The 144,179-nt window shown below is 43.8% G+C and overlaps 2 protein-coding genes across 2 annotated transcripts; both read left to right on the top strand.

Moving 5' to 3' along the window:
* Positions 1-25,622: 25,622 nt before the first annotated feature.
* Positions 25,623-70,516, top strand: col8a2 (collagen, type VIII, alpha 2). The gene is made up of 3 exons (XM_071919264.2): positions 25,623-26,144; positions 60,673-60,864; positions 65,390-70,516. Exons 2-3 carry the CDS (start codon positions 60,714-60,716, stop codon positions 67,291-67,293), a joined length of 2,055 nt encoding a protein of 684 aa, XP_071775365.1. The 5' UTR covers positions 25,623-26,144; positions 60,673-60,713; the 3' UTR covers positions 67,294-70,516.
* A 2,000-nt stretch (positions 70,517-72,516) lies between these two features.
* On the top strand, positions 72,517-97,636 carry ptp4a2b (protein tyrosine phosphatase 4A2b). The gene is made up of 7 exons (XM_078290287.1): positions 72,517-72,642; positions 88,157-88,455; positions 88,766-88,874; positions 88,963-89,055; positions 92,889-93,019; positions 95,708-95,782; positions 96,303-97,636. Exons 2-7 carry the CDS (start codon positions 88,451-88,453, stop codon positions 96,412-96,414), a joined length of 525 nt encoding a protein of 174 aa, XP_078146413.1. The 5' UTR covers positions 72,517-72,642; positions 88,157-88,450; the 3' UTR covers positions 96,415-97,636.
* The last annotated feature ends 46,543 nt before the right edge of the window (positions 97,637-144,179 follow it).

Below are 144,179 nucleotides of genomic sequence, written 5' to 3'. Positions count from 1 at the left end.
ATATTCAACAGGAGCCGGGCGTCTGGATATTACAATATTACGGCGGTGTTAAAACACAGGTTATACGAGGCCCCAGATGCACAGGCTCAGACTTATGTGCCACAGGCCTCAAATAAAAAGCATAAAAATATGCACATTGTTTCAAAATGATCTAATGGCTAGGATGTAATTTTCTGACTCTGAGCGGGCAGGTATTTGCCATAGAAAAGTTCACAGCTTATATTAGCTATAAGGGCCCATAAAATTTGGCCTGAGGTGTAGTGTGTTCACCTCCTGAGTGGAACACCTGGCTGAATGTTTGTGTGTGTGTGCATGTGTCTGTGTGTGTGTGCATAGTACAGTTAATGTGTTTTTCCAATTTCTTCACTTCAGTTGTGTTTGAGCGGCTGGTTACGTGGCAAGTGAGAGTTTAGTCTCATCTTGATATTAAAACTAATTGCCACTTAGTGAGACTGGCTTTCTCGTCGTTTTTCCTTAAAGGGGCATTAAATAAATACATAAATACCCCAAAATGAAAATTCAGCCATTATCTACTCAACCCCAAGTTAGCTGAAACTCCATTGAAGTTCGTAGGACCACCAAATACACAGCGAATTAGCCCCTGTAGTCTCAGCCATCTAGATGTCCATCAAATTTCTCCAAACAGCTCGATTGCACCATGGGTCCAAAAGTCCAATAATTACCTCATTTCCTACATTTTCCTCACTGACATTGTTTTGTCAGAACACCGTACTTGCCACTGTGCTAGCGCCCATCGCTCCCCTCCGCTGTAGGCTGACGAGTCCTTTAAGCAAATTTATGACTTTGACCAATTTCAGCGACCAAAGAATTGTAACAACATCAGCAGGAGGGGAATTGGGAGTGTCTTGAAATTCCAAAATTCCAATGGATGGGGATATTTTGTTCCAAAACAGAAATCTCAGCATTTGGTTAAGTAATTGTTGAATCACTGGTATTGATGAACCACCTATCAACCCCATGCATATATATTGAGGTCATTTTGTGGTTGGTAAAAATCTTACTTATTGCACTAACCTCCTCACCTCATGGGACTTCATGTAGTGTCAGCCTCGAGTGAAATTGTCAACATAAACCACTCACTGATGTTTGTTGATTTTCAAAGTGCTGCTGACCCAATTGTAAGTCTACATGTTTAAGAAAGGACTTTTACAAAGCCATAAATGCTTCCATTTCTTTCTAAAAAGCTGTTAAAAAAGACATAAAGGAGATTAATTGAGAAAAACAGCTAACAGCCCTCTAAATGACCTTTCAACTTTTAACTCACAAGGCCATCGGACCTATCCAAACTCTTCCCTATCTCCTTCAAGAAATCCCCTCTTCACCTGTTCCAGAGGAGAAGGTGGTGATATGTCTGTCAGTAAAATCTGACATGCTTGGAAATGTTTTCTCTCGCTTTCCCAAGAGCTGCAGTTTGATGAGTTTCCAGCTCCGTCTCATGTTCGGAGGCAATGATACAATGTGATGGTAAATGTTTTCATTCAGCACAGGCCCTTTTGCAGGAACCTGACAAGCATGAAAATAAGGATAGGATTGGGAGTTTTATTTTGGACTCCGATTTGCAAGTCTCTTTTTAAAATGTAATTTGAAGATATTTTGTTGTTCCGCGTTTGTAATGAAAGACATGTACGGAAAGAGTAAGGAGGATGTATGATGAGAATCCCCTTTTCCTTTCCTCTTTTTATTGGGTCCTGGCTTACAAAGGATCAACAAAGCTGCGTTCAAATCAGCCCAGAATCTTGTGCGTTGTGTCTAGTTCTAGTTGCTTGCTGGCTGATCAGGAGAAGCTCAACTGTCTTGGAAGTCACACATATGCCTTTTATTTGCAGCTGAAAAAGGAACCCACCCGACACACGGGATAACACCTAAATCAATGTGACTCTTTGGCACTCGCGCTGTTTCCTGCCGCATTTTAAATCGATGATAAGGCTGTCTTCTTACCTCACACAGCCTGACGGTGATAAGTGCTTCGCAGTTTGTTGTGTGAAAACTGTGCAGATACGGAGCGATGGAGGCAGAGGAGAAAGGGGCCATACCACAACAAAGGACCGAGCCAGAAAGCGAAGGCTTCTAACTCAAATTATGGTGTCGAGTGTCCTCGTGATGGCTTTTGATCAGGGGCATCTGATTGTGCTTTCGGCTCCTCTTTTGCAAATTCCAGTTGTGTGACTCTGCCCATGGTGTCTCCTTTAATATTTCCACACACACACACACACACACACACACGCACACACACAGCCACTTAAAGAAACATCCGTAGATATTTGGATGTGTTTGGCATTGTGTTTTCATCAGTTTAGTGCTTCTTTTGTTAGTTTTGCCGCTAATCACAACTGATGAATAAATCACACAAAAGGAAAATCTCACTGCTTCGTTATGCAATGGTGCTCCATTCCTACAATCTGCAAAGGTCGGTGGCCACAAATAAACCACAGCCAACAAGCACAGTTTCCACCCATCTTCATCATGAATACTGGACACCTCCTCTGGGAGTTGACCTCGAGGACCCATGAAGAATCCGGGTCATTCCTCAGAAACGGTGCTTTGGCCACATACACAGTAGGTGCCCATGAAGTTAACTGTCCAGCTTGTAGCCGCATGCTGCTTCTCCAGCTGAGATGCTGAACAGTTCCTCATGTGCTCCACCCACCTCCGTCCTCCCTCATTTAGCATTATACAGATCCCTCTAATGAGCTGGCTGGAGACAGCATGATGGGCTGGGAGGTGGAGGCGAGTCCGTTCAGATGCTGCTGGCCATAACAGAAAAATCTGTTATGGCCATGTCTGTTTTGATTCAGAATTCTATTTGGTGTGATGTTTGTATGTGTGCTTATGTGTGTTCTGTATGTCTGTGTGTGTGTGTGCATGTGTTGTGTATACTCATCTTTTCATTCATCTTTTCATTCATCTTTATATGGCTTTATGTTTGTTTGTTTGTTTGTTTGTGTGTATGTATGTGGCTGTGTACAGCATGTTTCAGTGTATGTGTGTGGTCCACCCACAGCACAGCATATGGCCATGGTTAAAGCAGATTATTTCAATTGTTGATTGATCAGAAAATATCTCCCCCACCCCCCTCTTTGCCACCTCCTCGGAAAACAAATGGATTCTAATGGCATTCCTGGGATTCTTGGTGCGTGGAGCCGCTGTTTCCGTATTTCACGGATCTGAATGGTGTGGCCCAGGCAGTCTGGAATTCCTGGCTGGGAGATCAGAGGCCTTGATTTATTGGGATGTACTTTCTGTATGGTGTGCGCATGGTCAGGGGAACTGGGCAAACGGTGCACACACACACACCTGTACACACACACACTTAAATGAAGCTCTTGCTTGGAGAAACACAACAAAACCAGAGCAACGTCTTTGACATTGATTTATGAACTGTCAGAAACAGGGTTGTTCCGGCATCGGTGCGCTCCCTATCTGTTCAGTGTTTGGCAGCTGCAGTTTGTGATTACATGTGAGCGCTACATCTTTGACCTTGTGTATGTGCAAGAGTAGAGTCTGTACATGCACTCCCATGTGCTTACTGTCAGTGAAGCCAATTCAGGCTGATGAAAAGACATGGTTAAAGTCTGACACATCCTTGCACTCCTGTAATGAAGCAACAAACTATATCAAGTTTTATTGGCTTGTTCCCTGATGACCTTACAGTGTTTTTCATGAGACACTGCAATTAGACTGTACAGTATGTCTTTATGTATTTACAGTACAGGATTTGTATGTCCACCTGAACATACAGCATATGAGCCAATTAGTGTGATTAGCCCTCTTAAATTACATGAGGGCAAATTATTGATTATGTCACAAAGTACTGATAAAAGTAGCCAAGACTTGTGACCTTTGACTGGCCATATTTTATTTCTCATTAAATGTTGTAACTACTTGCTACTATACATTGATTCATACACATACAGTACATGCAAAGTAATGATATGTGATTTTAGCTGATTATTTCTACAGATTAGTTCTGCCAGATGCAGTTAATTTGAGTTAAGTGCTTCCAGAAGCACGCTTGCATTGAAACGCATGTTTCTGGATGAAGGAAATAGTGCCACATTTGGTGCCAAGATTGTCCAACTAATGACTTTGTTCATGTTCATGTCAGTGTGGGTTTTTGTTTTATTTTCAAACTGATAGGCTAACCATGTGACAGCTATGCATTAGTGTTCATTGTTGTTATTATGTTATATACATTATATCATTATTATATCAATCTATAGTGTATCTTTTAAAGAGATTATTCAGTCTTAAAGAATTTATGTTAATATACCTTAAATTAATACACTCTGAGAGAGAGAGAGAGAGAGAGAGAGAAAGAGAGAGAGAGAGAGAGAGAGAGAGAGAGAGAGAGAGAGAGATCATAGATAAAATGAAGAGAGAAAATCATGGATTGTGGATTCAAGCCGTAGCTCCAGTTTAGTGAACTCCCTCTAGAGCCGAAGGAAGCGGGAAGCCCAATTAAGCACACGGCCCAATAACAGCACCTGGCTAATATGGTCTCAAAAGCATCTAATTGAGGAAATGCATTCAGTATCGTACAATGGTATCCAAATGGGTTCTGGTCTTGGCTATGTGATGGTGAGTTCATGGGGGTTTTCAGAAAGCATTCCATCCACAGAAGTCCCTGTAGTGGCAATATCAAACCGTTGACAACTGGCCAACTTGGATATGTATCACTGCGGGGCGAATGCAATCAACATAGTTATGGTGCTGGAGGCAAAATTAATCACAAAGTTTTCCACGGAGGAAGAATTTGCATTCATATGAGTCATGAGGTGAATGATGAAAAGGTTATGGCTGGGTATTTTGGGAAAACACAAGCTCTTAACCTTTGTGGATTGACGTAGAAGAAAATGATGAGGGTAGCAACTGCACACTTTGCCGAGCTGTTATTTTGAAAAACAGTAACGCGAGGGAGAAACGGCTTGAGCGGACGAACGTCATAAGTGGTGTTCTGCAAAATTTGCTTGTGTTTGTGCTTAATGTTAATGACAGTTTTGACTATTGAACGCATGCCCTGTTTGGGAGTTTCTTCATGGTAAGTGTTTTGTTTTTTTCCTCTGGAGTGTAAGCCATGAGGCGTGGAAGTGCTGAGTCATGGCTTCGAGGCGGCTGGAACTCAGCAAAAAGCCCCGGTTCACCTGTGGCACCCGGGTCCCAGGCCTAGCACTTTCTCTCAATCACAACCAGCTGTCCGCATGTGTGAAAACGCACACTAAGCCACAGAACTTTGTTAAAATAAAGAGTGAACCTGCTTTAAAAGCCCCAGATGTATAGCTGCACTGCTGTTTTTGCTGAGGACTGCGGCCACTCCCGAAACACCTGTTGTTTTCAGCAAGGTTAGCTCCTCTGAGGCCTCTTAAGGCTACACACACACGGGCTTACTGGAAGATCAGAAGACACACCTAATGAATACAAAGAGAGTCACTGACCACGCTTACATGCACACAAAAAAAAGCAATGTAATGTAATACAATTAAGGCAATAATGGGAGTAAGGCAGGACCCACATAAACATGTTATAGATATGTTATAAGCGTAATCACCGTAATCTGGAGTACTCACATTAATAGAGACTAGTCCGAACATGTACTGCTCCACAATCACATTTCTTTAAGTGTGATTGAGTTGCGCTCGTGTAGTTGGAGACATAACTCATCTTGTTCTGTCAGCTTTTTGTCATTTCCCTTTGAATACTTGCAATAGCCACATGTACAATTTAAAGGGGAGGTAATAGTCATGTCATGGTCATATACTAATAATGTAAACAGCTTCATTGCAATGTTGGTAATTGCATTGGTAATAGTCACATTAATGTGCACATGCAAACGTAGCCACTGACATGCCACACATGCTTAAACAATAAAAGTTTACTCAACTGAAAGGGAGAAACCCAGGCATATAGAAAGACATACAGGTAGGCAGGCAGTTAGTCATTCATTCAAACACACACACACACACACACACACACACAGCGTTCCACTGTACAAGTGTTAAACTCACTAGCTAACTCCATAACGACCCTAAAAAGTATTCTCATTATCCCTAAAGCAAACAGGCATCCCTGCAAAAAGGTTAAATGAGATTCTGTAAAGTCAAATATACATGTCTTTTAGGGCCTGCTATTGGATCCACATGCCAGGGGTAATTTAGAAGAGAACACATTTCTACATGTGTATCCCTATGACTTTTTGATTGTTACAATTACATGTGCATGGCTCTTGTTAAGGCTCCCGACCGTTTATGGTTTCCGGCTGAGTACACAGGTTCAAATGTTTTTTCTCCTCATTTAAGGGGGGAACAGTAAAGACCGCCTCCGAGGCTTCGCCGCAGATGGTCTAATGATCTGTACGGCGAGGACCCCACACTGGAATATTTGTACCCTTTTCCCTTTTTTTCTCCCCTTCCCTCCCTCGCTCTGTTTTGTCATTTCTCTTGCCAACCAGCAACGCTTAGCTCCCTGAAAGCCATAAAACGAGTGTTTTAACAAAAAATACTGGCGTGCCTTTCCACTCCTTCAAAGGGGTCTTTTCTGCAGTTGGAGACAGTACAGAGACTCACATCACGTCTCGTTGGATATTCTCAGACACATTCTCAATCGACAAACACGGAGGGGCGGGGGGTGGGAGTATTCGCATTGGTAATTCCGAGCAGCACCACAAACTTCAGACACATGGCGCGCAGAGACAACAGACGAGAGTGACGTGAAACATGACAAACCGTGACGGGGCAAAAATAAAAACCGCAAATCTCCAGCGACGGACGACCGTAACCCTTTATACCTGAGACGGCCATGGACGTGAGCGTTCCCAGGACTCTGCTGAGCGCTGGGCTCTGGCGCTGTGGTTCCCAGGAGGTTGTGCGCTCCAATCTCTCTAATGAGAGAACCTTCCAGGCTAGCCATTGTGGGCTCTGGCTCCAGCCTGCAGCCCATGCTGTTCTCACCACAAAGAAACAAGCCAAGTTATTCAATGATTCCTTTCTGGCAATCCCTGGCCAAAATGTCTCCCATCCCAGCCTCCTACTGCCACCGCTCTCCTTTTTTTCTCTCTCCCTCTTCTTTCTCCACCGCTTACCCTCGTCTCTCTCTCTCTGTTCTCTTTCTTTCTTTCTCATTTTTCTCCTTTTTGAGTCTCTTTAATGTGGTTGGAATAGTGAATGTGAGTCAGAGGGGGCATATGTTCATGTCCTTACAGTTAATGAATACTTTGCGCTGGGTGTACTACAAGCAGTATGAAGTATGAATATTTATGCTATTCTATTCTGTTTTGCTCTGTTCTTCTGCTCTATTTATTCTATCCTATTCTGTTTTGTTTTTCTCTCTCCTGTTCTGTTCTATTCTATCGGAATAGAATAGAACAGATCGGATCCTCACATACACGGGCAGAGTTGAGGCAGACTGCCTCACACATACAGACCCATACAGGAGCGCTGCTGTGCTTGGCGCGTCTAGCGAGCGTCAGTGTTTAGACAGCATGTGATAGCTCGTGCTAACGGGAGGGAGGAAATAGCATCGGCAGAAAGGGTGGCCAGTTCTGAAGGAGGAGGTCCATCTGTGCAAACAGCACCTAGTTAAGGGAGTTATTAATTACCCCGGGTCATCGGCCAAACATTCGTCCCAGCACAGGACCCGAGCGCAGAGAGGGAGACGGATGAGATGAAGTGATACAGGGACAGGGAGAGAAGCAGGGAAGACTGGAGCGAAGGTATAACGATTAGACGGAAAGGTAGGAAGGGAGCAGATGATGTTGGGAACCATATTACAGTAAATCTGCTCCTCTTTCAGCACTCAAACAGATCTACCACAGAGGAAGATATGATTATAAGCACCAGCAACTGTGGAGAACAGTCATTCGAGATGCGAGAATAGTGGAATTCTCAGGGATGATGAAGCTGTCTTACGCATAGTGAGAAAATGAGTTATAGACATAATTGAAGCACTGCGTCTCATTCCTCAGCAACACACAACTGAGCAAACAAGTTCAGTTTTGTGTTTTTTCCACGTGCCCTCCTTTCTCCCTCTCTTTCTGCTCCTCTTAAATTTGGGAGAGAGGGGTCAATTGCTCTTTTTTTTACCCCTCCTTTCTGCTTTCAAGAATGTCTGCAATGCTTCCCAGGAATCCTGCCTTGTTGACTTTGGTTTGGGATAAAAGGTGCAGCCTCCTCTGTTCTCCATGCTGATCCGCGAGGTGATTAGGCTGGCCTCAACATGAGCCCATGCATAGCACAGCACATTGGCCCAGACAGATTACCCTACGTTCCTGCGTGCTCCTGTTATTCGGGGGGACCCAGGTTAGAGATAGATGAGAGGGGAGAAATTAAGAGAAGAATGTTGGTCGGGTGGTGGTGGTGGAGAGGACACATTGCTTTGAAGGGTAGGGAGAGTTCAGATATCGGTTGGGAGATGCTTTTTTCTGGAGACGAGATTGTTGTGCCTCATGGCTCTTTTGTTGGTAAAGCAGGTGACTTTGAATTGTGCTGGATTCAGATCCCAAGACCAGCCTCACGTCTCTCCCAGCTGAGATGGTCAGCGCCACCCAATGTCCAACAGGGATTTCATTTCGGAAGTAAACTGTAACAGAGCAGCTCACACCAAAGTAATGGCTGATACTGAACAACTGGAAATGTTTATATTGATATGATGGTGAACCAACATAAACTCTTGCCTTTTTATTTTCCTGCCCAGTGCAACAGTTGATTTTGGAGAGGCAATTTTTTGTTCCCTCGCTCATTCAACGTTCCTCCCCTCTCTACACTGTAATTACCCTCTCCCTCCTTCTTCCCCCTCTCCCCCATCAGGAAGCTGTAAGTAAGACTGGCGTTTTGAAATAAGGACTATTTCCACACGCACCGTACTCTGATGCATGGGTGAGAGAAAATCGGGATTGGCTTGCATGGGCCAACAATAATATTGTGTTTAATCTAGATATCATTACATGCAAAACGAGCGGGAGAAATTCAAGGGCACCATTGTTTCCCTCAGCCAGTTTTTCGGGGGTCCAATAATGGAGTGTTTCCTTTAGAAACCCAAACCAGGAGAGACATGTGGAGGTGCCATATATGTGAGGGATGTAGAGAGAAAGACATAGAGAGAGAGGGAGAGAGAGAGGACTTTCAAAATTAGCACAAACAATCATCAATTGCCGTATCTAAATGCAAGCCTGCATTTGCACAACCATGCATGTGTGGTGACCGTGTGTGTGTGTGTGTGTGTGTGTGTGTGTGAGGGCGGATGCATGGACCCAGCCTTTTGGTGTACTTAAAATCACCTCTATATGACAATATAATCATTGCTATTTTTGCCCCTTGTGCGCAAAGCCAATTTCAGAACCTCAGCCCAGATCACAGCTTGGCTTGATGTATCTGGCTCTCATACAGAGAGAGGGGCAGCCTACTGAACTGACCTGCCATTGTTGGACTACAGTCATTGGTGGGAGAGCCAAGACCCAGTCATTGACACCATCAGGAGGTATCACTGTGGCACTTGCTCAAGTTTACAGACGTTCAGGAAGGTTCCAACCCAGTAAATGGAAAATGATGTTTGGCAAAGTAATGAAATGAAGAATTTGCTGTCAGTGGTTGCTATATATCCCACACGTCTTTATGTTTGATGTCCTCCACGTGGGACCAGAAAAACAGCTGAAATGAATGAGAGTCATTACAATACTGTAGCTATTTAGCCACAGTTCAGTTAATAATATCCAGTGGAGCACCACAACCCTCATGAGTAAAAGTGATTTCCACCTCCACAACAAAACACCCAGTCAGACAGTATGTGGTAGCATGTTAAAGTCTAGATGTGATACTCACATAATTTCACAATTATGCATCAAGCACTGCTGGGTTATTATTGACTGCTAACATGAGAACAGCTACATCGGAGTAAAATGACTAAAAAATTTGGGTTTGGGGGTCCAAACGGAGGTTTTTGAGGAAGCGGATTGGGGTTCTTTCAGTTTCCAGCAGTAAAGTCAGACCAAGCAAAATAAAAAACAGAGACATAGCACAAAAAGGTTAGCTAGCAAAGTTACCGATAGAATTCGAAAGCATATATACCTAACGTAGTAAGTTCCTCTTACTCTTCCTCTGATTTACTTACTTATGACAAAGTGTCTTCCGCAAACCCGGTGATGATTCGATGGCTGTCAGTCTTTTCCAATTCCAATGTGAATCAGCCCCTTAAGCAAACTCGTTGGGCCAGCAGCAGCACTTTGGTCCTCTTCTCGCTTTACTTTTTCACCCAGGCTTCTCTTCATTCTTTTGCCTGCTCCGACATTCCTGATGGAAACTGAAAGAATCACAGGTGAATTTTGAAGCCAATAAGGAAGTGGTGGCAGGCGGCAATTCCTCTAATGTCCGCTAGGGGACGGCTCCAAAAAGACTCCAAATCCGGCCCAACTCCATGCAAGTCAATGGGACCACAACCCAACTTCTCAATCAAAATATCAAGTCAATACATTTTTTCGACAAGAGGTTATGGTCTCAGTAGATAATTTCACTTCTTCTAATGTGTGTCCATATGGCCGATTTTCAAAATAATTGTGTCATTAATTGGATATAACGGATATAAAACGTGATTGTTTTCCTAGTGATTGACAGGTCGCCTGTCCAGTGATCGACAGGTTGCTGATTACAGGCCAATAGCAGGTGGCGTTGCGGCTCTGCAGACGACCCTCAGCTTCGCTTTGGCTGTGCTGTCTCCAATAAATGTCAACGTCGCGGAGATCGTAAACCCAATCTCTTGGCTTCAAAACAGCCCTCCAGATATCTATGGGTGATGCCACACTCACCACATCCATCTTTTTTTACAGTCTATGGTTTAAACCCGGAAGTGCTTCATGCATAGTTGTTTACATTAAGTGACTATCACATATTCCACACTGACTGAATAACACATTTTTTGATACAGGTCACTATATGTTACGTTTGAGTATGTGTGCACACAGAACTATATAGTGTCCTTTCAAATTCAAATTTTCAAATTATCACATGAAAAAATACTATGAAAGTTGTAAATGACTGAACACCTTGTACACAAACACTACACGTTTGTGGAAAATGGGCACAAAATGTGGAAATCCTCTCAACCCCCAGCTCCATTGTTACTTGAGAGACAATGTCTGTTTGCATTTGAATTTTTCTGTAACCCATCTTAATATTGTCAAACATGGCTCCAGAAACAAAAATATACGCAGATGATATTCACTAATGTCTCCCATCCCTGTGTGAATCCATATTTTCAATGTGTTTACATTCCCACACTTAAAGTCTCATCGCTGGTTAAACAAAGATCTTACATGATCTACTGTTTACCCTCTCTCACCCCACACTTCAAATCAAAGGATGGATCACCTACCCCTCTCAAGCAAAAACATACACCAAGGCAGCATATTCTATCAATCTATTGTACCAGGGAAGAGAGAAATGTCCTCTAAACATGTACACTGACCGCACTAATGTCTCCAGTTGTAATGTAAAGAGGCTGTAAGGTAACCATTTGAGTTGGAATTTTTTTTTCACTTTATTCCTAGCTACATCATTTACACAAAACAAAACAAAGCAACACATGCATTTTGCTGTTAATAAGGGGTTATAGTTTGCAAAGTCTCAATCCATAATATATTTTTTTTTTTCACTGTAAGATTTATTGGCACACCTTTTGATACAAGGACTGACAATATATGATTGATAACAGTGTGTGTTATCAGTGTACTATGAGGCAAAAGGTTTGTTTAAATTAGTTTTTTAAGACTGGAGTAAAAGTAACATGTATTGTGAGTCATGGTGAGCTTATTTTCTATTATAAGTTAAATTATTCGACATGTGAGAACATACCCAAACTCTGGATGGTCAAATTCCAGATTTTATCCTCAAGAAAAATTGCCTTTTTATACATTTGCAACCACACATTAGTTGGAATTATAAAGTGATTTTTAATTGGGCGGCCACATGATCCATCAGCATTTTTGACAGATGGATTTCTGTCATGATGGGTGTGGCAGAAGTACAGTAAGAAGAAAAGAAAATATGGAAGAAATCATGTTTGAGCTACTGTAACGTTAGCCAAATCCCTGGTTAGCAAATCTGTTAGAAGTAATTCAGTATAAATTCAATAAAGAAATGATGAGACATGCCTACAATTATCCCAACGTAATGCCAGGCTTTCTCTTTTATCTTTGTTTTTGTCACCCTTTGATGAGTCGTACAACAACGGGGTGGTCTACATTGTATTAATTATAGCCCGCTCCATAGTCTCTTGCTGCCTTTTTTCTCAAAAACCTAGGAACACCTCCTCAATTCCGTCTGTCCAGAAAAAGTTAAACTCGGTTGAACTTTGTGTCCGTCAGAATGGATGTAAATCTGACGGAGATAGCCTACTGTATGTCATCAGCCCTGTCAGGACATCACAACACGATGCAGTGGAAATGACGTATATTGATTGACACAAATCAGTGTGGCTGCCCCTTAATGCATTTTTGAACTTGAAGCCACGTGGTAGAATAGTTACCTCAATATATCACTCTCAAATTAATTTTGATATGGCAGTGTAGACAAATGAGACCATCATCAGCAGTATCAGTCTGTGCCTGTCTTGGATCTTGGAGTACATTGTTTATAAAGCAATTATTTCATTGTATTCTCTGTTTGTACTGCAATGAATTGCACACAAATTAAAGTTTTTGTTGTAGTTAAATGTATTTCTTCTAAGGAATGGCATGTTCAACACCTTGCCATAGCAGCCCAACTGATGCCCATGATGGTCTTCTCCCCATGAGACCACGTTTCCAGACACCCTTACCTTGCTAAATCGACTAGAACAAATATCTCAATTATTACCTGCATGATCCCTCACCCAAACCCTCCTTCTGTCTGTCTGTCTGTCTCTCTCTCCCTAACTGCTGCTCTAAAAGGACCAAAGACACCAGAGAGGCTGGCATCAACTTCCACACGTCAGTAGGTCTAGAGGCTGTTTTATATACTAACTTTAACTGAGACAACTTAAAACACAACATTTCTGGATAGTAGAAGCCAACGGACTGGAGTTTGAAATCGTGTGTAACCTAACTGTAATGTTAGTTAGTTAGCTGTTAGATGCAATCCTTACTTTTCAGCTTGTATGTTAGATGGCTAGGTCACTGCTATTGCCATACAAACACACCATTGTTTCTGAGAAGAATCAGCACACAGCATCGATCATTATGTCAGTGTTTCCCCTGTATAGTAGGCTATATTATACTGTGGCAGGTCGCCATGGTAAAATCATGACCCGCCATGCTAAAAATACATTCTATAGTGTTGCAGTAGTAGTAATAGTAGTCGTAGTAGCAGTTATAGTAGGCTAGTAGTAGTAGTAGCGGCAGTAGCAGTACTATCAGTAGCAGTAGTATCAGTAGCAGTAGCAGTAGCAGTAGTAGTAGTAGTATCAGTAGTAGTCGTATCAGTAGTAGAAGTAGTAGTATCAGTAGTATTAGTAGTATCAGCAGTAGCAGTAGTATCAGTAGTAGTATCAGTAGTAGTAGCAGTAGTAGTAGTAGTAGTAGTAGCAGTAGTAGTGGTAGTAGCAGTAGTAGTAGTAGTAATAGTAACACCGGTAAGAGTGAGCATCACTCAAAATGAGGTGAGGGAGCGCTGTTTGACTGACTGATAGACTGACTGCCCTGAATTTGGCTCCTGATGAACACATCTTGTGCCGTCAAAAAAATAACTTGCCTCCTTACACAAGTTTATTCCACTTCCATTATTCAGTTTGCATTATGATAATTTCATGTCACCTCTTCTGTATACACATTTGTCTTCTCTCTGCAGTCTGCAGAGGGGGAACAAGTGGCCAGTTGTCTTTGTGACGGTGATGTAAAACACTGCCACTAAAGGAGAGTCATCAAAGTCATCAAGTTTCAAATTATACTGGTAGTCGCTTAAAGAACCATGTAATAAAGTAATAATATCATTACAACTACTGCTACCGCTACTACAAATAAAGATGGCAAAAAAAGGCAAAAGTAGTGTTTGCATGAGCTACAGTAGGCTAACTTCCTTATGCAAGTGAACAAATTAAACATGCGATAGTTATTTTCAGGACCAATCCAGTAGTGAACTCAATGTAAGCATATGAGGGTTTATTTGGGCAAGTTGGTTTTGAGAGTATGGATTACATCACCTGCAACCAATGATGCTAATTAGTGAGGGAACAGTGACTAATCTCCTTTGTCAAGGTCCGGTTTCCAAATAGACTAATTTGTTCAATAGTGGGTGTAGAAAAATATATATACTGCATATTTTTCCAGTCTCAGAATCCTCCATTTGCATCAGACTGTCAAATCCAAACAGAATTTTCCAAATGATAATTTAATTTGATTTCAACAATAAATATTAGACTCTGTGAAAGGAATGTACACATTGATTGTTGTTCATAGGTGTACTAGATTTACTAGGCCGTCACATCCAACCCCTGCCAAATGATTCAAGTAATAATGTTATTAAATTGGTATTAATGTGGAACACCATGAGAACAATTATTGCTGACAATATACCGTCTACCCTTTGGTTTATTTTACCAAAATACTCCCATCTTCCCACCTTTCCTTTTCTATCTATTTTCTCTGCTCCAACACCTCGCTCCTTTTCAGTGTGTGTGTGTGTTTTCCCAGGAGTAATTAACGTTTAACCTCACATTTGATGGGTCTCATCCAAAATGACACCTTATAGTGGATCCATGAAAAAGTTTGGGAAACCCTGAGCTAAGCCACCAAACAAGATACCAGCCTAACCAGTTACCCTGTACTGGGCAATAAATTGTCAGGTGTGTTTTTTAGAGGAGCTGCAAAAGAACGCAGCAGACATCTTCTGTGCACCTAGTCCATGACAGTCCACTGTTTTCTACCTCTGATCCATTCTTTTTTTTTTGTCAAAAGAAGAGAACTCTCTTGCTCTGGGTTGGAGACAGAGAGGATCAGATAAGCAAGAATATTTGCCAACCACCAGAATCGGATCCTCTCGATTTCCACAAGTGATTTACACCCTTATATTACACAGGAAAGGAAAAGATAGGATCAGCTAATGCTCTCTGTCTCTCCCTCTCCTTCTCAATAACTCCTCAGAGAGGATGAGAGGAAGAGGAAGGAGGAAGAGGGAGCTTAGAGAGGGCGAGAGTGCCACGGGACGTGATTAGCCAGGACCTCCCGTTTATGATTCCTGTATTACAGGCGCTCGGTGCCAGACATTCCCTCCATGGAAGGAATGTCTTCCTAACCAGTTCCATGTGAATGGTTTAGGAGGGAACCACAGCCCACTGGTTGGGTTGAGGGCTCAGCCTTAAAACACACACCAAGGGAGAAATATGTAGAGGATGGAGGGCAAGAGGCTGGAGAAGAGGGAGAACAAGGGGATAGAGGGAGGGAGATGATGAAGAAAGATCAAAAGAGAGTGGCGGTATCTAAGTTGTTGCATATACCAGCAGCACACAGGCAAACAAACTCACTTTTCTATAATAATATAAATGTTCAGTGTTCAGTCAACCTTGTTCCTAGCTTTGTTCCAAACTGCTATCCACTACAACTGCTATGCACATAAATTAATATGGAATGTAGAATTAGACTTAATACCAAGTGGTAGCAGGGATTCTGAATAAAGTTAGTTATGTGGCTTTAGGTTTCATACAAAACACAGGCTAATATGTTTTCCAGTCAGAATAAGGATAACATGACTTAAGCTTTATAAGGCCAAAGAGAGAGAGAGTAGCCTATGTAGTATTTGGCTCCTAGGTGTAAAAACTGTAAGCTTACTTAGATGAGATCCTCAGATGTACTATATATCGTAAAAAAAAAAAAAAAAAAAAAGGTAAGTTTTAAACCAAGTTACAAAAACATTGGATGAAACATGGTGTAGCATCTGAATCAGTCCAACCCAAAGGTCAATATTTGGTGAGAAACTATTCATGTACTGTACATCTATAGAGCTTTTGTTTGATTTTTCATTATTGCGGCCTTCTATCATCATACCGAGATCTAAGTGCAAACACTAAAACATGCTCACACATTAAACGACATCGTAAAACCCCAGCATGCTCTTCATGTTTAAATTAGAGAGTTCATAAATTCCAACGACCGCACTTGGTGAGAAATTTACGCAACTGAACGATGATTGCAACAATAACAAATCATGAATATGTTTTTCAAAACGTCCTTGCTCTGCAATTCACATTCTGCTCGTCTTCCCACGAGAAATCGTCCTGGATCGAGAGAGCACAACCTCCCTCCGTCCCCTCCTCTGCGAGTTATTTGCGTTTTACAACCGAAGGGTAGCGCGGCGTTGGATGCAAAGTGCGAACGTTTGTTTGTGCTGGAGTTTTTACTGGACTGGATCGCTCTCTTGGTGATTTTGGCCGCGTGGAACAAAAGGACAACAGCGGTATGTTGGGATCGGCTGCAGTGTCTGAGCATGCTGTGCACGAGAGGCATGCTAACAGCAGGAAAAAGCCTATCAGAGTGAGGATGCTAGCCAGAATTTTGCATAGAACATTTTATTTGACACACATACCACCGTACAAACTTTAAACGAGCTGTCATGCAGACACCATGGATTTGAACAGAAGACTGTCAGTGTCACAACTGATGGTATCCAAGATATATTACAATTTGTTAGATAAACTGCAGAGCTGAGCCGACTTTACATTACACAAGAGAGTTGTCCATGACATCTGTTAGTGGATATGTGCCATAAACAACTGCACTGCAAGACAAAAAAACAAACTCATCGACCTCAGACAGACCTATGCTACTTTACCATTAGCAAGGAGTAGCAGACACCATTAATAATAATGTACACAGCTGTACTGAGTATATAATGTCTGATTTTTCTAATACGACTCCATAAACATAATTGGTATTCCCTCTTGCGTATTTTCCCTATTCTGTTATTCCATGCATTTAGACAACCCACCCTCTTTGTGTCTTTCCTTAATACACACACACACTCACACAATTGACAGAAGTCACAACCTTGTCCTATACAAGCTACTGGCCTTCGCTCCAACAATAATGTTTATTCGTCTGTCTCAGGAAAAAAAAAGACACGCCTGCTGCTAGCGGCTAGTCATAGCAGGAAATCTTTTAGAGAAAATGTACATGACCGGCGCACGTGCAAGCGCACATCTCATACACATAAACACACTTGCGCATTGCACACGCGCTGACGCAGACACACACACACAAATGTACACACACACACGTGCAGGCAGACAGGCTGTAGCCCCGGGCTCGCAGGAGACAGCCGTAATTGAGGCGGGTGCTAATTGGGTAAGTGGTGTGAACAGTGAGTTGCCGGGTCCTGTGGAGGGTCCGCAGGCACATTACTGAGATGGATTGTAGTGGTGGATCAGGACCTGAGGAGGAAACCACATGTATACCTACCTCTCTTCCTCCAGCTCTCTATACAGGACTGCCACATCTCCAGAACATTTCCTCCCTGTTCTCTCCTCCTCATCTCTCATCCATCGCTCTTAGTGCCGCACATCTGTTTCTGACTCTCTCTATCCACCCATGCACCCCTCTATGCTATGCTCTTTATCTAGTAGCACCCTGATCCAAGAAGCTGGTCTTGGTCTTGGTTGCTCACTTGCCACCTCCATGGGTGGTCCCTGCTGCAGTATTTTTTTCTGCTGTGCTGTTTGCACAGTTCAGAGGTCTTTGTTTTTCTGGCATGTCTCTCCATGCTAACCAAAGCCGGAGGCCTGCTGCCTGTTTTCTTTCGCATAGTTACACATCTGCTGGCTTTCGAGGAGAAACTGGGCAAAAAGCAGAAAAACAGAAGAGGGGGCGGGGAAAGAGAAAGACAGCGAGAAACACGAAACACTGCCTTCAAAAACAAGGTGCCACTTTCTCCTGTATGTGTATGTGAGAGTCGGTGTTAGCCCACTAACATAAACTGCGGTTTGTTGCCATAGGCCTGGCACACATGTTGACGGGCTCATGATTTATGTTCCATTTTGACAGCTTGTTTTGTGTAATATACACACACGTATTTCCATCCTCGCGCCGCCCTGTCCTCTCAGTTTCACAGGAATAAGTCACCCTAATGAATTTTGTCTGAAGAAACAGTGTTTCCCCTAAGGGTGTGTTATGGATCAAACAGTCACTCAGTCACCAGCGCTTTATGGCTAATTCCCCCACTCCGAACAAGGTCATATTGTTCCCTATTTATACTCCCAGAACGATCAAAGGGGGAAAATGATCCCTTCCGACAGTTAATATTTCCAAATGTCTCACTGAGAGCCAATTTTGTGTTATTCAAGCCATTTTCCCGATGCATTTATCGGGACGTATTACCCGTTCAGAATTTGAAATTCATGATGTGATATCTGCAAAATTGTGTGCGATCTGAGCTCCAAGACGGGAACTACAGAGCGGCGTCTCTGCTTCCTTGTGTTTGCAGGACAGTGGGTGGTGTGACACGTGTGGAAACAGCTGTTTGGGGAGGAGGTTCCTGTGAGCATCAAGGTCAGGACACATTCACACACAACTAGACAGGAAACCAGGTGGGACAGGGCACCAGTAGTATACGCGTTTTTGTGTCTGTGTGTGTGTGTGTTTGAGAGGATGCGTGTGTGTGTGTGTGTATGCGCCCATGTGTTTTTCTCATCCTTGCCTGTTTGTGGGTGTACCTGCGTGTTTACAGACAGCACCGCTGAATCTGACAGCTTCACAGAGAAAGGCTAGTGGGAGTGTTTGGCCTTAAAAGGGGCCACAAGACAAACAAACCTAGAAAGTTCTCCAGGGTCAGCAAGTGGTCAAGTGAGTAAATGAGTGTGTTATAATAGGCTTAAACCCCCAGCACTAGGTCTGCGAGGACCATGGTGACCTCCTGAGGCGTTTGCAGTGGGAACACAGAAGCTACTCCATGTGAACGCAGAGGGTAAAGGTCAGGGAAGGGATTGTGTTGCCTCTCAAGAGGTCACAACCCAGCTTGTTTTAGTGCTGAGGAGAGCAGGACTCCCAAAGGTATACAGCACGCTGTTTACCTTTAAATAACGCTGGGAAGCTTGTCGTCTTGGTGGGGTGCATCTTGGGAGTTTATGTAAGGCCGTGGGTATTCTTGTGCCAAAGAATGATCGGGGACTCAACAAGCCCTGTCACTTCCACACCCTCTCACCTTATTCCCCCCTGCTTATCCTTTCAAAATTAAAGTTTAGACATATTGTCTTGTGGCGGCCCATTTGACCCAAACTAGCCCACCCCAACTGACCCACAGATCCTCTACCCACTGTCATGCTTCTCACAATAGGGACACAAGTGGAACAAAGTATTATTATAGCCTATTTATAGACTCTTTCAAATTAAGTTGGGATGTTATATATGGGATGATATATTTTAATTCCAAATATAAGAAAAAAAATAATAATTGTCATCGGTTGTTGACAAGGTTCCCATGCTCTCACTGATAATGCCTTACATTTATAATGACCTTCCTTTGTTTCTTATTTACATCCTCTGATCGTCATTAACAAGTTTTAAATGGACTGAAAATAACAATCACCCTGATTCTTTGAACAGCTTGGTGCTGGAATTCAAGCCTGTGGAGTGAAAGGAAAGAGCAGGTGTCTTTCAACATTACATTAGTCCCTTATATACAGTACAGTGGTCCCTTTATTTTCCTTATATTTTCATTCCCTAAATCTAGAAAGGTGATGACATACAATGGAAGAAATCTAAATTGGGACCTAGTCTTTTTAAAAAAAAAAAAAATCTTGCTTCAGTGACCAGATTTGGGTTGTAGAGATGTTTTTTCTTGGGTTCCCAATCCTTAACTGCCCTAACTTTACAATATTTCTCAAGGGATAAGACACATTATTGATGAACTTTGCCCATCCTTGGACCAATCCCTTTCTTCCTCACATCTAACCCGGGGTGGAGTTTTGGATGTGCTGCTGAGATCTCTAAACTCCGGCAGTTGACTTTATTTATTCTAACCTGATTGTTTGGGTTTGGGGATTCTGTTGCTCCTGCTGCGAAGGAAATTGCTCTCTTGCCTGCTGGTTCTGAAACGGAAAATGTTTTTAAAAACTATAACAAAACAAACCTAAACGCTTCTCTGTCTCTCTTTCCTCTTGTGTTTGTGAAAGACCTTCATTCTCATTGCCCCATCAGGGTTGGCCGGCCGAGACGGGTCTGTCAGCGAGAGGGAGAAAAAAAATATGATTTGAATCGTTTAGCTGGTAGAGTGATGGGCTTATCAGTTGAGCGCAGATCTGTGTGTGTTTCTCACTGTTTGCGTGCAAGCGTGTTAGTCTGAACAGGAGTCTGGCAGGATGATTGGTGTAAGTAAGTCGCCGGGGAAATTTGTTTGTGCACCTTTGAATGAGTAAGTGAAAGACAGAGAGGAATAATGTGGATGTTTTCTGGGACTCAATAAACATTCCCCCATAATCTGATATGTTGGCTTTAACTCAAACCGTTGACACTCTTTTTGGAACCAATTAGCAGGCGTTCGATGCCCACGCGTATCCCATAACCTTGACGTGTTTTAGATGTGTATTCTTGTACACACACTCTCTAAAGAGAGTTTTGCTGTGTGATATATAGCGGTACTGTTGCGCTCTGGAAACAATTACCAGGCAATAATCTTCACATTCTTTCATCCCACCACCAGCTCAGCTGATTAGGATATCCACTGGTACGCAAGGCTAACCTCAAACACGCTCACACACTTATTGTGTATGCATGTGCACTGTGGTCGATCTGCCACACAAACAGTACAGTGGGTGCTCTCTCTCTTTGGTAGCTCACCCACCTTCCTCTCTCTAACATGCATACACACACACAGACACACGCAACCGCACATGTATGCCTATTCTGTACGTGCAATACATACTCATTTGGAAGAGTACACACTGTACACACACACACACACACACACACACACACACCTAACATCTGATTCCCGACTGATGATTAATGACCCTGGGAGTCTTTCAGCAAGGACCACCCAGGGTCAAAATAACCTGCCATAAATACAGGAGCAGTAAAATACCATTCAGTCGCCACTCTTCTATTTACACATGCTGCAGCATCTTGTATGTGTGTGTGCGCGCATGTGTGTGTGTGTGCATGCTAGAGAGAGGAAGGTGGGCGAGTTACTGTGGCAACACTCGAAAATGTGCACCCCTCCTTCTGTCTTCCATCAAGTGTGTGTGCCTGCGGTGGGTGTGAAGGGTGTGGAGAAGGTGGGGGCGAATTATTGTACCAACACCTTTCAAAATGTGCAGCCCTCCGCCTGTTATTCTTTGCTCCAACTCTTCTTAATTTTCCCTCTTTCTCTCTTTCTCTCCCCCCCCCCCCCCACCCCAATCTTCTCTTGTCCCGTCCAACAGAAGGGAGGTTTACCCTGGCTGTCCTCTAATCTTTTTCCCAGGGTGGAAACACTGCCATCCTTCTTCTCTCCACTGTCCCCCTTCCCCCTTTTATCAGTGTCAAATGATTACCCGGGGGGGAAACCGAGCTCGGCAACAATATGCGTCAGGTGAGCCGGGGGGGCGGCCGGCCAAAAACATCGCTCCTCTACCTCCTCCCTCCATCCATCCTCGTTCACCGCCCCTCCGTCTCCTCTCATGCCCCCCCCACCCACCCACGCACCCGCACTCCCCACCCCTGTGCCAGCAAAGGGCGGTGGCAGAGCCCCAAGACCATCTCAAAGGAATTTCCCCGTTGAAATTTATATTAATTTCAGAGTTTTATCCACAGCGTGTGAAAAACTGAAACTCCCTTCTCTGCCATTCACTTTCCATTCCTCCCTCTGTCCATCTGCTGCTTTCTCTCTTTCCCTTTCACTCACTTTCCTCTCCACATCCTGCCTCTCCTTCTTTACTATCGTCTATTTTCTGTTCATCTCAGCTCTGCTCCTCAACGATTTCTAACTCTAAATTCCCTCTGTTCACTCTCCTTTTCGCCGAATGCCTCCCTTCTCCTTTACCTTTCTCCCTCTCTCCTTTCTTTCTCGCACTTTCCTCTCCTTTCCGGCTCTGTGTAGGCACAGCCTGGTGAATGCCAGGCATTCCTTTGTAAGGTTAGAGCAGACAAAGGTGGACCACATCACCTGAGAGAAAACGGCCCTTTTGAATCAGCGCCAGAGGGAAAGAGAGGCTGATAGGGAAGAAAAGAAGGGGTATAAAAGCAGAGGAGAAAAGAGAGAGATGGAAGAGCGGTTTGCTGAGTGGAACACCTGTCCTCTGCTGTCCTCGCATGAACCTTCAACTCTGACCTTTGTTACTTGATATCGATGCCTTGTTTGAATAAAAGGGGCTTAACTGAAGAAAAGTGCATTAGGTTTGGGTGCAATCCTCCAATCCAGTTAGGTATTGAGAAGTGAGGCTTCTGGGAGCTTTTAAGGTTTTTTTTGTGCCTCAGACTAATGGGACTGAATGTTGCCAAAACCTTATTAACTTATGGTATCAATGCAATTACCACCATGCAAAACTTCACTCAGAGAGTGACCACTGAGTCAAATAAACAAGCTCACATTGCGACCCAAACGTTAATTCCAATCATACACACAAACACAAACAACTCCACCCTTCAGTACACTCCAACCATTCACACAACCCACTCAAGGAACTTATACGCTCAATACACCCCCAAACAAACTTCCCCCACCCCAAACACACACACACACACCCCACCTGTGAGCAGAACAGACCCCCCTACGTTAGCACATAGTGGGTCTATGTTTGGTGGCACTGGGTGTGGTGTAGGGTGGAGTGTATCGGTGACGCCAACCTGCCTTTCACGGCTTATTTTAAGGCTTTGACGAACATCAAGAGCAAAGCGGGCCTGTGTGATGCAATGCCACGGTTTTCCAGTTAGTAAACCACTCGCTGTTTGTTTTTGCTCTTACTAATGGAATGGAGCGAAGGGGAAAAGTGCAGTGAAAAAGAAACTTATGACGACCAGGTGTTTTTTCCCTCTTCTCGGGAATGTTTCACCTTGTAAAAGCAAGCGAGTGGGAGGGGAGTTGTGTACCGTGCTGAAGTGAATGGTTTGGGGATTTCAAGGGGTGTGTGCTGACCAGAGGTACGAGCGAGAATGAATGTGTGTTGTGTGAGAGCATTAGAGGGTGAGCTGAGATTTCCGTGGAGCTGGAGGGAGAATTTTTCGGTTGAATTGTAGCGTAGCCATGACTGGAAGAGGCGGGGGCTCTCTTGTGTTTGTGTGAACCTTCACTAACCAATTTTTTGCCTCATTGAGCTATGAACAGAAAAACTATGGATCTTGTGGAAGGGTGTGGTCAACACACACACTCACACAGAAACACACACACACCTGGGGATGAATGAATGGCAGGCCTGACTACCACACAGGGCTCCTATTGATGACATCATTGCTGGGCATCTGGTCACTCCACCCTTTCCATGTTCAGAGAGCTATTCAGTCAACGTCAAACGCACCATGGCCCTTTCACAGACATGACGCTTAGTGCTTATTTTTTAGAGATTATTCAATTTAGCCGGCTCCAATAGTGAACAAAATACTTTTCTGTTGACTCTGTAACGGCACAATCAGGAATTGGCCAGCTTACCACTCTCCATCCAGTGCTGTAAAGGAGTCTCTGTACGTAAAGAAATTCAATCAAACCCACGCTTTGTTCCTCCATTTCGTGTTTAATCGCTCGGCTATCTTGATATCGGAGGAAATTGCAAGTGCAGATCAAAAAAGGGCGAAAGAAACACATAAAACCCCATCACCATAATAAATTCAGGCCTAATGATGTTCTTCAAAGAGCAGGTCCCATTTAGTATAATGGCCATTATCCAAATATGCCCTCGTTGAGATGTAGCCCTCATGTAAAGGAAGGGAGAGTTTTGCTTGACTTTGGTTCTAATAGCTGGGAGATTACACAGTCCTTGGACATTTATTACACTTCACAAGCAAAGGATGAATGAGAAGGGTACAGCAGCACTGCCAGCTACTGATAAGTAGCTGGAACGTACATAGTGATTGACGTAGTATATCAATGGACGGTGTTGACATGACTTGGCTTATGACAGGCCTTTTTATAAACCAATCACAATTGGCAGAACTTGGTGTGTAAATAAAATAATTTTTAAAAAAAAGTTTTTTGTTGAACTAAGCTTTTGCTTCACAGTTTGTACCTCTCTCTCCTCTCACCGCAGCGTTTCAATATTTACTTGGAAGCACAATCTCTATCTGATCTCTAACGCAGCCAATGGCTTAGTCCCAGTAGGTCTTTCAGGAAGAGGCTAGGCCAGCTTTCCTCTGGCTCGTCCAATCACAAGCCCACAACAGCTTTTGCTTCAAGGTCCACTACCAGAGCACAGAGCCAGCGAACACACTGCCAATTAGATACTGAATGCTAAGCCTGTACTAAGCATACTGTTTTTAGTTAACCTCTGCTCCATTGGAAATTGCATAGTGAACGATAAGCAGCCGGTGTAGTTCATCCAGGTTGTTAGCTACGGTAACTTCCGCAGCATGATTTGCAATTACCCATGTTGATGAGAATTTATGCTCTTTCCCATTAACCGCTTGGCAAGATTTAAATGTAAGGTCTATTTGACACTACTAATACATCTTTTAGCAATGAATAACACGACTGTAATAGTGAAATGTGAACTAATGTCATATATCTACTATTGCACTTTGGTGATTAACCCCTAGAGAATGTGATCATAACGACTATGCACAAACTGCAGTGGGTTACGGGCAACTACACAATGCCACTCTATGTATTAGGGTTATCCAGTGATATAATGCCATGCACAGAGATTAGTTACAGTTATTGGCCAACAGAGCTACAAGACATGGAGAGAGAGAGAGAGGGAGGGAGAGAGAGTTCTCACAGGAGACCATCGGAATAAAATCTCTGGAGTGTCTTGTGCCAACTCTCCCCACATACCTCTGCAGGTTGCGCTTGGGAATCCTTTATTTGTCAGTGTGTGCATGACTCGCATGTGTTTGTGCCCGAGGTGGGAAAACAAGAGCTTTGAATAGCGCAGGGATAAAGGGCTGGGTGATTTCTTGGAAGGTGAGTTGGGAAGGAGAGAGGGATGGATGGGTGGTGGGTGGAGGGACATATTGATGGAGGGAGGGGGGCAGAACAGGGGCAAGAGAAGCCTCCAAAAATCCCCCTTCCCTTTCCCTTCCCTTCCCTTCCCTTTCCTTCCCTTCCCTCTTCATCCTACCCCACCCCTCTCCATGCCGCTGCTACCCCACCCCATCCTGCTCACTCCCCTCCTACCTCAGCGCAGCCAGCCACAGACACTTGCCTTTTGTATGAAGGGGGTTAACCCAATGAACAATCCTGTCTGTCTTTCCCAAAATAAGCCAGTGGGAGAGGGATCGCCGAGTAAGCCAGCGAGATTGGAGCAGCGAGGTGCACAGCCCCTGGTTATAAGCCCTGGGAGTGGGAGCGCAGCCTGCTTGGACCCACAGCCTTTAGCTCAATATACACTGCCTTGCTGCCTGCCTGCCTGCCTGACTGACTGACTTGAGTCTCACTCTACTGTTACTCTCTCTCTCTCTCTCTCTCGCTCCGTCCCGCTCCCTCGCTCCTTCCCTCCTACTTTCCACCCTGGAGAGCGAGAGCGCAGAGATTGGGAAGGTGCTCCTCAGACCTACTTCTGGACAGCCTGAAGACGGCACAGAGAGGATTTTTCCCTCCTCTCCCGCTCACTCTCTCCCTCTTTCATCCTCTCTCTCTCTCCCTCTCTCTCTCTGTTACCATTTCTCTGCCAAAAAGCACATGGACTATTTTTTTTTTCCGGAGGCAGAAAAATAAGCAAAGTTAAAAAAGACAATTTGCTCCACCTGCAGTTGAAATTATCGCATTTTTCTGTTGCCGTAACTTTTGTTGTTGGTTGTTTTTTTGTTTTTTTTGTTTTTCTCCTGCCCCTGTGAGCAGCATTGGAGCAGCTCAAGGAAGACTTTGCCCAGGAGCACTCCACTCCACTTTTTTGGCTGCATGTTCGTTGAATTTCTGATGCCGTCGCATCCCATGGGAGACACGCGTGGCTGAAGGAAGGAGGGAGGTAGAAGAGAGACCCACCTGAAGCTCACACCTACCGCCGCCCTCACCCGGTCCACCCCCCCTGCCCCGCAACGCTCCGAGGAGAGAACGGTAAGCCCTCCCTGCCCCTTGCTCCCTCGCGTTTCTCTCGCTCTATTAGCATCCCTGCGTCCTGTCATCCCTTTGCCTTTTACTTCTATCACATGTGGCTGCAGGGAACGTGGCCCGAGCCAAAGGCAACAGAAAGAGAAGAACAGGACAGGAAAAAAATAAAAATAAAAAACAGACGGTGCAATATCTCAGTCATGGGACCTGCCTGCATAATTCGCCTCGGTCCTAAGCTAGTGCAGAGAGTAATGGTTTGCAGATTAAAAGGAACCAATACAGTTTCCTCACCCAGCTCCGGCCTGTCTGAGCTGGACACCCACATGTATACCCATTATAATCGTCCAGTTATAACTTTGCACCTTCTATTCATGTCTTATGAGTGTCCTATGACTTGCAGGGCAGTTTCTCTGTCATGATAGTAGAGATTCTCTCTCTCTCTGCCTTCCTAGTAGATGGTATTGATTAAAGGTCAGGTCAGACAAAAGTTCCTACATACTTATGCATAGTGTACATTGTCTTCTGTGTGTATAAATTCATATATATACATATTTGCAGGAGGAGTGAGACATCCATGATGCATCCATGCCCACATATATTTTGGGGTTTTACTGCTGGGGTTGGAGTGGGCGTGGTGTGTGTTCAGAGTGTGTGTCGGGGTGGGGCAGCGGGGTATGTACAGTGGGCTTGGCTCTATCACAGATATGCCGATTAGAGTCTTAGGAGGAGCGTCATCCAATAGTGTTTCACCCGGCATGATCTGCTGTTTGCCTCTGCGAACATGTTCAGTGCCACTCTCTCATGTGATGTTCTCTTTCATGTTTTCTTGGCGTGTGCTGCGACTTGTTTTGCCTTGTTTGATTACTCTGCCTTTGTTTATTTGAGTGTTTATTATATTTCATGTCCTGCGAGGGCCTGGAATGTAGCGAGGCAAAGGAATGGTGCAAATGGACACATGGTCTTCTCCTCGTTTTCTCTTCTCTTCTCTTCTCTTCTCTTCTTTTCTCTTCTCTTCCCTTCTCTCCTCTCCTCTCCTACTCCCCCTGTTGCTTCACTCTGTCCATCCACTGTGACGCCTCTGGCATGCAGGGCTGCATTCCTTTGTAACGACATCCCTCCATCGCAAACAGAAAGAGGAGGAATATTCATGACTCTGAGTCTTCAGGTATGCAACGTGACAAACTCAGACAGAGAGAGAGAAAGAGAGAAAGAAAGAGGAACAAAAATGAAAAGGAAAGAACAAGAGGAACAAATTATCGGGGCTTAGCAAACATGACCAAAAAAACAAAAAAAAAAACACAAGATACTTGTTCCAAAGTGAACGCTTTGCTGAGGAGATACATTTTTCTATCACATGTGTTTCAACGCATCAGCAGCAGACTCTCAAAGCAAAGGCAGGAGGGAGGGAGGGAGAGAGAGAGAGACAGATAGAAAGAGAGAGAGTGAGAGAGAGAAGAATTGAGTGAGAGAAAGAGAGAGACACAGAGAGGGAGAGTGAGTCTGGAAAAGACAGCAGGCTGGAGTTCTGGACTCCAAAAACATTTGGCAGCATCCTTCTATTTCACTGGCCTACGGCAAGAGAGGCTGCCTGGATGTGTACCTGTGTGTATGTGTGCGTGCGTGCATGTGTGTGTGTGTGTCTGTGCATGTGCGTGTGTGTGTCTGTGCATGTGCGTGTGTGTGTGGGTGCACGCGCAAGCACGCACGTGTGCACCTAGGTGTGTAACTAATGAATGTATGCTGGAGTGAGTATCGGAGTGTGTTACACAATCTTCGAGGAGAGTGAGTGAACGGATACGCGCAAAAGCGTGAACTCTCACTCTGGCGGAAAAGTACAACAGGAGTACTTGGGTCTGCAGCTGCTGGTGCACAGCAGCGCTCTGTCTGCCTCACTGTTCAAAGCAGTATTCACTTATAAAGCCCAGAGCTTCTCGTACAGATTTAGTGCTTTCCATTCAGCTTCCCACCCTCTCTCCTTATGACTAGCCATTGCTATTAAAGTGCCTATAGGTCAGGAGATTTATGCTCCCCTCTGCTCCCTCCCAGCGTCGTCCGCCTATTTCCTGGCAACACACAGATTGTATTTCCATGCCTGGCGCACGCCGGTCGGCGATGGCAACATTGTGCCGTAACCATGGCGACCCCATGCCAATGTCTGGGATTCTCTGTTCTCAGATGGGTGGCAACCGGCCGATTACTGGGTGACTGGCGGTTTTAAGCAGCTCCAGTGTGTGTGTGTGTGTGTGTGTGCGTGTGTGTGTGTGTGCATGTGCGTGTGTGTGTGTGTTACATTATTTATTTAACCGCGACTGACAGGCTCCAGCCACTCTATCCACTGGCTGCCCATTCAGGCCTTTGATATAAAGCGCCAAGCGTGACCAACCGTGCCCATACAACAGTCACGCCGAACGCACGGTGGCACACACACACACAAACGTTATGCCCTGTGCAATACACACACCTAAATGGGTTTAACACTCTTCTTAAACACACACACACACGCGCACATTTCAAACAGATGAACACACTCACACCGTCCTACGCCAAAGCCTCCTGCTCCGAGCCACTCACGCGCCACTGAAGTTTCTTTATAGGCCAGAACGTGTTGAAGTTGGGACTGTCCAAGGGTGACTTTCAAAACACCGTCAGCCCTTCCATTTTTTTTTTTTTTTGAAGATAACTCCTGTTCTCAAGTCGAAGCGTAAGCCCCCCCCCCACCCCACCCCGCTTGAAACAGACCTGAAAGCTTTTTGGCGAGCCTTCACCCGCGGGGGACTAACAAAAAAAAAAAGAGAGACAAAGTCAAAAGAAAAGATTTTGGACGGCCAGCGGCTCAGATGTAAGGCATTATAGACGTCTCCCTTTCAGTCAGACGCCGGCGGCTTACTGTACTTCCGATTTTACAGATCGGCCTTTGTGTTGGTGATATAAAATCTCCTTACTCGTACTCCATCAGGGAGACAGAGACAGGGAGGATGCATTGCCCTCAGCGGGGATTTGAGAGCATATTTACGGGAGCAGAGAGCAAAGGAGGCGGGTAAAAAAAAAAAAAAAAAGAACTGAAGGGGTTTTAATAGAAGTTATGGGAGCTGTCATTGCCTTGATGTTCTCTCTACATCTATGTCTCTCTCTCACCCTCTCTCGTTGGCTTGTAGTGTGGTGTGCGCCTTGTGGCCACAGGGGGGCAGAGTATCAAGCAGCTCACAGGGTAGAGTAAAGGGCACTGGCACACACACACACACACACACACACACACAAAGACACACAACCTCATGGCATCTTGTGGGTGAGAGAATATCCGTTGCTTTGTGTGTTTGTGTGTGCTTTAGTAAATAGTTATCCTAACTAAAATGTGAAAAACCCGCTGCCTACCTAAAAATAAATAAACAGCTCCATGACATTTCAAGTCTCATTACATCAACGCTGAAAGAATTTAGCGTGGTTTATTTTGGTTCCTCTGTTCACCTCTGATCATCATAGTCCCGGGTCTAATCCTTGGCTTGGTCACATGTCTCGCCTGACTTAGGGGCCTTGGCAAAGCAACCATCCACAATGCTGGCACATCACACCGCATTTCAAGTCAACTTAGCCCCAGAAGTCTCAATCTGGATTTTGCATGCTCCTTTTTAAGCATGCGACATCACTTTCAAGCTGGTATTAACTCGAGACAACTGTCGATTGGAATGCCTTTGTGCCCACTTGCATGTATGTGATATTTTTCTGGGGTCTATTCACTCGAAGTCCAGTTGCATGTGTGTGTTTGTATGAGATGGAGCCCATGTGCCTCTAACGGTCTCAGATTTATGCCTCGCTCGCAGGAAATGAAGGAGAATGCCGCTCATTCTCGAGGAAAAGAAAACGCCACCAGAACGCCACTCGCTGCCCAGGAAAAGCAAACGCCCACCTATTCCTTTACCTCCCTGGAACCCAAACACCTCCAGAACACACACACACACACACACACACACACACACACACAAATTCCCCCTCATCAGAGCCTTTTGTTTCTCGGGTACTTTTCCATAAAGCGGAAAGAGAGTGAAAACAGGCCATTCCTTTAAGGACGAGAACATTCCTCTAACAAAGAGTGTGTTTTTCCTAATCCACTCTTTTCTGCCGGAAGACGTAAGACACACGGCTGTAATTTCAGCTACACACACACACACACACAGGCACACACACACACACACTCTAATGCACGTACTGTAAGGCATGCTAACTGGTGCCGCTGATTTACCGAATGAGGAATTGCTGTGAAGGGCGGTGGAAACAGAATACTGGCCCTGGACTCTGTCTTAATCAGAGCTTGAGACCATAACACTTGAGATTAATGGGCTGGATTTGTTTTTCATCTAAAAGGGGAAGAGGAGAGAGAGAGAGACACAGAGAGAGAGAGGCAGAGATATATTTTTGTGTCTCTTTATGTCTTCTGTGCATCTGTGCACTCTTCCTTCCCCTCCCTGCATGCTCATGTGGGTTCATATTCTCCGGCCTCGTTTACTCATCCACCAGTAGCCGTCTTGGCCAGACACGCAGCAGATATACGCGGAAGTCAGTCAGCTGTGAGGCAGACAGTGAATCTGCACACTCATACGGCCCCCTAGAGTGGATGGAGCAGCGCGTCGTCAATCAGGGCCTCGTACCGAAGGACGCTGTGCTGGCTCTCATCTCTGTATGAGAGCAATGAACAACAGACCACAGGATAGGAGGAGGAGGAGGAGGAGGAGAGGAGGAATAACAAATAACAGCGGGGGTCTTCTATCACTCGTTCTTGTATGAAGTGTTGCATGCTACTTATTTATTTAGTCTCTCTCTTCCCTCTCTCTCTCTCTCTCTAATTCTCTGCTTCATGTCTGTCTCCCTATTTCTCTGTTTATCTCTCTCTCTCTCTCTCTCTCTCTCTCTCTCTCTCTCTTTCTCTCCTTCCCTCTCTCGTAACTGCGTCTGGACCAAAGAGAGTTTTTCCATTGGGCTGGCAGGACAGAAAGAGGGAGAGAGAGAGAGAGCAGTAGGGAGGCTTGGCAGACGCCTGTTGTTATTTTTCCTCCGCCTCCCATTGACTCTGTCAGCAGTGCCTCAGTCTTTTGAAGGGCCTCAGAGGGGCTCGACAACATGCCCTCCACAGCTATCAGAGAGAACTTATCACAAGCACGCTTACTAGACAGAGGGAGGGAAGGGGGGAGGGAGGGAGGACAAGAAGGAGGTGAGTGTAGGGCCTCCTGTCTCCTTTTATGCCTTTCATCGTTGCATTGCTACTTCTCTCCTTTCATAATGTTCCCCTTCCTTTTTCCCTTTTCCTTCTTGACTTCCTTCCTTTCGCCTCTGCTTCTTCCCTCCCTTCCCTCCTTCCTTCCTTGCCTTTCCACTGTTCTTTTCTTTCTGTGCTGGTGTAGACTATGAACCAAATCCTCTTGAATCAAACCCCACTCTTTACTGGGCTCAAACCAAAACCCCTGTGGTAAAGCAACCTTGTTCTCCAATGCCAGACATTGCTTTTTGTCAGTGAGGCCTGAACAAGGCGCAGTAACTAAGTCATGGACAAAACACATATTGAGCAACGCTTCCTGGAGACAAATCTATATTTTCCAATGGTGTGTTGGAGTTTTTGGGACGGCGGCTCGTGTTTTCAAAGAGAATCCAAGAGGAACAAACAGGAATGAAAGCCGCAGCGATCGTCCAGCCCAGTGCTGTTCCTTCTTAATGGGACGTGACATCTTGTGCTCTTCCTCTGAGTTTTTGCTCGGCCGAACTCTGGATCCAAGCAGGGTGAGAGTTTCCCTGTGTCTCCCCAGGTTGCGTGTGAGGACCTCCCGCCTCACCGGGCCCAGTTTTGTTCTCTGGCAAAGCACGGAAAACAATATAGGGAATCCATAACAGTGAGCCGAAGCCAGGGGAAGGTAGTTTGATCCGTTTGGTTGGCTGTGTAGCGAGCTTCACCAAAGCAACACGACTCTGTGGTGAAAAAGAGTGACAGTGTGAATGTTTTCGGTGCGAGTGCATGTGTTTGTATGCACGGGTACCTACACCAATAAGCATGCGTGTGTGGACATGTGGGTGGGTTTATTTGGCTCATTTTTTTTACTCTAACTTTCATTCATTGCCCCTCAGTTCACCGTCTGGCAGGGAATCTTCCAAAAGCTTCCAAAAGCAGGACTAAACACAGCAGTCGGGCCAACTCTTAACAGGGGTCAACTCCTCGGTATAAAACTCACATTATCCCTCTTTTCATCTTATTATAGATTTACATCCAGAGCCAACTGTTTATTTTTATTATTTTACTTCAGATGCAGCGAGGATATATCTCTGGCCGATGGGTCAATATTGAGTAAGGGTTGGAAATAGCACTTCTGAGACCATTTGAAAAGCTCCAGACTTTGTTATTGTTCAGTCTGAGCTTGGTTTAGACGTGTGCGTAGGTGTTCCTAAAAGAGAAAAGAGACTGGGGTCATTGTGGTGTTATGGTCCCCTCGGAGCGGAATAATAAAAAACATTTTATTTCACAGAGCTGGATTTGCTGGTGTAGGAAATGGATGCTTAGTATGTGACACACGTATTGCACACACGCAGGCGAGTGTGCTGAAATTGAGACGCGCGCACACGCACACACACACACACACCAACAAATCCGTGTCTTTTCTTTCCTCTTCTTAAAACTGTGCACTAAAGCTAGCTGTAGGATGTTTTAATAAACTAGCAGAAGTACTATAGATCTCCTCCAGGGCTGAAGTCAGAGCCAACCCACGAAACACAATACCAGCATGATCAAGTTTTTCCCCATATTCAGTAGCAAGCAGCAACTTTCTATCTACCACCAACACATTTAGTTCCATCCATTACCTTGGCAGAACATTCCAATTAAAGCTGATCACCTCATACCTCTCATGCCTTCTCATAAGCACATCTAAAACACTTTCCACAGACTTTGATTTTTCAGATTGTACTTGATGAACACTTGCATGGATGTTGTTTCATAAAATGGAATTTGGACAATAGGGGAAAAAGTGCACCAAAATACCCCCTGTGACAATTTTTTGGATATTTTTTGAAATACAAGATAAAAAGAATGTTGTGGTTCATTTGGGCTGTATTGCAGTCAATATGACCTTAAAGGTAAGCATAACCTGATAATAAAAAACTGATGTAAATAGACTGAGAAGGCAAACAGCGGTAGGTTACGTAAGGAGACAGGGATTCATGATGAAATGTGGAAAACAGAATGATCAAGGCGGCTCCTTTTAGCCCATCGACTGTTTGGAGTGTTTTAATTATGAAATATCCGTGTCAATCTTATTATGGTAATGGTTAAGTGCTGCTGAGCATGATTTTGGTTGAAACTGCACTGGCGACTGGGAACATTTCTGAGGTCTTCTCATGTCTGAGCCTCTCTGCGGTCTTTCCCTAGCAGGTGACTACAGGTGCATGCCACATGGCCGCAACCATCTGTGAGCCCTTTTCTCCCGGCCTTAAACATGGGCACGGCATGCCACTTTCTGCCAGGATAAACACCTGAAGTTTAACTTGGCTCGCAGCGCTCCACAAAGGGAATGGCTGTAGGAGGACTTATCCCTTACAGCGGACCACCCAAGGCTTTTGGACTGCTTCTTTTGATTATTTAGTTATGCCAGAATGTATTAAGAACACAAATTAAGCCTCTGGTAGTTCATACATTCTTGGTGTATATTGATAGATATTTAATATGGCTCCAATGCTGTTTGAAAAAAAATATAACTTCTATTGAGTCATTATGGTATTTCATGATTCCACGGTGCAGGAGCATTCATTTGTAGAGTGCTGGTTCTCTCAGACTTGACGTTTAAATGGCCTTGGCTTTGGGACTTAATCCTTTCTGTACAGAACTTGAGCCCATTGAGCAACATGTGTTTCATAATGCTATGTTCAGAGGCATTAGGCGCCGCGCAACACAGCCAGTCCTTCAAGGCTTTTGTCCTAATCATTTCCTGTAATCAGCGACCAAATAGAAAAACGATAAAAAGAAAAAAGCGACTTTGTGCTCATTGCAGTTTCAGCTTTATGTGGTGTGAGTCTTGCCTTCCTGAGTGCACTGTGCATTGTGTGTGTGTGTGTGTGTGTGTGTGTGTGTGTGTGTGTGTGTGTGTTTGTCGTCTGAACTTGACTTCTCTTGTTTCTGTTTATCCCTATAATATATGTAATGCTTCCTGGAGTCAGTCAGGAGAGGCAATGCAGTTTGGCAGCCTTCCTAACAAGCTGAGCAACTACTTAAAGAAGCGGTTAAAGAAGAAGAAGAAGAAGAATTTTGTTTCATGCTCACAAGACAGGAAGGGTTATTGCATTGCCGAACAATTTAGGAGGAATCACAAGTGGAATAGTGTTTCATGAAGTAACATTTGAGATGCTGTACTGTGAAGACTAAGATAAACAAATGCAGGACTAATTGGATGACAGCCACACTCTGTTTGCTTCTCCATCTCCCCTTTGCTCAGTTTCTCCTGTAAATGTGAACATGAGTAAAGAATCTTTCCCCTCATAAAAATTAGGCTTCAAGATGGCACACGTATATTTCTACAGATCGAATACTACATTTAGCTCATCCTTAGAATTCACCAGTATCTGTGCTATGCTGTCAGCTTTTTCCATATGTGAGAGCAGCAATGTATTTATCTAAGACTCAAAGGCCCAAGATTAGAAAAATTAAGAAGCTGCTGTTGGCAGTAACAACACAGCGCCGTAGTTGGAACACGCTACAGTACAAACTCAAAGCACCACTGAATTTGCGGTGGCAAGTGAACTTTCTTACAGAAAGCTGGGGAAGTTCAAAGATTTATATGACCTAAGTGAAAAATTGAATCTTCTCTAGATGATAGATTTCAGTATGAGGATGGAAAAAAACATCTTATACCTGTCATTAACCATGCATTTGTTTCTGTGATGGGTTGGATTGTGAAGGCTACAGAAGTACAACCACTTCTGGGAGGATGTTCTCTGGCCAACAAACATAACACTTAATTAGGGAGGGCTTTGAATCAATTACCGCCAACTTTCATGTGGTTTGCAGATGGCTACACACTCTCTCTTCCCACTTTCCTGCTCTTTCCTCCGCAAGCCGCCAGCAGAAAGCCCTGTTGTGTTGCCTCAGTGCTAATTTGAACCAGAGAAGTGGTCATTTCCGAACGGTGGGCCCCGGTCTGCTCCGCAAGCAGAACCGACAACCAGCCCAATAGCGTCCAAGCTGGACCACTCCCAAAACTGGGCAAAAACCACACAAACCCAACTCTTCCTGACATGTGGTGAGAGTGTGATAGGGATGTGGGAAACATCACGAAGGGTTAGGAAAGAGGGATGACGATGGATCCATCTGGAAGAGAAAGAGAAAGATGGAAGTGTAAGAGATAATGAAAATGGGGAGAGGAGAAAGTTGGAAGGGGCGGTAGTTGCGGGAAAGAGGCAAGGAAAGGTGAAAGTACAGGAAAAGAGTTGAAGGTGAAAGAAGCAGAAAAGAGAAAATAAGCTTGGTCTGAGGAGCACTCAGTTTGTAGCGACCATGTGGCGTCTTTGATCCGACCGAGGATTTGAACCAGTGTCAACAGAAACATGCAGGGGCCGTCTGTTTGCCCCCAGACACAGATCATTCCTCCATGAATTACTCTGCCTCAGTTCGCCGCAACCTCTCTACTACTCCAATGTTTGTTTACCCTGTCGGGAACACCCGGCCCATTCCTCAAGTTGAGCAATGAGCACAATAATACCCCTGTACTCGTGCAATCAGCTAAACTTTCTTTGCTGTTGATCTCAAGAGGGAAGCAAATCTCTATATCCAGTTTTCCAACATTTAAAAAGTACATTTGTGTTGGTCCTGCATTTATATCCCGTAGTCTGTACAGTGGCAGAGTCATTCTTCATTTGGCAAAGGTCCTAACACAGGATCCATTCAGGCAATCCTCACTGCCTTCCACCATAGGGGGATGAAGCATCTATCCCTCAGGGAGTGGAGGGAAAAGTGAGGGATAAAGAGGAGGTGGAGGAAGAAGAAGAGGATGCAGACATGTCTGCCAGATCATTACAGAGAGAGGATGTGTCCTGAACTCTATGTCCCTGCCATATGACAGCCTGCTGATTCAAACCTCATGTTGGCAGCAGAGACAATGAAGAGACAATGGAGTTAGAGGCATGTCCATGGTTACACTGCAAAAAATGTCCATCTTAGCAAGGTATTGGGTTTAGTATTGAGTCTTAAAATCTTGTTTTCTTTATAGCTGCACTAGGCAAGATTGTTTTGTGAACATACAGCCGTCTTATCAGCCTAAATCACACAGTTGGACTGCAATAGAGAAGACAGTCCCATTCCACCTAACTGAGTCTAGATTCACTCTATTTGCCCAAATGAAATTCTGGTATCACGTATGAACAATTGACCATTTGCAGCATTTCTGTTAACTCCCGCCCCCCTTAGTTACTGTTGCTATGTCTGACAAACTTTGAAGATGGACGCTACGATAGACGCTACAATCCGACTCTGTGGTTCCCCAAAAACACATTTTTACCATGTTATGTCCTTGTCAGAGTCAAACCGCTGCAACAAAAGCCGTACTTTTGTACTTCTGAGCCAAACTCTCAGTGCGTGTCGGAGGCTCTGTTGGAACTATCGGAATTGTCGGAGCAAGATGTCAGAAGAAGTAGACGGATGCTAAGCACAGATTGGTGGATCGCTATGTCAATCATTATTTTGCAAATGGTTAATTCTCTGCCCACAGAAAGTGATGAATCAAAAAACATATCTAAAAGGGGTGTTGGGTTAGGCTGGGTGTTGAAGTCCAAATTTGTCAAACAGTTACCTCTCGCTGCCATTTGGAGCCACCAATGTGCAAAGTTGAGTAGTGTAGCTTTAAAAAGAATTGGAAAAATTGTACCACTGGAATAACAGAATTTCACTTCTTTCCAATGCAGCTTCACCTGTTTCGGGAATTTTCTTTAAACTAGTGACAAAAATAAGTATAGCCAGTATAGCCGTAACGGTTATCACATGCCACATGCAGTTTTGCAGATAGACAGTACATCAAGTTCAAAACTTAACTCAAGTCTTCCCTTTGGTTCTAGGATAGCTTTTAATCTGCAGTACAAACTCGGCCCTGTGTTGTGTGGAAAGGGTTAAAATATCAGAGAGACAGGGAGAACCATGGATCTGTGTGCTTAGTCCCTCTCTGGGAGTGGATAAGCCGGGACATCTCATCTTGAGGGATGCTAGGGAAAGCCAGCTGAGACAAGCCAGGCGTAACGAAGCAGGGAAACGCACAAACAGGCACTCACTCACACACAGAGTCAATGACAAATCCAGACCCCCTCAACACTTGTGGGGAATGTGTGTAGACCCCCTCCAAGCCAGCACAGTACACACTAACAGTGCCCTAATGAATTGCGGGCCTCTCCCTGGTGGGCTATATATGTGTGATCAGAAAACCAGGTTTGCTGACATTTCTCTCACTCTGTCTCTCTCTCTCTCTCTCTCTCTCTCTCTCTCTCTCTCTCTCTCGCAGCATTCCCATGCATAATTCTGTTGATCACAATCCCTTCGCTGTTTCCTCCAGAGTCTAGTTTGTTGACAGGTCTCTCCCAGTGAGCGGAAAGTGATGATTGTCAGGTAGTTTTAGCCCAGAGCTCATCCCAAAGAGGAATAATGCTCCTGTTGTAAAGCACTGCAGTGCTCCTGACAAGGAAGAATATAAGCACTGATTCAGAGACAGTTGATTTGCATCACTCCAGTTTCTATGGCTATGACAGCACATACTGTAAGCTAATCTGATCTCAGAGCCAGACCTTTGGAACTTGAAGATGTCATGCACTTTTCCATCAATGTATCTCTTTAGCACATTGGATATTCCCTCTACCTGCAGCGTTTTTGTAAGCTCCAACAGAAGTGATGCATAGTGGAAAGAAGTGGGTGAAGATTAAGCATTAAAGCATTTCCTTCCTCCTGGGTCCACATCAGACAAGCCAAGTATGACCTTGTGACTTGCATGTTGCCAATATGCTACTGTGTTGGTCCCTTTCAAGGCATTAGTATGGCAGCAGTGCAGAGCCACCATTGTTGAATCCCAGAATGCTTTGCAGACTCGACAGAGGTGGGAGTTTTGGTTTGTAGCACGGCAGCAACCAAGAGAATAAGAACTGTGTGATGCTAGAAACTCACAGACAGCATTGTTTGGGCTAAGGCTGCAATCAAGCTAGAGTTGTCTCTTTGCAGAGATTACACACACACATAGATGCACAAATATACACACATTGGGTGTCCAAGCATCACTGTGTGGTAACTATGGGGACAAAACACTACAAGACAGGAGCCGAGCTGTGGGGTTTCCCACTGCTGCTTTCTTGCTCAGTGACTCATATCGAAAAAAAGGGAGAGTGATGTTGAAGAATGCGCTGCATAGAGTCTACATCGATTAATCTGCTAATCTACTCCATGTGACACTCCTCCTCCCTCCGTCCCTCCCCTCTTACATTGCTCTCAATAAGGTTATTCAGAGAGGGAGGAGAAAAAAACTTTTGCTTGTAATGCCGCCAGGGTCCAATTGTCCAAATAGTTCTCGGTCCTGCCAGACACAACAGCACATTCGCAGTCTCAGTCTGTCTGTGAATTCAATTCAGTCTGCTAAGTTTTTGATTCTGTCTTCTATTGTGTCCTTTGGTGATGTTGGCATTTCTCTAAGGTGCTGCCAGCATGTCTGTGTCTGCCTATTGTCAAGAGAAGACACGGCAGTGCTGTTGCTGGTGTCCTTGTCCATGGTCTGCTAAACACATATGAGCCATGTTCCCCAAGCAGAGACACACACACACACACACACACACACACACACACACACTTAAACTTTGCGTCTCCCCTCTCCTCCACTTGTTTTATGTCCCAGGGAGGAATTAATGTTGTCATGTCTCGTCTGTAACCCCAGGTACACTCCATCCTATGTCCTCCCTCTGCATCTTTCTCTCTTCTCTCTCTCTCCCTCTCTCTGTCTCTCTCTCTCTCTCTATTGCTCTCTCTCTCTCTCACTCCACACAGGGCGTCTGGAATGTATCTGTAATTGCTCTCAGTGCATTTTTCTGCAACAGGAGGGGAGGCAGCTCAGACAGTAACACAAAGCGTTTTTGGTGGGTGAGAGAATATGCAGAGATACAGACAGACAGGCAGACAGACAGACAGACGGGGAAAACAGTACGGTGCATGGTGACGACTGTTTCCTTAGCCGAGTGGGACGGTTTGCCTACACACACACACCCCCACCTCCCCCCCAACGGAAATCATCTGAACTACAGAGATAGAAATCAATGCTGCTCATACAGCTGCATTCAAAGAAGACTGGCCTAGACCAGATCAGGGGCTGATTTCCCAAAAGCGTCTCAGCACAAAGCACATCTTTGTCCTGTTGACTTACAATGGGAGCAAAGATGACTTCGAGTTAAGATGCTTTGGGAAACCCAGGTCAGAGTTGCGCCCACTTTTAAACCCAGCTGGTAGGGTTTTGCATCCAGTAAGTGTTGCGCTCCGCACTATCAAGCCAGACAAGATCTATTTACACATGTGCGTTTGTGCGATAAGCAAATAGTAGCCATTACCATATGCTGAGTGTTAGAGGGCAAATGTGTTTTCCCCATGGCGTGGATCAAGAAGCAGAAGCAGAAGAAGAAGAAGAAGAAGAAGAAGAAGAAGAAAAAACACACACACAAGCAAAAATGAGTGTGACCACTGTGGGAGATGTGGTGAACTTCAAGAAGGGGCGAGGGGGGGGAGGTGAAAGAAATTTGGCATGGCCCATGGAAACGGGTCTGGAGCCGGCACACAAACACATATACACACGCGCATGCACGCACAAACACACACACACACACACAGGCGCACACAAAGCAGACAGACTCTAGCACTCGTCATTCAAACAGCATTTTAAGGGCCATTTAAGCCATTCCAATAAAAACCGCAGTCCTTATAATACGTTGTCCGGGGGAGACGGAGATGGAGAGAAAGTGTTGGGATGGATGGGGGGGGGGGGGGGGCAGAGAGAGCTGGAGGAAAAGTAAGTCAGACAATGTTTGTTTTGAAGTCTGCGCTTTGAACCTCTCTCTGTCTCTCTCAAGTCGTTCTCCCTCTCTCCCTCCCTCCCTCCCTCCCTCCCTCTCTTTCTCTCTGAGAGGGAGCTGAGTTCTCCAGTCTGGGGAAGAGATTTAGTGATGGTGGGAAGGTGCGAAGATTGCCTTATCGACAATCAATCCGGTTCCTCCTTCGTGTGCTAGACGTGTGCTGGTTCCCACCAGCGTGATTCTTAAGGCAGTGACACATAGGACATGACTTTGTGCAACACTGACAGTCCAACAGTGCCCAAATAGTAGCCTTAGCATCGTCGTCTTAATCCCATGTCAGCATCTTTGAACACGTTTGACCCCGTGGCACGCCGCTGCCTTTTGCTGTCAGTGTTACACCCCCCCCCCCCCCAACAAACTCTTTCCTCAGAAAACGTGACAGACCAGACCGACATGTACAGGAAAGTGCAGGGGGGGGGGGCGGGGGGGGGGGTTTATCTGTCTGCCTCGCGACCTTAAATCTCCGTCCAAGCCCAACAACCGCATATGCAGCGTTGCATTCCGACGACTGTTATTTCGGCATTATGTCTATTTGCGCTGTTCTCAACGGAGAGGCTGTGAAAAGTCGTCTAAACACAGCTCTCTCATACCATGCGATCCTGGCCGGTGTTAGCACAGCCGAGGGAGTGCAAATATGGACTAGGGCGATGGAGATGTCGGATAACCGCCGCGCTCCCTGACTTCATTCCTCGCGTCCTTCTCCTTTTTTCCTTTTTTCCCCCTCTCTCTCTCTCTCTTGATCCTTTTTCGTTCCACCTCTTCATTATATCCACCCTCTCAGTCGGCCTCTTAAGCATGCAAATCCCCCTTCCTCTCTAAAGGAGCTGTGGCCAGTTGGCGCTGCCGCATTACAAGGGAGTCCTGGCTGGTCTTTGTGCCCGCGTCTCACCCACTAGCAAAAGGTCTCGCCAAGCCTCTAAATTGCTTCTCTTCCTTTCTATTTTCACTTAGACTCATGAGCCGCGTACGCGCACACAGACATCCGCACATACCTACATGCACACATGCACACCCGCCCACAAAGGCAGACGCTCAGACCTCCAAAACCGTATGCTTTACAAATCATTCAAAAGACATTGCCTATGTGATTTACAGACGTCTTACTAGCTTGTTCTTCTTGATACCAACCCCACCCCCCACCACACACCCACATAAACATCTCTTAAACTTGCGGTTTGAGGGCGAGTCGATGCCTCCCTTCTCCTATCCCCATCTCCTTTTGCTTTGTGTAAAAAAACCCAGAGAGAGTTTGGGTTTTTCGCCCCTACCTCTCCAGACCTAAGTAAACACGCTCGCTTCCAAACCATACGGAGTCGCGCTAAAGAGACGCGTCAGCCGGGGCCCGGGGTTGTGCTTTCTCAGCAGCGGATGAGTGATTTGAGAGGAAAGAGAGGTTTTGTGGGCAATTTACATGCGCGGGACTTTGAGTCATCCCGGGGTCGTTTGCGGGCTGAGAGCAGCCAGTCTCCCCCGGCTCTAGACGGGCCGTTATCTTTCTGTTTGACGTGCCTCAATCGCACTCGCTCTTTCACTGCTTTTCTGGTGTAATCGCACACTTCCAAGAGGGGAAATGCGGTTGTCAGGGCTATTGATGGGGTTTGAGAGAAAGATGTGTGCAATTGCAAGGGGAGAGGAGCGAGGAGAGAGAAAGAAAGAGCATAAGAGGGACAGGGAGAGAGAGAGAGGGAAGCAGAGCGAGACAGAGAGACAAGACATACGATCTGTTGCCATTGTGTGCCGCCTGCCCTCAGCGGACAGATTTCATGGTAGACGGGAGAAGAGTAGAGTAGGTTGGCAATCATCATGCCCACCTCCCTCCCCTCTGTGTGGCCCGCTAGCGTGGTATTGCCCAATTGGAAAACAATGGCAGAAGTCTCCCATCTGGGTGCAGTTTGTATCTCATGCCAGTCTCAGTGGGAGTGATAGAGAGAGACCTCCAGAGAGCTTAAAACAACAGCAGCTCGCAGTAGAGAAGACTGGTAGCGTATTTCCAGCTACTGCACACAGACACACACACACACACACACTCACAGTAACCCAAGTGCGTAACTATTAGGTTGATATAATTCGGAAATCTGATGACTGATTACATTCAGGGGAAAGGCAGAATGGACAAGCATTGAAAAGACATTAAAATAATGAATTGTGTGATGAGACCGATGGGGAGAGAGAGAGAGAGAGAGAGAGAGAGAGAGAGAGAGAGAGAGAGAGAGAGAGAGAGAGAGAGAGAGAGAGAGAGAGAGAGAGAGAGGGAGAGAGGGAGAGAGAGTGACATGGCCTGTAGAAAGACCATGGCAAGTGCAGTGGTGGAATGTCCAGGGGTATTTTAATGGAGTTTCTTTCTCCACACCTGTGGAACTAATAGCAACCCAGTGAAGTCAGATCTCCTATGAAAATATTTTGTGGAATGAGGGAGGGAGAGAAAGAGAGAGGGAGAGAGAGAGAGAAGAGGGGGAGAGAAATCAGTTTGGAGGTTCATACCTAAAGACAGGCGTGTAGTTTGGCTAAGGCCTAGGATTTCCATTAAACGGCAGGTTTGAGGAACAAGATAATTGCTCTAGCAGAGGCTCCAGCCTCAACCCCGCCTCCTCTCTCCCTGTTTCTCATACACACACTCGGGCCCATGTGCTGCAGACTCTCTCACAGGAAAACACACTCGGCATGCATGCGCACACAAGAACACATGCCATTTCTCTTGATTAAAAAAACAACAACAACAACATTGTGCTCATGCTGTTGCTATTTTGCAATTGCGGGATTTTGGGCCTGATTGCAAATGGTAAATACAAATACTTTGTTTTTGAAAGCCAGACTTCCTCTGCCATTTGGATGTGAACATACGCTCACTTAGGTTAAATGAGGTCATGGAGGATATGAAGCCAGAATGCGGTATGGAAATGGTCCTGGCTAGTATTAGAGGATTGGTTGAGGCTTTCCACTGATGCAAACACTCCCCCTATTGCTCCGTCCTTCTTTCTTTGAAGTCAATGATGGCAATAGTTATCACATAAATGATGACTGGTTACAGGCTTATTCCCAGGTCCCTTTTGCAATTGAGTTGTAGAATGAGTAGTGGTGGTTTATCTTGGGATTAGGTCTTTTACAGCAAAATATCCATTTTAACAATTTAATATATCACTGAGTCATAAAATTGTATTTTTCTAAGTATCTGCCAATGGAGTGAGTTTCCAGTGCAAATCAACTTGTTTTGAAGAGTTTTCTTGAAGTAATTTTATTGAAGCCAGTGATCTGACATAGTCTGCCTTATTTCAAGATAATAGCACTTGTTTCTAGAAAAAATCAATGTGAAACATGAAACTGTGGAATTATCTCACCCAACTGGGAAAATTTTTCACTTGTTTTAAGGAAAATAAAAATTCAAGATTATATAAGAGACTGAATGACTTGTTAAGATGGACATGCTTTTGCAATGTAGGACATTTTTTTTCTTGATTTGTTTGAAAATTGATGAGGAGTTGATGTGTTGAGTGCGAAGAAATATGACATAGGAGTGTTAAAAGATTTTTCCCATAGTGGATAACCATTAGGACGTATTTCTGTGTATTTGGGTGTCTGCTTTAAGGAGCGGTGGTATGTTTATGAGCCCGCTATTAAAATTCCTGTCTCCGATTAGGGCAAAGCCACTGACAGCATTCCATGAGTAGGAATGGGAATGCAACCGCATTATTAGAGTGACAGACACTCCAGGCTCAACCACCAGCTCTAAGGCTAGATGGTTAACATGGCTGAAGACATTCAATAAAGATGAATCATGTTTGGCATTGTCACTTTGCCTGCAACATCTTCATAGAAAGAAAAAAAACACACTGGGAAAGGAAAGGGTCTCAGTCTCCTTGGTTTGTTGAAATGACTCTGTGGAGAAATCCTAAGGTAAAGATCATTCTCTCTACATACAGTATGTGGTAAAGACTCTGGCTAGACAGGCACAGACCAGCAAAGACTGACCAAGGGTGAAATAACAGGATCCCAGAAAGTGACTGACATGGGATTTGACCCTCTGATCTTTGCAAGTGCTTCATAATTGGTCACATTTCCTGGGTTACGGCGGGTCACGGAGCATGCCCAGTGGGAGGCGAGGCGGCGGCGATGGCCTGGCGGGTTTTGACTGATGGGTGCTTGGCCGGTGGGCCGATGCCACTTGATGAATGCGGAGGGAGGATGGAGAGCAGGCCGGAGGTTCAAAGGGAAGAAGAACCATCGCTGGCTTTTACTGCAGGGTCACATTCCTCCCCGACAGACTCTTAAATCCTTCCAGAGATGTTCTCGAGGCCGAGCACGAGGGACACGAGGGTGTGTGAGTGGATGATAGAGGATTAAGTTCTAGTGTGTACGGATGTGTCTTGCACGTGGCCAGGGCGGAAGACCGAGATCTATTAGCGCTGTTATTAATGTAGGCTGTGTTCTGCGATGATTATGTCAACTTGGATGAGAGCTGTCACGAAACAAAGGCGCTCCTTTCATTTCCCGGCCGTCCTCGGTCAGTAGAACAGAGCTAACAGTGGGCAGATAGAGGGCAAATAACTCGGTGGATCGAGCCCCATCCAAGCCGTGGCCAACTGCCCGGCTGCCCGTACCACGCAGCTCTTCCCCTCGCCCGGACTTTAATCTTCATCCCACTTTGATATCAAAGACAGAATCCCTAATGTGGGAGGAATGGAAGGAAGGAGAAGAGAGAGAGAGAGGTGGGGAGAGGGGGTCGATGGGGGGAATAATTGGGGAATATGCTTTCCAAAGCTGTGTTTTTTTTTTATGAAGTTGTGAGACGTATTCAAGTCTGGAGATCAAACGGTGTGGTGCTTTTTATGTTCTCAGACCACAGTGAATGAAGGAGCTGAGGTTTCCCGCAGTGGCCTGCTCTGTGTCATCCGAGGAACTCGAGCAGCTTTCTCTCTCTCTCTCTCTCTCTCTCTCTACCTCCCCTCCCTTTCTCTCTCTCTCTTTCTTTCTCTCTCTCTCCCCCTCCCTCTCTTTCTCGTTCTCTCTCTCTCCGCCGTCTCTCCATTTCTTGCCATTAAGCTGCTGTGTCAGTTGTTGGAAGTCAGTCTCGACTTTGTTTGGTTCAGTGGAAGCCGTTCAAGTCCCTTAATCAGACCGCAGATGATATCTTCTGCTCTGACAGTTAAAATGGCACACTGTTAAACTTGTCTCCCATGTAGATCTGCACTGCAACCTTTTCCCCAAGCTTTCGGAACAGAATAGAACGGAATAGAATAGAACTTTTCTCTTTGGACACGCTGCGAGAAAGAAGTCTACATCAGATAAATTACAGAGGTACTGTGAGTCATTTTCTGGAGCCGTTAAAGTATCAGGTGTTTAACAGAACATAAAGTCTGTTGAATGTAAAATTTGGCAGATCATTAACAAGGGTGTGTCCCTAAGGAAATTACAAATTTTCTCACCTATGAGCTCACACGCTCGTACATAGATTTGAGGCGTCTGCCTGGGCAGGGCAGGCGCTGTTAAAGATCACGTAGTCAACCGGATCTGAGTCACCGTTCCCCATTATTACGACCCACATCATTCCGACTTCCGCACTTCTCTTGGCGCCTCTCGCTCCACTTCACACCTATTTGCCCACTGACAACTTGTAAACAAACTCGGGGAAAGGGCCGCTCAACACCCACTTCTCCTCTCCCCAATCCCGCCGCTCTCTTCATCCCTTTCATTCCTTCTTCTGGTGGGCCGGTTCATTTAGGTTTGTTTGGAGTAATAACACCGCAGAGGATCCCACCCTTGGAGAGGTTTAGTTCACTGGAAGGACTGATTCGGATTCCGCAAAAGCACACCTTTCACTCTCTCTGCTTCATTAATGTTCCACATTAGGCCTTTTATGTGTAAAACAGTAAACTCATAGGGTGCAGTGAGCTTGCTGTGTTTAAGAAAGGAATGTATTTAGGTTCGGAGGAGACTGACCTTTTACCCAAGCTTTTCAAGAGTGACTTCTTTGGGAGGAAAACCTGTAAAGCTCCTGCAGGCCTACAGCTGCATCACCCAGACGTTTGAAAGGTGCAACCTGACGAGGCCATCGCTCCGTGTGTTTTTTGGGAGGAACATGTGCACCTTGTGTTGCCTGTAAAGACACAGGACTAGTCTCTGTCTCCGTTTTGATTTATTTGCTCTGGATAGGCTCTGTTTAAGGAGCCTGGCCTCCGCTGCCTCCCAGATCCACTCCATCCACCCCCTCTGCTCCGTTCCTGTCCAAGGATGTGTCTCATTCTCATGTCTGTGGTGTAAGTTTTATTCCTCTCTAACTCTCATATTCCTCCCACCAATCCTCCCGTCCTCTCCAGCTGCCAAGTGGAGACAAAGAAGCTGCTTCAGCCCTCTTTTGGTCTGGTGATTATCTAAGCGAGGGCCCATCAATCTAAACTAACTCCAGACTCTCAAGAATGTCCCCTTCTTCTGGCTGCCAGGTCACAGATAAACACATATCTAATCCTGAGAATCAGCCCCCTAATGAACCATTAGATGCATGTGGAGTGGGGTAGTCCCCTTTAGTCTTATCGTAACCTCACAAACTCTGATTGTGCGGCGCTATCGCCATGCTAGGTAGACTGATATGATCTGATTAAAGGGCCGAGCACAGATCTCATTCAAAGACAGACAAATAGTTCTTCAGTGTTTCTTTATTTCTACCTAATTTCAACCGTTTGGTACATAATGCATAATGAGAGGGCTATTATTACGTCTAGCCTCGCGGAGGTTGAATGTGCTGTTTTACTGGTTCTTGGCAGCGCTACAGGCATTCCATGGAACAGGTGAACGAGGAAATGGAGTTCGTTTAGCGCCACGTAATTATCCGAATGTTCGTTGTCATTAAACGCTCTCTTGTTTTTTTTCCTCCTTCCTGATGTACAGTACTCAACCTTAGCGGCAACATTTTGGGCGCAGACCAGACACTTTTACAGCCCATTACCCATAAATTCACCCTGATTTTGCAGTGTTTACAATGGTAACAGATGTGCAAATAATTCCTTGTCTGTGTTTCACTAAATTAAATCATATTTACGATTGCCGGTAATTGGTGTGGGTTATGTGTGGGACGTGTCTTCCCTTTCATATGGCATGCACAGAATTCGTAAATCTTCATAAGTCATATACCGCACTTTTTTTGCGGTATTGTTATGAGGGGAGCGTTCGGTCCCCCTGAACTGTCCCAGGCCGACGATGTGGACTCGATGTGGACCCGATGTGGACCCGATGCGGTGCGAGCGCCGCTGCCTTTGATCTCTGTCATTACATCTCGTCTCGTAGCAGCTGGAACATTCCATTGTCTCTCTCTGATCACCTCCTGATGACTGGGCCGTGGAGATAAGAGCGGGGGGGAATGAACAGATCTGGTTTTAATATAAAAAGGAGCCCTGATGAAATCAATCACACAGAGGGGAACTGAACGGGGAGTCACCCGGGTCACGATTAATGTCAAGAGTGCGGAGGGGTTGGAAGAGGTGTCGACAGGACGGAAGAGGAGGTCAGAGGGAGGAATAGAGAGAGAGAGGGAGTAAGAGAGGGAGAGAGAGAGGGAGACGAGGGACATCCACTTCCCCATCTGCATCATAACTTCTCAGGGAGGAAATATTGAGTTAACCCCCATATTGAAGAGGCACGCTTCCCCTGTCCTGCTCCAGGCTTGGACAGATTTATCCCTCCTCTCCTCCCTCCGTCTCACCTCCCACACTCCATCCTCCCCCCCCCTTTCTGCAACATCTGCGGTTCGTTCTCAGATCTCCCTCTCAAAAGGACACTGACTGATGGGTGAATTTTCCCTCATTCATCTGGGTGCTGCTTAACTGACATGATGATGCACAGGACGTAACAGATGTGAGAGACCGATGAAGTGATGTTGTTGTTTCCTCCCTGCGTTGCATCGTTGTGAGACCACATGCGCAAAGCAGTTGACACAACAGAGTAATATTGTGCGATTAAAGCAAACAAGCAAACTGTCATTGCTGTAGAAAATTCATTGAAACCTAACTAGTGTTTGCCAATGCGCGCTGTAATGCTTCCTTTATTTTAGAAACAGTGAGACCATTATATTGCCAGTGATTGTGCTGTTGTCATGGCCGACTGCAGACCTGCGGCGTCCTGTTTAGCCACTTTTTTGTTTCCCCTTCCTCTGTGTGCAAACTATGATTATTGAAACAAGACACAGCGCTCCTGGCAAACCAGCATGTCTCTGTCTCCCTCCTTCCTTGATATTTAACAAACATGTCTATAGAGCCGTGCTGGATCAAGAGCAAATTAGGTAACAGCACACCCAATTTGTCGTCTGTCTAAAATCAAGCATATTTCAGCTAATGACTACAAATAATCCAAATATGATTTCAGACATATTAATGAGAAGTTTGGCTGTTGCTGTTTTCCGCAAGCCAGTTTTTTTTCCCCCTTTTCTTTTGGAAGGTTCATTGTGATTATATTGCCAAGTTTAGATGTCGGCCCGAGTCTAATTGACTGACCTGTAGCCTACTGTGCACTTCCACTAGGAAATGTACTCTATTATTGTGTGTACCTCTGTAAGCCCGCTACCGATGGCATTATTAGTTTTCAGGGGTAAGTGAGCGAGCGCCAGAAGCCTCAGGAGCGCTCGGATATTCCGTAAGTTAAACAGCATGAAGTTCAGTCTGCGTTGACAGCTCACCCAGTGGCACAATATACCACCGCTGCTTCACTGAGGGGTTTGCACAATGCTGCCCAGACTATGTTTGTGTCCATATGTTTGTGTGCGTGCATGTGCGGTCGGATGTGTGTGTGTGACTTGCAGGCTTATGTTTACTTCAGACTGTATCTGTGGTGAAAGCACAAACTAAATCAGACATCCGGCGGTGTGAAGTAGTGTGAAATAGGACCGGGCACGTTCCCAGGCCTCCGCTTGTTGTCCTCCTTCCCCGACAGTGTCTGACACCTCCCAGAGCTCCTCATGCTGTCTGGTTTGACCTGTGCTGCTCCCTGGTGGCTCTTATAGCCTTCATAAGGCCTGGCGTGGGCCCACAGTACACCGCTCCGATGGGACACAGCGCTCCGTGTTCTCACAGTTTTTACACGGCCCCGCGGACGCATGTCAGCATCGCAGGCCGCAGCCAAACAGCGTCTTTTATGCATTTCATACTAAAAAAGCAGACTGATTTTGACTGTGCAGATGTAGCCGCAGTAGAAGTCCCACTTATCACATGCTTGCAGCACTGCCACTGCGCTGTTGGTTCGGCAACCCCAATAGAAATTGCTTGGAAAGCCTTGCAGGACTATTGCAGGATATGTGAGGGGCGGCTGGATGTCTACAATGAGTAGTTTTTTTCTGTCCTGTATGCCTATACTATGTCAACAGCCCTACATTGTTCCAGTTTGTTACCCCACTTTTTACAGTATATCATCCATTCACTCTTTATCTGATGCCTCCATGTACAACAACAGCACTTCATCACTGTTTCTCCCTCTCATCCTTTCACCTTCATTGAGAATTCTCCCTCCTCTCCTCCCTGATTCTCCTCCTTTTCAATCTTTTCTTCTGTCCCTGCTTATCTTACAGCTTTGGATCATATTTGCATGTAGCAGAGACGTTTGCTCACACACACGCACACTCACTCCCTCACACACACACACACACACACCCACACACACACAACCGTGTTTATACAGCCCAGTGGTGGTTTTGGGAGGTGTGAGGCCAGGGCTGGCAGGGTCCTCTTACACAGCCAGCAGTCTGAGCCAGCAGCTAATAAAGACTTGCATTGATCCTGATGGGTGGGGTGGACTTCAGCAAGGACCACAGTCAGAGGGGCTATGCACTGTATGCTGGTGGTCTGGTTAACATGCGCGCATGTGTGTGTATGTCTGTGTGTGTGTGTGTGTGTGTGTGTGTGTGTGTGTGTTTGACGCGACCTAGGCCCTCTGAAATTTGTGGGTTCTTTTCTGCTGGTTCAGTCTGGAGTCCAGTTCGCCCAGCTGGGGTCAGCTGTGTTTTAAGTGAGCGATCAATCAACCTGAGGCTAATGAACAGTTAATGGTCCTCAACTGGGGTTCAATGTATTTTCCATTTAAAACAAGGGGAGGTGGTGGATGGGGGGAGCAAGTGATTTCTGAGCAGAGAGGGATTTAGCAAATTTTCCTATGCTCCTAGTTAGAGCAGAGAGAGAAGAGGAGAGAAAGAGAGAGGAGGAGGGAGGAGGAGAGAGGGGTGTCACACACATAGTTACACACAAACACCCCTCGCAGACACATGACAAGAGACAGAGCGATATGTTTCTCATCCATATCAATCAATGACATCTAGGCTTTTAGATGGATGGGGTGCGAGAGTTCACAGCCCGACGTGTGTGTCCCGGCATGTGTGTGTCATCCTGACACACAAGAAGCTGCAGATTACACATGGCTCTGGGAGAGATTGGAGGCCCTAGGGGGCGGGGTCGGGAGGAGGGTTCATTTCTCTGGCATGTATTATTTTGTTCTGGTTTAAAGTGGAAATCCTCAAGTTATTCATATTTTTAATTTTGGCGACATCTTCGGTGCTCACCGCTGCTTCCCAGAGATCACCTGTCAGTCAAATAGTGTGTCCAGTACTTTGATGTCGGTTTTCTTGGATTTTCTGTTGATGAAGTTTGAGTTTGTTTTAGGTGGCGCTCTTTTCTCTGTCTGTTCAGCCATAGTGGCTATCACTGCTCATGCTAACTACCCAGTTGTATTTATTCCAAACAAACTGCTGTTGCTGTTGCCAGAAGCATAAAACACATCACTTCCTGTGTGCCAGATTTTTCTCAGGAAGGACTGAACTGGCTTACAGGTTGAATCAGTATTGTGTTATACCAGGCGGCAATAGAAAGCAGCAAAATGGACATTTATTTACAGGAAAATATTGTGTAATTACTTTAACCTTTGTGGATTGTGCCTCAATCATCACTCACATGCCAACCATACAAATCACCGATATGGATCCAGAGCGCATCAGCAGAAGCCACACAGCTGGTATTTGGTTTTACAAATTGTTGGCCAGGTATTTCATATAGGGGTACGGCTCCAAGCTATGGTACAATGGGATTTCTCTCTTCCTGGTCTATTGTCTGCTGGCTCGGTCGTCTGCCCCGCTGCCTGTGCCAGAGGAGCCCATTCAGATGGAGCCCAGTCAGTCTATAGTCCAGTAGCCTCCAGCGCGGAGGCATTTCAGCTCCTTCAGGGGGATTTGACCGAGATTTCCTGCCCCTTATTAAATTATAATCTCCTCTCTACCTCTCGTCCTTTCTCCCCCTCTCTCCATTTCGGACAGAATAATAGGGCTCCCTCTCTCTTTTGCTGCCAACTGGTGTGTGTGTTTGTGTGTGCGTGCACGCACGTATGTGTGAAGCTGTTTGGGCTGCCAGTGGAAGGAGTGTGTGAGATGATTGGCGGGGCACACATCTGAAGTGGGTCAACAGGGAGATCAAGGGCTAAAGCTTTTACTTTCTGCTCCCTTTCATTTCTCTCCTCCATCTCCCTGCTTTTCTTTCTGCCTGTCGTAATGACTTCATGTCTCCTTCATGGCTTCTTGCTTTCTCTCTCTCTCTCTCTCTCTCTCTCTCTGTCTCTCTCTCTCTCTCTTTCTCCCTCTCCCCTTCTGTTGCTTCAATCTCATTTACGGTCATAAGGTACTTCCCTCCTTCCCTTTCTCTTTCTACCTTCCTCTCTGTCACTCTCGCTTTCTCTCTTTCCGTCCCTTGACACAAGTTTCCATCTCCCTCCACCGGCGCTCCGGTGATAGCCTTTGACAGTGTGACCCGCATTAGCCGAGCATTTTCATGGAGTGTCAAACTGTGCAATCCTTTGATAGAAACAGACTAGGAAAGGACTTTTCTGGGCTTTTCCCTTCTGGAAGTCATCGCCAGCTACGTGCAGCTTGGGACTTTTTCCAGTCCTGGCAAAAAAAGAATGGAACAATTGATGGCTTGTGATTGTTCCGGGTTTAGCCCCCTTATTTCAGCGCCCCAGAACATCTCGCACCTTCGGAGCGCTGAATCCTAAATAAACCCGTGCACTTTCCACATGGGCCGACTCGCCGCCGGAGCCAGCCTTGCCTTTGGATGAACTACCACCGTGGATATGTTGACACTCGGTCAGGAAATAACGTAGCCGCGTTGCGAAACTGCACGCCGTCCCTCACTATGCAACTAATTGAAAAATTCTGAGACTCAAAGGCTGCGGCTTATTTTTGTGCTCTTTTCTTCGTCTCGCTTTTGTCAGTCTGTGCTTTCCCTGGCCTGTATGTCTGCCGTACCTGTGCATAGGCCCCATTCTGGCAGAAGGAAAGCCACCCACCCAGACAGAGGGAACAAGGTAACAGCGTGCTCGGAGACAAGAGACATAACACAGACCCAGCCCAGCACTTTTAAGTACAACAGAGCACTACCACCCTTCTGGGCCCGCCCAACGCTGCCCTACATCCACCCCTCTATCCCGCGCCGCGCCGTCCTGTCCATCTACCCAACCATTCTACTCTCCCGTTGCTTCTCGCTGTCCTCGCTCGCTGCCCTCCCTACTCCCGCTCGCTCTTTCTGTTCCTCTCTCCGGGCCTTTGCCGTTATGTTAAATGGAGAATAACAGAGAGTTGAGTATGTGTCAGTACTTGTGGGCTTACACACTGGAACAGGGAGAAGAAAAAAAAGAGCCTTGCTTGGTCAGGTCTTGGCAGCACACAATAAGAGTATTCACACCAGCAATGTGCTGTGCGGAGAGCGAGAGGCTTAAGCAGGAGAGAATAAGGGGAATCGGAGAGGGAGAGAAAAGAGCTGAGTTTGCCAGTCAAGACCTACGAGGCAGAGAGAGAGAGAGAGAGAGAGAGACAGAGTGATCATTCTGATTTACAGGGGATTATATTACTGGGTGTCCTAGAAGTTTTCCTACTGAGGTGAGGTCACGCTGCTGTGAACTCCTGACGGTGCCCACTAACTCACGTCCCCCTCCTCGGTTCAATATTCTTATCCATAAATCTGTATCCTTGTATTAATTTCTCGTTTTTCAAATGGCAAACGATTTCCATTCTGTCTATGTTTGAGTAATTGATAAGACGCCAATAATGTCAGGTTTTGAGCGCGGGGTGGTGTGCTTTTATAGGGACCTGTCTCGCTCCATTGAGAAGCAGAAGATATATTGCTCTGGGAAGATGGAAGCAGATTGTCCTTTATGGGATTATTTTTTTTACTCTTTCCTCTCGATTACCTAATCAGCCGCTCATATTGGGTTTAGGTGCACCGACGGGTCAGGCGGAAAGGTATAGCTTTGTCTGTCTGCCTGCGGACTCTTGCTTTCTCTCTTTCTCTACTCCTCTCCGTTTCTGCTGTAGCTCATTTCTTGGCAGGTTCGAGGGGAGAGAGGGCTCGCACCGAACGTTTCGCAGGCTCGCAATCCCTCTCCCTCTCTTCTATTTGTCCTGTCCTGTGAAAGGCTTCACACTCAGAAAGATGAAGTGATAGAGCATGAATATGTAAACGGCACTACAGGGCCAGACTGGCTAATATATTGTAATTAATGCCCTTTCACTGGCCCCAAAATGTTCCTGCTCCGGGGGCCTCCCTTCCCAATATACATGTGTGAGGTTCTGTGGGTTAATAGTTCTGTGACTAATTAGCCTCACTTTGACTGTGTCGCCCTGAATACCACACACACACACGCACATACACACACCTACGCAAACGCATACACACACATCCATGCATGCACAATCCATCATCTCCCATCTCCCGATTAGCACGTCTGCTTCTGCACTCAGATCAGCGTCCCGCGGGTATTAAACGTGTTCCTCCTAATGAAGTCATGAAGAATTGAAAACCCCGCGTCTGGCCCCTTCCCCTCCCGGAGATTTCTTCACACCCCTTTCAACCTGTCTCACTCCCCCCGCGCTTTCCGCCACCTATACCCTCCATTTCCTTTAACTCTCCCTCGCTCCCTCCTCAGCCACTCCATCAACATAAACTCACCCCTCCTCCGCCCGTCTCCTAGCCCTCCTCTCACCCGCCCCGATCTTCAGGGAAGTTAGGAAAACACAGCCCCGCTCCACAGGTACCATTTCCTGAATTGATGAGGCTCTTCTCCTCTCCTCCACCTCCTCCGTGTTTTATTATATATTTTTTTCTCTCCTCAAGGAAAGCGAGGCCCTTTTCAATTTCCCCCCTCTCCATCCCGTCGCCTTTTTCAGTTCCCCTCACCTTCATCACCATCATTATTCAGCCTTTCATTCTATAGCCTCCTCCTTTTCTCGACAATGATCCGTGGGATTTTGTTTCCCCCTGATTTTCCCCCGTCAGTTTTTGGACTGTCATCTTCTATTTTGCCGTTTCCCACAAAGCGAGGGACGGAGATACATGTGAAAATCAAGCAGCGCACAATCAGTCATGCTGTTATAAGGGAATCGCTTTTATTCCCCAGGTTTGGATGGGAGGCAACGAGCTAGACAGATGAATGAACAGACAGACATAGGCAGGCGTGACGGATTCACAAAGAGGAGAGGATGCGATCGCGTGTGCATGTACCTGCGCCTGAGCAGGCAGCCTTTTCTTTGCATGTATAAGGTCGAGGAGCGCTCAGTGAGTCATCTGCAGTGCGGTCGTATATCATCTCATCGCCGCTATACAGAGAGAGGAGAGAGAGAGAGAAAGATGGATGAGGTCTGTGTGTCAATGGCTTCCTGAGAACAAGCTGGGTTGGATGAGAAGAGGGGACGTTGCATTTATCTCTGTCTCTCTCTCTTTCTCTCTCTATCATTTTCTCTCTCTCTCTCTTTCTCTCTGACTTCAACTTTGTCTCTCTGGCCTCTGATCGATATCAACACAGCTTTCATAGACATTTCCCAACTCTATATGTGTCTTGCCACATACAGACCCCTATCTTGACATGAGAAACCCCCTGAGGTTGAATAGAGGATGGAAAATTCGGTGTGTGTGTGTGTGTGTGTGTGTGTGTGTGTTGTTTGTGAGTAAATGTGTACTCCTATATCTGATTTATGCCTTTGTGTGTGTGAGAGTAAATGTGTGGTCATGTACACGTGTGTATCAGCATGTCGCAGTCACGCCTCGGCATTAAAAAGGATAATTGACTTCTAATGATTCTGTTAAATGTGGAACCAACGGAGGAGAGGCTTGAGAGAGTATAGGACCTCTTTTGCGGTCGCGCCCTTAAGGCCAATGTTTTCCCTGAGAAACACGCTCGGTGAGAGAGAAGCAGCAGGAACAAACCCTTCATTACGCTTTCCACTTGTGGCAAGCGTGGCAGCTAAAGTGACCGCTGATGATGTGTTATATACATTATGCAGTAGATACATGGAACACACACACACACACACATAAACATACACATAAGGACATGTTACATGGAATAGCCATGCTGTTCCCCCAGGGTCTACCCAGTCATCAGTGAGTGATTATTTACACAAACAGTGTTGAGTAATACGTGGTGCGTTCAAAGCCACCGCGAACTGTGACCGCTGCTTGAGCAATATGCGGTGAGCTGACACCGGAAAGGCGTAACGGCCCGAGTGCCACTCAGGCTGAGAGAGGGATTACCTCATTCAGAAGAAGGTGATTCTCCAAATAAAATCCCACACGCTCAATTTCCTCTCCCCCTCACACACACGCACACACACACACACACACACACACACACACACACCCTCAGACTCAATAAGCGCTGTGTGCCCGCACCCGCCAGTGGGTTGTGTAAGTGTTACGCTCGCTCTCTCCCTCTACCCCTCCTTCCCTCCCTCCATCAATCTGTCTCTCTCTCTCTCTCTCTCTCTCTCTCTCTCTCTAATGCATGGATAGAACAACACATACACAGGTCAATGGTCAATGGAGCTCTGTGTTGTCTGGAACAGATGCTTTAGTAATAGGTGTGTGTACATTTGTGTGTGTTTTAAGAGGTTGCATAATGGTTGCAGGTGCGTGTCTTTTTGGTACCAATCTGGAAAATGTCTTGTATGTCTAGACTGCAGACTGAATAATAAACCACAGGTGTATTAATTGAATTTATTGTAAGTTATACCCTTCTTCCTCTATGGTGATGGACAGACAGTGAATCCTTTTCCATGAAGGAGAAGTTTCAAACATTTATAAGAAGGGAACTTGGTGGAAGAAGATGGTGCAGCAGAATGGCTGTGGTTGAATAAGAGCTGACCACCCATGTGGCTTCATGGTTGTAGTTAGGGACATGGTTATGGTTATGGTTATGGTTATGGTTACGGTTACGGTTGTGGCTGAGGTTTGTAAGAATTGGATGATTCAGCTAAAATACGCGGTCAGGGTTTAGGTACAGCAACCGCTCTTCTCGTAAACTATGTGGTGGAAACCAAGGTGAGACCGTGACCTCGGTTGTTGTAGAACCATTTGGTGTTTGCACAAATGGCTAAGCTGGCATTATGCGGTGCATGGCGGTGAGGAGATGATGCCCTCACTCAAGGAGCTGCTCAAATGTTAGCCACAAGAACGCCCACCTCCTTCTCTCTCCTCACGCTCGGTACACCTATGAGCTCTTTGCGGCACGCGGTTTAGGAAATGCCTGGTATAGACTGGATCTGCACGTGCACCGTCAAAGGAAAGCGGAGACAGAGCACCTTCAGCCTCACCTCCCCAGCGCTGCTCATTTCATTAGCGGGTAGACGGAGCACTTAGGGAAGTGTCTGCTTGGCTTGCGCCGAGCCACGGTGTCTGTGTCTCTTCTGCCTGTCTGGGCAGGCCACTTGAGATGCTGCTGAGCTCTTGGTTTGGAGGCTATTGAGTCTGCCTTGGCCGCCCCGAAGCCTCCTCGGCTCAGCGTTTCGGCTCTGTTTAAATGGCGTCCGCCGCATGTTTTTCGAGAAAGGCGTCAACCGCAAGCGCCGTGTTTGGTCTGTGCCCGTGACTCGGATTACCAGGTGGTTTTGAGATAGACTTGTGAGCTGCGTGTGTGGGAAAGTGGTTGTGCGCACTGCATGTGTGAGAGTGGGCTGGCTGTCTGTGTTCATTATGTGCGCTCGCCAACATGTGTCTTTGTGTTTGATGTGGATGTTATACATAGCATTCTGCAATTTGACAGCTGTCTGGAGGTGGGAACAGTAGAGCTATGGCTATTAGAGTGCCATGGAGTTGGCGGTGTCCCTTTGCCCCGGGGATCAGTCACCCTAATTTCCTATTTCTTGCTAAAAACAATTTTCTGTTCTGATTTGTATTTTTGGAGCTGTTACTGTAATGTCTTGTGTGTGGTGTGTTTTTTTTTCCCTCTTGAATCTGTTTTATATAAAGTGTCACCGGCCTGCCAGACCAGGCTTTTTCCCTGTAACTTTGGATGCTGCTCATGTTTAATGACTGAGTGAGGCTTTGATTCACCATTAGCTCCTCTCTCTCTCTCTCTCTCTCTCTCTCTCTCTCTCTCTCTCTCTCTCTATCTCTCTCTCTCTCCCTCCCTCTCTCTCTCTCTCTCTCTCTCTCTCTCTCTTTCAAATTCTGTGTTTTGTTATGGTTTGTTTTGAATGGCCCGACATCATGTGAAAAGGGGGGAAGTTAATGAGTTTGAGTATTTTTAAGACACCCTGCATAACCACTTACCAGAGGTATGCGTTTGTGCTCACATGCATGCTCAGTGTGTGTGTGTGTGTGTGTGTGTGTGTGTGTGCTTCCTCACGTGGGTGTTCTTGTGTGTGAGAGCATGTATGTGTCTCGATCCAGCAGTGGCTCATGGTGGCCAGCCAGACGGGATTGCGTGAGATTTTTTAACAGCGTCTGCAGAGCTTTTCAACAAAAACATTTGATAAACAGATTGTGGAGGTCTGTGAACTCGTCTGTGTCTGATCCCTGAGCATGCACGGCGGCTGTGTTTGTGTGTGTCCCTCTGGTCACACACATGACGCCTGCAGGATGGTGGGCACCCAGAACCGCCAGTTAAATTACCCCAGCCACAAAACCACAGACCCCAGACCAGCGCCCCTGCCAGCCAGCCAGCGAGTCGGCCAACGACCAAACACTGGACTACCAATACTGCTCTCTCTCTCTCTCTCTCTCTCTCTCTCTCTCTCTCTCTCTCTCTCTCTCTCTCTCTCTCTCTCTCTCTCTTCTGTCTCTCTTTCTATTTCTTCCTCTAAATCTCTCTCCCTGTTTCCTTCTCTGTTCTCATATTGTCATATTTTTCCTGGATTGGGCTTTGGCTCCATATAGTATGAGTATTTAAGAAATTATTTTATTTTTATTTTTTTTTGCTGACACAGACTCCAGCGACACACAGGAACATAAACAAGCATAAATGGACAGATGCACGGAGAGAGTCACACACAGACATGACTAATTACAAAAAACTTGCTCGGCAGCTTTGAGAAACACATTGGTAAATGGCTGTAAAACAAGAATTTGACTGCCTAACTATGTGCTTGCTATAACTAAACAACCACAGACGACGGCGTGAGCAAAGCTGCAAAGCTGCAAAACAGACCCGTTCTCAACACACATGGTGGCGATGAGAACACCTTTTTTTAAGTACTTGTGAATCCAGGCCTGCTTTGAACTCCCAGTTTGCTCCCAGCTCCTGCTACAAATTAGTTTCACTATGTAATTTGATGTAATTTTCAAATTACAAAACACCAGACCATTTTCAAATTAGAAAATGTCTACTCATTTTCATGTAACTGCAGTGCCATGTCAGACTGTTCCGACTAAACTCTGCTCTCACTATCTAAGTCCAAACAGCTCAGCAGGGACTTGATGAGACTAGCAAGCCTAACAAGACTCTCACTATCTGAGTTATAGCCAAAACCAGACAAAACCATCAATAAAACGAATTAAAAAAACATGATAAAGTATAGTAACAGAATTCAAACTGGTTTCCTGTCAAAATGCATGCAGAAAAGTGAGCTCACCCTTTCTCCAGAGCATAGTGAAGAGAAGAGTAAAGCTGGACAAGAGGAAGATGAGTACTGTATGAGTCAGGAAGGAATGGAACAACATGTGCATGATCATTGCCGGTGATCAAATGAGTGTGTGACTAAGGGAGCATAATGCTACTGGCATGCTGCTACAGAGGCTCAGGTCTGGGTGAAAGTGGGAGAGGGGGTCTGAGACTCACAGTGTGGGTAGCTAGCAAACAAGAATGTCCAAGAAACAACCACACTGAGTGGGTATACTAATCAAGTATCCAAGCCTCTTCCCCTTTGGCCCTGGAGAGGGATAGTTTATGCTGTATTATGTCCTCCTTGATCCCACATTTGCGGTAGGGAGTGATTGCCAGCAATCAGAATTGCCAGAATGATGGAGTGTGTCTCTACTGCATTATATTTCTCTTTTGTCTGATTTGGTTAGCCTGCTTTGCAATCTTTCCCCTTAACTACATGTAGTGCCTTCTGTTCTCTCCCTGTCTGCCTGTTATTTTACAGTTTACCTCTTTGTTGTGCCTCTGTCATGCATACTGTACTCCATGTGTAGTGCTGTAATTGTATGGTGATTTGTTTTGTCTTTGAATGTATACAGTAGGCTTATACAAAGCAATTAAAGATGCAGTTGAAATGGAGGACGTGCTCACTCCGCTGAGATTGTTGGAGAGAGATTTACAGTGTACAGCTGTCTTCCTCACCACAATTTCCCTGCTTAATGTAAGCGAGAGATTGTTGGCATTTCAAAGGGAGCAGGTCGAGGCTGGGATCACATTTTGCGTCATGCATTATCACAAGGGAGCTCCTGACAGTCATCAGTCCAAATAGAGCTGAAGACAGCAGCTCAGAGGGTGGAGCTGCAGAGGAAATTGTGCCGTTTTCACACGTCATTTCAGCAGTTCTAGTCAGTCCTGGACACCTACAGTTACACCCGCTCACACATACATACCGACACACACGCACAAACCCACACACACCAGCCATCCTCCGGTGGTTTCCTGCTCGCACCTGACCAGGGTTGTGTAAATATTTGGCAGTGGTAACATGAGGATGAAGTGATCATTTCTTCCTGCAGTAAATTAAAGTCAACAGGTCTGCCTGTCACATTTTCTGAGCGCCATCTAGGTCAAACACTGGCCCGGCCAAGTGCATACTACATACCTGTGCAGCTGACAGCAGGATGGGTGGGTCACTGTCCAACACAAACAGATGCACACATATGGACAGGAATATGGACCTGTGTAGGCTACATGCACACAAGTTATGCTCGTGCACATGTTTGCAAATGGAGTTTACTCACTGTATGGGTAAATATCACCTTGGCCTAATCCGTTTACACTGCTCTGTTTCTATGCCAAAACCATAGAGGCCATTGGTTTCTCTAAGAATGCTACAAGTGAATACACTGCCATTTTTCCTTAAATTGACCAGTGAAGTTTTGATGTGAAAGACCATCCTCAATCCACAATAAAAATGCAATAAAGCCCAGTCCAGTTTCAGTCATATTAACAAATTTCTCCTCTCCTCTCTTCCCCCCTCTTTTCCCTCCTCTGTTGTCTCTTCCAGTTCTTTGTGTGTGACGTCTGGAGCCTGGGAGGCTGGTGACCATGCTGTTGGCTCCTGTCTGCGTGCTGCTGATGCTGGGGGGGCGTGCTCTGGCCGGAGGCTACCCCCCCATGCCCCAGATGAAGTACATGCAGCCCATGATGAAAGGGCCTATTGGACCCCCGTTCCGAGAGGGCAAGGGACATTACATTGGTGAGCAATATTTTGTAGATGTGTGTGTGTTCTCTCACATTCTATTAAGCACATGCTATGAACCAGCTCCAAAGGTCATGAGGTCAACTTGGATACCTCACCGTCACAGAGTGGCAACAGTATGCTGGATCAGAGGAGGCACTGATCGTAATGGTTTTGGGCTGATAAACTGAGATTTACCCCATATAGCAGCTCCACTCCTCAGTAAAGCCCTTGCACATACCAGAAATTGCACAGAATATAAATTACCAAGAGAATAGTATGCTATTCTATGAATGTAGGATATAAATTCAAGAATGTACGAATTTCCAAACTGAGGCAAAGGTCCTTCTTAACGTTTGTGTCAGTTGTTTCAAATTAAGTTCTACCCTGCTCAAAGTTATCTTCAGTAGACAGTATGTTTTCCTTACAGTATCCTGTTGGCAGTAGCCTGACAATTTGATCTTTCTTCAACTGTTTGAACCAAACGGTGCATGACGCCGACCTAAGCACGATCTACAGCATCCAAAACTATGCAGGGAAACATCCCACACTGAAAAAACTACTTCCTGTGACACCAACATCATAAAAGTCTGAGTCTCCAACAACTCAGTTCAAGATGTGTTTGATATGGAGACCATCCCAGGGACCGGGACAGACAGATGTATTTGTGCACTGAAGCCATTGGTTTATTGGTTCTCTTCAGGCAGTAAAAGGGCTCACTGGAGTGTGTGTGTGTCTCCTTGCCCTGTGCGTCCAGCGGGATTTGGCAGGTCCTCAGTTGGGGCCTAATGGAGGCCTGATTGCCCACTGTTTGCTGAGCTCTGGCGGGCCAGTTGTTCCTCCCACCATCTGGATGCTGTTACCCCACTGTTTTTCACGTATTCTGAGGGTGAGGGATAGAGGGGGGAGAGATGGGGAGCAAGTGTGAAGGAAAGAGGAAATAAAAATAGAAGAAATAAAAGGCTAAGGGGAAGCAGGAAGGGGAGGGGGGGTACTGGAAGACTCCTAAATGTGCATGCTATCACTGCCATCACTATAGAATTTGACTACCATGGAAGGAAGGAAGAACTACCATGCAGGCTCTGGATCACATGGATAACTCATTTTGAATGTCCCTCGTACGGTCAGAGGCCCCTACTTCAGAGCAAATTTCCTCTCATGACAGACACACTTTCTGTTAGGTACCATGAAATAATGTTTGACAAAGACACATTCCAGAAGTTGGATTCAGAGGAAGTTCAGTGTCGAGGAAAGAAACTTTAGATTCCTGGGAATCACTCACAGAGATAGCACAGATTTTGCTGGAAGATTTTACATCATCTAAAGTTATACTGTGTGTAAGAGGGATTGCAGAGAGTGTGGCAGTGAACAAGACTCGGACACTGAGGAGTGAAGCTAATACAGATTTTGGTTCACAAACACAATGCTTTTACTGCCTCCAAGTGGTCACAAGTCCACACTGCAACAACTTAGAATGAATAATGAATAATTATTCAAGCACAACATAGTGCTCACAGAGGCCTACTTACTTATCATTTACAACAGCCTATTTGAATGCAACAAAATGTAAATACATGCTTATTTTATTATTTAAATCTTTAAGCCAATTGGCCATACACCTGTCTGTGTCTTTAAGTATGGCTCTTCAATGTCACAAGATTTATTATCACAGGTCCACAGAGTCAACTTTCCAGGAATTCAGAATTTTTTTTTAATATTTTTGACAGCCATGCATTTTGACAATTTACGATGCATTTTCAATTGTTTGATCTTGTCCAGAGCCACAAAACATTGTAGCCTACACATGGCAATATCAGCTGCCACTCAAAATAAAAGTATGAAACAGTTCTATAGCACCAAACATACCAAACATACAACATACAAATGCACAAAATGGTACCCCATGGGTCAAGATATTTGATGTCCCACACTGGCTTTTCAGTGATGTAATGACATGAAGAGGCCTGTGTATGTAGGTCAATAATGAGCATGCCATTCAACCATGCAAAAACTTGATCAGCATGATTAATATTTGATGTTCAGATGCAAAGCCAAGTTTAGAGAGTAATGTAGGAATTTATTCCCCAAAACTTTCAATGTAAGATTGCTGATCTACAAAAAACAAGACTGAATATGTCCCATTTCAACGTAGTCTACGTATTGTCTATGAAGGTTTGTCTTATAGTCAATTTTGACAATTTGTCTCCATTTACTACTGTGGAGAATATCAAGAAGTTAACTGGTCAGTACTTATTGGAGTCGGTCACAAGCCCAAGGCAATGTGTGGCACTCAGCCTGATACCTTTGCTTCAAAGATTTCCAATTTCTCTTGCATTTCTCATTTTGCTTTTCCATTAGGTTCACACAAGCATTCATGACCTGTGGTTTATATATCATTCTTGCCTTGATAGAGGTTACCTGAGCCACTGTTCAGCTTTTTTTTTTCCATTATCAAGATAATAGCCTTTTTGTTGCTCTTTCTTCATGGCCATAGGCTTTATGTGTATTTGAAAACACTTTAAAACTTGAAAAGCCCAAGGAAATCGCAGCTGATGAACATGCCATGCTAACCTTTGAAGTGTGATGCACCATATTTCTCTTCTTGGGACGATGTATTAAGGTAGTCTATATTTCAGGAAAAAAATTAACAAATCTGAGGTTAGCATGTCATTTTCATCAAATGTCTTAATTTTGTTGTCTTTTTTTTTCGTCTTTGTCTTCTTTTGTTTTGATGTATATTTTGAGCAAAGGGCACTGAGCAAAGGGCTGACATATACAATGGATATAATTATATAGAATTAGAATCATTTCTCAATTAAGGAAGAAGAAGGTACCTGGGAACCACAGCGGCTCTGGGAAAAGACTGACTGGAATAGGAGCTAGGCCTACCACATGTGTGCTAACTATAGATCACAGATGTGGTTAAAATGAGGATCAACTATGGCTATGTCCCAAAACAACTAGACTCACAGAATTAGCATGCCGAATGTAGCAGCATCTAATGTATGGTAATCATACCAGTTGCTTCTAACATATATTCACAATATGGGCAATTTCAACATAATCATTTTGAATCATATACGGCATTAAAGCTCAAATCCTGAGACACATCAAGCCAACCCATTTGTACCATTGTTCATGAATTACTTAATTAATTTGTGGATGGTATTTTCCCAATGTCTGAGATGCAGAAAATATGTATGATACTGGCATTTTAAGTGGTATTTCACTGTCACTGTTTATTGTACATTTCAGTACATTTCATGTTAGAAATTGTTGTCTTATTGATTGCCACTAGGGGGAGGCAGTAGCCCAGGGTTAGAGTAGGGGGCTTGTGAGGAGAAGGTTCCCAGTTTGCATTCCTGGAGCAACCAAAAAATCTATGCAGGGAAAGAGAATGAGTAAGGCTTCCTCAACAACTGCCGTTGAGGTGCCCTTGAGCGAGGCACTTAGCCTGAAGCACTTTAGCACTTAGTAGCCAATAGCAGAAGACTGTGGTTGTATTGGCAGCTCCCAGGTGTGAATGTCAATGTGAATGTGAAGCAGTGCAATGCTGAAAAACCATGCATCCTCAGCAGAATCCTCATATACACTGAAAAATGAAACTAGTGAAACAACTGAGCTAACTAGTGGAGTAAACTGATTGGGATTCTCTTCAAAACTGAACCTTAGATTTCCTTAGATTTCAATAAGGTATGCTTAGGTTTTCTACCCTGAAATAACACTAACGTGAACTCACACAGGGGTGAAAATGGAATACAATTTTATTTGACATGACTCCAAATACAGACAATATGCTTTAAATTATGGACATTTGTCAGTTACGCTCGATTATGGAAGGGATACGCGACGATCAGGCCTCTGGCTACGTATATGACATAGCATGAGGAGTTACATGCAGGCAGGGTGTTGCTGGGCTGAGGCAATGGAACAACAAATCACCTGAAACTGGCCAGTGGATGCTGTAGCTCTGTAGGTCAGGCTTGTGGATCTCCTCTCTCTGTTTAACTGTGTGCTCCTCAAACTGTGGTGATTTTCCCAACTATGCTGGAAAAGAATAATGAGACAATTTATGAAATGTGGGATGCTTCTTCAATCTTGCTTCCTTTCCATTGTGTTGCACAATCAGATGATTTTCTCTTTACAGGCTCTTTCTCTCCAGTTGTGCCATAATCACAGTAAAGCAACTGCTAAACTCATGAACACATGCTGAACTGTCTTATATATGGAGAGTTTCATTCTAAAACTTCAATATCAGTGTTTGGAAAAATTCACAAACAATTATAACAAATTATTGTACTTACTACTTACATACATAGTAGCTAACTAACTTGGCTGACAAACAAATATCACTTTTATACACTGGATCCTCTATAATCTAAGCAAAATGAATGATGAATTTAAAGGATTTTGTTCCTTTTCTCAAAATGCATATGCTGTATAATTTGGAATACAACTCTTATTGATCTGTTTTCCACCTCTTTTTTCTATTTTTGAATGCATTGCTACATTGACCACAAGAGCACTTTCTTTCTCTTTGTAGATATGCCACCCATGATGGATGTGAAGGGGGAGCCAGGCCCCCAAGGGAAACCTGGACCAAGAGGCCCCCCTGGGCCACCAGGACTTCCAGGGAAACCTGGACTGGGGAAACCAGGTCTCAATGGTCAGCCAGGCCCTCAGGGGCCTCCGGGTTTTCCAGGAATTGGGAAGCCTGGGCTTCCAGGTCTCCAAGGAAAGATTGGGCCAAAGGGTATGCCGGGCCTTAATGGCGAGGTTGGTCCTCGTGGTGAACCAGGACCTAGAGGTCTTCCAGGGCAGCCCGGCCTCCCTGGCCCAGCTGGCCTGTCTCTGAATGGGAAACCTGGGCTTCCAGGCATCAGAGGCCCCCCTGGGTCTCGGGGAGAACCAGGACTAAAGGGCGGTCCTGGCGCACCAGGTGATCGTGGAATCAAGGGTGAGAATGGAAATGGGAAGACAGGCCCTCCAGGTATAAGGGGCCCTCCAGGGCTGAAGGGCAATTCAGGGCTACCTGGTCTTCCAGGTGTGGGAAAAACAGGACCAAATGGGCTACCCGGACAGCCTGGTCTAAAAGGTGATCAAGGACTTCCAGGGGGCCAAGGAGAGCCAGGAGAGGCTGGGGCTCCAGGTCCACAGGGTCTGCCAGGGCAAGTTGGGTTAGGAAAGCCTGGGCTAGATGGCTTGCCAGGAAACCCAGGTCCACTTGGGCCAAAGGGAGAGCCAGGGCCCAGGGGTTCTCCTGGATTTCCTGGGGCTCCTGGCTATGGAAAACCTGGTCTGATTGGACCAAAGGGAGACAAGGGCCATGGTGGATTGCCTGGCCTTCCTGGGGACAAAGGACAGCCAGGAATGGAGGGCCCAATTGGGGAGCCAGGCCTCGATGGACAACCAGGACTTTCAGGACCTCAAGGCCCCATGGGGCTCCCAGGAAAACATGGAATGCCTGGACTGAAAGGAGAGTTGGGCCCCCAGGGGCCTCCAGGTCTGCCTGGCTTCAGAGGTGACCAAGGCCCCAGTGGCCTCCCTGGAAAACCTGGCATCCCTGGGGATAAGGGCTTCCCTGGTCCTAATGGGGCTATTGGAAAATCTGGACCCAAAGGTGAGGCAGGGCATATTGGCCTACCTGGGAATCCAGGGCTGACAGGTGCTCCAGGGCCTAAAGGTGAGTCAGGGTTTGTGGGGGCTCCAGGGCCCAGGGGCCAATCAGGCATCCCTGGTCTCCAGGGGCCTTTGGGTCCCATGGGGCCACAGGGCGTCCCTGGCCTTAAGGGTGAACCTGGATTGCCGGGGGCTCCAGGGCTGGGTAAGCTGGGAGATAAGGGAGCTCCAGGTCCCCAGGGTCCTCAAGGGAAACCAGGTACCTCGGGGCTTAACGGTAACCCCGGTCTCCCTGGCCCTCCAGGGCCCCCAGGTCCTCCAGGAAATGGCCAAACAGTTGTCGCAGGGCCATCGGATTCACAGTTGGAAGGGGATGAAGTCCCAGGGGACAGGAAGAAGCCTGTGTACAGTCACGGTGCGCTCTCTGCCTCGGTAGCACCAGCCTACACTGCCATCCTCACCACGCCTTTCCCCCCCTCTGGCATGCCCATCAAGTTCGACAGGACCCTGTACAATGGGCAAAATGCCTACAACCCTGCTACTGGCATGTTCACTGCTCCTCTGTCTGGTGTCTACTACTTTGCCTACCACATGCACGTAAAGGGAACCAGCCTGTGGGTGGCACTGTACAAGAACAATGTACCAGCCACCTACACCTATGACGAATACAAGAAGGGCTACATGGACCAGGCGTCCGGTAGTGCTGTGCTGGAGCTGAAGGAGGGCGACCAGGTATGGGTCCAGATGCCCTCGGATCAGGCCAATGGCCTCTATTCCACCGAGTACATCCACTCCTCCTTCTCAGGATTCTTGCTCTGTCCCACATAACCCTGTCCTTTCATTCAAACATGTCCCTGTATTGGCGCCTCAGAGCAGCCCTAAACCTAAAATACCTGCAGCCATAATAGAAACAAAAAAAAACATAAAATTATCACTATTACTGCCATCATCATCAGTTTCACCCTCAACAGCAACAACATCAGCAAAAGAAAAAAAAACTTTGTGAATGAATGATGGAAAGAGTTAAAAGGCAGGGGAAGGATTTTCATGCTGTGTTCTGTGTTTCGATGTCTTTCAAATGTCTGTTTTGGTTTGTGTTTTATGTTGATGGTTTTTTAGCTTATATTATTTTAATTATTATATTGTAATAATTTTATTGTTATTATTTTGTCCTTGTCATCTTTGTTGTTGTTGTTTATTGGATTCAGACTATTAAGTGCCTTACTTTGCAATGTGTAAGTAACAGACCTTCCCATGTGACTGCACATCCTGCCCATATGCTCTGACATCACTAGGATGACATCACCAGACCCTGGGGAGCTGATTGGTTCCCCTGGCTGCAGTCACGTCCTGCACAAAAACTCATATGTGTCCTTATTTAAAAAGTGAATGACAAATATTGACATGTAAAGAGCAACAGAACAACATACAAAATATACAGAGCAACAATAGCAAAACAAATAATAATAATGCCATTATACCATTACTTTTTACCGTTACATTTAAAATATTAATAGAAATAAGTCTTTATTGTTAGAGTGAGATATATATTTTGACATTTAGTTGGCATAAGCATCTGTTGGGTGCTAATTTTCTCTGCTTCTTTCTGAATCTAAAAGTTAACCATTTAAAATGATGGGTTTATACAGTTATTATAAGTTATTGCTCTGTCCAGATTGTGTAAAACCCACAAAAAAGAGATACAATTCAAGAATAATATCACCTAGCAGTATTAGAACTATTGAAATCAAATTGCCCTTTTGAAAAGCATCAACAACATCATGCAAGGACAATGGTGTGGGGGTTTTTTTTGTTTGGTTTTTTTTTGTTTGTTTGTTTGTTTGTTTTTTTACTTTCAGTACAATATTAATTGAGGACGATATGTATGCGTACAGTCAATGTTTATATGCCATAGACTAGATACTGAGAGCAACTGCAAATGGGCAGTAAGGACCCAACTGAAGCTGGATCGATGGCCTGCCTCCTTGTATTGATCCAGTGGTTATTCCCATTCCCCATGTGCACTGCAAATTCCTTCATGTCACAGTTATCCTCATCATGAGCTCTGACCATGACATCACTGCTTTCAAATGCTATACTAGCCATGGAGAAATCAATGTCACATTAACACACCAAGTGAGCATTCTGCATTATGGCATACTTTAAAAGCCCCACTCTGACCACATACTGAAAACATGAAATCTGTGAAGATGCTGCAAAGCTGGCTTAGGTTTGGGAAATAGGGAGGAAAACGGATGAGAAATAAAACGGTCACCTCTTACATCCCAACAGTTTCCATCTGACTTGTTGCTGGAGAAATGAGACTCGTTCTCAAGCATTTGTAGGTCTGAATGAAAAGACTTTCTATTTATTCCCCAAACGCTGCATCAAATATAGCTGAATTATTGTTTAGCTCAATGGAACATCCCTGGTTACAAAGACAGGGTGCTTTCAGAGCCGAATAATGTCAAATCATGCAGTGGGAAAGGAGCGTCGATCTTCATTTACTCCATGAATAAGTAAAGGGACTGACTGAGGCCCACAGGTTGTGAAAGACAGGTTGCATAACATTTAACAAACCCCTGCCAGATTTCTGGGAGAGGTGGTGGGCCAGAGGTGAGAGCAGCGTATTTACTCATTTCTGTTGGATGAAGCATTAAAGATACACGCTGTGTGTGTACGCATGTGCTTGTATGTTCTAGTATTAGTGCCATTCTGCCTGTCACTCTGTCTGTGTGCGTGTGTGTGTGTGTATGCGTGAATATGTGTGTGTGTGTGTGTATGTGTGTTACCGTCACGTTGTCCCTCTGGCAGGTCATGAACACTTCAGCAAGGATAATAATAAACTTGAGTGATGTGACAAAAGCTTAGGAAGAACGAACAATCCAGTCAATGTTCCACAGGAGATATGACTTCACATATGTTTTGGCCTCCTTTGGGTTTATGAGAAAATCCCACATAGCTTTACATTACAACACTCTAATGGTGCCTTTGCAAAGTAAGGGAACAAGTTATGAAATAGGCAATAGATGAATGTAATAACTAGATGACAGAAGATGTAAGAGAAAACAAGAAAATAAAACAACTGAGATAACGCGATAAAAAACGAGAGAATTTCTTCTAGACATTAATTCCTGGCGAACACTGAGCAGGTTCTTTTTCATATTGGTCAAATGAGTGGCATATTGTTGTGCAATAATTCTGTGTTGTACCAAGTTACTAACAAAAGAGACATTGTGTGAAGTGTGCAAAATCTTTACACAGAGATCTTTTATCAAGGGCTGCAGTGACATGGAAGTTAGGAGAGAGAGGGGTTGGGGCAACACTGATGGGTGTGGTTTTATAATGAAAATTTGGAGGTTGTGATACTGTCTACGTGCTTTTAGGTGTATCAGTTCAGAAAGGATTCCAATGTAAGTGGTATTGCATGGTATATGCACATGACTGACAATAACGCCACCCAAACACTTTCATTACACTGAATTTAGGACTACCTTACACCTTAATGGTGGAATGTCAATGTACAGGATTGTGCCAAACATTGATCTTTGCAATCAGAATGAATGTATGCTGTTTGATTTACAATAGTAGCAATAAAGCAACTAACAATGTTCATACAAATGAAACTGTCTCACTATACATAAAGATTAGCCTAACTATTCAAGTTGCTCTGGAAAAGCAGTCCTAAGATAAGGCCTAATCAGTATTTTACATCTATGTAATGCAAACAATGCACTTGCTCTTGCCCTATCTGTCTCATAACATGAACACATCTACAATCGTTTATGTATCATTATTGTTGTGTGAGTCTACTAGACAATCCAAGGCTCGTTGTGTACTGTATGTTGCATTTTTTTGTCGTCTCCTTTTTTTAGACATTTGATATGGCGATTTGAGTTACATGTGGCTATTACTCTCTGTCCTTCATGTTTTCATAGACAATGTCACTTGCTTGCAGAGTTTGCCCTGTGTGCAAATCATTTAACAAGTGTCAGTAAGATCCATGTACTGTCTCAATCACAAATTGCTTTTAATTGTTTTTCTATTTTTTTTTCTATTTCTTGACAAAAAAGAAGAAAAAAAGCCTTGCTTCGGTTCTTAAGGGATATTTGTTTGTTTTAGTTTCGATAAATACAAACGGCCATTCCCATTTGCACATGAAATTAATGAAGATGTATTTATACATTTGTGATAATTTAATAGGAATGCCAAAACCGACCACCGAAGCCTAGAACGTATAAATGGTATTTAACAGCATTGATGAGTTAAGAGCATTTACAACATGTAGTTAGCATTCTAGAGTTATTTGTGAAGGATTATTTGTGGACTTTTATTTTCTATTTGTGTAATGTACAATGTATCAACTTATAGGATTTTTGTCTTATACATGGCTATTGCGTGCACTCTATGCAATAGAATTTGGGTATAAAATGCACTCTTTTTGATTGAAAATGTTTTGTCTGCTTATACAAAATCTACAGTACTTGATTGTATTGATACCACATCAATAAATACTTTCTTGTATGTCTGTCTCAGGTTTCTATTTCTATCTATGTGCATGTCATAAACAGTGGCGGTAAAGACTATGTCTACAAGTCTTAGCCTATGTGAGGTATGTGTTATATAAAATCACTGGAACATATTCAGCGGGATTCAATGCCAAATGTGCCACGTTACTTTTTTTAAAATTCATTTTCAGTTAGTAGGTAGAACATTTCTGCACGTGACCCATTCCATAGCATGTTGTTGCAAGTAAATGAATGAACACTAGAGGGAGATAAGTAGCCTATTAGATATTGCAGGCCTTTCTTATTTGAAAGGGCCCTGTCTGATCTATCAATATCTGAGTAGCTCAGATGCCCATAATTATCAATTACATACCCAATCAAAGGGGAAACTGTGTGCTAGTCAGTGACATGGAATGTCTGTCCATTACAGATAAAGTCTTAAGATTCTATTTTATCATGAAAATACAGAGTGCTACCCTTAATGATAGAGTAGCTAATGAGAAGTTTAGTCTCACTCTATTTTATGCGTTTAGATGTAGCCATACTAGACGCGCACTCATAACGCACACTATGACAAATCACTAGCCTATAATATTCCTACAATATTCCTAGGGACTAGTGTGTCTGAGGTACTTTATAGTGAGTTTATAGTTACCCTATCATAGGCTACTTGTTTTGTTTTGTTTTGTTTTATTTTATCCCCTATGCTATTATTACAGGGTTTTCTATAGTAGCGTAACCTGAGTGTAACACATACAAGCTCACACACACACACACACACACACACACACACACACACACACACACACACACACACACACACACACACTCTCTCACACACGTACACGTACACACGAAACGATTTGTGTGCCTAGCCATGTAAAGGTCATCCATGACTCATTATTAGGAGACACAACCACGAGGGATTTGATTGGGATGAAAACATTGGGTAAGATCTTTATTATAAAACAACCTGTGAGTGCAGGCATAATATTCTGGGATTACTATTCAGGAGTTATTTTCTAGAACTGTCGTCACCATGGTGAGCTGTTATCATCCAGCCGAACTCTTCTTACGTCGTACTGACGCTAGACACCCATGCTGCCTTCGGGTTCTCCCGGTAAGCTCCTACTTTGTTAGTAGTAAGTATGACTGGACCTAGATTCAAGTGCTTTTGGTCGTAAATAATAACACAATAACACAGAAATAGTCTGGGTGGCTGTTATGATTTAGAAATCAAGCGGCTTGAGCTAATTTATATTGCAGCCGCGAAATGAAGCGTATCAACCATGTAATTGATATTTAATGTATATATTAATCAAAAGTTGTTATCTACATCACTTTTACCATAGGTTGATATGGATTGTCTCCATCTAAACATCATATGATGTAATGTCAAAGAATAATAGAAAATCCCGGGTTTCCCAGTCGTATTTACCACTTTATTTGGTCGTTAACGTGCGGCCATCTGATAATTCCAATATTTCCGACAGCACTTGAAGGCAGCAGCAAACTGAGGAGACTCCTCCCCAACAACAGTTCCCGACCACCGACGAGAACTCAAGCTGCCACATTGAAGAGGAACAAAAAGGCGACCTGACAGCGGTTTCTGCTCTCCCTCCACTTTCTCCGGGGTAGTCACGGGATTTCAATGTTCAGCCTGCACTTTGTAAGTAACAAGCTAACTAACTAAAAGGGACCTCTTGGAACTATTCACTGGCTTAATACGATAGCAACACCGCAGATACGCGATAGCTTATTTAAAAGTTGGGCGAACATACTGTAAGCTAATCAAGCACAACACAAGGCAAAGCACATAAGAGGCTGTCTGAGGAAGCGAGCTAGTGTAGCCACGTTAACATTAGCTCAATAAAGCAGAACGGTTGGAACAAGCAGTAGTGTACGCTGTCTTATAAAATAACATTGAAGCTGACAGAAATAATCGCCAACTGGTGTTAGGTAACCTCGCAAGTTAGCCAATGTTAACGAAACTCTAGACGAGTGATTAAACGTTTCTGGGTGAAGGCAAGTGACGGAGATGAGCTAGCCTGCTAACTTAGCTACATTAGCTGCTAGCTGTTAGGGCTCAGGCTATTTCCTAGAACAAAAAAATCACTGTGACTACGACCACTAGCAAGAATATAATACTCTCGCAGACTCTTAACACTAATTGGAAACATGTCGCGTGATATATGTTGTTTTGATCATAGCTGTAACGTTACGTTGCCCGTTAATTTGTTTAAGAAGAGCTAGCATGAGCTAGTGTAGTGGCAACAGTAAAGGCAGCAATTCTCTTGGTCAACACCTAGCTTAACCTTAACGATTTTACCCGCTAACTGTTTTAGCTAACGTTAAGAACTCAGTTCATACACACCGAGACAGTGGCAGTGTTCAGTGTCTGAAATTCACACTATGGTCGTAATTATCAAAATTATCAAGTTACACTGGTGTTGAGCAATATTGTTAACGTTACCATACGTACACAGGTTAGCTAGCGTTAGCTGGCGACTGAGCTATATGCCTTCCGCCCTTTATGAAAAATCTTGACCCAGCGCATGGTTGACCCATTTCTTTTCAAGCCTTATGTTTGGCTAACATTTAGACAAGATGACGAGGTGGCTGGCAGCCTGATATTTCAGATCAGTTTAACAACAGAATTCTTTTGTATAGGGTGCCCTTGGTATTATTAAACTACTGTCTTTGTCGTTAACGTTAGCTTAGCCTATTTTGACTGAGTAAATTAGTCAGCCTTCCAAGTAGAAAATTGGCTAACACTAGGGTTAGGTGGCTCTATAATTTAGCTCTCTCTGGTTTCCAGAAACAGAAAGCACCCAGCCATTTGGCCATATGGGCTGAAGTGAAATTGAGGAAATGCACTTGGGGAGGAAGTTGACTAGAGCAGCTGTGACACTGAGGCAGCAGCACATTCCCATGCCTCTCAGTTTTCATTTTATGACCAATGGTTTCAATCTCTCTTCTCCTCTGGTAATAATTTCTAGTGGATAACTAATGTGAATGAATAGCTTTGAACGCTCCTACTGGCATGGGCGGATGAGTCAATGAGTAACTGGTGTAGCAGGTAAGCATTCCTGCTTATGAGTCACTGCAAGGTGACCTAATTTGTCTCACAGGTGGAGAGTATGGATGCGTTTTACTCCATATCTTTCAAAAGTAGTTAATGAGCTAACTAACTAACCAATTAGGCTAATGGACACAAAATTAATGGACACAATATGGGCAAAATAATGTAAAGAGACCAAGTCTTCCATTGAATACATTGAAAAAATAAAGCTTATATTGAAGATTACATTCTTGAAATCACTTATTGAAAGTATCTGAGGGCTTGGCATGTATGATGGAAGTAACAGAACAGAGCTATTGGTTATAAAATGAATCTTTGATGGGCGTGCTTTCTCAACCTTTCAATATTTTAATAAGTTATGAGAAAATAAAATAGCATTTATATTGTACCACTCAGGGTAATAATATGCATCAACGGCATGCACTTAACAAAACACTTGGATAATCTCTTAAGTTTTCACAACTCTCATAGTAGGCTACTGTGAGTGTTGGTGCTTCATTCACATTTATTATGGAAGTAGGTCACTTATACTGGTGACCTGCTTTATATTAAAGCTAATTGACACATGATGCCAGGGCCCACTCTAGAAATAGCCTAGCTCCACTCAGTCCTGATTGAGCACAGCCTGCAGCTAAGGGCAGGCCCATGCAGTAGGAGGCCTTCATTCATGACATGCCACACTGTATGTCACACTCACATTGCCTGTGTGTCCAATCACTATGTAGATTACATGGTATTTTTCTTTATCTGTGTAATCTACAAAGCAACACGGCTCTTCCTAGCCTGCATTGTGCTGCATCTTTGTCAAATCTATGTTGTCAGTTGTGTTGAAATCAAGTCAGAAATGGAACGAAACACTTCTGTTGTGGGTCATTCTTCATTTCTGTCTGTAGTAACAGCATTACGTAAGCATAAATTTATTGCAGTTGGAAGCGTTTGTGTTTGAAAAAGGATTGTAAAACTGAAATTGGATCCACACCTGGAGCATCCTTATTGTACCTCTTTGGGTTTCTATTGGCAGTGTGTACTACTTGGGGTTTCTATTGGCAGTGTATGAGTCATAAAGATCTGGCTGATCTGATCTGGCTAATATCATTAGCTACATCTAAATTGCCATTGCTATGTTGTGCTCATGGCTGGGTGATGTTCAAAATTGCAATGTGCAGTAGTAAGCCTAAATCTAGCTGGATGTGTGTGTGACATTTCACACCAAGGAGGGGGTGGTTCCTCTCTCTATGAGTGGCATAAAGAAAGGCGAGTGTGACAAGAAGGGAAGTCCTCAGCCTTGGTTACCGTAACTGTGAAAGGCGAGCTCAGTGTACAGTAACATGAGGCCAGGGAGGGTTAGCAGGGAGGAGAAGCCCTATGTTGTAGCCTACTGGCATCCAGCCCATCCAGCCACAGGGTGCCCGAGTGTTGAAAGGTGGGGTTGAAGAGGTTCTGTTCCACAGTGACTGGCTTAACAGATTTGCCCATTTTAAAATTTGGTTATGCCCCTGGGTGTCTGGCTGCAATGAGAATGGAACACAAGCTTTGGTTTTAGTGTGTGCTTGCTTGCTAAGCCCCCTGGCCCCTATGCAATTTTGTTGGGTTGAGATTGTCCCAAACTGCAAAGCTAGGATTAGATGCCCCCGTCTCTTTTTCCTCATTTGGAGCCATTAAGTGAATAGCCATATCTAATTCTGCATCAGTAGCCATGGGCACCTTCTGTAGGCCTGTGTGTTGGTTAATGAATCATGCCCAGGTTGGCACCGTGTTTGTTTACTGTTGTTGCCACAGCACTGCAATAAAGCAAAGGCACGGGCTAGGTAGTGCTGGCAGTGTCTCTGACAGATTGACACCTCTTCTGGATGATGCTGCAAGGCTGCCCACTGAAACTATAGCAACAGGTAGGAATCGGATCTTCTATTGTCATTAGTGTTTACAGCTACCTTGTCTAGCTACAGCTACCGGAGCCATAGCTAACATGATAAACATGGTCATGTGTCAAAACATGCTATTGTAAAGGCTGTTATTGTTGTTGTTATTAGAGCTGCTGTTGTTTTTTTTTATATTGTTGCTCATCTTTACTGATCCAGAAAGTGTTCTAGTTTTGAGGTGCCTCTGTGGTCTAGAAAATGCTGGGTTGAGGCACACAAACAAGCTTGCTGTGTTTTCCTACTGCCTAGCCACTGTTTTGTTTCTCACTGGAGGATGTGTGGCTTTTTCTTCATTTCCTTCAGCAGCTTATTAAAACCATGAAATGTGTGGCTCCTCATCACAGCATGACCTCTGGCTACTGTGTTCATTGTGGCCATTGGCTTAGAAGGATGGATTTGCCCCCAGGAGCTGATCTAAGGTCTAATTTTACGTCTCTGGCGAACAAGTTGGAATTCAGAAGTTAAACAGTTCCTAGATCAGTGCGTATGGGCAGCCATCTACTCTGAACCATGACCCTCTTTAACACTGCACCTCCTGCTGCTCCTTCAGCTTGTCTCTGCAAATGTTTAAAGAGGAGCACCACTGCTCTCCTCTGATCTCCTCACGAGGGACACCAAAAGGCCCTGCAGTAGCACTTGTTGCTACCCCTGAGATGATTGTTGGTATGGCAACAGGCATCCCCTGATGCTGTTGTTAGAAGGCCAAGTTAGTTTCTAAATGTCAGAAGGATTGATGCCACAGTGGGACTCCGCAGCTCTCTGCATGAATGTGAGCAGGCATTCCCCTCTCGCATGGGCCTTTCTGCTGCTGGCTATCTGCCTCCTGTATTATGACTATGGCTTATTTTTGAGAATTTTTGCCTTATTGAAATCACCATCTGTCATCTTTTCAAACTTTTTGCCAGGCTGTCATCACAAATAAGAATTTGTTCTTAATTTACTTCTCATTCATATTTCTGACATCTGAATAATTTGCCTAATCCACCAGAATATTATCTATATCCAGTGTGTGAGACTTGCATGCATAAATGGTGCAGATCTTACACTATGCCAGTGCTGCACACCTACACGCAGGAACCTTTGTCCCTACAAACCACTTAAACACAACAGGAAATGGTTATCGATAATTTGACAGAACTAGTGCAGTGCCCGTTCGCCCCGCTGCTGCACAGAGCGCTGTTTGCTTGTTTATTCAAAGTTATATTGAACGTGTCGCGTGTCCAAATTGCACCAAATCCGACACTGCACGTCCTTGGGTCCCCAGCGATACACCCGCCAAGTGTGAAGTAGATCGGACGAACGTTCTCGAGATATGCGAAGGACACACACACACACACACACACATACATACAGACAGAGATTCCTTGCTCTATAGTTTGATAGAAGTTGCCTAATTCTGAATGTGAATGTAGAAAGAATGCCTTATGTTTTAATGAGACTAATCAGCATTGTGGCTGTGTAAGCCTTTGCCCAACATGCTAATTTTTTGCTACATCTCCTTTTCCACTGCTGTCTGCCAGTGTTTAGTCGACATGTAGGCAAACAGGTAGAGCGGGGCCCAGGCCTTACTCCCTCTGTGTATCTGTCTGGCCAAGCAGGGAGATGACCTTCTGGACAGGAGCCGATTTAGATTTGTGACGTGAGATTATGACTCATTAAAAGAGCTCAGAGGCGACTGGAGACAGTCCCTAGACCCATTTTCCAGAACAAAAGGTCTCACTGGCATGTTGTCTGGCAGATGAAAAGGGAGGAAGTGATAAATGTAGCTATTATAGGAGACACTGAATAAGCAGGGTCTTTAAAACATGTAGCCCTAGAGTGTAAATTGATAAATGAATCACATCTGTGGTGTGCATTTGTTGTGAAAGTTGAGTCCACGTTGCCACATCACATCCCGTGGTTGTTCTGGATGGATGCGTATCAACGTTCAGTGATCCATTGAAACATTAAGAGAATGTTCAAGTGGCTCAGGCTCAGAAACAGGTGAATGTTCCAACTGCTTGGTGTCTAATGCATAGCTGGGTATTCTTTCACCTTGCACAGAACATTTTGCCTCCACCCGTGCACACCTCTCTTGTCAGAGTTGGAATAACACCGGATTTGACTTGCAAATGTGATGCTTGAATTTTTTATTTTTTATTTTGAATCTAGGTAAATGAGGTTCTTTATGTTTAATTGGGATCAGTGTGGTCCCCACACACCAGATGAAGTGTTACAGCATGTTGTTGGCAGGAACACTTGTTTGTGTTGAGAGCCCATCTTACCTAAGGCTACTTGATCAGCAGTGAGACAATATTGTGTTCCGACTCATAAGCCTTTCAAATAATAGTCAAATGTGATATATCCGACTTGGTTTCTTACAATTTGAATCTAATTGATCAGATGCTGGTGTTGATTTTGTGTCAAGTTGGAGGAAACGAGCAGCTAGGCTACAGAGAGGACAACACGGCCTGGCCTTTGTCCTGATATGTTTTTCCTCTTCCTCTTTTCACTCCCATTTCTAAGGTTCCGAGGCCTGGTCTCTTTCAGTCCTTTCCAGAGAACGATTGGCCCTTGTCCCCCTGCGCCCTCCCTCTAAGCGCTATCGGAGGCCTTTGATCGTCACGCTGTTTATCTGTGCTCACTCAGAGGCTGCAAAGCAGTGTGATAAGTGGGCTTTGCTGTATGTGAGTGTATGTGTAGGGGGTGTTCGGCTGTTCAGGGAAACAGGCCGGCATACATATTCTCTCACCTCCCCTCTCCAGCCCCCTTCACACGGAGACAACAAGCCAGAACAACAACAAGAACAACAACAAGTACACCACCAGAAGATCAGCCCCTGTCCTCTGGGAGCAGAGAGAGGTAGCCTGTTGTACTGACTGGGGGTAAAATGAGGATGTGTGTGCGTCTACCGAAACGTCAACAACGTGCTTTATTTTAAGGCTCATGACACCCTTCAGTACAGCCTTGGTCTTGTGTCAAAGCGTGAACACTAGTGCTAAACCATTTGTCGGTAATGCTTAGCACAGTTATCTTTGATGTTCCACTGCTTTATAGCATGCACTCTCTACAGACTTTTACTATTGTTTTGAGCAGATTAAAGTGGTGTGAACAAGGCTAGGTGAGGCTTACATTGTGGTGAATCTGGAAACCCTTCAAAGTGGTATGCTATGGCTGGAGGCACCCATGGTATGCAGGCAGGCAGCCCGGAGGATTTTTGTGTGCATGTGTGTGTCTGTTGTTGGGTAGGAGTGTTGCATTTATAGAGGTTTTTTTTTTACCCCCAATCTATTTCTAGGCTTGATCAAATACAGTCCACCCACATGCAGGCTATAACAGGAAGGATGTTTTTACAAGCAATTGTAAAAGCAACCTCTTTATAAAGTTTTTTTTTGCAGTATGCCCTTTATGTCTTGCCATTTTGGTTTGCTTTTGGCCACCAAATGCAAGGTCTTTTTGTGCCAGTTATTGTCATATAGCCTGAAGATGAACTCTTTTTTTTTTTTGTCTTTTTTTTTTTTCCCCAAGTTATCCCAGTACTTACTAGGCAAGCTATTAAGATTCTTGTGGAGATCTATCACCTTGTTTTGTGTTCTGGACTGGCAGTACCTTACCTTCTCCTTCTAGGAAAAGGTTGGCCCTGTGCTGTTCTTTGAGTCAATTTCAGAGTATTACTACCCAAAGAGGGGGCCTGTATATCTTCAGGGACTGCAGTAATAGCCCTGTGAAAAACACTGCTTTATTATTCCAGACAGAGACAACCACAAGCCTGAGTCAGACTGTCTGTGCATGGTTCTACCTTGATGCAGGTAAACACAGACGTGACCATCTGTGACTCACTTTAAAATTATAAGGTGCTGTTTTTTTTTTTTTTGTTCAGAATGTGCAAGGTGTTACACGATACAGTTCAGCTGTTGTTTGTTGCTGGACAGACAAGTGTTCTGGCCTTTGTAACAGATTTAGGCAAGGCGCTGGTAGTAGTGGCAATGTTCCACACACGGCTAGGATTAACCATCGCCTCAAGGACCCTCCCCTACCCTCATGGCAGTTGAACTAAAGGCACTGTTCTCAGAAGAGTCTTGATAAAGGTGCACCTGTTCTCCCACTGTCCCGTGACTAACTGTGTTCTAAGAAACCCATTGGCAGATTTCTGAGAACTTCTCACATTATCACCCTATCATCAGAATTCAGTCAACAAAGCGCGAGGCCGCTCAAAAACTCCTGACTTCCAGTATCACTTTCAGCCCATGGCTCCTGTCGGCAAATCCCGGCCAGTGTGCAGCTCATGGGAGGCACAACAACAGTTTGGGCTCTCAGTCGGAGTTTCAAGTTTGCGTTCAATCCTTCCCTTCTCTATTCTGTCTTGTCCAGACATGCCTGGGGATTTCAGTCTCTCGCTTGTTATGTTGGGTAAATTGGGGTGAGGCTCAGAAAAGGGAGTAGAAGCTTAACAGTGTAACTTCTTGTAGTTCTAGTTTTGTGTGCGTTTGCTTGCTTGCCTGTGTGAGTGTTTGCCTTTGTATGTGTTCAAGCATGACTGATATGGTGAGGGACAGTTGTGCACACTACTTCCTGTGTGTGTGTGCACTATTTGCTGATTGCTGTGGTGACCTGTCACCATGTCCCACATTGACAGGGCCCTTCGGTCCCGGACTCTGACCCGGTAGCACATAGCGGGCTTTTGTCCTTATCAAGTAGGGGTATTTCTCCTGTCTTGTCACCCACTAGAGGCACAGTGTGACATTAGTAGTAGGCGTTTGTGTGTCTGTGTGTCAGTCACTCAGAGTGAGGGCGGTCTCAACTTGAGGTGCGATCCACCCACCCAGCCTATCAACAGCACTGATATCACAGCAAGCAACCAGCTGGGGCCTGAGGCAGGTGTGATCCACGGCTTTATCTCGGCCATACTCACCCCCAAGCTCGTTGCTCCTGCTCTCTCTGTGTCTTGCTTGTCTTCCCCACTTGTTGCTTTGGTTCTCTCTCTGTTGTTTGTTTAATTTTGCCTATCTCTTGCCTGCTTTTTGGCACCGTGTCTTTCTGTCCTCGTGATGCTTTCTCTTCACATCTTATCGCTCTTCCACATTTTACTTTTCCTCTGTCCCTATCCTCTTTGCCCATTTCGGGCCTATGAATTATCTGTTAGTCAACATTTATAGAGGCCACAGGAATGAAGAGACGTCTTTGTGACATTTGGCCCTGTGCCTTTCCCCACCGATGGATTCATGGGCTCTCTACTGGGCGTCTTCTCCTTACATTCTCTCCATACTTGCAGCTGTGATAAAGACTGCTAGTGGTTTGCCCTTGCTTCTCCTCAGCAAGTCTCGGATCAATGCTAGCCCTATCAGACAGCTGAAGGGGAACACTCACCTGTCACCTTGGCTGGACAGAGTGCATTCATGCAAGTGTGCGTGTGTCTGTGTGTGATCGTGTGTAGCATGGAGGGAAAGTGCCTCTTTGTGTTTGCAAATGTGTGGTAAGATGCTATAAGGGAAAGTGTGTGCGGTGGGTGTAGCCAGCAGATGGGTGTGTAAGGCGAGGGTATTGGCAGAGAGTGAGTTGGCAGGGCCCTTTATCTCCCTCGTGCCGTCCACGCTGCTCTCCTTGTCCCCCAGGCCAAGGACTCCAAGCAGAACAAGACTCCCCCCCTCCCTCCATCTTCCACCCTCCACCCTGCCGAGGATGGCAGGCACTCCCCCTGCTCCCTGGCTCATATCCCACACAGCAAATTAGCCCTTCAGCTGCTCCAAGGCAGTACAGTCTGGTCATGCCCAGTCCGGCTCCAGACAAAACAGCAGCAAGACCCAGGCACACCCTCAGACCACCAGACAGGGTTGCATGCAATACTAACATCTTACCCAAGGGAGGAATAAGATGGCTTCAGATGTTCCATATTTCGTGTATAAGGGTGATGTTTTGCCTCAGTGTCTCCCTTCCATTCTATTTCCAGACATTTAGGCTGTTTTGCCTTGCGTGTTGTTTTCTATTTTGTTTTTGTTTTGTTTTTATATCTGCCACCTCACCCTTGTGCCCACTTTATTGCCCCAGCCAGATCATGACTGTTAACCTACATGTCATCATGAGCTGAGCCCATTTCGGCAGCATGCAGCATCCATTTTAAATTACTTTTTTGTACTTTGCAATAACACAATCATTCCATTGCAAAAAAAAAACAACAAGCTGCTGTAGCTACTACTACACCCATGGAAACTAGTGGGCCCTGTTTGCTTGTGCCTGGTTTTGTGCCAGCAGCTCAGCTGGATTTGTAGTCCAAATCAGTGGGATCTGAGGCTGGGATTAGAGCACAGCAGTGTGTTATATTAGCTATTCACAATCCTGCTAATCCCCCCATGTTTCAAACAGTTCAGAGATGTCAAGGGGCAGGGGGTAGGAAAGGGAGGAATTGAGAGATGATGGATCTTGGGCAAGATGGCAGGGTGTGTGTTTTGTGTGTGTGTGTATGGGGGGTGCTGAGGGCTCTCGGGTGGGCCAGGTTTCGCGTGTCAGGGATGTCTACAAGAGCTGCTACGGCCCACTGCCTTAGCTCTAACATTATGAAGTCCCATGGCAGTAAAATCCTTTATACAGTGAAAGGCTTTCAATTAGCCCTCCCACTGTAGCAGTTTGCTCTCCGCCCTCTCTCCATGCGCTTTAGCTGTGATAACTTTAAAGCTCCCACTGGCAGCGCTCCAGTCCATCGCTGATGGTATGAGCTTTGTTAATGGCAACTGTTAAAACGTACAGGCCGCTACTCCATCTAAACATGTTAATGAAATGCAGTCTCATCACTTGGACATCTATCACACTGTAATTGAATGTATTTTAGTTCATTTTACTATTAATCCTGACATGTCTGTCTTTCTACTTTGCGTCACAGTGCTGAATCATTTTGAAATGACTTTCCTACTATACACTTGCACTGTACCCACGCTCTTACCATTCTTTTGAGCCTTTATCACCTGTTTAGGTTCGTGTGTCCTTTTCTGTTCTGAGATACTGTGGTCCTTTATCAGCTAGTACACCCATGCCTCTGCTCTCTCACACTTCCCATCTATCTCTCTGTCCTCTCTGTCTTTAGCCACTGTGTGGGAGATTTCTGGGAGAGGACAGCTGATTGGGGCCACTCTCCCTATCAGCTCTCACGCCCCCCCTTTACCCCCTCCCTTCTCTCTCTCTCTCTCTCTCTCTCTCTCTCTCTCTCTCTCTCTCTCTCTCTCTCTCTCTCTCTCTCTCTCTCTCTCTCTCTCTACACTATCGCAGCGCTGCACCAGGGGAACACGTGATGAGGAGCAGGGCACCAAGGGAGCTCTCTCTGGGCCAATGCCTAGGCCTCTGCCTTTACTCGCTGACCTTTCTCCCAGTTTAGAACATACACTCATACATACACACACACGCACATGCACACAAGGCTGTATGCAGCCCAAACTGTAGTTTCTCAGAAGTACATCAGTGTTTCCTCTATTTTCATTTAGCTAAAGTACCTCTCCCACAACTGGATAATTGACCCCACAGCTAGAGAAAAGGAAGTGGAGTAAAAGTTCATTACATGGCTGTATAGTTGAGTCCCCCTCCCCCAAAAAGTAACAATTGCAATTGCAGAACAATTGTCCATATAATAAGTGCCATTCTTGAACTGATTGGAAAGGGCCCAAGAGCAAACTTAGTTCTCAGAACCAAAATTTCCACACACCCACCTCTACAAAATTTGTACAAGAAAGAAACACTGGAATACATGCAAGCTAGAGCACTGTAATTGGTTTTCCCCTAGGCTAAAACACCTGATCTAGCCAACACCCTTATTAGATTAGGTCTAGGTAAAATTTATTTAGGCTAACAGCACATTAGCAGGAACATTTCCGTAGTCAAAGTGAACTGGCTCTGTCTGCCACTACTTAATAGACCCTGTTTTTTTTTCTTGTGCAACTGCATACCACATTATGGTTTTGATCATCAAGACTTTCACCAGCATTGCAACATCTCTAATGTGCAGCCTTGCTAAGATAATGAATGCAAAGACTGAAATCATGAGCTGGCATACGCAAAACAGCGGTTTTAAATTAAGACATAATGGCCAAACATACATTTCATTTGACTGCAGTGAAAGGCTACTGACTTGCACTCAGTCTACATTTTTTCAAAGCTTTGTATACACTGCGTGTTGTTTCCTGTGTGGTTAGACATGGTTTTTCTTCTTCAAACGGATTTGGCGTGTACCTACATTTTTTTTCTGTCCTTCCTCCATCTGTACAGTGTGTAACTGCAGAACTAGTTTGCAAATTTGAGAGTGATTTGCATGAGTTCCCGACAGCACTGTGGAGGCAAGCATGCAGCTGGGCAGGCCTGATGTTACCACACTGTACCAGTTCCTCTGATGACAAGCTCACACAGAGCTGTGGCCTGGGCCGGGGTTCAGCAGGCTATAGTAGATTCCTCAACTATTTTACCTCAATCCATCGGCTCATATGTGCAGTTCAGGAATAGTTGAGTGACTGGTAAGCCACACACACTTGTTGGCACAGGTATCTTTGTTTTCATTAGTCCTGTCATCAGATCAGTGGAGAAGGAGGGAAGGGCAGGGTTCAACAATAACGATTGCCAGGGCAATCTTTATTGTTTTTAGGGAGACATAAATTTACCCAATAGAGTTTGGTCCTTCCATACCGTGTTTTGCTCAGTTTGCAAATGATACCCAAAAAGAAACGCAAAGAACGCAAAGAATTGTGGGACAGAAACTATTGTTTAGCAACCATGGGATCCGTATTTCATTTTTTGGCCCATGTAGTATTCATACAGATATATTTCACATACTGAATTTGCATACTGACATCTTGCATACAAAAAAATGCATACATTAGTATGTAGCATGAAGAATTCAGACATGCCCCTGCTTTCTTGGTACTATAAGGTCAAGCAGTTTGTCAGTTGCAAAATTGGTGAAAACACGCACTGCGAGTAGCACCCATGTGTGTTTGTTTATGCCCTAAGCACAGACACAAACCATGAGGAAAGTGAAAGTAAAACAAGTGCACCTGCTAATCTCTAACCAAACAAAGAAGATATTGTCTAAAAAGTGGGCATCCTCCATCTTGTGGACATGGTTTGGTTATGAAAACAGAAAACAATCTGCAAATGTTGCAGCACAATTGTCACTACCAGGCATGCAAACACCAGCAACCTATTTTACCACCTGAAGACAAAACATGTAAGAAGTATTGTAAAAAAAAAAAAAAATGTTTCAGCTTTATCAAAAGTTTATGTAACTATTCCAAGTAAGAACAGTCAAAAATACTTCAGTGTGAAAGCTGCCTTTAGATTAACAAATGTAACTGTACTGTTGAAAACCCAGGCAAAAAGCAGGCATTCCCACAGCTTTTTTGTTAACATCTTTCAAATGACAGTTACCAGACACCAATTACCAAACAGTATACTGTGGTATATACCCTGACCGTCTACGATTTAAAAAAAAAAAAAAAAAAAAAAAATATATATATATATATATATATATATATATATATATAGTGATATAAAATTAAGGCCATATCGCCCACCGCTTCTAACTTTCAAAAACAGTCACTCCACACACACACTCCTAGTGCAATTATAACTAGGCTACCTTCTTCATTAGATAGCAAGACTGGTGACCAACTGCATGTCATCAGGGGTATGTGTCAACATGTAGTTTTCTGTGTAATTGGGTTATCTTTTAAAGAAGTGTTTTTCAAAGACAGCTGGGACTTATAAATGAAATAATTCTGGGGAAAATATTATGTAAGCTGCCACGCTTGAAGAACCTTAATTCTTGTATTTTTTTAATAGTATGAGAATAAACAAAATGATAAATAAAATGAGTTATGAATGTCTGTGTTTTTGTTTTTGTCTGTAAGTACTCTTAAAGCAAACACTCAATTTGGAGTTAAAATTCAGTTTGGGCCAGTGGACTTCCAGTCTACTTGCCCAGCTTGGCAAGTTATGAACTAAGTTAACATTGAACCCTGCAAGGAGAAGCATACTTTGTTGGAGTTGAGAGATTTAGCATGGGAAAGAGAAGGCCACTCAAACAGATAGCTTAGTAGCTTAGTCCCATGCTGACTGCATGGAAAATTATGCTAATGCTTCTTAGACACCAGTCATGCTTCCCACCTAGCCCAGATGTGCTTCAGCTCATGTAATCCAGTGTCTACTTTGAGACTGTGTTTTGGTCTGTGTTTCATTGTATTTTTTTCCCCATGTAGACCTACTATTGGCTGCAATTGAAAGCTAGACTGTATTAAAAGTCAGTTTCTGCATCTGGGCAACAAGCCACAATCCAGTTGCTTTTCATCTCTTAGCACAAGCTGTCATTGTGGTGTCCTTGGCGTGTCTGTTGGTTCTTTTGTTCTCTAATGTTTCCTCCACGTCTGTCTCTCTCAAGTGTCTGAATCCGTCCAGTCTCTGTCTCCACTCCTTTCCCCAGTGAGGATCCACAGGTGAATGGCACCTGTTAACAACCCCCACTCTCACCATCTCCATCCTTTTAGTTTCTGGAAGATTAGAAGCCGATGAAAACAAACCTCAGAAGTCTGTTTCCTTTTTTTCCTCTCCCTGCTTGTCTGTCTTGTCCAAGCTTCAGTTGTCTCCATGCAGCGATGCCACATTGTGTTCAGTGCTGCTCAGAGGCAGTAATTAAAGGCGTCAGAGAGGATCTTGGCCCTCTAAAGAATCAAGGCTGCTTTGATGAGTGGCCTCGTGGCTGGCGCCAAGTATAAAAAACAGGGGTAGGAAAGAGAAGGAGGTAGACAGGGAGCGAGCAAAGAGGAGAAACCGAGAGAGGAGAGTGGGTTGATACATCCCTTTGATGACATTGGCTCCGTGGTTGGCAGTTGCTAAGAGAATAAGTGACAGTGGGGCAGTGGGTGGGAGCAAGAGGAAAAGAGGAGAGAGTTGCTGTTGGTTTGAAGAGTGGCCTTGGGTTATGAAAAAGTGAGATGCCTCTGTCTCGCTTTCCTTTGTACCTGTAGAAATCAAGCTGATAGGGCGGTCGAGACTTATGATTTATGAGGATTATGAGGCAAAATGGAGATGGCTGCTGTGTTAGAACTTTAAGTAACTTAAAATGTTTGAAAAGAAACTGTAAGGGGACAGAGGGCGATTGTTAAAAATCCTGAGTAAATTGTGACGGAGTGAAATGGAGGGATGAATAGACAAGGAGAGAGACAGTCTTATGTCAGAGTCTCATGGAGGTGAAAGTGGGGAGCGTGGGACTCTGAATTGCTGGGGCTGTTTGAAGCTTTGCCCACCCTGTAATCCTCACCTTGTGACTACTGCCTGTGACACAGTGCTAAAGTCCAAGCCCTTTTTCTCTACCTCCCTCCCTCCTTGTTTTCCTCCCTCCCTCCTACTACCTTGTGTGCGTCAGCCTAGTGATAGCCGGCTCTCGTCATCCACATTTACTCTCCTCTCCTCTCTCCCTCCCATTTTGCTTTGAGACGGTTCCAGCCAGTTTGCGGCGGCTTGGTTTAGACTGTCAAGGTCTTGGCACAGGATGACTGACTGCTCTCTGGCTAGTTATAGACCAGACATTACAGGATCCATGAGGCACCCTTTTGAAGCATGTGTGTGCGCTCCGTGTTGTCTCTCTCACTTGTTTGCATTTTGGTGACAAGAGGTACATTGACAGGGTGATGTAACCCAGAAGTGTAGTCAGTGCAGGGCAGACTCAGTACTTGGACATGGAGGTAGAAACAGTTACGATAGTGCCTTTTGTGAGTTTCTTTCAACAGTGGACTTAACGTTTCATACGCAGCAAATCTTAAGTAGTGATAAATGTTCTTTTGTGGCATATCACGGTTTCCTTTAGCCTATCCCAGGCAGGTACAATTCCAAAGCCTACAGTTAAGATAGAAGGTGTACACTTGGAGTTATATACCAGAACACATATGAATTTTGGGGAAGAAAAACACGTTTATAATTTAATCTCTATGAAATATAGAGGGTAGAGTCTGTAAAAGTCTTATTTTTTCAACCACAAACGTAGGTTACCCGTTGTCCTTTCAAAAGTACCATAATTTGTTATTTTATTATTTTATTATTTGTTGTTTTCATTTTTTGTTGCTTCTGTGATTCTCTAATAGTGAGTGTTACATTTTGTGAATGGTGGATATCATTTTAGAATGAAACTCTTCCCTTGTAAATTCAGTTAACCTTACTCCTCTCTCCTCTCTTGGCAGGGTTTCTGTGTTGATTTGAGCCGTACCTATATGGCGTATGTGAGTGTGAGCGGAGAATTCTGCCAGGCTCAGCACCTCGCCTCCGTGGAGAAGTGAATCGGCCGCCCCCTGAGGGACTACGCTACCCGCAAACCCCCCTGACTGCCAGCACACTGGGAACCCCTGATTCTTCCAAAGGCCCCCTGGGATATCGCGTAGTCCTTGGCCAGACTGCCCTGCTCTGTCCCAGCCAACACGAGAAATCTTTGCTTTCCGCTTTCTCCTTGAACAGCCAATCACAAACAGCTCTCCTGAATGGGGTAAACTGATTGGATGACTCCTGGATAGTCTCTCCATCTTTTTTTTTTTTTTATTTTTGGTTTTGTATAATTTTATTTTTTACATCCCGGAGTACTGTGGACTAGTTCATCCTTTTTGTTACCCCTCTCTTTGTACATCATCCTGTAGTTGAGCACCTGTTGTCCTTTGACCTATCCTTCTCCACGTGTTGTCATTTTTATTTATTCTATCCTTTTTTAAATACAGAAACCTCCTAGCAGTCTTTGCTGACTTCTGAGCCAAAAGTCGCTTTTGTTTTGTAAGAGTATTGTATTGTAATTGTTTTTTAAGCCGTCTCGCCAACATGAACCGCCCCGCTGCAGTCGAGATTGCCTACGAGTGCATGAGGTTCCTCATCACCCACAACCCCACCAATGCCACGCTCAACAAGTTCACTGAGGTATGCACCCATCTGTGTGTGTGTGTGTGTGTGTGTGTGTGTGTGTGTAAATCCTCTGTCTACAATCCTCTCTCTTGATGTCTGCCAGGAGCTGAAAAAGTTTGAGGTGAACACGCTGGTGAGAGTTTGTGATGCCACCTATGATAAGGCTCCAGTGGAGAAGGAGGGGATACAGGTCCTGGTAAGAATGGACGCATGCACGCACAAAAATATCTTGGAGGCAGGCTTTGTATATGTAGGATTCTTTCACTTTGCTTATGCTTTCCAACAAATTCCCAAGTTTAACAGGAGCCTGTTGTCATCAGACATGGGTCTGTCCTGTGCTATGTGAGACTGTCTCATGGTTAAATCTTTAGCTTTCTGATCTAGCTAGCTAGGTCTAGCTACATAGCCTAACACCAGATGGCTTATAATCATTGGCCCTGTCTCAAACCCAAGTGAACTTCCTCAAGTTGTAGTACTGTCTCTTTTGGGTAGGACACATAGGAAGCATCCTTTTAAGGTACATTGCCTAATTCACCGGAATTGATAAGCCACCGCACTAACAGTACTTCTTATTGATCATTAAGAATGTTGAACAGCTGGATGCTTCTGGAATAAAAAAAAAAAGACCCTAAAATTACTCCAAACAGCTTGTGCAGCATAATCCAAGTGTTTTGATGCCAAACAATTGCACTGAGTCCAAAAGTCCAATATTTACCTCATTATCTCCTGGATTTTCTGCACTTGTTCTGCATCGCGCCAACCATCGCAACAGTAGCAAGTAAAAGTTGCCTTCAATTGCTGTTCAAAATACTGTAATTATGGGTAGAGCGCACTTGAATTACCCAATAAAGTGGTAAATACAAATGGGAAAGTCAATTTTACATGATACCCAAGATGCTAAGATGGAACATTCTCATGGTGTCGTGCATACGCAATGACTTTTAGGCAGTGAACGTATTAAAATATCAGTTACAAAACTGATACCAATATTCTCCTCTTCAGTCGGTGCAGCAGGTTATTTGCAGGTAATTTTGTTTTTGTTCAGTAATATTGACGTCCAATTACTTTCACTTTCACTTCTTCCATTGTGTTCTGTCAAGTAAGGCATTATGCCAAATGTGCCTCAGCTGTTTGGAAAAGTAAATCTGAGACAAAAGTAACTCTACACAGCAATGACTTTTGAGTAATGAAACAAAGTTAACTCCACTAAAGCTGTATGTAGTCTTTTACCCCTGACAATTTATACAGTAGGAATCAATAAGGGAATCGATGAAGAATCGTATCGATAAGAAGAAGAGAAAATGGCACTGGAATCGGTAAAATCGTAACGATACCCAGCCCTAGACAGAGCCATTGTTTCCTAACGGGTTTTTCCTCTTTATCATCTGATGAGTTTATGTACCTCCAAAGATGAGTTTAACCAAAATGTGTAGCTTATATATTGATTTAGTCTCTTTTTATCAGAGGTTGAGAGCAGCAGAAACCCAGAAACCACAGTAGTGAGACAGATCAACAAAACAGCAGAGAGGAGTGAGACAGATGAATATTGGAGAGTAACATCAGTAGAAAAGGATGAAACAAAGACAATAACAGACTTTATAATAATAAACTTTATTTATATAGCACTTATCTAAAGGCAAAATTTACAAAGTGCTTTACAAAGAGCATAAAAACAAGGAACAGTAGAAGCATAAAAGGAGAGAAAAGTCAGAAGACGATTTTTAAAAAGGTTAAAAACAAACAAAACACAGTATTGAAGTCATAGATAACATTACATGAAAGCAAGTGTATAAAAGTGGTGCTTTAAGAAGTGATTTAAAAGATGATACTGATTTAGTATGCCAAAGTAGTAAAAGCACAGTCACCCTTGGTCTTGAGTCTAGACTGTGGAACAGTCAAAGGAGCCCTGCCCGAGGATTTCAGGCTGCGGTGTGGATCATGGGGAACTAAAAGGTGTGCAATATAGCTAGGGGGCCAGGCCTTGCTGTGCTTTAAACGTGATCAGTAAGATCTTATAATCAATTCTAAAACTAATTGATAACCAGTGTAGGGAAGCTAAAATTGGGGAAACATGGTCTTTTCATTTGGCCCTGGTTAAAATCCTAGAAGCTGCATTCTGAACAAGCTGGATACGTGAGAGCGACTTTTGACTGAGGCAGGGATAGAGGGAGTTGCAGTAGTATGTGCGAGATAAAATAAAAGCACGGATTACCTTTTCTGAGTCTGTGGAGGATAAAAATGGCATGGAATTGTGTAAGATGCAAATAGTGGGCAAGGAGTGCTACAAAAACAAGCGCATAATGTGCGCATAAAACAAGGTCGTCTTACTTTGGGGTAGGTAACAGTAGCCAAACATACAATGACATGCTGGTCACTAAAGTCCCAGTAAATTGCTATAAATATTGTGAATTGTTTTATTATATTAATTTAAAAAAAGTTGTGTGTTATGATGAAATGACGTTTTAAAGTGAAATTGTTTGGCAGCTGACATTATTTTGGTTACAGGGACTCATGATGTAATTTAAGGATTAGGGTTTTAAGGTTTGTAAGTGGAGCAGGACAGGCGGGAAAATCTTTTTTTTTGGGGCGGGGGGTCTTGTGAAAATTCTTAAATCAACATGACAACATGAAAATGACTTGTTATATTAACTGTTAATTGTGAAAATAACTTTTGTTGTGATATTAACTGTTAATTGTGAAAATATACTAATAAGGAGAAAATGCAATTTTACATAATGGTGTATTTCTGGGCTCTTTCAAATAGAAAATACTGTCCCAAAATTGATGCTCAGTGTCTCAGAACTATTCTTTACACAAATATAACCTTAGAATTCCAATCTTGCAAATTGTAGATATGATGGTAAACCCAGAATGGTCCTGGAAAAACTCAGCAGTGCACTTTCTCAAATCAGATACCCCAGAACTGTTGGTCAATCAAGATGCTAAAACCTGAACTGAAAACAGGACAGATCACTTAACCTTTCATCTATTAACTGGAGTGCCTTGTGGATTCTAACACTCCCAGCCAAAGTCTTTTACCTGCCAAGCTAATTCTTAGAATAGAACCTCTAAGTGATGGTTGCTTACCTGCCAAAGTAGCTGGAAGAGTAAACAGTTACTAACCACAGCCAAACATTTGGCAGCATCTGACTGAAACTAAATAAAACACTTTAAAGATGGAAGCTCAAACTAAAGCTAGCAAACACTAACTGTAACTAGCTGACTAACTGTAGTCAAATTCTATATTAAAAAAATACAATGTAACTGATGCAAAACTAAAACCGGTTATAACCATGGACTGTGTAGCATTGTGGGTGTGTGTTAGTTCATGTCTACTTGTCTTCAGGGTGTGTGTGTGCGTGCTTGCTCTGTCCTCAAGTGTCCAACTCATGCTGTGCTGGAGGATCCCTGGCCCAGATAAATAGAACCTCATGGGTCTCCACCCTGCGCTACTCACCGTCCTAACTTTCTAGATCTCTCCATCTTCCTACCTCCCTCACCCTCCCTTCCTGAATCTTTTCTCACTCGCACTCACTCTCACTTGCTTCATCTAACTTTTGTAGTTCGGATTGTGTCGCGTATCTGTTCTTGCCTTTGGGGCAGCGAACACCGCTTGCAAATACAACCAACTTGAAAACGCATAATTTAGCGAGGCCGCCTTTTGACTCAAATCCCTATGTCAGCCGGTGTCCCTCCTTGTTAAAATGTGTTAGTGCACTAATCTGAACCCCTAACTGCTTTTTGGCTTTGTTTTTTATGGAAATCAAGTGCTCCTAAATCCCATGATAATAAACGAGAAAAAATCAACTTGCATTATTGGCGTGAAAAGGCAGAGAGAGACAGAGAATGCAGATGGAATCTGGGCTGAGCTGTAGCAGAGACATTGGGTCAGTAGGGGATGAGAGGCTCAGACAGATACAGAATCAGGCTGCCTGCCAACACACACACACACAAGTGCTCCAAGCTCCAGCCCACGTTAGATTTCTATTGTGCCTCTGTCACATGGTTTTTGTCTCTTCTCCCCTGTAGGACTGGCCCTTTGACGATGGCGCCCCACCTCCCACCCAGATTGTGGACGACTGGCTCAACCTGCTGAAGACCAAGTTCCGCGAGGAACCCGGCTGCTGCATCGCTGTGCACTGTGTGGCGGGGCTTGGCCGGTGAGTGGCTAGCTGCTAGCTCTGTCTAAACTGTTTTGCTAGCTGGTTAAGTGTTGCCTTCTCTGTTGGTTTTATCCATTACTCCTGTCACTAAGCTTGTTAGCTAGATAACACTGGAAGCTAATTAGACAATTAACTTAAGCTTCTTTGTGTATAATCACTTAGCTCCCATACCTTCAGACATACCTATAGCCTTCTAGTATTTAGTGCCTCAATATTATTTCACTGAAGTGTTTCCCACAGGTTGGCACTTTACTTGCCGGGGTTTGGCGGTCTGTGAAATGCACTCTATTAATTTTTCTAATCAAATAATGATGGACTTAACTGCCCATCGCTGCCTGTAACAGTTGTATTAATCAGTTTTTAGTTCTGGGTGTATATATCCAAGTCGGCTATTTTGGCTGAATATTTGTTGACATTTAATTTGGCGAGCTCAGTATCTCACCTCTGTTCAGGAGCTAGCCTAAAATCACTTTATTCACATGGTGGCCATATTTGATTTCTGTCATACTCAATGTGGGAAACACTACCTGGAAGGCTGCGACACTTCAAGGTCCGGTGCAATGATTTCAACTTAGGAAAAGTTTGACATTGATTTCTAACAGAATGAGCATGATTTTATTCTGTTTTTGATGGTAGAAAGCTTGTAGGATTGAGTGCAAGCTTAATCGTCCCTATAACTTTACCATCCACTGCATGCCATGCCATGCGACAATGGAGGCACAGAGATTTTGGCTAGTTTGGCAAGTAGCTGGCTGGCTATTGTCTGACAGACTATGGGGCACCTCATTAACTAGGCATACTGTGGACTAATCAGAACATTCATTAAAACCTAGTTATAGATGACATCATTTACACTAAGAAGTAGAGTGGAATTCTAAATCTGTTTAATTCTGTTGGCAACCAGAGGGAGAGTTTCTTAAAGCGTGTTACTCAAATTTCCACAGAGCTGACAGTTATAATTTGGGTTTTGTTAAATTTTGTTAAATTATACTGTGAAATTCAGAAATGCAATTTTCATTGCACTGGATCTTTCACAAACTAGCATTAGCCAGAAGGTCCTGTATGGTCCTGGCTGCTCCCTTGTGGACTACAGCCCATTTAGCCTCATCTCTCATCCGCTGTTCCCCTTCCTATTAGTGTTAACTAGTTAGTGTGGTGTTGTTGTTTTGGTGGCCCTTGGGGTGTGCTCTGGACCAGGGCCCATTTCATTCCCCCCACCCTCATAGTGACTCCAGAGAGACATGGGCCGGCCTTAATAGCCAGCAGGCTTGACACACTCCTCAGCCTTTTCCTGTTGGGGCCACATAAGACATTGATCCATTAAACGTTCCGTGTGTCTATAAGTCTCTTTTAATCCCTCCCTACTCTCTCTCTCTCCCTCTCTCTACCTCTACCTCTACCTCTATCTCTCTCTTTACCTCTCTTGCTTCCCTGGCTCCTTCAGTATTGATCGCCCAGCTCAAGCTGTCTTGGCTGAGTGTTAAAGGGACAAGCCACACTGTACCTCCGTCTGTCCCTGTTCTCCTCAGTGTGTCATCTTTATTACAGACTGGTGATTCATTCAATGTCTTGAATGGTTGTCCTCTCGTCTCCCTCTATGTCGGTGTGCATGGCTGTGTAAATAGACAATCAACTGGTTTAGTCATCTATCATGATGAGTGACAACAGTCTGTGGTCATTGTTTCTGCAGACTTGAAAAGGCAATAACAGTGCCTGCATGCTCTGTATCTTGGTCATGAGGTTGCACGGTAGATGTACTTATATGCACACTCATACTCGCAGACCAATGTGACAGCGAATTGCAAATGAGTTCTGTTGAAAAATAACACAAGTGCAAACACACAAAGAAAGCAGAAGCACATGACGCAGGCAAGCTAGTGTGAAAATGTCTCTTCTGACCACAGATGCACAATAAGGCAATCAGTTCTCTGAGGCTTGCAGCGTTTTGCATTGCTGTGGCATTCCAGAGGCTGTGTAATTCCCAGTATCGGTCAGACTGGCATTTTCTGCATTCATCTCCTCTTCTCCCCCCTCCTGTGTTTACTGCAGTCATCTGGGCTTTCCACGGCACCACCGGTCTGGTCTGTTTTACACCAGCCAGCATTCTCTTAAGGCTCCCAGCGTGGGAGGCTGCAGCTATTTGCCTTGTTGTTGTTTTGGTGTTGCTGTTTGTCATTTCTTTCACAATCTTCTCACCCCTCCTTTCACACTATCTCACTCTCTCTTTTATTCTCATCTTCTCTCTGTCCCGCCTTTCTCACTCTGTCCCTCATGCATTTTGTGTGAGAGAAAAACCCACTCAAGCAAATGCTCTGTCAGCATTGAGATTTGACCTGCCATGTAGTCTAGAATTTTTTTTTTGTCCTCTCTATCTCGTCTGGTGAGAAAGTTGTCTTACTGTAACTTATCGCAGTCATGCATTTGTGTGTGTGTGTGTGTGTGAGGCCCAGGGTGTGAGCACGGTGCCCCAGCAGGGTAACGGCGAACCCGTGCACCCCTGTTGATTTCCCAGGCCTATTTCCCAGGTTTACCTCCCACCCCCTCCCCTCCACCCCCCATATAACTATGGAACCATGTGAACCTTGGCATTTAACTCTTCTATTCTTTCTCCCTCTCTCCTGCTCTCATTCTGTCTTTCTCTCGCCTTCACCCTGAATTCATCCTCTGGATTTCTTTGCCTCTCAGAGCTCCAGTCTTGGTGGCCTTAGCCCTCATTGAGAGTGGGATGAAGTATGAGGATGCGGTGCAGTTCATAAGGCAGTAAGTACCCTCCCTGTTCTTTACGTATATTGCCTTGATAAAAAATGTCTTACAGCGAGATCCTAAGTGGTGCTGTTGCCATGGAGCACAATGTGTGTGCTTTTCAGTGGATGGAAAAAACATGGCTAATTGGAAAAAGATGAAAGTCAGAAAAAAACACTATAGCTCACAGGTTACCATGTAATGTGAGGTTGTTGATGAACCAAATCTTAACATCTATTTTGTGTTTTTGTTACTTATGTTATGATTTTAGTGTTGTCGGCTTTCACATATTTGACTGTCTTCAATATCTACTGACTGTAAAATAGCAGGAATTACTAAATTTATAATTCCAGTCTGGTAGTATTACCAGCAAGTAAGCTGTACCCTGCCAGTACTCAGATTGCCCATGTTTATCAATACAAGACTGGGCTTGGTGCGTTAGCTATAGTGTGCTGTCTTTGCTCTCTGTTGTGGATTTGTGGGACCCATCAGTCATTGTTTTATCCCCCCCCCCCCCCTTTCTTCTGTCCATTCTCAGGAAGAGACGTGGAGCCTTCAACTCCAAACAGCTTCTTTACCTCGAGAAATACAGACCCAAAATGCGTCTGCGGTTCAAGGATGCCAACGGCCACAACTGCTGTGTGCAGTAGGCTGTCTGTCAGTGCGTCTTTCTATGCGCAACTAGTGGGGAAACTATTCCAACAAGGGGAGATAAAAATGAAGAGAAAGCTATCAGTAATTATTGTGATGAATTGTTAACACTGAGTCATGGTTAATTGATCACAGAGAGCAAGCGAGTGATCGAATGAATGAATCCAGATCTAGGGATCCACCAGCCGAACCAATGAATGAGAAGGTCAAAGGTCAAAGCACACAGATAGGCCCGCCTCCCGGTTACTAGTGTTCAACCACGGGCCAGAATTTTTCGACTTGAGTCCATCCTGGTTTTTTGTTTCAGATGTAATCATGGGATAACTATTTTTTTTTTTTTTTTTTTTTCATTTTGTGTATTTTTATTTTTACACACACATTATGTAAGTTGTACAATGATGAAAAAAAAAAATCTTAATGTTAAATGATATTATTGATTTTTATTTCCATTAATTATTGATATTATGATTGGCCCAGGATAATTTACCTTTTTAAAAAAATATTTTTAAACCTTCAGCACATATTATTATGACAGTCCATTTTGGTATTGGGGTATTTTTTGCACAAAAACTCCAAAAGGTTCAACTGAAAATGCAGTAATGTTTTCTCTTCCCCCTTCACTTGCTTAGAGTCACTTTCAGTTTAGGGGTTTACTTAGTTTTGAATATGTCCGCAATATTTATTCACTAGATATGATAAGTGTGGCAGTTAAGAGTTTGGCAGGGGTAAGGACACTTTGTTATCCAATATTTTTTTTTTCTAGAGCCATGTTGTTTTTCACTTTTTTTTTTTCTTTTTTTTTTTTTTTTCAATCTCGCGGGAGTGCAATAATCAGTCCACCTCAGAAAAGCCCACCAAACCCTGCTGACCGTCCTACATGCGCACACAAACACGTTCTCTTTCTTACACTCACCCAGGCAGTTGAATACAGGAAGACACTTGGCAATCCTTACAACAGGTACTTGTACTTCCCCCCCCTCTCCCATTCACCAAGGCTGCTCTTTCCTCTTAATGGTTTACAATAGGACTTCCCTAAATATCATGCATATTAAAACACGCATACACAGAGCCTAAGATCCAACTGTTAACCTTACTCTTACTCTGAAGGAAAAGAGGTGGAAAAGAAAGAAAATGGTCAGTTTTTTTATCATTGTACCCATTTTGAAAACATCCCCAATTCATATTGGTTCTTTAAAGATAAATAAATTGAAATAAAAAGCATTTGTGTGTCTTTTTTTTCTCCCTCCGCCCCTATGCACCAACTCACACCCATTTTATTGGAACTAGTAATTTTCATACTTGTAATGTTGGTGCTTGACTCTTGTTTTGTGGTTTGTTTGTGACGAGGGTGTGGTTTTGATAGGTAATAGCTGTGGGTGCAATGTGCGTCTTATGTAGACAGGTAGTTAAAGTTTACAGTTGACAGTTTAGACAAAATAACTTGTTATAAATTGCTGAATAGACCACTATAACTCTCTGTCTGGGCCTATGGTCTAGGCTACCAAGCGCCCTCTGGTGTATGTCATGCAGAAATGCTTTTGTGGGTCTTCTTATAAAGTCTGTGAATCAATATTCATTACTCACAAAAAGTCAGGGTCAAATAGATGAATCCATTCACTGTAATAGGCCTGAACAGAAAACAAGATGATTCTATCCTGTTTCCAGATTGACCCGCCATGCTGTCACCTTCTGTACTTGGTGATAGACGTGCTCCGTATATCTCCCAGACACTGTGCTCATTAGCAGTGTCAGTCAAAGCTTTGCCCTACATGTCCCTTCCCCGGCAGACAAGTGACTCAGCGGCACGTGGAAGACACAGGACACCATGCGACTGGAGAATGAGTCACAACCATAGACGGGTAATCACAGCTCAAACCAATAATTCAGCCAATTGAAAGTGCCCCCCCTGCTGCTTCAGTCCTGTAATCACTAAAGCTGTGGGTATAAAGGCAAGTCGGGACATGTCTGGAATGGGTTTTTGTACTGAAACATGCCAGCACCAATACAATAACATGCACCATGTAAGTAAGTAGAACTGAACAGTTAATTGGAAGTTACAGCAAAATGTTTCCGCATCTGCAGTAAATATATATCACTCTTTAGGTATGATAACTGAAGGTGCCATAATTGGAATAGTAATACACTTCTAAGTCATAGATTGAACAAAGTTATGTGTCAATGAAGTTGGGGCTTATTTTTTATGAGTGAATAAACAAAAGCCCTGAGATGTCAATGATCACTATCAATCAAGAGGAATCTTAAATTCAACAAGCCTACAGCTAGGCAGCAGAACTGCAAACAAATGAAGTGTGTTAACAGTTTAATGCCGCATAACTTGCTTTGAATAATGAATGTCCTCTAGCTTGTTGCCGTGTTGTTACTACATGGATCATCTCACAGAGCTGCGTTCATCTGTTTTGAAATCTTTGACTGTCAAAACTTCAGATGCAAATGGAGTATTTATTCAGTATCCCACACATAGTTGAGCGGCTGCATTCATTGTAGCGTGGCACGCTGAGCTAGAGCAAAGGGAGGGCGTGCAGGAAGCAGATGGTTTCATTCCAGAGACCCATCGGTTGTCAGATCATTATTTCTACTCTGAGGAGTGTTCCTCCACAAGGTTATATGAGTACAAGTGTTGTCTATCACAAGAGAAGTCAAAGAAAATGTTATATAAAAAGTGAGATTCAAGCTCTTTACAGGGAGAAAAGCCTTGGACCCATGTGGTTCAGTGGGAAGTAGGGAGAAACGAGTTTTGTTAGTGGCAAGAGGGAGTTTTAAAAGAGACAAAATCAAGTTTTAGAAGTTGTAAGACGCCGGGTCTGGAGGAGGGAAACAGATTTTAAGGAGGGAGTTTGGGAAGAGTGCAGAGAAATCTGTTGGTGGAAGAAGGGATTTTGAGGAAGGATACAGTTGATTGGGGAGTTTTCTAATTGGAGTTTATTTAGGAGGAAGGAAACCAGGTGGGGAGGAGGGAGCGTGGAGGCATTGGGGGCAAAATGAGATTTGGAACAGTGGAGAGACCAGATTTGAATTGTGTTGATTGGAGACAGCATGCATGTCAGGAGAAAGATTGTTGTTTCAGAGCCAATTTAGCCCAGAGAAGACAATTAAGTCCAGACAAATGTTCAGAATCGTGCCTACACAGCACCTGTCACAGTGTATCTTGTCATTTATGCGCACACACTGTGAGATGGCCCTTTACCAGCAATTTTGGCATTCATGACTTCTTCTAACAGTCACATCAGGCACGACTCCATATGTCACAGTGTTTGGCATCGGCCCACATCCTGTGATGTGGCAGCGTGACACATTCTACTATCAGATACCTGAGGGGGAATGCTATTATCCCACACTGCAAGAAAACACTTTTCACATGCTCTTCAGAATATGTTTAGAGATCAATTTCAAAATGCACAAAACTTGGCCAAAAATGTATTAAGAAATGTAGATATCTGAAATATATTTTTACTGGCCAAAATATATTTTCAAAATACTTGCAGACCTAGAGAATATTGTCAACAGCATATAATGGGAAAAAAATGGGTTTCCAGTGTCCAAAATATATTTCAAATGGACCTACATGCAGTGACGTCATGCCCATAGACCCGGGGGTGCAGCTGCAGGGGATTTTTTTTTTCTTTTACTCTCTGAGTTGGACCTTCTAAAAATATTTTTTAGGCTACGAATGAATTACAATTTTACAGATTAATTCATATGGTTTTACACCTGAGTTTGACCTATCGAAAATATAATGAAAAAATGACGGCATGGTGTGCAGCTAAACGTCAGTCTCTCGTCAGGTAACACCAAAACGCATATTTTGTAGCTCACCATTAAGAAGTTTTACATTCACCCACGGCTTGTAATGCATTAATACTTTAGTTATTAAAAGGCAAAGGTGATAAATAATGTAACACATTCTTTATAACTTTGTACGTGATGCTAGCTACAGCTGTGCTGGATACACGAGTTAGCTAACACTTAACTAGCTGTTGTAGACCCCTGCAAGACTAGCTGTTAATGGTGTTGATAAAGGCTATGATGGTTCAACGTCTAAATACCGGCGTAGCTATGCCATAAGTGTCTTTGGTGCTACAACCTGGATTGGGCTTTAGTGTGTAGTGTGTGTTCACTTCAATTGCGTGCCATTCAAAGTTAGGCTACTTCAGAGAGTGGGAAGTTTTGCATAGGGACAAGGGAGGATACTCAGAACCAGATGGGAGGATGAATGACTTTAAATGAACAGCACCGTGACACCTCACACCTCACCCAACCTTCAGAGATGAACCAACCCACCTACCCACCCATCATGAAGTTAGTTTCTGTGTAAAGGGCTACTACAAGCCCTGAAAATAGTACAGTTTGATAAAATAGTGCTGGTCTCACTGGAGAGTCAGAGTTTGGACTGGCCCTTTACATCAATACAGCTCTGCATTAATTCTCCACCCTGCCAGCAGCCAGTGGTACACTGCCCGTGTTTTAGAGTTCAGAGAGAGCTCAGAACAGAATGGCTGCCATTCAAGTTTCAGTGTCACGGTTCAGATAACTAGGCCGTGCTTTGGAGTCTTGTCCAGGCAGCAGCGAGTCTGGCCCGCTGCAGTGTGTTGGTGAGCTTTTGTCTTAAAGGTGGATTCAGTCTGATTATTTAGACAATCTTTGAGCAACAGTTGTACCAAAAGTTTGTGGTTTTGTGTTAAGGTGTTGGAATCTTTCAAATTGGACCTTGTTGGTATTCTATGCAAACACAGCCAGGTTGGACAGTGTTTTTTTTAAATTAAGGCTATATTCAATAATGCATAATGATTCTGGCTGCTCGGTATTGTTTACAAGACATTACATTGACTGTTGTTGAGAATTCTGTTCCCCCTTTTTATCCAAGAGTTATTATGGAAAAATGGCCATGGATTCTGTTAGCCTACATAAAACAACATAAGTTAAATCAAGATCCAAATGATTGCAGTAGCTTTGAATTTATAAACTGAGATAGATCCACAGTCTTAAAAGATTGTTGAGATTTGTTGAGATTATTATAGTACTTTTACGCTAGCCTAAGGTTTTAGAGGTATAACCCATGGACAGACTCTCCAGTAGCTCTTTTTAGAACAAAAGGCATTGATGGTAATTGTGGAAATTGTGTGTATATAGTCTAAATTTACAATGCACAAGGGCCAAAGCCTCTCTTAGTTTCACCCATGGATCGGAGGACGTGCTATGAAAGGAGACTGGAATAGAGCTATGTGGATTGTGTTAGCTGGACATCAAGAGCCTAAGGACCACTTATGCAGGGCTTTCTATAATGTATCTGTCATAAAGAATGTGTGGGAGAAAGCAGGGGGGTTTAGATCCTCTTAAGAGAAGACCTTGATCTCATGCGACACACAGCTGGCTGCATAGCTGATCTAGGCCACACTACCAGGCAGCCAGCTCTGCGATGCCATTGTGAATCGTGGCCCTTTAAAAATGCATGTTCGCTCTCGGCTCCGTATCTTTAATGAGGTGTGTCTGAAATATTTGATAGCCTTGTGCTCATTTGAAAAACAAATACGTTTATTTTCATTAATATTTGATGCGGAAATGAATATATGTAAAACACATACATTAATTAGTCTGTTTTGATCAATTGTCTCTGTCTAATGCCGAGCGAGTATTTCCGCACAGTAACTCCCCACAGGCTACACTGGTGCATATCATTCTCTGGTGCTTCAGAGCAAAACCATTTAATTTTCAAAGTGGGATTTAGCATCTTTAAACACTCTACACACTCAAAATTTTGAATTATCACTTAGTGATGAGGCAGATTTGTAAAGTGGATGTTTTCTCTCATATTGAAATTTGCTGCTTGAAGGATGAATGAATAGGGCGACAAAACTTGCTGAACGTCGGCACACAGCGGATGCTTTGTTGTCGTTGCCAAATGATTTGGTTACCATCTAACTGTGACAGCTGAGTATTGATTTTGCCTTAAAGGCCTGCGACTTGGAAACCTTTCTGTCAAACAGCACAGGGACTGTTAATTCCTCCACCTCATATTCCATTATGTTATTTCCTGTTAATAGCATTCTCCATTCCATTGCTCTCCACAGAGAATTGACCTATAGACCTACTCAAAAGCCTTTAACATAATCAATTGATTGAATTCCTTCCTTGGATTTCCTTGACACTGAAGACACCGGTTTGCATCCTTCCATCATCATCATCATCATCATCATCATCATCATCATCATCATCATCATCATCATCATCGTCATCATTGTCATCATCATCAAAGTACAATGTTTCAGTATGGGAGTAGACCCACATCACCTCTCTCTTTCCACAATCAAACAGGCAAGGCATAGACACTGTAATATAACATCTGTGTGATATCTCCCCTCCCCACCAGATGGCGATGGAGACCCATGCGAACAGCACAGCAGTACCTCCCATGGCCACTAGAGAGCAGTGCCACTACACGATTCTGCAGACGCCACTGGTGGGATGCAGTGTTGAGAAGTGTGATGGATTCTCTCTGGCAGCACCTTGGACAGCGCCAATCTGGTGAGTCATACTGCCACTGTATTCAGGATGTTTGGATTCAGCAGCAGGAGCCAGCCAGTAATTAATAACCACACATTTACCGTTTTGGGAGCCGGCTTCCATTGGAACAAGGAGAGGGGAAAATGGAGCATGTTTTGCTTCCCTGTGACTCAACCTTACCTACATCATGGAACATCACTGGAGGGCTACTGCATCAAGGAAAAAAAAAGGCTTCTCTGATTGTACCAATAGAAGCTGATTGCAGGAGTATCTTGCACCTGCAAGTATTTATTATTTTACAAGTTATGGAAATTTTCACGACTCATTTCTTGCAAACTCTTCGCAATCCAGCCCTGAGATGATGGCCAATTTTATGTTGTTTTTATCAAAAATGGTTGACACAGCTCTCAGATGCCTTGCCAGAATAACAAGGATGCTTACTGAAAAGAGCTGAGGATGGGGAATCGCACATTTTTTTAAAAGCCCCTTTATGCAGCACAGTCGCTGGCATGGAACAGCATTCTGTGGGTGAATCTTATTGTGCGATGCTGTTTTCTGCTCTTGGCTCCATCGTGGGGAGCCCAGCCAGCGTTGATGAGTGTGAGTGCATGGTGAATGACAGGCCGAGACACTGCCAGTCAATCAGCGGGGTTGTCTGGCCCCTCTCCCTCACTCTCTGGGGGATAAGATATGTGTCATCCTCCCCTGAGGCGTCGCTCCACGGCACCGCCTCCATCCTCCATCCTCCTGCTGCTGTGCCGATCCTCCTTCCCTCCCTGTTCTGCCTCTCCATGCTGTAGTCTGTCAACACTATCCATCCCCTCTGGCTTATCTCCATGGAAGGATCTTCTCTTCTCTTCTCTTCTCTTCTCTTCTCTTCTCTTCTCTTCTCTTCTCTTCTCTTCTCTTCTCTTCTCTCTAACAGTTTGTTTCTCTTTTCTCTGTACACTACCATCATTGCATTGGGTCTTCTTCTCTTCTCTTCTCTTCTCTTCTCTTCTCTTCTCTTCTCTTCTCTTCTCTTCTCTTCTCTTCTCTTCTCTCCTCTCTAACAGTTTGTTTCTCTTTTCTCTGTACACTACCATCATTGCATTGGGTCTTCTTCTCTTCTCTTCTCTTCTCTTCTCTTCTCTTCTCTTCTCTTCTCTCCTCTCTAACAGTTTGTTCCTCTTTTCTCTGTACACTACCATCATTGCATTGGGTCTTCTTCTCTTCTCTTCTCTTCTCTTCTCTTCTCTTCTCTTCTCTTCTCTTCTCTTCTCTTCTCTTCTCTCTAACAGTTTGTTTCTCTTTTCTCTGTACACTACCATCATTGCTCATCTGAATGCAAGGGTCTTCTTCTCTTTTCTTTTCTTCTCTTTTCTTTTCTTTACTTTTCTTCTCTTCTCTTCTCTCTAACAATTCATCATTGCATTGGGTCTTCTCTTTTCTTTTCTTTTCTTCTCTTCTCTTCTCTAACAGTTTGTTTCTCTTTTCTCTGTACACTACCATCATTGCATTGGGTCTTCTCTTCTCTTCTCTTCTCTTCTCTCTAACAGTTTGTTTCTCTTTTCTCTGTACACTACCATCATTGCTCGTCTGCATGGAAGGGTCTTGTTCTCTTGTCTTCTCTTGTCTTCTCTTGTCTTCTCCTCTCCTCTCCTCTCCTCTCCTCTCCTCTCCTCTATCAGTCTGTTCCTCTTTTCTCTGCACACTATCATGGCTCTAGTTCCATCTACTCGCTTGTGTTCACCCCTTTGCTTATCACCATAGCGCTCATCTCCACCCCCAGCTGCTACTTTCCATCTCTCCTTTTTCCCGCGCATTTACTGCTATGCGGTGCCTCGCAGCTTCACCCTCCAACCCCATCTATCTCTCATTCGCCGCGTTCTCCTTCCATTTCCCTCCCCTCTCCGCTCTTTCCCTTTCTCTCAGAGCTGGTAAAGAGCAAAATGGAAGCGGCAAGCAAACAGCAGGTGAATGGTTTGTGTTTGCCGGTTTGGCCGGCTGACCCCTGTGTCTCCGCCCGTTGAAAATGAAATGCGTTATCCTGAGCAGAATACCACAATAGAGAGGAGGGCTCACTTAGGCACGCAGCGTTCTTCCTGTCTTAATGCACTCTAATAAGCAGCCGTATCAATAGGTCCAAAGCAGCAATGAAAGGCCAATCCATCCTGACACAGCATGCGTTAAGTGGCCGGCTTAACGAGCACGTCTGCTAATTGGCTGTGTTTGGGCTCTCTATTCATTAGCAGCTCATACAAGTCCAGCAGGCAGGTGTCTGCTTTTCTCTGTTTTCGATTTTTTTTCCTTTTCTCTCTCTCTCTTTCTCTTTATATGTGTCTCACTTTCACTCTCTCGCTCTTTATGAGTAGCAGGAGGTTCGCCGCGCCGCCTCAGCATGTCCTCCACTTCAGCATGTATCTGATTAGCTTTGGAAACAAACACTTTGAGTGTGGTCATGCAGCCACACACACACACACACACACACATATATATATGCACTACCTAATTAGCCACTATTCCTTGTTCCTCTCCCACCAGCGGAAACAAATAAGACAGGCGGCGCGCAGGCCTGACCTCTTTTAAAAATGTTTATGCACACACAACCACACATACACACAAAAACACAAATAATACAGGTATTAATTCATGTAGACATACAGGATTAGTATAATGTTGATTATACTGTATGTCTAATTCTCTAGAGCAGTAGGGAATCTTCTTGGAGTCTGGGTATACAAGAGAGAACATTCACTTCAAGGTGTGTGTTGCTGTGCCTTACTTGGCGATTGTCTGTTTAATGCATGTGTGAAGTTGATTAATTGCTTATGGGTAAATGGTATCTCCCACTGAGTAGGAAAGGCGCTCATCCTCCACCGTTATGGCAGACTGGGGTCGGCTGTTCCCAGAACAGTGGCTGCCATTGCTGTCTCTGTGGCTTTTCAAGTGTTTTGCTTTTGTAAATACCTTCTTTTGCCTTTGTTAATGGATGTCCATTTTCTGTTCCGCTTGAACTTTTGGTATTTTGTTATGACACACCGAATAAGCACTCAAGTCATTTAGCACTTCAGTCCTAAGTGAGAAATTAGAACTTTCAGCCCATACCCACCCAAAACTCAGAACTCACCGTGTATTTGCAGAATAGTTTACCCACTTTTTTAGGTAGATCCATAGGATACATCATGGTGTTATGAAACTGATGTAAGTTATGTGAAAAACACAAGTTGAGCCTTTGAACTCTGATTTTACCCTTAAATTCCCCCTTTAGTAGCTTCAAAAACATTTTTTCCATATTGTATGACTGTCACATACATATTCTGTGTCTGCTCATTCCAACCCTTTACTGAAGCTATAGCACGCTTACATTGAGTGAAATATTCAAACCCAACATGTCATTTTTTTTATGGCTGCACCATTACATCAAATGGAAAAAATCTAAATGTCTAAGTGCATCATTTTATACACATTTCCCTTCAATTCAGCATGGCATATATGGTATCTTTGGAAACCTTGGGATCTTGACTAGAATTTAAAATAAAGTTCTGTGGGTTTGAACAAAGCTCGGCCACACAATGTGCATTTTAATGACAGATCCACCTGTGGGGCCGGCAGGCTTAATGCTTTTTCTGAAAATATAATTGATTTTTGTATAATATTGGTGGTTGATCAACGACTGGATGTCATAGTATATCCACATTTTAATTTATCACTACTTCACTGACGGTCTACCTGTCACTCACAGTGCACCAGCATGAGGGGCGTACTACCAAAAACCACATAGGTTACCCCCCAACACTTTTCACCAGATCTGGGATTTCTATTTGCCTGATGCACCTGTCCTCTAGGCTACAGTTCTATTTAGACCGAATCAATATGCAATCCACACAGTTCAGCCTATGTTAAACTTGCTGTGTATTAACTATTGTCCTTTGCGATACGCTATTGTTTTCATGAGGGATCAACTTTTGGGGGTCAGCTGTCAAAATGTTCCCCAGAGACGGCGTCAGTATCCCCGGTGTAATCTGTTTTGGCAGACAGCTGATCCCTGCAGAGCAAAACGGCTGCCGAGGAATCCACTCTGAATGCCAACGCTCCCCTCCAGTCCCTCGCTGACAATGAGCAAGCCAAGTCCATCTCTGGGGTCAAACCGCTAATCAAAACAAAGGCATTAGCTATTCTTTCACAGCTCACAACAGCGCTCCTCCCGCTGACTTACGACCTCCACTCACAAGCCGCAGAAGGATGTCTTCGGAATCGCTTTTGTCCGGGCTTAGCATTGTACCACGCAATTCAAGTAATGCTAATCTCACAGTAATGGTTGGATCATTGACCCAATAATGCTTTCTTTTTAGTGATGCCCTTTTCCAGTATTGACTTACTCCAATGCTTTGCTCATTGACTACTGCTGGAGTGATATTCTAGGGAGTGGATGAGAGGGAGTTGGAGAGGTGATCTCACCATTATCCCTAAGCTACTTCTCCATTGTGGGCAGATCAAAGTGGTATTTATGCTAGGCCGCTGGATATATGCCACACTGCTGTAGAGAAGGATGCACAAACGCGGTCTAAAAGCCTCTCCATTAATGGATGGAAGGAAGTGGGCTGAAATGGCTGGATAGAAGATCAAAAGGGCTAATCAGGCCCTGAGCAGTCCATTGAAACCTTATTATTGGGATATATCACCAACACGTATAAGCCTTTTTCATTTGCGTTATCTAAGACCCTACTTAGCCTATACCTTTTACTATATGAGAACAAATTAGCACATCACCTGAAGTTCATCATTCAATATCTCCAGCCTGTGAAACAGCCTGTGAAACATGTTACATGCTTTCCCCCCCCCTAAAAAGTGGCATAATTTGTTAATTTCCTGCTGTCAATCATTTTCTAATAGTTGATGTTTCATTTTGGAATGAAACCCTTTGTATTATGAACTCTGTGTGCACATTAAGATAAACCGACATTATTGAGCACACATGCGATGAATCAATTACTCAAAGAACAAGCAAAGCGCACCAGCCTGCTCAACTGCTGAACTCGCAGAATCACAGTTATTTAAATCCAGGTTTGATTGTGGCTGGCACAGTTGGAGGTGCACAGTGAGCTTATCTGTGTATGAGATTGAAGCATCTGTAGGTGCTCCACAGCTCTCGCGGTAGCTGTGATCATCAATGGCGTCTGCCTGTTTCAAAGATAAAAGCGCCCGGCACTGATGTTTTCATTAAGTGACAGACAACACGCATCTGTCTCAGAAATGCCTTTGAACGTGGAAAAACCACCAGACTCTCTCTCTCAGTTGCATTACGCTTCCTTAAAAGTAACTGAGATTCTGTCGGCAACCCTGTGAACCTGTCAAGAAACATAAATCTGCTTTTCTGTATTCGTACAAGGCTTGCTCAGAAAGTGTCAGAGTAGCTGTTAAACTTGACAGTTATTGAGCTTCAATAATTAAGCACTGTTCAGCTGTTTTTGAAAACTAAGAATTAGTATGCTGGATTTGGCAATATTTACTGCATGCTAAACAAGGTGCGTTCACACTCTGTACTACTATACTAAGTTCAGCAAAGTTCAAACCATAGTCTACTAAAAACTGATGTGTGTTGAGCATCCTCAAGATAACTATAGATGTAAAAGCCTGAGATTTAGAAAATTCATGCAAAAATACAATTTTTAAATAATGTCTTCCATGTTCCCAGGGTACAGTTTCAAGGCTGTGTACTGAGAGATAATGAGAGATCAGGGGGCTTTATTTTATCATTTTAAACACCCAGCTGCACAATAGTGTATGTGTGCGTGTGTGTGTGTGTGTGTGAGTCTGTGCTGTCTCTGTTCATTTGTAGACATTCATTCCTTTTTAAAGTTTTTTTTTCTCAGTGTTCATTTTTGCATCTGTTTGCATGTGTTCGTGTTTTTTTTTCTTTTTCTCTCCAGTCTGCAAGAAAAAGCAGGAGACGGTGGCTTTCGCTGATTGCTGATGGTGAATGCACCGCATGCAGCAGGGCTTGCATACTTAATGCCAGCAGACTAGGACTGCAGATTGCAATCAAAGGGACCAAGTGAGGGAGGTGGCGGGAGGGAACAAACAATAATACATCCAAATTCAACAAGTGCAGTTGACGGAGGGCAACTGAGACGGAGAGAGAGGAGGGAGAGCAGAGTAATTGACAGCTGATTCTACATAGCCAAACCCCAACCTCTACTGCTCTTTCTTTTCCCCCCTCTCTCTTTCTATCTCCACGAACATATTCGCAGTGATCTCCAAATGCATGTATAATTCAACCCCGTTTCTGCTGCAGAGCCCATATAGAAGCAGCGTATAAACCTATTTAGTATTCCAACCATTTACTGCACTGGCACACAGGCAAACACCCACTACTGTCAAGCTGTATAACAGGTTTCCTGTTGGTGATGGTAATAGGAGTGGCTGAGGAGGAAATCAGAGGGTGACGAGAGGTTGAAGAAGGAATGAACTTGTCTCCATGCAAATGCACTAGTGCATTACTCCGTGCGTGTTCCCACATGTGGATGCACCATGTGCTCGCGTGCCCCTACCTTGATGGTAATATGCACAGGCCACGGAAGTCTTGGAGGCAATTTCCTTCGCAAACGAGGGGATGGGTGTAGAAAGGAACAAGTGGGAGGGCAAATCAGGAAAGGGATGCCTGTGAGGCTGTGTGTATACACTTACGCGTGTGGAAATGTATTGTGATGCGATGCCCTTGCTTAAGTGCGCTCCACAGTCCCACCATGTTTATTATTAGATGACTACTCTGCATTCGGGTCGAGGCATCTAAGGCTTTCTCCTCTGCTGTCTCCAGCAGTGCGAGGAGGGCGACAGGAAAAGGTCTTGGGAAAGGTCTGCCGAGGGCTTGGCCTTGTGTAGCTAATCAGACTCTCTCTCCAGGCTGCTTGTCCATTCTGGGCTTTCGCCTCAGTGTGACTACAGACAAAGACTTGTTAGGACATAAACCCCCGGCGACTGACATGCACTGTCACCACCCTAAGCAACTGCACATGTAGGGCTGTACGTGGGTGCGCACATGGCCCAGTCTAGCGCAACAAAGGTCAGCGGTACTGCCGGCGTACCTTTTCTTTTTCTTCTCGCGCTACCTTTTCTCCCTCCCGTATCTTCTGTGTAGCATCTTGCGTGCCTTTCTCTCCATGCAAAGACCAGAGTCAATGGTGCATTCCTTTTTCTTTACCCATCTTTCTCCCCGCAAGCATGTAGAGTCTCTCCTCTTGCCCCCCTCACCGGGGTACTTAGGAGGAGGCAGAATGGCATGGCTTAATCTTTCATGACAGAATTCAGAGGCCTTATCTCCTGAAATGCCCTTTGCAGAACCCTCAGAAGGGGTGGCAGAGTGTGGATGTTGACTTAATAGTATGTTGCTCCAACATCTGTAATTATCTCCTGACAAACTTGCAAATCAGTGGCTTTAAGGAACAGACTGTCGAGGGGAATGTTCAGTTCAAGCTCGGAACGACGTGGAAATGAGATTGCATGTTTTGCAAGCGCGGCTACAGCGAAATTGGATACCGCAAAGAGTATTGTGTTGCGTTGCCATCACACGAGCGCTATCTTTAGCAATGCTCGCAGTCTCATCAAGATCTGTGGAAGAACTCCATCCAACATGAGTTCGGAGTTACGGAGACAGCAAGCACAAAAGTTTCCAATGCTGCTCTCGGCGCCACCATTGCTCCCACCAGCGCTGCAGTCAATAAATATCTGAGACAATCTCCCCATTCCCCCCTTCTATCAGACAGACTCTAAATCCAGTCTGGGAAGCATTCAGTGCTATCTGATCCCTGCTGTCACATTCCCTACACACACACTGACATGCACACATACACACACACGCATAGTGCCGGCACAACATCTACCCAACTCGCATGGCCGCCTCTATATTTCATAACATGTCATGTACCAGTGTGAGATATGGCTCCTGATTTCATTTGTGTGGAGCAATGGTGGGTCCCTTATCTGCGCTGGAGTGAAATAGCTGTGGATCAATGTCGTTAATATGTCAGTCTCAAACTGATGGGAGTGTTTACATGCTCTGGAGACCTGCAGTGGAGCAGTTAGGCGCTATGGAGATACAGTTAGGTTCAGCTAAAGGTATGTATGCTTAAGTTTTACCGCCTGATATTCATTCTGAATTAGGTTTTCGCTTTGCTTCTTCCCTCAGTCTGAATCTGCTTTCCTGATGTCAAAACTAAGGTGGATTATGTGAGAGGAATTCATCAGTGATTGGATCTTCTCGTAGGCCTTCAATCCTCCACTTACGTTGTCCTTGACCAATCACAGTAGCAGTGTGTTGATTATGCCATTGATGAGTGTGATGAGGGTGTTGATGAGTCCCTTTTAGAATGACTGTGCGACCAGACGGACACTCCAGGGGAAAGGCTGGCCAGACCCCCGAATCACACTGGATTTAGAAAAAGTGGTCCTGACTAACAAGCAATAGCATTTTTAGAGACTGTTTAAAGACACATAGTTTGGGTATTAATGTTAAGTCATGCTGTTAATGTAAACTCTTTGTGTACACGTTGTCTTTCAGGATGCATTAGAATACAGTATGGTGTTGAAAATGGTATCAACAGTAGTTTCTGTTTTGAAAGTGCCTAAAGATTTGCCTCTCTCAGAACACCTCTTCATGCTGTTTGAAGCTTCTTTTAAAATTTGGTGTTTTTTCCATTAATTTCTCTTTTCCTACTAGATTGATTCATAATGAAAAACATAATAGCCATAAATAACCTTCAAATTTTTTCAAGACCTTCAAAACCCCAATCTATGATTTCTGAAGAAAAAGTCGTTTCCAACTAATTTTAACATGCAGCGCCTCTTGAAGTTCATCAGAAGGATGGAATGGCATTTAGCTGTAACCATGAGTATGAGCCTATTTTTATTCTTTCAGATCTTTGGGCCGCTGCAAATTACACTAAGAAGAAATCGGATAGACCAGATAAATGGAAGGCAATCAGTGGATAATTTTTTTAAAATCAAAATAGCTCATGATCCTATTCCACCGTCTTACACTCCTCTCCAAACCCTCCCTTTGCTTTTGTTAAACCATATTTCTTATTTCCTTCTGTCATTGCACTGTGGGTTTTGTGCTGCTGTGGGCTTTTGTGCTCAATAATTGAATCTGATGGTCTGGTCCAGATGGAAATGTCCTTTTCTTTTTTTTATGATCAACACTTTATTTGGTTTTTAAACAGACATAACAACCTTAAACAATGGGAAATTGTAGAAAGAGAGAAAATAACTTAAATCATACATTTAAAATATATATATATATATATACAAAAAAAATACATCAAAATAATAGAGTACAAAACAAATAATTACGTTTAAAAAAAAAAAAAGGGGGGGGGGGATTATAATGGCAGCATAGGGGTTCAGGGCCATAGCAATGTGAAGCATATTCAATGTGTTAGGGAATACAAATAAATTGCAAATAAAAGGGCTGTTACCTGATTATGAGAGGTGGAAACGTTCTTTTCTGAGGAACAACATGCTCACCGCTGTTGATGTCTTCAGCTTATGGGGATAAATAAGGAAAGTTAGCCAGTGATGGAGGATCCTTCTCCAGCCCCACAAACATGCAGTAAAGGCAACTCTAACGAAGAAGAGCCAACTGATCATTGCACAACTGACTGCTTCTCATCAAGAGAGAAGCAACATGTTGAGGGATATTTAAGTTGACTGCAGATACTTGAAGTGTTCAGTGCGAGACGTGCAAGCATGGGTGTCCATATACACACACACACAGACCAACACACACACACACACTAAATCAATCAATGTAATTTCAGTTGTGATCTGAGCTGGAGCATCATGCTGTGAATATAAATATATGGGCATCTGCTATCCGTCAGAATCGGTGGTAAGCTCTCAACTGGATCAAAATCCTTACTGTGTTTAAAATATGACAAACTGTCAAATATGGGTAAGTAAAGCCAGAAATAAAAAAAAACACTTTATGCTAACCCTCTATGCTAGTTCAACTTAAAAGACCTCTTGCAGCTGGTTCTTAGTATGGTCACTAGTTGTCTTTCTTGCTCTGCATAAGCAGTCCACTCAACCCCTAAGGTTCAAACAAACCGTATAATAATGACTCTGAATACTAGATATGGAGTTTTAACATTTGAAATTATTCCGTAATTTCTGACTAATGCGTGACTAATAGCTTTCTTGCTCTTTCCCTCTTCCCGCCTATCTTGTCCCCTCCTCCCTCTCTCACTCTCGCACGGCTCTTATTTTCTAATAGCCTGCTTTCACTGGCTCTTCCCTGCAGTTTGTTAGGAGACATGGCGAAAACATCGGGAAAGTGAGGGATAAAAAGCTGCCACTTTGCCAAAGGAAGTTTTAATTGGGGCCCAGGGGAAAAGAGCTCCTCCCGTTTTGCAAATTCTCTCTGCCTTTATGGAAAAGATGAGCAGCAAACCCAATGCCCAATGGGGAAATGGGATGCAGTTATGTTGACAAAAATTCAAAAAGGCCGCTGCCGCTCGCGCTTCACAGCGAGCCTGCTTGCATTTGTATTTATATAATGGAGAGGGCTCCCTTTCTCTCCCTAAATGTTGCAGTGCTTTTGAAATCATCCATGGTGTTTCACTGTCACTCAAGATTTCATCATGCTGTCTCGGTCGTCTCGGAGGACTTGGACGGGGCTAACTGTGGTGTAATGTGCTATGCATGCAAATAGAAATTAAAAGACATTGGCATGAATAAAACATAACTGGATTTCACTACAACAACCCCAGAACAAAGACCATTCCTCAAGTCTTGGGGAGTCATTTTTAACCCGCCCCCCCCCCCCCCCGCTCTCTCTCTCTCTCTCTCTGTCACTTCTAAAGGAGTCGTCTCACTCCCTCATCCTGCATCGCCTTCCTTCTCCCTCTGTCCCTCTGTCTCTCTCCAAGTGCTTTCATACCCATATTGGCCCATATTGAGTTTCTGTCCGAGCACAGCCACAAACTGCCAGCGATGCTGGGCCTAAACTCTAAAGAAACGTCTATCAAAAGTCGGGCGAGCGGGAGGAGCACAGCAAAACAACAATGGCGGCGGGAGTGACCCCTTGACAGACTGACATCACCAAGAGTAATTGCCTGTCATGTGCTGTACTGTTTCACTTTCAATAAAAGCCCCCTCTGTTATTCATTTAAAGTTAAGCCGGGGTGGCCAAGGTTGCCGCACACGTCCTGTAAAGAGGGGGATAATTGAACGCCACACCTTCTCTCCGGACCGCCGAGAGATGGAGTGACAGGAGTGTCAGGACTGACTGGAGGTTAAGAAGAAAGGCATTTGAATTTGAATACAGCCTGCTAGATGCGTTGTGTTGCTGGAGTGTTTACACACTTGTGAGAGGGCTCGGGGTGACTCTTTATCCCGCTCGTTATTTTCTCTCTCTCTTTCTCTCTCTTTATCCCTCATCTGCCTCCTTCCTCCATCCATCCCAGCTGATGGGAGCTGGGAAAAACAAAACAAGTGGCTTATTTTCAACTTGCTCCTCCAACTTGGAAAGAAGACTGACTGATGCATTGGACGATTGGGGTACTGCTTCCACCCTATCTCTGTTTTCTTTCTGTTACCCGCACCTTTCTCTTTCTCTCTCTCAACCTCACACTCTTACAATTTCTGTCTGATCAACCATCCCCCCTCTCCCTCTCTCTCTCTCCTCCCGCCTGTCTTTCTTTGACATTTTTTACATCCCATGTTGAATAATAGATGCATGGCATGGAGCGGGGCTCGGGTACTGATGCTCTGCATGGAATGGGTATGCAGTGTAGAAAATATCCATTTTAACAAGTCATTTAATCTAGCGCTGGGTGTTAAAATCTGTCGAATGGGGTTGAGGTAATTTCACTTGTTCCCAATGCAAATCAACTTGTGACAAGAAATTTCTCAAGTGGTCTGCCTTGACACTTGTTTCTGGAAAATTCCCGAAAGATTTTAAGACTGAATATGAGACTACATGGCATTTTTAAACCAATATATCCATGTCAAATGAATCCTACTATAAAATGAGGAGAACTCTGTCCTTCTGTCTGTCTGTCTGCATCCATTTTGCTCCTCAATGGGTTGGCCAATCAATCTGAAACTGCACATGGGCATTGAGCATTGGCATAGGCAGGGACTGACGAAGGTGATTTTTCCATTTTCCCAAATTTACACTGTTTATGCGCATTTTTGGCAAGTCTGCACGTAGTTGTGGCGTGCGCATCCCCAGGTATGGACTAGTTGTTACCTTAATATAATTACTACAAACAAAGGAGGCCATGCATGCTGAGGAGATTGGTAGCCTCTATTTCATGCTAATGGCTTTGTTAGTGCTAGTGTCTCTCAAAATTTCCCACATATCCTATTGCAAAGAGGATGTCACTACTTGTCGCCCTCTCGCTCGCTGGAGTCACTCCATGTGGATTTGTTTTGAAGAGAAAGAGGAAGGATAAGAGGTTTGAAAGTATTTTTTGTCCATTGGACTTTCACTGCTTCCACCATCTGCCATTACAAGAAACTGTGAAAGCTGGTAGAACAGCACCCTCTTCCTGTTTTGTGCCGTAAAGCAATCCAGCAGATTTCCCGCCAAATCCAACCCAGTGGCACAAAATGTAAAATGCAGTGTAGAGGCTGCCAATCTTCTCAGTGATGGTGTCGTTTGTTTATCGTAACCATACTAATGTCTCAGCATTAATACGGTAATGATTTATTGATGTTAAAACGCTACATGTAGCACCTTTTAAGACATTTTTTGCAGCGTGATGAGGAAAGGGGAAGGAGAAAGGGGAGAAAGGGGATGAGCGGGATGGAGAGCAGCAGTTGCAGAGGTGTTGTGATAAAAGATTCATAGCGTGGCAGAGCCCAGGTCAGCTGGGGCCTCTGCAGCCTCTCTATATCACCGGCTGCAGCTTACCCAGCGCTCCACGGCAGAGACAGGCCGAACTGGTGGAGGGAGGGAACTTGTGTTTGTATGTGTGTGTGTGTGTGTGACAGGGAGAGAGAGAGAGGGATGGATAGAGAGATAGAGATTGACTGATGAGCATCTGTTTATACCTGCAGCCAGACTGTTCCGATTAGCTTTAACACTTGGTCATTTTGGTCATAATGTTAACCTTAACCAACCGTAATGAAGCAGCTGAATATGTGCGTTTGCAGCTGGGCGGGCTTTGCAAATGTATGTATCAATATGGTCTGAAGATACGAATCACATATTGAACCGAAAACCCCTGTATGAACACCCTATACACTACTCTGTGTCGCTGTATTGAAATGCCAAAAGTTGCACATGGGTTTTTGCAGATAAGAGCGCGTGGCACCACTCTGCACCTTTAGCCCATAAAGCAGTGTGTCTGACAGTGCCAATGAATATGTTACCGAGTCTCTGAGATTAAGAGGGACAGGCAGAGCGCTCCATATCAAATCAGGAGGAAGCCATTTCCACCTCTGCCATACATTTATCATCCCATGTCAGGAGGTTTTTTCTCTTTTTTTTTTTTTTTTTTCATTCTCTCTGTCTCTCTCTGTCAAAACAACACCTTTGGCATCTATTGGATTTCATATATATTACTCCATTTTTTTTCACTCTCCGGAGAGAAGGAGAGAATTAGAGAGGGAGGGCGAATAGGGTGAGAAATGAGTGATCCTGTGATGACTTGGGTGTGATTTATAATAAGGTGTTCTGGCGTAAACGGCAAGTGCAAAAAAAAAAAAAAAGTTTCATTATTCTAACTTTTCAGGGATTCTGTAATGATGATGTATCACTGGTATTACCTCCCTGGTCTGATTTGATGCCGGCACAGGCAACCATATTGAATTTTGTGTTCATGCGAAGGCTCTTGCCTGGCGGTAGAGATGAGAGAAAATGCGCTTTACCGGCGGTGAATTCTCCATGCCTGGCGTTATTTTTAGGGCGACAAAGGTTTTGATGGCATGCTGGAGAAAATGTCACAGCTTTTTGTTGCTGTTTTCTCGGAGGAAGAATACAACTACAGGCTCCTTGCACAGGAGCGGTGGGAGGGCGGAGGAAAGAGAAAGTTGAGTTTGACATATTTTGATTAGAGGGAGATGGAATACTGCTGACACTGTGTTAAAATGTATATCAAGACTTTTCAAAATGCGCCTGGAATCTTGTTTTTTCTTTTATTCTTCCTCTCTTTTTTGCGAGGGGGTTGAGGCGGGTGGTGTGGCAGATACAGAGTGCCAGAAATAGAAGTTCTGGTAAATTCAAAGTGTGGCAGAAATATAGCGGGGAAGAATTTGTTATCCACATTTAACACTGTGTGTGTGTGTGTGTGTGTGCACATGTGTGTAGTGTGTGTGTGTGTGTGTGTGTGTGCCTGTGAGCGTGTATATATTGCATCTCTGGCCATGATCAAATATCCATAATGCCGGTGTTGAGCTGTCAGCTTTGATTATGCTGAGAGCTCCTAACATTGCCCGAAGCCTTGTGTGTTTTCACCATCACTCTGTTTATTCTGACGCTCGCTCGCTTGCACTCTTTGTCTTTCCCTTCATTACTTTGCAAATGGTGAGCGTTTCTCAGCGGATCAGACATTGCTCATGTTATTCTGTTCTTACTCGCTCGAGAGACAGACAGAGAGAGCGAAGGAAGACGAGAGAAGAAGGGGAGAGAGGACGGGCAGAAGTGGCAGAGGGGGAAGACTGGAGTGGAGGAGAGGAAGGATGTTAATGTGCAGGATGAGGCATGCGAGGGGAAAATGGACAGGACGCTAAATGACATGACATTTTTAGTTTGGTTTGATTAATGTATAAACACAACATATACACACACTAACACACAAACACACAGGCAGACAATGTTTAATCATCCCTGCTACATTGGCTCTATATGGCTCCGGTGCAGGCTCTTAAAAGGATTGCTTTTGTAGACACTAGGCGGCTAGACAGCCAATCGAAACACAAAGTAATGTATGAATTTAAAGGGATCCACAATATAATGTTATTGGAATGAAGCAATGGGCACTTTACTGACGAGCAAACTTGACCAGGAATAGCATCGAGGCACTGTTAAATAAAAACCTGGTATCTCCACAAAGCCAGGTTTTCACACGCTTAGAAACACAGCTTTAGTATTATGTATTTATGGAATCATATTCTGGGTTTGAATGGCTTTCATGGTCTATGGTCATGAAAATGATAAAAAGACTTTGCAAATTCACAATTTAAATGGGGAAAAACACAGTCTTGTGAGGTGGTGAGGTTTTACACATGACAGGAGAATTAGGATCCTGCAATAGATCCTGGCGTCTCAGTCGAATATCGACACGGTTTCGCATTTCTTCTTATTCTTTTCCAATTATGTGAATATTGATTGTTTTCGTCGAGGCCTGCTGCGTGTTTTGTATGTGCCTGCATGCAGAAGTATGCGTTTAAGCGTGCACACGTGGGACTGTCTGCGGCTGCATGTGGTGCATTTTGAAAAGTGTTTGCCTCTGCATCTCAGAAGTTCCTTTTGAAGGAATGCTGTAAAGCCAGAGAGGAGCTGCAAAGCCCTGTGCGAGTTGTGGGAGCACAGAAATCCAGAGTATGTGTACCATTTAATACTTTATCATGAGCATAAGCTGCTTCCTCTGTAAGCATTCCCTTTGGGGAGACGGAAAAGCAAACACACATGTTGGCAACAAGAACTTGGGTGCACATCCTTATTTGCTCCACTATCGAAATATAGAAAGACGTTCACGGGTACGTTTGACAGTGAGTATAGGCATTGACTACAGCATGTGTTTCCCTGGCAACATAAATCTCACTCTCCTCTAGATGCACGCCTGGTAATTACACCTCATGAAATAGGGGAAAAAAAACACTATCATATTGATTACTCTCATATTTCATTTTCATCTTATCAGACTTTGCTAGAGGGAGAGAGAGTGAAAAATCCTGGCAGATGAGCAGTGCATCTTGACCAGAATGTTTTTCCCAGCAGGCTTTGAGGTAATGGATCCCTGCTGCGATGATTAGTGGAGAGAGCTAGAGCTACACACACACACACACACACACACACACACACACACACAGAATATCTAAAAGTGTATGCTTAGCATGTACACATACTGTAAATTGACATCATCACATGTGCTGCCTCCCACACATCACAACTTAAGTGTCTAGGAGGAGAAAAAAAACAGAATCAAGTCACAGGTTACACAGCAAGAGGCAGAAGAAATGGAAAACTTATCTCCATCTATCATATGAACCCCTTATCTTCATCTCTGTAATTGTCACCGCAACTCAAATATCTTGTGTATTTGTGTGTGCGTGTGTTTGTATGTGGGTGGCATGGATTGATTACATGCATGAGTCATTTTTCAAAGCGGCAGATTTTTGTGTCAAATCAAATAAACAGGAGTTCACACACAGATCAGCACTTACCAATACCTGCAGGTGTGGTATTAGTGTGTGCAAGGCCGGACTGGCCGTCTGGCAATTCTGGCAAATGCCAGATGGCCCGGTCGACTTTTGGGCCGGTGGGCTGGGGAGAGAGAGAGAGAGAGAGAGAAAAAGTTTATTCTGATTTGCGGATTTTCCCACACTCTGTTTGCTCATTTTACCCCACTCAAACCCTTAAAGTGGAGATGAAGCATTCAATAATATGACTCTGGTTGTATGTTTATATTCTGTGAGGATGGCGTTGAAAAACTAATAAAAAGTTGGTGACAAAAAATATAGTTGGTTTATGTTCATGTAAGACATATTACAAAATAGTAAAACCTAATCTCACGTGAACATTGAGTGACGTTTAAAAAATCTCCTTTTAAACTTCAAGTTTGAGCAGATGAGACAAACCATGCACGTGACATCACCACCTAGATTGTTGGAAGATGGCTGTGCCTTAGTGGCAAAAAAGCTAACTGTTTATTTTTCTAGCAAATCTAATCTAGGTGAATTTCAGGCTTGAATGCAGAGTCCTATCTTGTCTGAGGTAAAATGCAAATGAACCAGTCATAATATCTAATGCTTCATCTCCACTTTAAGATGAGCAGAGGCTCGTTTAATTGCCCCAAAATGTAGCAAACAGGAAACTTAAAAGGAAACGGTAGTGCGTTGAACTCAAGGACGTTTTATTATCCATGGGTTTTATGAGCAAACATAGCGTTTGCACCGTAGCAAAACTGTGCCAACTCTGAACGTGCCCCTGGTCCTGTGGGCTAGTCTAACTTCATAGGGGGGAGGAGGGGACGGCCTTGATTGACAGCAGTGGCGTGATATTAACATAGGTGTGGGTTGATATGGTGGCGGCCCCTCCCAAAGTTGGACCGGCCCATGGTAGAGGTCAAAGTAAAAATTAATCAAAAATAACGCGCCATAGTTAGCTAGCTAACAGCCAGAAGGATAGTTTTGGCACGGTTGTTAAAATGGACCAACGGACCGCGAAAAACCGTAAAAGTGGAGCGGAAAAAATACGCGACAAACAACAACAACAACAAAAATGCTACAAGCTAAGTGCAGCAAAGTTATAGATATGTTAAGAAAACGGCCCGCGAAAGCCTGTCTGCTGGTGACATTGATACAGACTACAGTGGCGCCGACATTCCCAGTACCAGCAGCAGCAGTAACGTTACCTCAGCCGAAAAGGCCAGCACCCGGTGACCCAGCCAGCCCCCGGTGACCCGGCCAGCCCCAACGAATCCAGACCAGGACACAGAAAGCTCGACTCCCGGAGAATTTGACGGGACCACGGTCACAGACGCGGGACAGGCACGGAGGGGTGATGCAGGTGAAGTTACCCGGCCTGCTGCTGTTAGCGTTTGTTCATCAGCGCCCCGGGGGGAGTCATCTATAAGGTGGCAGAGCATACTTATGAGACGTTTTTTTGACTACTTAAGGTAGGACTTCTATTCTATTATGTGCTATTCTATTTTATTCTATGTGCTGCTTGGTGGAGGCCGCCGTGCCATGCTGCTCAGCTCCCTGCACCTGTCATTTGCAGGTGTGTGTGATTGTTGTGCGCTTTGTGCTTTTTGCTTTTGATGATCCTTGAGTGATATTTGGCAGCAGACCAAATGTGCTAGATTTTTACTGTTGTTGCTGATGCTGAATGATAATGTAGACATCTCAGAATGTAGGCTATTGTCCAGCAGTGTGCTGTCGAGTTGTCAAGGCTATTACCTATTTATTGAGTAGTTTATTGAGTGAAATTATATGCCTTGTGGAGTTCTCGTGGCTATAGTCTATTTAACGATTAGTTATTCTTGTTCAACACCGTGTGTGTGTGTGTGTGTGTGTGTGTGAGAGAGAGAGAAATAGAGATACTGAGAATGGGAGAGATAATAAGAGAAATTGTGATGGTGGTTAGCAAAGAGTAGTGTGTGTGTGTGTTCTCTGCCCACTTCTGTTCTCTATGTTTGAGCAGTGAAATGATGTCTTGAGAGCAGCATAGGTGAATAAGAGTAGAGTGCCCGGTAATTACACATGTGTCAAAGTTCCAGTGCTGAGACAAGTGTACACACACACACACACACACACACACACACACACACACACACACACACACATCCACATCCACATCAATGCAACGACAAGGACATGTGTAAACAGAAAGAAGGGATTCTAAGGATGTGTTTTTACTGGGCAGCAGCAAAAACTGAGACTCCTGATGCCTCCCAAACTTTGTGTTGATTGCATTAAAATGTGTCTGAGATGAAGCAAACATCTAGAATCTAGAATAATGATTAAAGGGCAGTTTATAGTACAACGATTTATGATCGCCCGATGGACATCGCTACAAAGTCACCAACATTCCATCATCACTCAACTTTGATTTTGGACGCTGTCGCTCATAAAAAGTATAAACACTAGAGCGATTATAGAACGCATCGCAGAGGTTCAGTCATTTGCTCTCATCTAGTTACTTTACTTTGTTACTATATTTCTAAATAGCAACTAGTTACTTTACTAAGTTAGTCTTTATTAAAAGTAACTCAGTCGAGCGCTTTCAAGTTACCCGCTTAAAAACTTAACTTTTATGTCTTCTGGTGATGTTCTCACTAGCAGGCTATAGAAATCATCACCGAGTACACTGCTGTTATCTACTTATCTGTTATCTACTTAACAAGCAGCTTTCATTTATTCGGGGTCTGATCGTCTTTATGATAAACTAGTATGATCACAGAGGCAGCCTTGATTAATCATGTCTGGTCTAAAAAATAAACAGCGGATAGCGCTCACAACACATTGGCAAGTGCTTTCAGTTCTCAGATGTACAGGTAACAATTAGGGCTGAAACGATTCCTCGAGAAACTCGAGTAACTCGATTACTAAAAATCATCGATGCAAATTCTTTGCATCGAAGCTTCGTTTAATCCATATAACTATATACACACTCAGTGTTTCGCACGGATGATTATTACTGTTGCACAACGCGCTGGAGAAAGAGAGAGAAAATAGCGAGGGGCGAAGAGAAGAGACAGGCCAGAGAAAACGACAGAAAGTGTCCAAAGTTTCGGATCCAGTGTTGCCAACTTGGCGACTTTGTCGCTAGACTTAGCGACTTTTCAGACCCCCCTGGCGACTTTATTTCTCAAAAGCGACTAGCGACAAATCTGCCGACTTTTTCTGACCATGGGAAGCAATGTTAATGTGTTGAATCCCAAAGCATTTGGCAATAAATTGGTTCGGCTGATGCCGGTTTTCTCTACTTGCTTGTCTAATCCAGAGAGGTCTGACGGTCACAGCGCTTCCCACACACAGCGTAGCTCCTTCCCTCCGCTGAGAGCAGGGACTGTAGGATAGGGTCCACTTGTAATTGCTACCGGCGTACGCCGAAACTGGCCGGGTGGGCGGAGTCAGCACTTAATATTAAAACGGGATGAGATGAAGGCTAGTAAAGAATGCACGTTAATTATGGCTATATGTAATGGCTAGTTAAGAACGTAAATCAATATGGTGGCTAGTTATGATGTCCCTAAGTTAGCTAAGTTTTGCTCAAGAAAATAACCACAGAAAATAAAATGCTGCAGTCAATTTGTGAAAGCCTGAGCTTCATTCATGTTATTATTATGATAGTCACACACACACACACACACACACACACACACACACACACACACACACACACCTACTCCCCTCACAGTGATGCATAAAATACCCCAGAAAGCAAAATATCAGGTGGTGTAAGTAGCAATTGGAGCCTAAAATGCACCAGTCCAATACAGCAGGTATATTCAGTTTAGTTTGATTGCAGTGAGTAGGGTCAGCAGGTGTAGGGCAACCCTTCAACATAGTAAATAAATGTACATTAGCCAGTCTTATGAACTTGTATGATATTTAGGCCTAGTAATAAATATCAATAATAATAATTATTTCACCTCGTTTTCAGTAAATCACAGTGTCGTATGGACAGCTTCGTGCGGACAGCTTTTCTCTTTTGTATATTTACTATTGCTCTTTAATAAAGCAAAAGTATTTCTTATCTGATTACTCGATTAATTGATGGAATAATCGGTAGAATACTCGATTACTAAAATAATCGATAGCTGCAGCCCTAGTAACAATAATGTTCTTACCCTTTTCTTCCATCAGTTCAAAGTAACGCAAATATTCCCAGGTTGTGAAGTTTATTGTTGTGTCCGTTCTGAAAGCGAGTCGGAGCCTACAGACTCCACCGCCTCCAACCAGCTGCTGCAGTCTGCTTTTAATAACGCCATGTAATGAAATATATTTTCTTAATTGCACTAATTGAAAATTTAACCATTTGAAAGGAAAATAATAATAATACAGTTTGTAAACCAGTCTGCAGAATAGCCTAATGTACCTACATGTTATGCAACTGCTTTTGCAATGTTATTTTTCACTCTTTCTTTGTAAATAAGAAGTTTCATTCAAGTAAATCTATTGTCTTTATCCAGGTCTAGATAAATAGCATAAATTGTCTCCTCAGTGTATGTTTTATTCTACGGTCTATTACAAAAGTACGGTCTTCCAGAGCGATGATGACAGATCGCCTGTCGCTGGAAGTATAAACAACATGTCATTGCGACCGACGATAGAATATGATCATCGCCGGTGGTGACGATCATAAATCGCTGTACTATAAACTGCCCTTAACAGACAAAAACTCATAGCAACATTGTGATGTTGAATAGATTGTGATATGATGGCCTACACCAATGTTAACAGCCCATATAAATACAGAGCCAAAGTTAAGGTGCATGCTTACCTGCATTGTTTTGTGAAATTGGAACCTAAATATCTTTTTGATATCAGTTCAAAACAGTTTCCAAAGCTGGTTTAATAGGAATTTTAATTGTCAGTACAGTTTGCCAGCCACTAGGTGGAGAATGGCTCATTCAGTTTCATTTACTTACTTTCATTTACATATTTATCTGTATTAGATAGTTCTTTCTGGTCAATAGATGGCTGTTGCCACTGTAGTTGTCTGCTCGCTGTCATATGTTTGCTGGGTTTTAATGACTGTGTTGGAGTGGAGTGCGAAAGATGCCATTGTTTCCCCACTTATAAAGAGAGATGTGACCATTGGCTAGCAGCTATAGAGATCAGTGGCTAATTTTACCCAGTAAAACCTCTCACCTTTGCAGCAAGCATGTCGTCTCAGGTCAGAGTGTTTCAGATAAACTATAAGGCAAGCTAATACAGGGTGACAACCACTGAGCCCTGACTGCGGTGGTTACCTTACCTACCTGGAAAGCACAAACAAATTTTATATGGGCCATTCAATTATATTTTATTGTAGGGTCTATTGCTTCTGTCGTAGGCATGTGTTGTTGATTGATTTGTCTTGGGTGATCAAGAGTAACAGTTCTTAGGTGAAAAATAAAAGCTTTTCTGAATACAGGGATATTTTTGTTAATTGTGGCCTTAACTACACAGGAATTGAAACATGTAGCATGTCAAGTGTAAAATGTAAATTTTTATTTAGAAAACGACAGCAAATGATACGTTTTGCATGACATTCTAGACATGATGCATTAATGGATGATTTCCTCAGTCAACTATAAATAGTACACTGATTAACATATCAGTCTTCTTGGCTGAGCTACTTACTTCTACACTTGCTTTTCAAACATAGAAAAGTGGAGCAGAGCTGACAATGAGTCCGTGTACCCACAGTAGAGTAGTGTAGGTTCTGTATGAAAATGGGTCTGAATGAAGAAACATGATCCCCTTCGTCTCTCACGTCCGCTCTTTATGGCTGTGTCTCTTCACACTAACACCATCTGTCAGGGTTATCACTCATTCTAAATGATCTAATTTGTTTAATGTAAACAACAATATCTTATTTGATCAAAAACATTTTTTAGCACACATTGGCAGATTCGCCAGTGCATGTTACAGTTGAAACATACCAGTATTACAATGTTTCTGTTTTTTACCTGCTGATATAGACAGACACACACACACATGCACACTGCTGCAGTGTACATACATACTGCTGCATAATGTATGTCATATAGTGTAGTGGCATGATAGTAATAATTATAAACTTTATTTAGCACTTTTCAAAATAGCAGTAAAAAACAAAAACAAACGTGGGGAAAAAAACAGCAGTGAGGGAAAAATAAAATAAAATGTTAAAACCAATAACCATACAATAAAATTTAAATAATCAAGTTCACAGATACAAATGGGTGTTTGATTTATAGGAGGACACTGATTTAGCCAGTCTGAGGTCCTCAGGCAGGGAATAGTGGCAGGTGTAATCCCCTAACCCAAACCACAGCAATATTGCCAACATAGGTGACCTTTACCACAAGTGCTTTCTCATTAGTTGTGCTATAACTAGAGTTCAAAACATTTACACAGAATGGCATTCTTGAAATGTCATGTCACTCAACATTACCACGGGGTACACAGTTTTTGTTGTTTTTTACTACTTTTGTTAAGACGCTGCTGAGATGATTCATCCAGAGGTACAGTTAGTCCTCCATATAACCTCCAATTACAAAATGCCATGCAGTGTGTGATTGAAGCGTTTGGCTACACACTTATGAAAATCCATGTTTTTCAATGAGCCACTTGTAATCAAATGAGTTCCATGATTATGCCGCCGCAACACACCAGTGACGACCATGTGGCTAATCTACACAGTTGCCTCTCTCTCTCTCTCTCTCTCTCCCTCTCTCTCTCTCTCTCTCTCTCTCTCTCTCTCTCTCTCCCCCCTTCAATCTTTTTCTCCCTCTTCCGCTCAAATGAATCTCTCTCTCTCCTAATTTCTCTAACTACCCTCTGACTCAAATTTCTGTCTTTCCTGCTCATCCCTCGGTCGTCTCTCTGCACCTCCCTGCCCTCGCTCCCTCCCTCTTTCGCTCTCTCCATCCGTTCATCATTAATTCATGCGATGCAGCGCAGCAGAGCCTGAGTGAGCGATACACTTCAACCATAACAAACAAGCCCAAATATCTGCACTCAGTAGAAATGATCTGCATCGACGAGGACTGAGAAGGGGGGGTAGAGAGATGGGGAGAAAATGCTTTTGCCAAATCGTATTCTACTGGCAAAAGTCAACTTTGCCCTCTTTCATCAGAACTTGTTTTGATATTCAAATTGACCGTCAGTTTAATGTGAGGAATTTTCACCACATGATTTTTTTTTCAGAGCTAGAAAGACTGCTGAAATATTTTACACAGTACTGAAAGCAGGATGATCACTACCACTATTCAAGGCAAATTAGCAGTTCTTTAAAAAAAAGAGTGAAGTAGTTGAAGTGAAGTAGTGCTACTTTTGCATGAAAATGATCAAGCTTGTGTGCGTGTTACAGTATTGTTCTCCCCCAAAGCTTAACTGACTTTGGCATGACCCTGACAAAAAAATTTGATGAGTCATTTTCAGCCCAAGGCTCACAGATGCTCTATTTTTAATCATATGAATAAAACGGGTATCAATAAAGGTGGTGTTTTTCCATTTTTAAAACAGAGAAAACAGAGAGGTATATACTGTATGTGTGCGTGTGTGTGTACTCTAGACTTTGCCACCTTTATTGATACTAGTTCATATTTATTCATACATACATAGAAAACACTGTACTCACAAATTTTAAGTCTAAAAAATATAACATCGGGAAGAGTAATAGTAAGAGTAAATGGTACTTAAAACAAGATCATAAAAAGTAAGGGTACAGACTGTCAAAAGAGCTCAAAGTTTACTCAAAAACATTCCAATACATTCAATACAGTAATTGGTTACTTTCAACCTCTGATATTTTTAAATCATTATCCCCTATTTTCAATAAACTCGGCAGCTGAGATGACATTTGAACTGGAGAGAAATGAGCCATGTTTGATTTTTTTCCCCCTCAATTAGATGAAACATGGCTGGCTATGTTTTTTTTTTATGTTTCATCATGGCAACCAGCATGCCCTGACATGCTCCTAATTAACCAAGCAGTAAGGAATAGATCAGTAAGCATTGACACACACACACACACACATACACATACACACACACACACTGAGGTCTCATCAGAGACTTGGATGAGACTGTACAAAACACTGCAGCTTTTCCCAGATTTGTGATTAGCAAGTCTTGTATAAAATTACAGTTTCAATGAAAAGCCTTAATTTGAGTCTATTTTCTGATAACTGACTCATCAGCTTATCTCCCCCCTCTCCCGTCCAGAAAACTCTAATTTTGGGTCACGGATTTGTCCACAACAATGTTGAAAGTTTAACTCGACAAGAGTAGCCTAAGTACTCACTGTGCTGAGATGGAGGCTTGTCCTTGAAGTTCTGCAGCCTTGCAGGGCGCTGAGCAGACTCCGTCCCTAGAGGAGAGCAGTGCTCATGAGCAGTTTCTGCTGGCTCATGTCCCCCTCTCTGGACAGACCAACCCTGGCAGGCTGTTTGTCAAAATGCCACAATATTATAGGGTGCCTATTGGAATGTGTTCGCCCAAACTGAAAGCCTAGTCATTACTGTCAAGACTGGATTGCTCGTGGATTGGTCTGTTACATGTGTATGTGTGTGTGTGTGTGTGTGTGCGTGCATTTGTGGGGTTTTTCTTTTGTGTGTGCGCGCCTGTGTGCTTGCGTTGTTTTTATTAGGGATGTACCCATCTGTGCATGTGCATTTTGTATTACTCTTGAGCGCAAGCGGTGTCTAGAATGTGTGTTTGTGTGCGTGCGTGTCTGTGTCACAGCTTATGCGGAGCCCTCTCAGTCCTATTGGAAGAAGTCAGTGAAAGGGTTCACTGCCTGCACTGGCACAGCAAAGTCAATGTGAAGGCTCACAGAGTCATGCTGCCCTAACTTACCATCTAGGGCCACCTCAGATACAACAAAGCCTGCCGCCCACATTCATTAATATTGCATGGCATTTTTATAACATTACCCCACCTTACCCCGGGCTCATGCTCTGGATGATACAGAGGCCGGCCCTTAGAATAGCCCTGCTGTGGATGCTTCTTACCACAAGCCTTTGGAGACAGGCAATGTAAGGCAACACAGTGGATGTCTATTTTTAGTTTTAAAATAGAGCTATTGCTTCTACATATCCTCCGGCCTTGAATATTTCCTTTGTTTGATTCCTGTTATCACAGAAACTATTTCTAGACATAATTTCTAGACTTCAGATACGTCTTTGTTACACTGGTATTTGCTTGAAGCATCATCAAACATTATTTGTTGGCTGAAGAGGGAAAAACACTGAAGCTATAGTAGAAGGTGCCTCCTTAAAAAGCTTGCTTATCTGGTCTAAATCCATTTTGTTTGAGAAGAGAAGTTTAAATGTAGCCAAAGTGAATCTCGATTGGTGTCAATCATCTGATTGTCCAATCAATGTGCATGTTTAGTGTCCACAGCATGCAGCTACCCTCTCCCCTGGAGCGCTGATGGCCCTGCCATCAGAGATTTCCCAATGATGAATCCATTTCTGTAGCACAGATGCCCCCACATGATCGATAACTCACTGCTCGCAAGGTTTGTGTCCAGCAGAGACTTTGCAAAACTTGGTTTCTGACTTTGACTCTCACTTTTTCTCTTTCTCATTTTACTACTTACTTTAGTACTTTACGACTTCATTGCTTGTAGCTTCAACCTACAACTTTCTTTCAGGATATTTGAGTCTCATATCCTGACTAAAACATTTTGATCAATATGGGTGTGGATGGGCACACAGTTAGGATAACCTCATTCACATCAGTTGATCCACTGTTCTTTCAGTTTTCTATTCTCTTCATCTCATGCTTTTTGTAACTCAGCCTTTCTGGCAAAGCTGGCTCAGCTCACCTGTAAGGGTCAGTGTCTCTGGCAGGGTATCTCCAAGGCCCAGAAAGATTCTTTCCATGGTAAAATCTAGCAGTTGTTGTACTGGTCTTGTGCAGACTGTGAGGTGGACTGCATCACCTCGTCTAGATATGTCAAAGTATCTCATTGCTGGCTTTAGATTATACAGTAATTCAGATTTTCCTTAGTTATGTTAATGAGAGCGAAATTCAAGCTTTGAGATTTATTACACTGATCTGTCATATGATTGACATACATTTGACGGCTACTGTATTTCATCTTAAGGGATTTAATTGCAGTTTTTTGAATGTTTTTAAGTAGGGCTGAGCAATTTTGAAAAAATATCTAGCCTAATTGCGATTATTTTGACTGATATTGCAATTGCGATATGATTTGCGATATTAGAGGGAATGATCATTTTTACATCATTATTCTCATTTTCATTGAAAAACGTATTAAAATGATTATGGTGTGATTTTTGCGGGGATCTGTACCAAACAAAGATGTTTTCTTAAGTCTGTAGAATATGATGTGTAGGACAGGACATCTCTGCAACACAACAATATTTAATTTAAAATGGTATTTTGACACACATTTCGCCTTTAACAAATATTGCGCCTCCTGCGATTTGAAAATTGCATTAGGCCATATTGCGATTTCGATAAAATTACGATTAATTGTTCAGCCCTATTTTTAAGTACTTAAAAGAAAGAAAAAAAGAAAAGTTTCAGGGACTGTGCATTAGGAACATTTTAGTAGTGCAGAATGTATTGACATTCCCTATGGAGGTCAGTGCCTCTGCAGTGACGCCTGGCCAATGGAAATGACCTAGTGAGTGACTGAATAGTCTTTTAGCCAATGAAGGGTATTGCTGCTCATCCCATCGAGACAGCCTCTGGGCCCAATAGAGAACCTCATCTGACCTTTTTTTTTTAAATACCGCTATAATCTCATTGTTAACTAAAAGCTGGCAAGAGAGATGTGAAAGTCAAAGCTGTGGGCTGACCCGCTATCTTTAAAACATTTGTCTTCAGGTCCATTTAATACTCTTAGGATCGTTAATGGGAACTTGCCGCTGGAAAGTGTCCCCTAACAACTCCATTAGTCTTCTTCCACTTTTTGTTTGTTCCCAAACACACATATTTTTAGTTAGCAATTTGCCTAATCGCCCGTAAACAATCATCGTCCTATCCCTTAGGAGGGTCGGACCCTGCACAGCGTCTGCACAGTTATTGTAATGGCCTGGCTCCAAAATTAAATGCACAATTATCCAATCAGCACTTTACCCACTCCCTGCTCCACCGCCCACCCCCCACCCCCCCACCCCCAATTCTCTTTTTCTCCTTTCTCAAACACCATACGTGCCCTCCCCCATCCCCTCCTCTCCCTTCCCATCCAACACATCCTACCATTCAATGCCGCATTACACTTGCAAATAATCACATTATCACCGAAGACACCCTCTAATAAACAGAGCATGTGTGCATGTCAATGAGTTGGCGCATAAACAATGCGTTATTATTTTAATGAAGATCTGTCGCTGTTGTCAGAGTTGCTAAAGTGTGTATGTGTCTTTTTGCAAACTGCCTGTAATTTGCCCCAACAGTGCCACTGGGGACAGAGGAGGCATAATTGAATGAGATAGAAATAATGAATTAATATAAATGCATTAAAAAGATCCTTCTGTGAATAAAATTTATTTTTTTAACAGCTTGATTAGTCAGGACTCATTTGATTGAAGGGAAACTGCGGGTTATGGCGATTAATATTAACACTCGGAACAACTTTCTCATAGAATTCTTCCTCAAGTTTTCTGCTGCTGTGTGGAGGCCGGTGACACCCGGATTAATCACTCATCACTCATCACACAGCCACAATGCTAATGAGCAACAAGCGGGCTAAATCTAATTTCTGACTTCAGTCATGTTGTGAGGTTTGGTCAATGACACATGAGAAAGAAAGGCTGTGTAATGGTTGGTGATATAGTAGCTTAAGAATCGTAAACGCGTTGTGACACCACTAAACGGCCACAGAAACGAACACTGTGACGCCACAGAAACGGATGAGGGACAAAGGGACATGGAAGGACACAAGTCATTGTGGTGTGCTACATGGGAGGGTAATGTATTGACACACCTTTATTCTGTAACAGCTAAAGCCAAACTGAAGGTTGGGTGGGTGGGTCTATCTTTTCTTGTAACGATATATGGACCCACCTAGATTGTAAAAAACATAGACGGGGTTATGAAATAACAGTGAAGGGATTGGAGTAATCAGATTACGGCACAACTACATTAATTAATCTATTACAGTTAGATAAAAACAAGAGTAAGTGATTATTTGTTGTAGGGCTGAAACGATTCCTCGAGAAACTCGAGTAACTCGATTACTAAAAATCATCGATGCAAATTCTTTGCATCGATGTGTGTCCAAAGTTTCGGATCCAGTGTTGCCAACTTGGCGACTTTGTCGCTAGACTTAGCGACTTTTCAGACCCCCCTGGCGACTTTATTTCTCAAAAGCGACTAGCGACAAATCTGCCGACTTTTTCTGACCATGGGAAGCAATGTTAATGTGTTGAATCCCAAAGCATTTGGCAATAAATTGGTTCGGCTGATGCCGGTTTTCTCTACTTGCTTGTCTAATCCAGAGAGGTCTGACGATCACAGCGCTTCCCACACACAGCGTAGCTCCTTCCGTCCGCTGAGAGCAGGGACTGTAGGATAGGGTCCACTTGTAATTGCTACCGGCGTACGCCGAAACTGGCCGGGTGGGCGGAGTCAGCACTTAATATTAAAACGGGATGAGATGAAGGCTAGTAAAGAATGCACGTTAATTATGGCTATATGTAATGGCTAGTTAAGAACGTAAATCAATATGGTGGCTAGTTATGATGTCCCTAAGTTAGCTAAGTTTTGCTCAAGAAAATAACCACAGAAAATAAAATGCTGCAGTCAATTTGTGAAAGCCTGAGCTTCATTCATGTTATTATTATGATAGTCACACACACATACACACACACACACACGCACACACACACACACACACACACACACACACCTACTCCCCTCACAGTGATGCATAAAATACCCCAGAAAGCAAAATATCAGGTGGTGTAAGTAGCAATTGGAGCCTAAAATGCACCAGTCCAATACAGCAGGTATATTCAGTTTAGTTTGATTGCAGTGAGTAGGGTCAGCAGGTGTAGGGCAACCCTTCAACATAGTAAATAAATGTACATTAGCCAGTCTTATGAACTTGTATGATATTTAGGCCTAGTAATAAATATCAATAATAATAATTATTTCACCTCGTTTTCAGTAAATCACAGTGTCGTATGGACAGCTTCGTGCGGACAGCTTTTCTCTTTTGTATATTTACTATTGCTCTTTAATAAAGCAAAAGTATTTCTTATCCGATTACTCGATTAATCGATGGAATAATCGGTAGAATACTCGATTACTAAAATAATCGATAGCTGCAGCCCTAATTTGTTGCATTATTCAGAAACATGGTTGAAGGGTTAAAAGGCATTTTGATAGTAAACTGGACACATAATTTTATATATCATAATAGAATAGTTTATCAGGGTCATAGTTCACAATAATAAATTACTCAAACTAGGGATGGGAATCGAGAACCGGTTCCAGTTGAGAACCGGTTCCAAATTGTCTGATCCATCGGAATCGTATGCCTCCGAGGTTATCAATTCCTTTTATCGATGCCGGCATGTTTTTCTGACAGTTGCGCATGCGCATTGCAAAAACTCATGCGTCATGACGTCAAACTCTGCATCTACGCTGCTGGAAACTTGCAACAAGAAGGAGTCATGACGGAGAGGAAGAAACGGTCCAAAGCGTGGCTTCATTTCACGAAGAAAGATGACAACAGTGCTACTTGTAACGTCTGTAAAATTATCATTTCTGTGTTCACACATAGCGTTTTTTGATGTGGAAAAAGCGCTGCCTGGAAAGCTTTTTGTGACGAGAAATAAAAAGCGGATCACGGCAACGTCACCTGACGTTAGCTGAGCAGCTGCTAGCTCACTAACCAGCTGGTTAACGTTAGCACTTCTAGCAGACAAAACAGTGTTGTGCAACAAGCAAAGGCTTACCAGATATTTCCAATACATTTCCAGTATAATCCATACTGCCTTTATGATCGCTGTTGCGGTAATGGAAATTCACTTATTACAACGTCCCATTTCTCCACCGGCACTTTCACTTTCTCCATATTTGTTGTTGCTATGGGAAACGGCCAGCGCTTCCCATTGCTTTTAATGAGAAAAGGGCGCTGGTGGTTGGGGAAAAAACGCTGTGTGAACGCAGCCTTAAGGGTGGAAACACCAGCAATATGTTGAAACATTTTAGGGTAACCATTTAACCATCTTATTTGTTTTCCAAGTTATATCATTTTAAGAAAAAGAGCATTGTAATTTATTTTAACATGTTCAAATGTTATTAGGCAGACATTCTACACTGTGTTCAGACTCAAGAGATAATAAAACAACTGCATTGACGCTGGAAACCTGTGTAGGCCTACTTTTTTTTCCACACAGAAAATTGATCAGGAATCGATAAGGGAATCGATAAAGAACCGGACCGATAAGCAGAATCGATAATGGCATTGGTATCAATAAAATCTTATCAATTCCCATCCCTAACTCAAACTGGATAAAACATTGACCATTTAACATAATATTCTATAGATTTTAGAGGCAAGGGAATCCAAGAACTGAATAATCCAGTGAATAACATTACGGTTCACAATTTGAATGTAATCATCCCAAAGCTCAACATAGATCTCTCACACACACACACACACACACACACACAGGGGAGTGGGGCCATGGAGAATGAATAAAGGGGTAAAAACAAGGAAATAATACCACATTCACATACACAACCCAGAAGTATTACTTTATGCTCCTCTGGTGGTGGTTATGATGGTTAGTTAATTGTAATGATGCATCTAAACCTGCCAGGCTTAGAGGATTGGTAAAATAGACACAAAAGAATGTGCACTTTCAATGCCAGAAGATCTCTCTTCCCGGGAGACTCTGAGCGTAACTTGTTTTGTTTACACAGGAAGGGAGTGAAGTTGTGTTTGCGCTGTTGATTTTTAATGGACCTCAGTAATGATGAAGATTGAGATTTTGTTTTCAGTAGTTATGAATCTAAACAAAGAACCAAACCCAATACCACCTTTGGATTATTAAAAGGTTTATCTTCATTCTTTGGATAATGCTAGTCACTTACAAATACTTAACATACTGTATTGTAAAGGGTTAGCATGTGCACCAGACGGAGCTATCTACCAGAGACACAGAGGTGATTTTGGTGTCAATCCTCTCATCAGATGTTGGGTAAGGTGACCAATGGTAACCAAACTCCCAAAAAATCGGTATAGTCCTTTAATCGTTCTTCTCTGCCTTATAACATCATCAGGCAGAGTCTTAGTTTTATATACTCTACCTTCTCTGTTGTTGACGCTGCAATATTTCAACCTTGCAAACCCCAACCTTGAATAGGACACCGTTTACGACACGCTCGCACTAGAAAAATGAGGCGAGAAGGCGTGGTCCCATGACACGGGTTAAGCACTGAACTTTCACACCAAGCGGAGCAGAGTTTGACCGCGCTCTCGGCCCTGATGTTGACCCGGCTTGTTATGCAGGGTTGACTGACCCGGGCCGTCCCTTTCACACTGACAGTCGACCCACATATTTCTTGGGTCTCTAGTCCGGCGTGAAATGGGTGTAAAGCAGCGGAACAAAACAATTTATTCAGTCCATGTGAAGGTTTAAAAGCTATAGTTAAAACAGCGCTGTGATAAGCTAATAAAACAAGAGGGTTATTTTTGGCCTTAACCAAATAAGTCATGTTGAGAATTGGGATTTCATCAGTCCTGAGTCGGTGGGGTTTGGCTAGTTTTGTGTAGGGAGAGTTGGGGAATAAATCTCCCTGCAGTAGCATAGAGGAGTAGAGGACTGTCCCACATTTGATGTATGAAATCCCAAGCCAACACATTTGACAGTTGCATCATTTGAAAAATAGCAAAAGAAGAGGCCGGTCTAAAAATCCCCGCAGAGAGGCGCCTTTAATTCATTTGAAGGTTGCATGCAGTTTCTAAATCATTTGCAATATACTGATGTTCTTTGGCACTGGGTGTGTTGGGGGGGGAACTTTGCCACTGCTGGCTATTTATCACCAGAATCAGACAAAGCCCTGAATATACCTGGAGGACCCAGGGAACTAAGACCTGAAAAACATCCTTTCAAAGAAAGAGGGGGAAGCAGTGGGTGGCTTGGGATGCAAGAGAGGAGAGAAAGGTTTTCTATGGTCTCCCAGCAAGATGACCAGCAGGTCTCAATCTGCTGACATGCTCTCAAAGTGATTTCCTGTCAGATAGCCTTTCCATTGCAAGAGGGTAGGACGTGTGTGTGTGTGTGTGCGCATGCGTGTAAATATGTTTGCCGCCTGTCCACATACAGTTCAGTGTGTGTGTGTCATGTGGGTGTGACCATAGGTTGGTAGAAGACAGTAGGGAATGAGAGCACAGGAGAGGAGCTGCGAGTGGGTAGTGGTGTCTCAGGTGCACTACAGGAAATGAAAAATGAAAATGAAAAAGAAGAAATGGAATGTGAGGAGTACTTGTCATGGGAGGCGGCTGCCATCCCTGACGGGAAATTAATAATGTATTTTTGCAAATTTGCCGTGTTATTCCGGGTGGGAGGCCCTGACTAGCGTGACTGTGGATCAGAACAGGAGAAGAATGCTGATCAACTGATTGGAGAGGAGAAGACACACACACAAATACACACACACACACACACACTAAAACACAGTGCACATACACACACGCGTATGTGCACACGTGGTCACATAGTATACATGTTTTTTTTTTCTATTGATTATAATCAGTCACAAAACATACCAGCTATTACAATCCCTTATATCATTTTCATTCCTCTGAACTAAGTACTCAACGTTAAATGGAGTGTAATAGCTGGTATGTTTTGTGACTGATGACAATCAATAGAAAAAATTGATTTGCTAAATGCAGTGGTCTCCAAGGGCAGGTGAAGATATTTAAAGTGATGGGTTGTAGAAGGCAAACAGAAATTGATTGAGAGGCGTGTTTATGTTTTTGCTTCATTTTAAGGCAGCATCTTGCAAATAATATATCAAAGAAAACCATCATCACCATGACATTGTAACGCTTTATTTTTTCCAGTGCACATATTGGTCAATGTTGTAAAAAAACCCATAAAATGATATGCATACCAACCAGATATCCACCCAAAGTAGGCTACGCACACACGGACACATAAACAAACATTGGGTGTAATGCACTTGTTTTTGAAAGTCATCAACTGGGAGCATGCAGCAGTAACGTATGGCCAAAGCAGTCATATAATGGACTGTGGAGGACATGGGGATGTCTGTGTAAGCTAAACGCCACACGCTGGAAGCTGCCTAGCTATTACTTAGCCTGTGGATTTACATTCTGCTCTCTGTCGGTACAATATTGCCTCCCTGAGTGTGGAAGGTCAGCTCTCATTGCTTTACTAATATCCTCGAGTCCTCTTTTCATCTTCCGAGACATCCTCTTGTCCCCCTGTGTGTGGGTGTGTGTGTGTGCGTAAGAACTCTTAAGGCCTCTATGTTCAGATCAATTTCACGGCTGGCTTCATCGCAGCTCCGCGTCTCTCACATACATCAGCCACCGCAATGTAATCGTCTGCTTACCACATTGTCACTGTACGTCTCTACACACAGCAGCCGCTATACGCCAAAGCTCGGGTTGCTGTCTCTCTCCCCTTTTGTCTTTCTCAGGCTCGCATGCGGCCCGCGCCGGTTTCCACATGCTGCCTCAGACATGCGAGCGCTCCTCCATCTTCCCTGCGCCCGTCTTTGGCTGTGTTTTGGCTCGCTATTCATTATCAGCTTACAAGCCCAGCAGGCAAGTGTCTGCTTCTCTTGGCTTCTCTTTTTTCTTATTTCTGTTTCTGTCTTCTCTCTCTCACCCTCTCTCCCACTTCAGTCTGATGTGATCCACCCCTCAGATGACTGGCGAGCTGTTAAATATTGAGTCTTATTGTCAGGGACTGGCTGCTTTAGGGCACAGCGAGTTAAGCACCCCTCGCTCTCAGCTAACTCCTCTGAAGGCGTAACAAAACCCTACCTCAGTGATTTAAAAAAAAAAATAGACTGGGGGAGAGAGCAAATAAGACGGATGAAAATGCTTACAACATCTTTATCACTCTTATACTAAATGGATACACCCATTAATTATTGATACAGGATGCCTCGTCCCTCCTTTTTATAGTCGCTTACGCGTCACATAAGGGATGAGTCAGTCCCCTAGGCAGACAGAGATCAAGGACAGGACAGGCGTGACTCTCCCTCTGATATCACCTTGAATGCAGCCGTGTAGAGAAAAATGTGGCCATCACATTTAGTTTCAGGCATAATCTAGTAAGACGTTTTAGATCATGATATACAGCTGCACTGCAAAAATATCCTGTATCTACGTTAAAGCAAGTAAAAAAAAAAATAAAAATTGGTTATCGTAATATTTTGAAATAACTTAAATGTTACTTCTTCCTGGTCTTAAAGGCTTCATTACGGTAAAGTGACACAATTTTCTGAACTTATCAGCCTGTTCTGGCTGAGTAAAATGAATGATTGATCATATCCACATTACTTATTACTGATTACACATTACTGATTACTAATGATCATTACTTATTTTCAAAATTTTCTGTGTGTAAATATCTTATGAAAGCATGAATACTCATCCCCAAAATATCTTCACATTATTGAGGTATTCGGTCTAAAATATTTGATTTTGGCAATATCTCCCAGCCCTACTTGTTTCCAGTGCAATTCGGCTGGTTTCAAGAATTTTCTTAAATCTGTGGGAAAACTTGGTCAGGACAGGAAGGCAGGGTGAAAGTAGATGTTGCCAGAAATAGCCTGGAAACTCAAGCATTGGAGCTAAAAGGTGTCAAACGTAAGGCCAGCTGTATTAGCGCCACTTCTCTGGAATCTCCTTACCGGCTCCATTAGCCTGCAATCCATCGATTTAATTTCACCTCCCGTGCATGGAGTGCATCTCAATGTCACATGTGACATTTTGCCATTGAAATATATAACAGATAACAGGTTGTACATGTCATGCTGAGAAGGTTCGGCCCTTTGCTTGCACATGTGTTTCCTTGAGAGAGGAGAGGAGAGGAGTCAGAGATAGTCGTGGCTGATTGGTTTGGTAATTTACAGCAAGGATTGCCATAGAATCAAGTGAGTTGGAAATGTCATGTGTCATTTACTGTGATTGCATGGCTCGAGCTGCTTTTTCACACGTATTCTTAACCTCTTCACTTTCTCTCTCAAACACTCACTGCCTCCCTCTCCCACACAAACAGACCCACATACTCTCTTTTAAATGATTGGATGTTTAATCAAGGCAAGATATTGCATAGTGCGTCACGTGTTGCTTATCACATAAACCTTGGTGCTGAAGCCTTCTCAGAGTCATCGATTGCATCAGTAAAAGCTAAGCTGTTGGCCAATCCTCTTGCAGGCACAGCAGGCCTCCTTAAATGTCTAATTTTTTTCCCTTTGCTGACCTTGACAGGTGTTCCTGTGCCGTACAAACAATGGAACAATCCGTTTTCTTTGTCTCTGCTTTTCGCCTTGGATCGGTGGAGAAATTGTCAGGCAAATGTGCTGTTGCAGCGGCCTTTGATTAAGGCATCACAGTTCCCGTCCTTGCGTCTGTTTTTCTTTTGTGTTCTCTTGTGAGCTCAGGCAGGAAAAAAATTAATTGAACACATAGGTCCTTGAGTTTCCTCAAATACAGAACATTTGTGGTGATTATTGTGTGCGTGTGTGTGTGTGCGTTCAGGATCACACATATATCGCAAGCAAATTAAAAGAAATGTTATGTCTAAAGTCACTCAAAGCTGTTCTAACAGAGGAAGCAGACTTTGGCTGCTAAGACAAGCAAAAACAACTGATATGACTAAATTGCAATGTCTTTGGGGATTTAGTATTTCCCCTGTGTGTGTTGTGCAAACTTTGACATTCGCATGGGGAGAAAATGGAAAGTACTGTAGCTGAACAAGATGTGCACGGCTTTGTGGTAGATATACTGATGCACAGACTGAAGTCAGGATTTTGCCACCACTTCTGTGTTCTTCCAGCTATTCTACTGTGGCATATGTGGCATTTTGGGTATTTATATCAAGAGCCCGTAGTCAGCTCCACCTATTATTATTATTGTATTATCACAAGAGTCAGTCTCAGCTCAGCTGACTAGGCCAAAGATGTTGGGGTGATGGTGAATTATTGATTACTGCCCAAAATTACATTATTTAACTGAGACAATTAAATGTAAAACCCCAGCTAGAATCAAATCTCTAAATTGTAGCTGAATTTTTTAAAAGTTATAAGCAGTCATTAACTCATCTGTTTCTGCTTTCACCCAGCATTAGATTTGCATTGGTGTGTGTTGGGTCGGACTTCAGCGTCCCCCTGCTCCATTGACTGTAAAGACACACCCGCTTCCTGGACCCCCAGGTTGGACCTCAGATCAGTGTCAATCGTTTCATCATTCAAAACACTGTACTGAAGAACAGGGTGGATAGTTTTAAAACAATGTCCTGATTTAGATGAAATATCTTATCTTGGCCCTTGAGTAGTGGTAGTAGTAGACGTAGTGAGTGTGATGCCACCCATAGGTTTCTGAAGGGTTCTTTTGAAGCCAAGAAATTGGGTTTATGATCGCCGCCATGTTGACATTTTTTGGAGCCGGAGCAGCCAAAGCGAGGTCGAGGGTTGACCGCAGAGCCGCTACTATTGGCCCGTGAACGCCGACCTGTCGATCACTGGACAGGCGACCTGTCAATCACTAGGAAAACAACCCCGTCTTATATCCATTATATCGCGTTAATGACACAATTATTTTGAAAATCAGCATGACACATATTAGTAGAAATGAAATTGGCTACTGAGAACATCATTTTATTGACTTTATATTTTGAGTGAGACGTTGGGTTGTGGTCCCATTGACTTGCATGGAGTTGGGCTGGGTTTTGAGTCTTTTTGGAGCCAGCCCCTAGCGGACCCTAGAGGAATTGCCACCTGCAGCCACTTCCTTATTGGTTTCAAAATTCACCTGTGGCTTTGCTCGCTCGGTTTGTACCCTTAACCAAGTTCTCGTTTCAGAACTTGATGTGACATGTACTCTTTGTACTCGTAGTGAGAGAGTGCATGATGCAGTCTTTCACTATGTCTAGTAACACTCGGTATTCACAATAAGTGGAAGACGGTGTTCTTTACTGTGATTATGAGAAGGAATGTGATGTGATAGGTGTCAGCATCACTAAAGCATCCATTGTCACAGTGCAAAAGGACTCGTGGCTTTTTGTATTACCAGTTACCAACACATGTTCATATACGAATCAGGAGAAAGAAACGGGAGATAACAAGATGGATCAGAAACGAACTCCATTGCTACCACAAGAGTTGGCATAGCAACCAGTGTAATGTGCTAGGTGTGCCTTGTAGGAAATATCAGCAGAGTTGGAATTGGTCTTTGGTTGAAACTTCACATTGTATACATTTCCCTACAGTACTTCTATAAATTGCTGTGAAACATATTATCTCTCTAATATTTCCTGCATTTTTTTGTATTCAGAATAAAAGCAAGAGCAAAAAATAAAAACGAGAGCAAGTGGGCTTATATGGTACATGGGCTTAATTGGGTCACTTCCCCTACCTAGAGAACAATCAAGCATGTTTACCAGTTTTAAGAGGAGCAGCAATTGATCCTGAAGCTGAATCTGAAGAGCAGGCATGTCATAATGTATTCAAGAGTAATGGAGCTTGGTTTCTTCGATCTCTCTCTCCTTCTCTCTTTTGCTCTTCTTTCTCTCTGTATGGTTGTAATAAAAGTAGGATTTTTCTCATAATAACAGTTTGTGATAGAGAGCGCAAAATAACCTCCCACTTTATGAGATCTATCAAGGTAGATTTACATTTAGATTTCACATTTTAGGCATTTATCTGACGCTCTTATCCAGGGTGACTTACAACCTGTGCAACAATTGAATTTCTACATCACCAATATAACAAGAAACCAACAGCAGGGTAGGTAAGGGTGTGAGCCACATAGCCCCGACAATAGATGTACAGTAACAAAACATTCCTGTCGATAAGCGCCATGTTAAGAAATAAGAGCTGAGATGCATTCAAACTTAAGGCAGTGACAGAATGTACATGACAATAACGCTGTAAATATTGCGGTTAATAAAAGCAGAGCGGACTTAGCTGCGTTGTTCGTGCCTCAAGGGAATGGCTGTTCCCATTGGTTAAACAGAGATCCGCCACAGTGAGCCGGAGTGAATGAAGCCATGGTAAAGGTTAAGGGGTAGTGGGCGCGTGCAGAGAGCCATCACACAATCTGCGGCTGGTTAACCTTTGCTCTCCCTATCGATTCACCCCACCGGAGAATCCGTATCGATTTGGTCCACGCTACCTCCGGGATTCAGTAACTTTTTCTGCAAACAGAGCCGGGATGCATCACGCACACAGGGAGAATCCAATTCTATAGCATGACATGATTGCTGCAATATGTGATTATTACCCACAGAGAATGAGGAGGCGTTTGTTTTGACATCTCCGGTTAGCCTTGTGGAAGGGAAGAACGCTATGGATAGGGGGATGCTCATACTGTGGGAGGCAAAATGTGTTGTGCGAGCAGGCGGTTTGGGCCGACATTAGACTGACAGGGTGAGTGGTTGCCAGTGCTGATGTGTGTCAGTCTTCCTTCCCTTGGCCTGATGCAACATGTGTCTCACAATGGAACGGTAACCAAATAAAAAATAAATAAACCGAAAGCCAGAAAAGCTTGGTATCTCATGTTAGCAGCTTCTGCGTTTTATGCCACCTATCAACAGAGTAACAAAAAAGTCTATATGTGAGCGTGATATATTTGTATGCAGTAGGTGTTTTTGCCTTCAAGCGATAAATATATATAAATAGAAGATAACTGCTCAGGTGACAGTGGGTTCTCATAAGCCAAAAATCTCTACAGAAAGGCATTTTCTGTTAATTGCTAAATAGCTTATCTCTGCTTTAATCCCTACTGCTTTTTCCTCTTCTTTTCCTTTTTGATAATTTTATTTTAGGTTTATATTTATATATACAGTATATATATTTATGTGTACTTTTTCATAATTTTGTTTAATTGCCCTTTACTTTATCATTTTGGACAAGCTTTTAATGAAAAGTACCATATGAATACAACATATTATGTTTATTTATTAATTTCTTTATTTATAATGGCTTCACAGTGTCCATCCTGTGATGTTGTCTGTGTGTGTTGGTTACCCTGTGGTATCAGTTGCCTGGTAACAAGATGGCGAGCACACCCAGTTTGAATCCACCCTCCTCTCCCTTCAATGCACCACTCAAGTATTTGGCAATTTATTAGATTAATGTTATTAGTTCTACTTAATATAAAGTGTTAGGAGGACATTTTAGAGTAATCTGTTATCCAATTTCACAGGCGGCCTAAAAAAGGCTCTTGGAATCTCTACTGTCTCAATCAGCTCCTCCCTCTTGCTCTAATCTCCTCTTCTCCAGCTGGAGCCCAGGGAGCCAGGGAGCTCCAGTGCCGCTCTGAGGAGGGGCTAATCTAGGCACGGGCCGCCCAGGATCGCCGCTCTGGTCCCGGGCCAGCGCTCTTGGCCGGCTCCCTGGCCCAATCGCCAGACCCCACTCCGCTGGAAGCCTGTTTCGCCAGGCGGCGTGGGACGCGGTGGTGGATGAAGGGGTCAAGAGGAGAGACGAGGAGGTGGAGGAACGCAGGGGAGGAGAGGAGAGGAGAGAGAGAGAGAACATAATGGAAGGATGATGAGGCAAAGCAGGAGAGCGGTGGAGAGCTGAATGTATTAATCCTGGGGAATCAGGCGGAGGTTGTTGGAGGGGGTGGAAGTGAAGGGGAGGCGGGTGTCAATGTCACCCAGGGAAGGGTGAGGTTGTGTGGGATTAGGAAAGTGTGATGGGTGCCTAAAATGGTGCCACTGGCAAGGATAGCATGGGCAGCCATCGCCGCATGGATTCACTGAGATGAGAGAGGGAGGGATAAAGAGAGAAGAGGAGAAAGACAGAAGGAGGGAGAAAGATAGAGGTGAAGAAGAAGAGTATTGAGAAAAGTAAAGTAGGAAAACAAAGTGAAAAGGGGAGTGATGGAATGGTAAGAAGAAAGGGGTTACTAGAGGAGAAGGGCCAAAATTGAAGATCTAAATAGGTAGTGAAACATTGCCTGGACAAAGCACCAAACAGAGAGGCAGAGAAAAGAAGAGGCGGATGGAGAGGTGAGAGGGAAAATGAGAAAGGAGAGGAGGGGCTCAGACAGATGAGAAAAGTTTCTGGACAGAGATGAGAGGACAGAAGAAGGAATAATAAAGAGGGTGCTGATAGTGAGGAGGTGGGGAGTGGGGGGGTGGCAGAGAAAGAGTGAGAATAAGAACAGGATCCCCGCTGTCTTTGTGTCTTTTTGTGATAACAAAGAGTCAGACCGAAAGCAAGTCGGCACTAGCGCAAGAAAGCAGGAGGATAGACTCCCTCTCAAAGAAGAGTTATGGGAATAACTCTCATTTGCTTTTTTTTTTTTTTTTCCCTCTCCACCAAAGCCTCATAGATTAAGTGTTTACTCTTAGCTTCTATAGGGGAAGCAAGATGGATTCAATCCCTGGATTTTTATAGAAAAAAGTAATTACTCGCCTTCAACCTCAAAAGAAGGCTGATTTTCTGAAGCACGAATATGTAACTACTTTTAAAAAACAGGTTCTGTATACACACACATATATACACACACACATACACACACACACACATGCGTAAGACAAGTTTTAAGTACAAACATGTCTCTGCGAGGCTGCATTGCAGATTATGACAGGCATTGGCACTGTGAGCTTAGGCTGGTTGGACGTCTGGCAAAGCTTAAAAACCTCTACAGGTGCTTGGGCAGATGCTTGTGTGTGTGTGTGTG

The sequence above is a fragment of the Centroberyx gerrardi genome, chromosome 19 (assembly GCF_048128805.1).
Source record: "Centroberyx gerrardi isolate f3 chromosome 19, fCenGer3.hap1.cur.20231027, whole genome shotgun sequence".
In the NCBI taxonomy this organism is placed as follows: Eukaryota; Metazoa; Chordata; class Actinopteri; order Beryciformes; family Berycidae; genus Centroberyx; species Centroberyx gerrardi.
This window is presented reverse-complemented; position numbering and strand designations above follow the sequence as displayed.

What these genes read in the sequence shown, in the direction of transcription:
- col8a2 (XM_071919264.2), top strand. Translation starts at nt 60,714, where the DNA reads ATGCTGTTGGCTCCTGTCTGCGTGCTGCTGATGCTGGGGGGGCGTGCT. An exon ending in GGGCAAGGGACATTACATTG is followed by an intron (nt 60,865 to 65,389) that starts GTGAGCAATATT and finishes TTCTCTTTGTAG; the next exon opens with ATATGCCACCCATGATGGAT.
- ptp4a2b (XM_078290287.1), top strand. An exon ending in AGGAGGGGATACAGGTCCTG is followed by an intron (nt 89,056 to 92,888) that starts GTAAGAATGGAC and finishes TCTCCCCTGTAG; the next exon opens with GACTGGCCCTTTGACGATGG. An exon ending in TGTGTGGCGGGGCTTGGCCG is followed by an intron (nt 93,020 to 95,707) that starts GTGAGTGGCTAG and finishes TTTGCCTCTCAG; the next exon opens with AGCTCCAGTCTTGGTGGCCT.